The 144,179-nt window shown below is 45.9% G+C and overlaps 1 protein-coding gene across 6 annotated transcripts; it reads left to right on the top strand.

The window, feature by feature from the left end:
- The first annotated feature begins 46,926 nt into the window (after nt 1-46,926).
- On the top strand, nt 46,927-113,477 carry LOC135908197 (monocarboxylate transporter 12-like). Of its 6 annotated transcripts, none has more exons than XM_065439950.1 (6): nt 46,927-46,982; nt 57,753-58,023; nt 72,192-72,335; nt 86,992-87,334; nt 87,715-88,247; nt 112,655-113,474. In XM_065439950.1, exons 2-6 carry the CDS (start codon nt 57,852-57,854, stop codon nt 112,789-112,791), a joined length of 1,329 nt encoding a protein of 442 aa, XP_065296022.1. In that variant the 5' UTR covers nt 46,927-46,982; nt 57,753-57,851; the 3' UTR covers nt 112,792-113,474. The 6 variants fall into 6 exon arrangements, 3 of the variants coding, with proteins under 3 accessions (XP_065296022.1, XP_070389772.1, XP_070389771.1); XM_070533670.1 differs by lacking the exon at nt 46,927-46,982 and adding an exon at nt 54,589-54,689; XM_070533671.1 differs by lacking the exon at nt 86,992-87,334 and having other exon boundaries at nt 87,720-88,247; nt 112,655-113,473.
- Nucleotides 113,478-144,179: the final 30,702 nt, after the last annotated feature.

Below are 144,179 nucleotides of genomic sequence, written 5' to 3'. Positions count from 1 at the left end.
AATAAGAAAGTTTGCAAAATATAGGACGATGTTTACAAATAAACAGCTCTGCATCAAGAACAGATATTGCTTTACGTAAGCGGTATCCATTAGACCATTCAAAGGGAACAAATTTGATATATCAATTTATATGTTACGTGAACTGCTTACGTTGTGTACTAGGGTTCTGCAAAAGTTGTACTTCCATATTCCTGAATTTGTTTAGATTCATGTGTAACATATCAATTTTGTTGGCTTTAGATGTACTATTATATACAATTCAAATAATTGTGACATCATTTTTACTTTCTAAGTTAGAGAATTCTAAGTTTGATATTTTCATTTTGTGAATATTCTCAATTTTCGCCAATTTTTAATATCAAATTTACTACCTAAATGAAACATTCCAAACGAACAGTCACTATGTTTTAAGTTTTTCTTTTAAACACAACAAACCTTGTGAAATTTGGTGCCGTGGTTCCCGACAAATACGAATTCTCCTTTTACATGAATTTATATAGGAGAATCCAAACTAAAGCTTTCTCTTAACAGTCATACAATCCCAGCAGTACAGCCATCTAAAAAGGCTGAAAGAAACAACCATAAATTTTATCTCTTTACCAAGCAGTAATAGTGACGTCGTACTGATGCACCTTCGCTTTGCTTTAGTTATCTAGTAGGCCTCTATAATATCTCTTTCTCTCTCTTTTAGATGTGGGTCTCTTCGGGAACATTGCTTTCTCCAGTAGTGGCTTACACTCGCATCTTTTACATTGGTCACCCATGTGTCCACCTATATTGCTGCGCACTCTCAGATGGTGCTTGCATGCTCTATACTTGAAACATCGGCCTGTCTGCCCAATATAACAAAGGCCGCAGCTCAACATAATCTAGTAAACCACCCCACATGTGCAATCGGTGCAACGTTTCACATACATCTCAGATCAACGCGCAAGTTCTTTCTTTGGCAACATACTGCATAACCATGCCAACTTGTACTGGGCAAAAAAGAGCACGGTCCACGCAACCTTTCTGACTTGTTGGGAGATACGGTGGAGCTGCAGGATCATGTGCGTTCTGTACCGTTCCAACTGTGTGGGCGACAATTTTTTCTTTCCTTTCACGTTTTCCAGAAAGCTTTCATGAATTTTCGTGATAAAGGCCGAAGGGTAACCAGCATTATTTAGAAGCATGGTGTGGTTTCTAAAGCTAACTGTGATGATGTGAATAGTGGGATGTGGCGGTGACAAGACCACCTTGGAATGATGATTGTGTTGTGGCAACAACAAGAAGATAATGGGAGAACACCACGTGCCACCAACAAGGAAGCGGCGTGCAGAGCGTAAGAACGAGCGAAAGTCTCGAACGGCAGCTGGCAGAACGGCGGTTCAAGGCTCAAGGACCGGTGACCGGGTGTCCTGCTACCGTGCAGACCTGGTCGGAGATCCCGCTCGTGGCTGTCCTCTCATGCGTACAAGCGGCCAACTATTATAGCAGCCTGGTGCAGTGCTTCCTGCTGTGCACGGGGGTGCCTGAGCTACCTGTCGGCCAACTGTGGTTGGGCGTAGCACAGCTGTTAACTCGGCAGAATATGAGAAGGTAAAGAGGGCGCTTCTTCAGCGCTGCAGATATACCGCACAAGGCTACAAAGAAAAGTTGCGTAAAGTATGACCAGAAGATGGAGAAACAGGAAAACAGTTTGGCGCACGGATCTCAAGCTACTTTGGTAACTGTATCTTGATGGCTGACGTTCCTAAAACGTTTGAAGACCTCCGGGATCACGTTTCGCTGAGCAGTTCCTTCGTTGCTGCCACCCCAAGCTTGCCATCTTCCAAAAGGAAAGGTGGCACAAAACCCTTACGTCTCTCGCGGACACAACCGACCGTTTCCTCGAATCACAGGGCACCAATAATATTGGGAGAGTAGCAGACGACGCCAAGGCGGTCAATCAACTCAGTGTTGTACCCTAGAACAAACAGCGCAGACTTGTTTTCTTTGTAACTGCAAAGGACATACGGCACGTGATTGTGACTTCAATAGAGGCTCGATTGTGACTTCACGTGACTTCAATAGAGGCTCGAAAATGCAAGTCATGTGGGCGGATTGGGCACATAACAGTTGACTGCAAGACTATGCCGAAGGAGTAGCACGAATCTTGCGTCATTGCAGACAATGTGGGAAATCAAGATTCTGGTTCGCTTGCCGAATCCACGGAAGAAACATGCGCTACAATTCAATGAGGCAAAACAACCGAGACGGCGCCAATGTTCTTAGTAGATGCTGTGCCAGTTGTAGAAGGACGAGTACTAGGACAAGTAGCACACGTTCTGCGAGATACGGGCAGCAACGCAACCATTGTGCGGCCTGATGAGTGCCTAACTAGCAAAACCAGGAACGTTGTACTGTTGTATAGCAATGGCAAGGACTTAGCCTAAGCACACATCTGAATTCATACCCCTTACTTGATTGGGGACGTAAATGCACTATGCATGAGTAATCCTTTATATGACCTTGTGCTAAATATTCCAGGAGTTAAGGAGCCACACGAGCAGGATCCTGATTGGGAATGTTTAGACGTGCCTCCCGAAGCAAATGTTTACTGTCCACCGCCGGCATCTGCAGGAATGTCAGACATAGTTTCTGCCGGTGCATGGACGGAGAAGAAAACGGACTCTGTGATAAATGTGCCATTGCCAGATTCGTCAGAAGTTATCCGAGGAAGAGAAAAAGGACTCAAGTCTTAGGAGTAGCTTCAGTAAAACTGACCCGCGACATTGCTCCAAGAAAGACACAGAGTATTATTTTTCTGAAGATGAAGGTCTTCTTACCGTCACTGCAGTCTACCTACAGGAAGAACTTTCAAACAAGTTGTCGTCCCAACAAGGTTTCGACTCCATATTCTGAAAGTTCCTCACGAAAGCATCATGGCTGGTCACCAGGACGTTCGACGTAGTACTCACCGTATCCTTGGAGATTTCCACAGTCCTGGGATGCATGAAGACATCAAGCGTTTCGTCCGGTCTTGCGATGCGTGCCAGAGGACAAAGCCAAAAGAAAAAGTTGGTGCGCACTCTGTGGCGTCGATAAAATAACAGGTATGCGCAAAAAAACATGCGCAGAAGGATGTCGGATGTGTAAAGGAAATAGTTTATTCAGTTCCCTTGTCGTAGTTCGTCTTATGTAGGCCAAATCGGCAGATGTCTCAATGACAGATTGTATGAGCATCGATATAAGATGGAAAACCAGCTCTCCGGCCACATTAGTGCATATTCTAAGGCTCACAAGTGCATTGCAGATTTTAATAGTACCTGCGTTTTGAACAGAGCTGATGATCAACTGACAAGGGAATATTGGAAGCTCTTGAGATCAAGAAGCGTGGTGATGCTTGTGTCGGTGAACCCTCAGTTTCTCCATGGAGAAAAGAATTGGTGTATCTTGGGAACAGCACTTAGAAGCTGTTCGGTATCGTGTTTCGTTTGTGATGCAGATGACGGCACTGTTTCTCTTGTTCTTTTGAATCTCAGTAGCAGCTATTCCTGTGTCAAAAAATAAAACCCTCAATTCTTAGTGCGCCTACGTGGTGGTCCCGTGTCGCCTTCCTTCATCCGTTGTGTTATTTGGCGCCTTCGTTGTACTCACTGGGATCGATACCTAGCTCCTATTCTTTTCCAGTATCGAGAGGTGCCGCAAGCAGATTTGGGCTTTTCGCCGTTTGAATTGATCTACGGAAGGCACATGAGCAGACATTTCCGTGTTTTGAAAGACCTGTGGATAAAAGATGACATCGACTATCAGGTGCGCACAACCTACACCTATATTGTGGATCTCGGGAAACGACTCGAGGAGACATGTCACCTTGGTCACGAAGAGCTTAGTAAGGTCTATGAAAACAGCAGTTTTATTATGATCCCAAGAACAGACAAAGAAGACTACAACCCAGAGACAAGGTCCTGATCCTATTACCGACGGACTCGAACAAGCTACTCATGAAATCGAAAGGCCCATTTACGGTATCTGAAGTCAGGAATAATGTCGACTATACCATTGACATAGGTGGAAAGATAAAAGTCTTCCATGTTTACATTTTGAAGTAGTACGAGGAGCGGGAAGTACCGAACAACTAAGTGTCTACAGCCACCGTTGTCAACGACCAAAACACGAAGTCAGAAGTTACTGACGACAATGACTCGGTCGAGCACCTAAACAACCGTGTCTTACGGTGGAGCTTGTTGATGCAGGTGTATTCGCTTGTTATCGAATACATCAAAAGGTCGAATAACGCAGGTGCCGAATATTTAAGGCCACCTGAACTGCCTCACGTAGTTGGTGCAGCCCTTATTAGAACTTTAGATTGCGTTCCGAAGTCTCAACACGTTTGGTGATTAGTGCGTGCTCGTAAATTGATTCTGCGGACCACGACATTTCCTTGAACTATCTTCACGCGCCAGCACTCATGCACATCCACCTGTTATGTTATTTAGAATAGTTGCGGGCAACTATGTTAAGTGGGGGGCACTTGTGATGATGCGGATATTGACGTGTGGCGGTGACTAGACCAGCTTCCAATAATGATTGTGTTGTGGCAACAAAAAAGAAGAGCATCGGTGATGATGATTATGGAAGAAGACCACGCGTCACCAAGAAGTAAGCGGCGTGCAGTGCGCACAGAGCGTGCAGAGCGTGAGAGCGAGTGAAAGTCTCGAACGGCAGCTGGTAGAACGGTGTTTCAAGGCTCGATGACCGATGATCTGGTGTCCTGCTACCGTGCGGACCTGGTCGGAGATCGCGCTCGTGGCTGGGCTCTCCAGCGTACCAACGGCCCGCTGTTATAGCGGCCTGTTGCAGTGCTTCCTGCTGGGGAACGGGACTCCTGAGCTAGCCCGATTACTGGCGACCGGGTGTCCTATTACCGTGGGGAACTGGCCGGAGATCCTGCTCGTGGCTGAGCTCTCCTGTGCACCAGCGGCCTGCTGTTATAGTGGCCTGGTGCCGTGCTTCCTGCTGGGCACTGGGGCGCCTGAGCGACATGGCGGCCGACCGAGCCCGACGTTCTAGCGGCCTAGGCATTACAGGCCAGGCGTTGCCGGCCAGCTACAGCAGCGGCATGGTGTTCTGCCTGCCTGCAGTTCCCTTGCTTCCACGTCGCGACAAGGTACGGCTTGATGATGGCGTAAGATGTGGCCGTCGCAAGAAACTCACCAGCCGTCTTCAAGTGTTAGACGAGGCAGCGACGCACTCCGCAACGACTACCGTCGTGCTCACCGGAATGACGACTCACACTGGCGAGTCGTGATGCATGAGTGCTAGGCACATCTTTATATAGAAGGACAAACGACTTCCGAATTCTAGTCCACGTGTATACAACTCGTCTGTATCTTGTTAGCGTGTCTGTATAAAATCTATGTTGCATGTAATAAGCTCCCGTCCGCCATGTCATTATTCAAAGGATCCTGGGCCCAACGGAAACAACTTGCTGGTTTCCGTCATACTAACATTTATTTTAAGGTTACATGAATTAATGAACGCAGCCTGTAGACAGGTTGTAACCATCTCCCTTTCTTAACTAACTTAGAGTGGGCAGTGTGAAAAGGAAGAAGGCTTTTCGCTCTCGGGTTGTACATGTAACATCCATGGTGGGCCACGAAATCAAGTTGGAAGTCTAAGAAATGAATTTTTGATGTCCGTAGGTTATTGAAAGTGAACGTTAGCTACTTAGAAAAAGCAGTGAACTTGCTAATGACATCATCAATGACATCGTCTTTGTTGTCTTTGTCAGCGGAATTAAAGAACACATATCAAATCAAATCAAAAATTTTATTCAACTTCATTTGGTACATAGGTTGTCATTTCCTGTCCAACCTAAGTACAGCGTGCTTGATTGTTGTTCAGGCATCACAGTGAATCATCGAACGTGTACCACAAAACAATGAAGTAAGGCATACTAGTACATACTAACCATATTATACAAAATTATAGCGACATAATGACTACAACTCGAGCAAAATTAAAACTAAATAAATAAATAAATAAATAAAGGACATCATAATAGCTTGACAATGAGCCATAACACAACTCGCAGAATGTCTAAGGAGCAAATCCAGGAAAGCAACCTTCCACATACAAGAGGCCATCAGTGATTTATCTGCAATGATGAGCACCATTTCCTTAATAATTTAGTCATTTAGCCATCAGTCATATAGTCATTTAGTCATCTGTAAACCCAAAGTACTTAAAGGTCACTAATCTGCGCGGCTATGCGCCTGTCCAATGACGATAAAAAGATGTCACAAAGGACCAGTGCAACCGAAGACCCTATGCATATGCACGTCTTCTGTACGTTAAATTTGCCTACATAAGAAATCGCAGTAGAATTCAAATAAAAACGTAATGTCTCCTCCGTGCTTCCTTGAATGTTTCCATCCGCGCGCGCCAGAGGACTAGACACGTATTTCCTCCCTACACTTCTCGCTCTAATATTTCTATTCCCCTTTTCCTTACCGCAACGTAGCGTTACCAACCAGTCCCTTCTCTTTTGGTCAGTAAGCGTGCCCTCGCACTTTTTTCCCTCCTTTTCGTCCTTGCATGGTAAGTGTAGGCTAAAACTGTAAAAGCAAGTGCTAAAGCCGACAGCAGCCGGCAGCATAGATGCACGTTTATGCAAAGGACCCATGTACGCATTCCACCACGTACATGGGTCCGTGGTGGAATGCGTACGTACACCACGTACATGGGACGTACACCACGTACAGTTGCACGCCATTAAGGCAGCCGGGCAAATAGATCAGTCAAAGCTACACATGCCTGAGCTCTGCGTGTGAGGGGAGGTGCCGCCATAGCAGTGACCAGGGCACCTGCGCGGCAACCAACGAGTTTTTTTTTTATTTTGAGCGGCAGCTGTCTGTCACGACGATGAAACGAAAGTAAAATGAACCTCTAACTATAGCTTGAGCATTCTGGTTCAGTTAACTCAAGATCGTGGTGGAAAACAGCTTAACTCTGCCCTCACTACCTTTCACCATAGCGGAGTGGCTCGTGCTCTCGGTTTCAGTGAGTATGGCTTTCTGCTTTGTTTGAAAGGGCGTTCCGCAGACGACTCACGTGAAGTGCGCTTTCTGTGCCATTATTTTTGTACTTTCGTCAAATAGTTTGTTTACGCCTTAAAGCCTCTTAGTCTACCGCAGTAACATTATGTTGCCTTTGTGTCTAACTGCATTACGTTGCTCTTCAATAAAAAATTATTCCAAGCTTCGCGTCATCATCGCACAACCTTAATCACGTTGCCATTCAATCTTGATAATGTCACTTTTGTCATGCAGTGGCCGTCATTCCGTCATCCTCATACAGTCATCATCATGCATTCGTGGTCATAACATAATTGTGATGCCGTGTCTTGGTAGTTTCACTGCCACCATTCCACCTCTGTCCTTATTTCATCAGGCCGTCGCGGACACTCCATCGTCGTCATATGGTCATCGTTATACCGTTGTCGTCATGCTACAGGCGCCGTGCTACGGCATACTGTCGTCGTCATTTCAGAATTGTCTCACTGCAGTTGCGCAAAAATGCCATTATATAGGCATCTTAAATTATACATATTGTTACTTAGACTAGAAACCTGCCATACAGAGAAGACACCCGGAACAGAAATATGTCGAAACATCTAGAAAGGGCTTCATTCAGTCATTTCCTGGAGCACTTTATTTTTACAGCTGTTCATGTTCTCGTGGCTTACCATAATCGTTGGAGACTAGATATATGGAAGAAATGCAGCAAATTATAGACAAATAGAGTCATAGTGTCAAAGAAAGACGAGCAGGTCAAAACCTTGATGTTATTGGGACTGGTTCTGGGAAGTCTTGCTGTGCCCCTTGTGACAGCCTGCGCGCCGTTTATCTGCCGTCTTTGTACGTGGTCACCAGAGGCGTAGAAAGAGTGGGGTGGTGCGGTTATAGAGCTTCAGCCTCTCACCCCAAAATTTTTTCTAGCTGTCATTCACCGCCGGCCAAAACAACCGCGGCGCCAGAAATCATTCCGGATTTTCTCTAGAATGCCATTTTCAAGCTCGAAAAGACATTTGAGCGCGAACATTGCGAACTCGCGCTGGATTTCGTGTCAACAACAATGCAGCCCAAGCCGCATAATGCCAGGAGCCCCATCTCAGCACGAAGTTTCAAGGATGGTTTTATGGCCAGTGGGTTCAACGCAGCATCTCGCGGAGGCCGCGGAAACTATGGAACGCATGGATTTCAGTTCTGAAAATTTATCGGTATAAAATTCTCATAAAGTTTTGATGCGAAAGGAGCATTGATATTTCCAAGTTCGTGCTTTAGATCTTCAATTCTGGAGCCCTCGCTGTTAATTGTTTCTATAAAAATTGAACATCATAGGTGCATTTACTTTTCTAAAGTTGTGCAACGGGCCATACAACAAGACAAGCGAAATCAACACACTATCAGACAAGTTCACAAAGCGCTCAGTGACGTCCGGTGAGACGAAGTATTGTGGTCGTTCATTTGTGCCGTTATGTTGCAGAAAATAATATAAACAATTTTTCATCTGCCCCAAAGCATTCATGTCAAGACACTAAAGCCAGCAAAGGTAACAACGTTGTTACGTTGTTTCTTTTTGTACTTTGACTTTTATTCACGAGGACACATTGAGCCTCTTCAAGCTTTTTTTTTTGTTTTCGCTACCCGAGGGCTGCCAGAGCCAGCCAAAGCGCATACGTTTTATTTATTTTTTTCGTGTTGCCCCGATCACTGCGCGGCGCACTTTGGTGCATGTTCGTTTTTTGCTGGACGAGTGGATTTTCGCCTGGCAGAGTTTTAGACGTTTTCCGGCTCGGAGACGAGAAAGAAAACAAGGGTCGGTCGCCGCCCTGACTGTGGAGGCTCGACAGATTGAAACTCGTTCGCTTGAGCGCAACCTCTCCGGAAAGTCTTGTCTCGCCAGTGTAGGATACTGAGCACTACACTCTAAAAACAAAGGGAGTGCCGGGCACTCTCTTTGAGGGAGTAGCGGCTTGCCCCATATTTCACTCTCTTTTCGAGAGTAGATCGACCCTCTTTGAGAGAGAGTAGGTCAACTCCTGTTGACAGAGTTTTGTTACTCCACTGCCAGGGATTGCTAGTACTCTTCCGCAGAGTGATAATACTCTTCCCACAGGGAGTGCTAGTACTCTTCCGCAGAGTGCTAATACTCTCACCGCAGGGGTAATGGCACTCCACCAGACCGAGTACTTCTACTCCCCCAAACAGAGTGCTAGTACTCTTACCAATACCCTCTTAGCGAAGTCCCGGCCACGCATGCAGGCAGGAAATCAGATCAAATTAGGGTCGCTGATATACCGTTCCCTAGGCGGCTCCTCAGAGTCAGTAGCCCAATTCCAAGCGGCCTACAGAATAGGCATGAGCAAAGTTATGCAGGACTTTAAAGTCATTTTTCCTGACTATTTGCTGCCTACCATGAGGCGTGACTGCTCGGAATCGGCCTATGCGTATGCGTCGCGCATCGCCACTGCGGAGGAAAAAAAGCTAATTAACAATTAATCCGCAAATATGTCCGCACATTTCACAATTAGGAGACACATAGTCTAATTAGAACACAATAGTCGAGGGAATTGCAGTTATGGAGAACCACATTGCTCTATACATCACGTGGATTCGAACCCGCGTACACTCGCATCCATACAATTCAAAGCACACATCCTAACCATTACACCACAGAGCCACCACGCTCAGTCGTGTTGTTTTAGAGGTTATATATATAACAAATGTATTTGAGGAATCGGCTGCGGTGGGTGGAGTTTCTCAGCAGTGTGCTGTGCTGTTGTGTACTGGAATACGTTTGCGTTTGCATCATTTCCATTCCTTGCTACGACTAACGAAGGAATACAACGTAGACGACGACGTGAGAACTATTCACGGCTTGTCGTCACCTCAGGAAAATAACAAATGTGCCGTTCAGCTCACGATCGAGTGCTTTTTCAGTCCATGCATTATATGTTCTCCGAAAATACGCGGATACAAAGTATCGTGCCAACCATCCACGTATGTGAATTTAAGTCACGCGTATACTGGTGAGCATGTCTGTTTATTTTTTCCGCCAGTTCCATTCGTATGCGGTTAACTGCGACGCCAGTACCAGGCATTTCGACGTGCCTCACGCTGCCGTGTAGGCGTTCTTTTCAAGTGCATTAGTTTAAAGTTCGGTTCAGTCCGCTGTGAGCTGTTGTCCTGCATTAGCAGCCGATCGCTAGCGTTTTGAAGAGCATGCATTCCAGCATTTGGAGACTGCTTATGCCGATAGCCGCGTCACATGCATTGGCACGCATGTTTAAATGACTGATGTGTCCACTTGTTACGCGTGCACTGCTCGTATCCTGTGGCAGTGCTCGTTCTAAAAGCTTCGAAGACCATCTACATTCATACGTGTGTTCAATATATATGCACAGGATGGACTTGTCGGCTAGTTGGTTGAGCATTTTAGAAGAAACAGCACAACGCAAGGACGACGCAAGAACATGGACCACACCACGAAGCACTGGTGTGGTTGATGCTTTTTTTCGTCCTGGTGTTTGCGCTGTTCCTTCTTGCACGATACACGCACACCACAGGTAGGCAAAAGTTTAGGAGCATAGGGCGTTAACTTTGTTTTCCCCGTTTCCTCTCAGTGTCAATGGCACAATGCGTTGCCCGGAATTGCGCACGCTTACCCTCATATTCAGAAATGCATCATAACTTGAAGCCCATGCTTGACTTGATCTAAATGACGCAAGCCGTGAACGCACCAAAAGAAAGGCAGTGAGCGTCTAGGGGACGTTCGCACCAGGCGTCGTTTATATAAAGTCAAGCATGAGCTTTGTATTAAGATACATTTCTGAATATTGGGGTTAGTCATCTACTTCTCACAGAAAATGTCGAAGAAACGCCCACCAAAACCAGGCACATTCGTAAACTTAACTAGGCAATACGAAGCTCCTTAGAAAAAGAGTTGTATTAAAAGCTTTCAGTATTTTGCTTTACTCCAAAATGGTTGGGCTCTCGTGGCTTCAATGTACAGAGATAGTGCAGCGTTAGCTAAAAAGCATGAATTTCCAAACTCCACGCCAAAATAAGATTGTAAAATTATTTAGGCGCTAGAATACAGGGTGTGTAGCGATCCTTGAAAACCCTTTATTTCTAAAATGCCATTTTCAAGGCATTGAAAGCTATGGAATTTTTATAAGTACTGGAAAGTCCTTAAATTTGTACACTTGGCTAGACTTAGCAGACATTGCCAAGCGTTTTTTCCACTTCTGTGACACTCTTCGCATGTCACAGAGAATTGTCTGTGGAGGTAATAGAAAGAAAGAAACATCCTTAAAGTTGAAATTACAAAGGAGCTGCAGATACCAGTTTTAGGCACACGGAACCGGCGACAAATGTACTTGGAGGAGCAGAAGCAGGAAGCTCAACAGTTGAGGCATTCAAAGAAAAGCCGTGATGAGTAAATCGAGAGCTACAGACACAATAAAAGGAAATTACAAACGACTTGCTTATTTGGTGGTGAAAAGCTGAGGCAACAGATGACATCACATACACTCTCAAACCAGACAGTATTCAAAAACTGCAAATGTTGCAGGCCCAAGTAGTTAATTGTGCTATTGCAGAAAAACTTTGAGTGCTTTTTTGAAATGCTTCCTTGTGTGCGTTTAGTGTGAAAGGCAAATTAGCAGTCTTTCAAATGTTTGAAATCAGTGAAATGCGATTTGTTTTGTTTTCTCTTGTTTGCATTAAAGTTAACGATGTTGTTCAACAAGTTATTGCCTGTCCAAACTACTAAAAAAATCGCACGAGGTCCTTGAAGTTACTGTGTCGGGGCCTCTAAAGTTCTTGAAAACCATTGCATTTTTTTCTTCAATATTGCTACGAACCCAGTAGAACTGTCATGGAGTAAAAACCTTGGCTGAACAGGGGCTTATACGAAGAGCACAGGAAGACTAGAAATGCAGTAGTAGGCATGGAGGGCCCTGAAAAAAATGTGCCACATCTGCTCGTCTGCCTTATGTTTCTGCATTGACTGTCCCATTTTTAATAGAAGTGCACTTACTGTTCTACTCCAATAAACGCAACATTACCAACTCCAGTGTGGGGCAGTCCTTCAGCCAGTGCAGAACTCTTTCTGTACATCCCTGTCAGCTCTGTCATTTTTCCAGCCTTGTAGTACAAGATTTGTTAAACTGGTTTCGCAGAATATGAGCAGTATACTCTTAAATTAGCTATTTATTTGTATGCACAAGTCCAGGTACTCAGTTTGGTTGCATGACAAATTGCCATACCTCAATAGATACAAGAAAAAATGTTATTAGAGTTTAATAAAATCCAAACAGTAATAATCACAACAATATAATGACATACATTTCTTTTGGTACGTATACAGCCCATGTCTTGGCACTGTATAAATTCAACTATACATCGCAAGTACTGTGTCCTGACCACTGTTATTCACATGTGTAAAACCATCACAGCAATTCTTCAACAAATATCACAGTGATTTGTGACATACACTTTGTAACTGCTTTACATGAGCATAATGTATACAAATGGTCCCTGTGTACCTACACAAGACTAGTGCCACCCGAGCACTATTACTCACAGGTGTAAAACCAACAAAGCAGTTCTTTAAAAATATCACAGCGCTTAGTGACGTACATGCTGTAACTCCTTTGTAAAAGCTTAATACAAACACGTGAGCACACAGAAAGCTAGCAGTGCGCCTACATGGAAATACCACCGCCTCAATACTAATTCACAAGTGTACAACCAACCAAGCAGTTCTTTAAAGAATATCACAATGCTTAGTGACATACAATTTGTAACTAGCTTATATAATATTTATACAAACATGGGAACATACCCAAAGCTATCGGTGCACCTACATGGAAGTGCGGCCATCTGAACACTATTTATTTATTTATTTATTTATTTATTTATTTATTTCCTCAAAGGTCTCTGTTGAGACATTACAAGAGGGAGTGTGGAGTTAGTGACAAAGAGATACTACAAATAACAAAGGGATATTTCCGATGAGTCGCTTGAATGCAAGTGGGTCGATGATAGTGGCAACTTCGGCGGGCAGGCCATTCCAGTCTCGTGTTGTGCGCAGAAAAAATGATTGCTGAGAAGCAACGGTATGGGCTTGTGGGGGATATACTGTATTAGAGTGACTGGTGCGGCCAATGCGATGTGCTCTTTTTATGTACGGGTTGTCAAGAGGCAAGGAATGAAAGAATTTATGAAAAAGATTAAGACGGGCTATTCTACGGCGTGAGGCTAGAGAGGGTAGGTTTATTTGGGCTTTTAGTGCCGAGATGCTTGCATGGTATGAATAAGTTGACAGGATAAATCGTGTCGCGCGGTTCTGAACCGACTCGAGGGCATTAATAAGGTTATTGTGGTGGGGGTCAAAAATAGCTTCGAATTATTTGCAAGTGTAAGCTCAACAGAAAAGTTCGTTATAGTGACGCCCATTTTGTAACTGTCTTATACAAGCTTAGTGCAAGCACAAGAATGCGGAAAAAATAAATTAAAAACTTGCTCCATGAATACACAAACAGATCAACACAAATGGTAAGCACCGCTTTAAAGACACGTGACCATGACCGTGACAAAGCGCAGTGCTGTGCCGGTTGAAACTGCCATCCACAAAAGTATTGAGCAATGCTTAAACCACACGCAATAAAGTGCTAAAAGACTGCATCTGTAACGTACCTATTTTAATTCAAATTTCTTGAATATAGGGCTCTCTTGCAGATAAGGCATCTGATCCAACTGACCTGATTTTACACCTGCTAAATGCATACAATGCACTCAGATATAAGTGGTAATAATAATTATAAAAGGCATTTAAAAACTTGATAGTATGATGAAGACGCATGACTAGAAAAGTTCTGTCCCCCTCGTACTTGTTAAAAAGGTGTAAGTACGACACATGTTCTTTTTTTCCGCAATTTTTGCATTAATGGACACCCGGGAACCTCGAACCCCCCAAAAAAGAAGATACTGCTGTGTTAATAGTGTTGTGAATAATTTTTGTGAAAGCTTTTTACAGACAAGTTGCAGTCGCTTCTGGAGGTTGAGCTGTATCATGCAAAATAACATGGAAAGTGGTCACATGGGAGCATGACACTACGCCATAATGTTCGTTTCAGCTGACTCTCTTGCCCTACAAGTCAGTGCTCACTGTGACCAGTGATGGAACAGCAGTGTCTGTGTGATTTTCATCACACTTCTGTCCTATGCCATCTTTACCAGAGTTGGCGGCACATAGATACCCAAATTTTGATAGTGTTGCTTTCTCAGGTGGTTGTTTTTGATTTGCTCAATATCATTTGGAACTTCAGCTGCATCAAACTTCTTTTTTACCTCTTCAACAACAACATAAACAACAATCTTATGACACCTGTGTTGTCCTTCTAGTTGCCTACAAAGACCAGTTAATCTAGCAACACTGACAGTCTCTACTATCTTCTAATGGAGAAGAGGTGTGTCCCACCATGAGTTCCACGTTGTCGCTATGTGGGCTGGCTGGGGAGGCAACAACTGTAATATGTTTGCATATTAAAGTGATGCTTGTACTGTGTTATAACACCTAACATAGTCTTGCACTTGCTGCACAAGAACACTGGCTCACAGTCGTGGTGAAAAGCTTTTGTATGTTGAGCAAATGAGTTGTATGCACTACAAAAAAGTCACAGTGATAGCACACATGTTGCTCTACCAGGCCTGGTGCGGTTCCTTCTGACACACTGCTGCTTGCCTCGTACACTGTTGCAGCTGCAGTATACATGGCCGTCTCTATCTATTGCTGCCGTGCCACCTGTCATGGTAACTTCAGGTGGTATCGGGCTCACTTCTGCAACAGAGATGTCGTTTGCCCCTTGAGGGCTCTTGTCATCAGGGCCAATAATTTCGTAGGCATTGTCTCCTGCATCGAAGAACCAATAAGAACAGCCTGAATTAATAAACATAGCTCTAAAAAGTACGGACATCAAAACTTAACCACAAGCTTTGCACATCAGTGACCAGGCTTAAGGAATAATACTTGCAGGAGGAGCTACACAATTGTGTGCGTACATTACAGTTAAGCCTCATTAGAAGAGATACTCAAGAGGCACGGGAAACATGTCTCTCGAAACCAAAAATTTTAAAACACTGAGGAGCCAGACTAGATCACCTTATTATGCATCATCACTAAAGTATGTTTAGATATATCTGAAGGAATAATTGCTCAGGGTGGCTTAAAGGGCCCCTAAACCACTCCTTGACATTTTTTGAACATTTCAAGTAAACATGCGCATCAAAATCAGAATGCCGTCACAATTGACGACGCCCAACGCCACAGTGCGTAGCACTGTGGGAGCACCACAATATGACGAAAACGACCCGGTGCGCCTCTCTGGACCTATCCTGTACCCCCCAGTTTGTCCTGACATCACCAGGCTGTCTCTGATGATGTCACCAGTTTCCGGTGCTGTCGATTGGTCGAACGAAAGTGTACGACTGCCGGCAAGGCCTGCAAGCAAATACACACTGCTTCTTCCTCGTCGCGTTGCTCGCGATGCCATTGTGGGCAGCCAATGGGGGCAAAGAACAGAAACGCCAACAGAAGGGTCTCCCTATGAGGCTCTTTAACTAGAGTCACCACACAGTTCCACTGTATTGGCAAGGTCATTAGCGCCACCCCTCGCAGGATGACGGGCCTGCGCGGCAGCAACAGAGCTCGTTGGTTATGGCCTGTCCCGTAACATTTGGAGGTGTACTAGGCAAGGAAAAGACGATACTGTCCAGATGGCGTGTACCAGATGAAAGAGTAAAATGAGCGGAGACTACTTTTCGATAATCAAACACGTAGCTCCACTATTACTGCACCGTTTTGAAAATTTCTCGTGGCTACGTGTTCATTGCCTTAACATGTACAACTGCAACACCGCAACTAAATTTCCACCTCGGTGGTTTAGGGGCCCTTTAAAGAAGACATTCACAGCTTTTTAGTGACTGTAGATTGTGTTAGCTTCGTCCCTAACTTCTGGAAGTTAAACACTTCACTTTGCAAGCCTTGTTGCTCGCAGTGCCTTTGAGGTGCTCTTAGATGCTCGTCAGCTTCAGCTGTCGACACTTTCTGCCCTGCACTGTCCTCGTTGCCCTCCTTTTCTAGTTCATGCTAAAGAGACATGCGCACTTGACCTGTGTGAGGATTGCGTGATCTTTACGCCCTTCGGAGCACACAAGGTGCATAAAGTGAATGTGTCTGGGTTGTGTCCCTTCGAAGTAGTGAATACTTAAAAAGTCGTTAGTAACAAAGGTGACTCTTGTGTACAGTGTTGTTAATGTGGCAAACCAACCAAACCATTTTCAGATGTCTCTTACAACCAAGTGTATCTTGTAATGAGATTCTACTGTACTGAATATTTTTCATCTATGGATCATCTGCATGTACATATAGTCACAAAGACATGCTGTGTGGAATGGCGAATTAGGAAAAAGCTCGTACTCTTACTTTTTGTCCCTAACATAAGCAGCTGATAATAATATGATAAAAAGCAGGTAATGAGGCAAGCATGGAACATAATCCTTCAGCTCTAAACAGTTTTTTGGGCCCGCATCATTCCCTCATGACATAAGGAAACAACTTAATTGCAGTAATGGCTGCATGTGATCTGAGTTGATTGAAACAAACAATACGTAAGGTTGCCCTGTATGTAATTTTACCAGTGCTTTTTAGATCTCCTGCTGGCGATTCTGGCTGCACAATGTTTCTCATGCTTTTTGGCACGATTCCTTTATTTTCCACTCCACTCTTTCTTCTGGTTTTATCCCCTTTCCCTTCCCCCTTGCATAAAATAGCACACCTGAAGTATCAAATCTGTTGAATTATTGTGTGTATCATACCTGTTAACATGCGGGCTTCTCTGTGTTGTATTTCTGCGCTGTATAAGTCAATTCAAAATGAAAGATGGAATGTCCCTGATTTTAGTTTAATTGTATGTATGTATATATATATATATATATATATATATATATATATATATATATATATATATATATATATATATATATATATATATATATATGTCTCTCTCATGTTTTGAAATATATGTACATTCAGGAGTGCCTGCATGCTCTTCTCCCCTGCTCCAGTGACGAAAAGGAGAGCCTTTTTATGTAGCATAGTAAAACATTCACATGTTTTCGCTGTGCCCATTACATCACTTATTATATGGATCTGTCACAATACAGAGTAGCAGTGATCTATAATACTAACTCATCCCAACGAAACTATAGATTAGCACATACCGACATGCTGTGAAACAGCTGTTGCAAAGCCGCTGGTGCTGGCGATTTCCGCAGCACTGCAGTGGTACAGCCGAGTGCCACCTGTATAGTGACAAATGCATATGCATGTTAGCAACTCACTAGTTGCTTGATGGTTTCATAAGCTGTACACTACACAATAAAGTAATCTAGACAACTTTGTTGGAACAAATACACATAATTACGACAGCACTTAAAGACTAACACGATTAATTGCCCCCAATCTCTCACTCACTAAGGGATAATACTACTGAAACATCGGTGGAGAGGTCAGATTAACACAGTCCATAAAGGACAAGCTTTCTTTGAGGAAAACAGCTATAATAGCGGTTATGTTTCTTGATCATCTTATGTGCTAGCTTTGATTTAAATGTCATGCAGTACTATAAAATATGAAGTGCCGCATTTCTAGCAGCAGAAGACGTCATCAGCCTCATGGTACAACTGATTTTTGCACTGTTTGTGTCAATGAGCCAACACATACAAAGAAAACCGAATTCACACATACATATACAGTGCCAAGTGCACTTCTCCTTCTGAAAACGCAGCCGCCAGTTCCAATGCTGCTGAAAGGAAAGGTTATATAGAGTGCGAGACTGCATGGAACTACCACTTATGACTGTAAGTGTATGATCTGCTGATTGGAGAGGTAGTCACATGCTATTTCTAGTCTCTTTTAGAAGCATTACTAAGGATGAATTAAAATCTATTCATAAGTCATGAATTTCACGCATCCACGGTTTGGTTAAATAACTTGTGAGAAATAGACATGTTTACCTGGAAGAGCAATCTTTTTTCCTGCTGCAAAATTTTCCTTCGAATTAATGAAATAACTTTACAGCGTTATAATATATTGTGTTTCTCGCAACAACTTCCCAGCAGTGGTGAGTTACAGTGTTTATATCTGACTCATTGGGCGACAATACTGCCAAACACAAATGCTTCACGAACACGAGAACACGTCCCTCGCAGAGAAGAGCAACCATATATGCCTCTGTGAGACATGATCGCACCTTTGCGGTCAAAATGTACGTTAGAACGACACCACCATCTGATTTAAAAAAAAAGCCTCAGTACAAGGCAGCAGCCAGCTGCGTAATGTGAAATTGCCAGTGATGTCCACTTACTGGTGTCCTGTGTTCAAGTCACTTCTGGCAGTTGACTGGATGCTGAGAAATGCACGTCCTGGGTTGTCCCTACAAAACATACAGGGTTATGTCAAATGTTGAAAATATATATACACCGGCATTTCATAAGTTGCAAAACAAATGAGTAAACTAATAAACAACTGTAATGTAAACAGAGTACACATAAGATAGGCTGTCAACTGGTAATGCATTACGCGAAAAACCTAATGCATAGGAAAGACTATATGTATGCACACGAAGCTCACACACAATTTAATTCGCTCTAGGTTTTTCCGTGCAGTATATTGAAATTATTATGCCTTGTGGTTAGAGCAAAATTAGTGTAAATTACGCACTAAATTATGTACCCTGGAAAACTTTTCTTCAGTATGCACCTGTGCGCGCTTCGAATGAGTAGCATTGTAAAATTTACGTACATGGCATTTAACATGGTTGCTGAACACGGATTTCCTTTGCCCTGTGTCGTGTACAGTGAGCTACATATATCTGCCCCCCTCCCCTTTTTTTGTACTAGCCATACTGCGTGCCATTGCACTTATACGCACGTCGATAAACCTTACGACACAGAAATAAAAAAAGCGCCAATCACCCATGCCTGCATGTTGTAGTGGGCCTAACCTAACCAAGCATGGGCTGTTGCTTTTTATAGTAAACACAGGCACCGTGCTCATTGCAAGTATGTATCATGTCACTAAGCAAATATGCAATTTCATTGTACCACTATTTTTTTATCACAAGGATGTATCTGTTGAGAGGCAAGACAAAAAGCAGTCACTTCTCAGAACTAATCAGCTTTTTTAAAACACATTTCTAACTTTTCAATGACACTTGCTGCTATGTGTTTGTCTCCAGAGAACATACTTGATTTGACTTTCCAATCGGAGACATTACATAAATATACCATGTTAAGATGACTGCCTGGAGCACGTGAGAATTTTCATCTTGGTGTAACATACTGTATCTTGATTTTGGTTACATTTGGTCAAATGGCACACCCAATATACCCACATACTAGTTTTCTTGTCCAAATTGCATGGCAATGTATTTTGATTTTTTGGCATTGGTTCCTCTGCACTACGTGAAGTTGCGCTGCACTGGCTCTTTCACATCCTCGAGTCCTTGCAGCTGCCTTCTTGAGTTATATAAAGCAGGTGCCTGAAAAATATCATATGCAAAAGTCAACACAAGGGCATGGTGCAAAACAACATCAAGACAGTCAAGGCCATGGCAATAAAAGAAAGTCTTAGCTCTTAGTCTTTTTAGTGAAATGCATGCAAAACATCCAAATGACTGCAACAGTCAACTGCTAAATTAACTTCAATTTTAGATTTACACAAAAAAGAAATAACGGACAGTTCATCCTCGTTCGGCACGAATGTTAGAATACTCCTGCTAATGAATAGAATATTGGTCATTTTCAGACATCATAGGTCTGTCATGAGCCTGGTGTATCGCAAACACCATTTGTGACACATCCTAACCACGTGCCCAGTGTGCCCCCCGCACCATCCCTGGTTGTGCCACTGCTGAAGCCATAATTTGAGGATTATAGCTGCAAACATGATGCTCAGTAGGGATGAAGATATTGTCCTTCAGTTCAATGGATATATGGATGTGCCTATAAAAAAGGGCAACGAGGCTTGTTATGGCAAGCTTACCCACATTTCAATACTAACAAGAAAGTTCACATCGGCCTGCATCTAAGCTTACTAAAAGGCATGAACTTATTTTCATGTATGAGGTGCACAATGGAGTTCATTTTTGACAGACCCGACTACTGCTGCACTTTGAAATCTAGCATTTTAGATTCTTGAAGGCATGTAAATGTTGCAGTTAAACCGCAGTTATTGGTTTATTACACCAACCTATTGTTCTGTGTACGACAGACTGGTAACACGGAATTAAAGCAACATTTTAGTTTGATATTTTATTTCTCTACTAAAAATATTCAAGCGATAAACACATTTTGATCTGCCATGCAATAGCAAAATGCACACATTACGCTTGTAACCCCCAAAGGAAGGCTGATTTAGCTATTCATATGACATAACTCTGACACGCCAACTCATATTAGCAAATGCACAGGCATGTCCAAAACAATAAGCGTATGCAAAGAAGCGCCCTTGCAATTGTAATTCCACACAGCGGCCGGTATATTCGATGCCGATGCATAACTAGCTGCTCGACAATTCACCGAGTTCGTAGACATAAGCATCCTTTCAGTTTCGCACCATGCACGAAAACCGCAACAGGAGACAAAACCAGACCTACCTATAATCACACCATTTCAATACATGAGCAAAAACAGTTCAGTCTTAGGGATAAACACTGTGAGAGCGATTTAGTGCGCGACGGCGACGAGCGACAAAACGGGCCGTCGCTTGAACAGATGGCTCGGTTCTGGAAATCTAGAAATCATCGCTCGTCGCCCAAAAGTGCTATGAGCGACTAGCCAATAGCACGAAGCCGGAACTAGATGTACATCGCTCAAATACTACCGATTGTAGCGCGGAACGAGCAAATGATTCAATTTTTATACGTGCAAGGATAAGAACCAACGGCAAGACCTCCGGAAATACTTTATGCTACTTTTTTAGTAAAATACATCAACGTAAATTACTAAAGCACGCGTCACGCGTGATTGCAGCCCTCATGCCGGCAACACCGGGGAGGCGTCGCTCAATATCGTCGCTCGCACGGAGTACGACTTGTAGGCGACGAGCGAACGCGACAGCCATCTCCATCGCGTCGCTTGTAGCTGCCGCGCGCAAGATAGCTTATATGGGGTTCATACTCTTTTCAGCATAAAACATGGATTTCTCATGCGTTTTCAGTAAGTTCAAGATAACGCGCCCAACTGACCTCTTGCAGCATGCAGCTGAATGCCTGCGGCAAAGTTTCTAACTAGCACTGGTGCTGCACGTAACTTCAGTGGTCGCAGATTCCCCCTGCGCGAGACACCGTCAAGCGCGCGGTTTATTTATAAAAAAAGCATGCTGCCAGCAAAATGACGCCTTCTGTTATGTGATTCCTTAGTTTAACAGCGTTCCGTACACAGTAGACTGCTAAACTGAATAAATTCAAACACACAAAACGTATGCTAATCACGCTCCGCATAGGCTCGGAATCACGGGCTGGTGAACGAACCATTTTAAGCGTCCTCTCGCCTGGCGTTTTATTGAACATACCATAGTTCTGGCAGCGTTTGCGATCTTTAAAGCTCTTACGGACAACGGCAACGTGATAAAATCACATGCAGTTATCGCGACGACTGGCTTTTTCGATTGACATGGAGAGACACAGCGCGTATGCCTAGTCCTTTGTCAATCGCGTCGGCTAAGCGCAGCGACGACTTCCTGGCGATAGCATGACATATACGGAGAATGTGCACCTAAGTTAGAATTCACTTACCGTGGAGGATTTGCTGTTATATCCAAGGCATGACGAACGACTGTCGTGTTTTCGTAGCGACGCGAGATGGATGACATACGATCTCCGTTGGCTGGCCTTCGCGGCGGCGGTGCAGCTCGCTGTACGGATCACCTTTCTCCGGTGCTGTGTTGTTCCGCGATCTTGAGCGCGCGCGCGCGGTGGAGCAAATCCGAGTGAAAAAGAAGAGCGCTCGCTACGCGTTCCTTTGAACTGCGGCGGCCTGTTCTCTTAGAAGCAACAGCATGTAATAAAGCCACAATTAGCGGTACAATGACGTCATGCGACGTCATTGTACCGCTCGACGCTTCTTTCGGTAATCCGGCTTTTCAGAAGTAAACAGATACGTCGGTCCCACTTTGCTGTTGATGTCGCACGTGATGACATCGATGCTCGGCTGCTTCGGGCGCCGGCTTCTTCACTTCTTGCTTCTGGTTGCACGAAGACGTACATTCCGCTGTTGTTCTTACGGCTACTGCTATTGCGGGTTTCTCCTTTACACCATACCACCAGCAGTGTGTAATGGGCTTGTTTCTACTCAGCAGGACAGCAGCCAATGCCAATGCCCCCGAATTGTGTGTAATAGGCGGAAAACACTTCTGGTTTAAAAGTCAATATTGAGCTTCACATTATCCAATATACAGTCGGTGATCTTTGCACAACTCGTTGTGTCCTACTTTGGTCAGCTGCTATACGGTAATCACGCTGGCACTGTGTAACAATACCGGTAAATCACAAACGCGAATGAATAAAATAGTTTTATTTCATTTCATTCTTTTTATTGTACAGCAGTCCCTTGTTTCTCTTTTCACCTTTTCGCGAGAAGCTTTTGTCCTTCATGTGCATTTGCCAAAGTAACCTTTCTCACGGAAAATAGTTGACATAGTGAATGGACTCCGAGGTCAAGGAGCTAAAGAAATCTTTAACGCAGTATTTTGTGTAGCAACCGTGACTATAGTGGGATACAACTTCAGAAAAAAAAGGGGGCGTTTACGCCTCCAAGGTGGAGGCACAGAAGCACACACCAATGGGCGCGCACTCTGGACTAACGTCATCAGCCGAACGGCGGGTCAGCCCGCCGACGGAGAAGATGGCCGCCCGCGCTTCGAACTGGACGAGGTGGCGTCATCTGTGGGCTTCAGCCCCTCGTCAGAGTGAATTCTGGAACTGTTTGTGATGATATACCATGCCGGAAATATTACTACGAGCTTACGATGCAGCACCTGTGCCACGTGCGTTTATTCTGAGCCGTGATCCGGCAAAGGAACATTGCAGTGAGCATCGCTGGCGCTGCGCTGCGCTTTGCGTGAAAACAGGATCCCGCGGCGACCGCTGCGAACACACATCCTGCGTGTTTGTTCCATGTTGTTTTATTTCGCTGCCGAGTGACGTTACGACGAGAAAAGTTTTCCGAAGTCTGGTGCGTAGTGTTAGCGCCGGATGTGTTCGTCTAGTGTGTCGCTGCGTTTTTCGTCGGACGGGTGAAGTGATGGAGCAAAATGATTGTGAGGAGAAATCAGAAAAGCGTGCGCGCATGAAACAAACCTACGAGTGTCTCAACAGAAAATATTTGCAGGAGAAGCCTTTAACGCAAAGACTTGTCACCGTCAACTAAGCGTGAACGATCATTGTCAGCAGTGAGACAGCCGAGCGTCCAGCGACGGTGTTCGAGCGTTGTGTAGCACCGTTGATTGATTGCTGTCCACCAGCGCTCACTGCACACGCAAGCTGAAGAATGCGCGCTGTGAAATTTTGAAAACACAAAAACAAGACAACATAAATTTTATGCTATTTAAAACCAACAGTATTTATTTAGAACCATGAATGAAGCAATTTTGTACCTTCCTGCCTTGACCGTATTTTCGCCCCAGGTTTGTAATGGATGCGATAAATTCATTGGTTTATATAAGTACTTTTTCAATAGCAACTGATTCATTTTAAGCTTGGAAAACGAGTAGTAGGTACGCCGTGTACATGTAAACAAGCGTAAAAGCCATGCAGAGCTGCTCTTTCTACTTTTGTCGTTTGCAATGAAGCTAAAGAGCAGACGACGGGCAGCGTTGTAGAAGGCACCGGGTTATTTTTCTGTCGCTATCCGGCATGTCCTGCAGCACATGAGGGCTGCACTAAACCAGTAATAAAAATACAAAAGTCTTTATTTATACGGAGAATTACACTTTTCAGGAGCACGACTTTTCGAGCGGGACTATTTTAGTCGGCTGACGCGCTTCGGTCATCTGGGCGGGGCCTCCCCTTTTTCCTAAAGTTGTATCCGACTAAAGATGCTTTTCACTTGTGTCGAACAAGAAATCAGGGACCAGATGATGCAGTGAATCTGTTGCTGTTTTTTTTTCGCATTTATTCATTGGTCCGAGCGGCGGTAAGCATAGGTTGTCACTTGGTTCAAGGGACAATCAAGAATCGATAGACACGAGCGAAAGAAACTGCTGTAATATAATGCCACCAAATACGCATTTTCGCTTACGCATACGCTTCTTTTTCTCCTGTTACGTCCTTAATGAGGACTTTCTTCATTGCTAAAGAGTACTTCTTTATTTTAGGCTGACTACGACAGAGCGCCCTCTTTGCACAATGGCTAGTCAGAACGGTATGTTGGATGAACCAGCGCAAATACCTTTGGACGGTGCACCTGTGGGGAACTCACAAAGTACCTCTTGCTCAGTAGGTGAAGCCAGTAAGCAAACGCCATGATTGGTTTACCAAGTGTGATAAAGATTCAGCTATCTCATGCATCTAAATGCGCATCGCAAATGAGCATGCATGAAAATCTTGGCAGAAAGTTTGTGCACATGTAATTTTTAGCGCAGAATATTTGTGCGTTGGATCCCACAATGGTTTTCATGCGTTAAGTCATGCTTCCTTTTAACAGGGTGCTTTCGATAAGAAAATGCACCGCATCAGAAGTGGAGGGTACCTACTCATATGATTATTTCTACTGTAAGAATTATTCTTCCTTTCGTGCGCGAGGGTACCTGTGTGCGTGTGAATAGCGCGAGGGACAATTCCCATCTAAATACGCCTGATAGGGCGTTCGCAGCGGTCGTCCCTGCATAAGGCGTTGACAGAACGTGCAGTGGTGCTGGTCCTCTGCCTGTCTATGTTCCCACGTATTTCATAGTGAGGCGAAAGTACCTTAAAGAGTGCAAAGGAGAGGTAGATTTGCGGCCGGGAAAGCCAGGAGAGGTCGACCTAAGCTGCTGATCTTTATTCTGTTACTCGAAACAGAGTTTACTCACAAATAAGCTGACGTGAATTTACGCATATCAGCAGTCCGTATCATGACATCGCGCTTTACTCTGTCTACTTTGCTGCTAGTAGTTTACGGCCACTACAGTTAATTATTACCCTGTTCAGGCCAGGAGAAACCACCTGCACCGAAGACTGCTACTGGTGAGTGCCAGCTAGAATGGCAGCTGCCGCTTTTCTTTGCTGCTTACCTACCGCCTGGTTCTCCATTCTGACGGTGCGTTTCGCGGATAAGTTTGAAATCACCCGACAATAGGCATCTTAGCCAAGGAGCGTTGCATCCATGGCCACTCACCTGTCAGGTAAGTGAGCGGGGAAATCCCGGGCCTTGGCGCGGGTGTTCTTTTTTGCCGTTGTTGTTGCTCTTGTTGCTCCACATGAGCTGCCGTCACGGAGAGATAGCACCATATATTTATTTCTCTTTCTTTTACATCCCTCGCAAAATTGCGCGCTTTGCTTGCGGAGTAAATGTATCTGGCTACCCTTCGATGCCCGGCCACATATAATTATTTTGGCTTATTACAAGTACCTTGACGACAGCAGCCTGATGTTTTTCGGCATGGCAGTACGCTGCCTCTCTATCGCACAATGCAAGGCTTCGGTAATTTTTCGCACAATACAAGCGTCAACAGGGCCTGACGTACTTGTTTGCTATTGCATGTTATAGCTTCATCTGTGTGTGTGTCAGGGGTAGGAGGACGAGGAGGATCAATTTGGCGCCCGTTCTCTTTACGTTCTATCAAATAATATAAAGCAGACCTTTAGACAGCAAACCTGAAATCATTTCGAATGCAAGGCCGTGCATGGAGTGGCTATGGGAATCCAGCGACGGCCGTCAGCACTAAGTTGCGTAAGTCCAAAAACTGTCGCGCATGTGGCGTTTTCTAGGAGATAAATATTCAAAAGAAGATGCACCTCTCTGGAAGTTTGCCATTGGATATTGGTCAGAGATGGTAGCCATTTGAGGGTTTCTACTATGTATTCGAGCATACAGCAACTACGAGATTCTATTCTGGAATTGAAAACTGTTTTAAAGTACATTAGAAAACCAGGGTCGTCGATTAGCGAGTTAGTAATTCATGATTAAAACGACATACAGCGCCAAGGAACAGGACTGCGAGAGACGACATACACTGCACAATGTATGTCGGCTCTCGCAGTTCTTGTTCTTCGCTCTGTACGTCATTTTTACCTTAGGAAACATTTTAAGGTCAGTTCGATTGTACTTGTAATTTAAGTATTCTTTCACCGCAAATCTGGTGCCGTTTTATGACGCTTTCGAAAAGAGACATCATGGCTCTGTCACCGAGCTAAAAAAATTTGCTAAGTTACCTTGAAACTTACCGGTTGCGTTTTTCTAGACAGACTATACAATCCTGTTAGCACAAAATTCAAACACGAGAAAGCGAACGAAGTGAAAATATTCTAAATGTTCGTTTTACTATTAAAGATGATCAACGTGCTTGCAATTTTGCCAAAGTGCTCGGAACCCGTTCAAATTGTTATTATTTTTGATTTAGACCTGAACCTGACAAGCTTGAACCAATACCTGAAAGATAGTCTAGTCTAGTCTAGATAGTATAGTCAAGTCTAGCCAATACCTGAAAGATTTTGGATAAACACTCTGGAGTATACCAGACTTCCCTAGTACTCGGCTGCGATTTGGAAGTCATAAAATGTGCGGTAACGTGAACAACCAAAAAGGTATTATTTTTAAACATTTTTAATATCCACCACGCTGTTGCTGTTGCAACTAATCTCAGGTAATCAACATGAACACCATCAATTGCGCTATATCCTCTTTTCTATTTCACAAAAAGTATTTTTAAACTCAGAAACAAACCATACAAAAGTAAAAATCCAAAAGTGTTGGGAATTAGCGTTTTGACCAATCATTTCCTTTCGCCGTTCTTGCGAAAGCTCTTGTATGTGCAGGTCGCGAGGATAGTTGTTTATAAAAATTTCTATTGATATTGCTTGCTTCCTGTTTGTCTAATCTGTGCGCTCTTTACAGCGCTGGCCATGCACGTTCTTCAGCACTGGATGACAACACAGAACATCGGAATCCTTAGCACCGTGCTATCCGCGGTGTCACTCATTTCTTCGGCGTTTGCTGTAAACGTCACAAGTATGACAGTGACGCTTGGGACCTTCCTGGCTAAGTAAGCAAACCTCTCACGATGCACCATGCCTAACCTGCAAACTTTACTGAGCCACTTAAGGAATGCATCTTATTTTGGACTGGCATGACGGTGTCCGGCTACAACGGTGCTCACTATATGGCATCGACTCACATCCCTATGGAATATTACCAAAAAGGAAAAACTAAAAATAATACTGACGAAATATATTTTCGCAAATTAAGATATGTTTATTTTCTACTTTGTTATACAGCAGCTGCCTCCGTGGCGGCAGCCCCATCAGCTCTCTGGTCCTGAAATTTTGGACATTGCCCCTACGGCTAAGTGTGAAATTTTGCCGCAGCGTATCAGCGTAACTGAATGGTAAACATTTCAAAATATATTCCAGAAGCCCACCCGAATTTCAACAACCTTCAATTAGCAATGACAACAAGGAGCGCCCTTTTTTCTAACACGCATATTTTAAGACACTCAGTCAAAATGTTTGCTCCTTCATAGCAGTGTTTCCGTCAGTATTAAAACACTGGTGTAACACAGGCACCTTACGTAAAGTACTTGCCCTCTTGACCTTGCTAACGGACAAAAATATCGTACCACACAACTTCTAGCTCTGCCTAAAGAAGATGGTTCTGAAGTGCTGTTTCCCCATAGTCCTGACCTCATCGGACGAGGTAGGGCGCATGGGAGCTGCTGTAAAAAACAAGACACAGGAAAACAACTTGCTCCAAGAAGCACGCTACGCCTTTCGTCGCTTGTAGGGTAGAACTAGTCTACAAGGTTCCACTTTCATGTGGAAAAAAGATATACGTCAGTCAAACTGGCAGGTGCGTAAAAATTAGACTGAGAGCTCAGATGCAACAATGAAGTGACTGCTGGTCCAGGACATTTGGCACATAATTGCCGTAGGTGCCAGTGCCACCCCCTTTTGTATGTTACATGTGTTCTCCGGCAGTTTTTATAAGAAGTCGTTTGTTGTATGAAGATTTCTGCATAAGGGAAGAGAAAAGGGATTGTATCAGTATGCCTTCAGTTGGCATTAGCGAGAAGGAGGTGGTCTTCGTACGTGAGCCTTTCCTTTGGCATGCATCGGCAGCGGTATCGCCTTGTTTCTGAAAAGAGATATTTTTCTCCTTTTTCGTGCGTTGCTCCATTTCAAACCATAAACCAGCTTACTTCTATTGCCTTACGTCCTTCCTTAGTGTCTTCTCGCTGCAAGTTCATATAGTGCACTTAAGGCAGAACCAAATGGCCGAACTTTCAGCCCTAATATGGTAACATAATTTTGTGGAAATTGGGGCGGCTTTTTAAGAAATAATTTTTAACGATGCTGCCTAATGAGTTAGGGTGTGGCATAGCGGTGAAGTTCGACAGAGAGCCGCAGCAGCAATGTCTAACATTCCTGGGAATGCAATTCATAGAAGGTGGAAAATTATGTAACTGGCTCTCTTTTAAGTACAACGAAATTAAAAACCGCGCTAAATGGTAGCAGATTCTTATATACGTCACAAAAATCAGGCATTGGGGTGAGGAGAAGAGAGAGGTGGTCCTTATCCAAGCGATAGCAGAAGGCACGGGGTAGTAATAACTCGTCGTGCTGGGTCAACTGTATTTGTTGAGCCCCTTGTGGCTTATCTACTTTGACCGTCCAAGCTGCCGTAGTCAGCACTGCTGTAGACAGTGTTCACTCACTGTCGCCGGTATCCAGCTCTGTCTCGTCTAGCTTTGTGTCCACACGTTATTGCCTTGTTTACATTTCGGATGAGCCTTGGCCTGCGGTTCTGTACCTACTACATCTTTGTTCGGTTTGATACAGTCTATCCTCGTCCTTATTTCATAGCACAGAACCAACTTTGCAGGAGAACTTCCCTGTTTGACGAGGGCCCTGTGGTACGTACACGAGAATCTTACGGGCCGTGTCTGCAGTTTTACTTGTCCAATCTTTCTGAGCCTTCCTTTACTTTGGGAACAGCCCTTTCCGCTATCGACTGGTGATGATATGGAACCGTGGTAAAACGACGTATTTGGTTCTGATTCAAGAAGGCTCCAAATAATTTGCCGGTACACCGTTAGCTAGGTTACTATGTTTCTGGACAGACGAAACCTTGCAATGATTACTCTTAAAGTGTCCACAGAAGTTTATCAAGTGGCCAGCTTCACCATCTTCATAGGAAACACTTTTCTCCATTTTGTCGCTGCATCTTCAATGACTAGTGTCATGGGCCTCGTTCAATGGACCGGCAAAGTATAGTCGCAAGTGGTTCCGCTTTCATTGGTGACTGGCCACGGCACTTACGCAGCTATTGGAGGTATTGATGCTGTTTTCCTACAAACTTAACATGCTCTTACCATGTGTTCTATTTCTGCATCTGCATTTGGAAACCAGAAAAGCGGCCTGGCTGTATTTTATATAACAGCCATCCCCGAATGGGTTTCTTGCAATAAGATTGAGATGGGCCTGATGGCGACTGTGGGTGGCAAGATAGAATCCTCCATGAAAGCAAATCTTGAGTAAGCGCTAGTTTCATTCTGTTGAAGTAGGGCAAAATCACCCTTTATGCTGCCCTAAGACGCACAAACCTTTGAGTATGTACTGTTTGACTTGCAATAACGCTGCGCCCAATTCCATAAAATGATACAGTTCCCCTTCCGTTATCCCTTTACTTTCCAAGAAATCGGTGTACATCAGATACATATGGGTGTCTTCAAGGCACTTGGCTTATTTAATAGCTGAATCTGGTAGTAGACTCAGCACCTCAACATTTACACGAGCATTGGTGTTGCGCGTACCTTTGCCGTACTCTAAGGTAAACTGATAGCTGTCTAGCAGGAGGGCCCGCCTTTGTGTCCTGGCTACATTGGCATGATCAGGACACTGGCAGTTACTCAGCATTGCCAGAGTGGCTTCGTTCCGATTGAAGAGACCCATTAGCGGTTTACAATCAGTAACCGTGAGAAACTTGTTTCCGTACAAATATTCCTTAAACCTGGTCACCTCACAATCAAGTGCCACAACTTCCGTTTCCAAGTCGTGAGTAGCTTCTTTCCACTTGGTTTAGCGCTATGGAACGGAATCCTTTGGGGTAGTCGATTTCATCGCAGTTAGATTCTAGCGTTATGAGTGTTTCGCGTCGATGTTGGCCAGGGCCTTTGAATTCATAATTGCTTATTTTACCTGCTTGGAGGCTGTCGTTTGTTCATTCCGCCCCCGCCATATGGCTCCCTTTGTTAGAGTGTCATACATCATAGCCACGAGTGTGAACATGTTAGGCAAAAAGCCTGGCATAGTAATTAATTAGGCCTAGAAATTACATGACTTCGCTCGCCAAGGACGGAGCAGGGGCTCTTATGAGAGCTGCATTGTTGTCATCCTTGGGCTTGAGACCAGACACATTCACGCAGTGTGTCCATGAAATGCGACTTCATTTTGCCCAACTTGATATTTGCCACGGGCCATCCGAAAAGCATTATAGCTAAACGTTGGAGAAATGGTCCTAGCAGTGTAAGGTCATTTTTTTTTCTCCGCTATGATAATACAATGAAGGAAAACTTGCACACCCGGACGATCACTGAAGAGCAAGTCCGCTCGTCTTCGAAATATGGCTGGTGCTTAACTTAATCGAAAGGGAAGCCTGTTCAAGTCCCATGTGCGTGGTGAGAACTGTTATGTTAGTGGCTTTCTGATACGTAAGAGCACTGACTTGCCTTCGATGACGTCGAGCTTGAATGACGCGTACTGCCACTTCTGGGAATGCATCTGCGACTATGGCACGTTGTTTCGTTGCATCTGCTGTCTTGCGCTTCCGGGTATGTTTTGAATTGATTCTTGAAGGTCGCCCATGTGCTTTCGATGCGTCAAACACGGGTGGTTTTCCTACGCTCATTATTAAATGCGTTGTGTGGCCTGTGAGATCTTCGTCCGCGTCACCGCTGATACATGTTAATTAACCCATTGAGGGTCGATGCCGTAAATATACGGCGCCGCGAACAGGTCCGAAAATGGTCGACGCCGTATATTTACGGCACCGTCTGTACGTTTAAAACGTGTGCTAATTTCCAAACTTTTTCTTGCCTGGCATGTGCTGCCACTACGTGGGAATACATGGAATTTTTTTCTCGCGTCTGTCTCTTTCAGTTTTCGTTGTATAATTTTTTTTCTCCGGTGCGTCTAGTACCGCTCGCGCATTGGCGCGCTCGCGGGCGCGCGGCGGTGAGTTTCGGTTTTGTTCCGCACGTGGTTTCGGCTTCTTTCGCTCGCAAAACTGATGGCTACCTCGTTCTTGTCACTCAAAGGGTGACCGCCTGTTACTCGCTCGTTTGTTGCTCACAGGGGTCCGAATACGAAGGATGCCGCCGTGCATGCGTTTCCTTTTTTGGCGCTTTATGCACAACTTGCCTCCCACGGCTGCTCAGGGAAGCAGTACCCAGAGGAGGTGCTACGTCTGCGCCAACACCACTCGGCAGCAAAAATGTCGCAAGGACAATAGGTACATGTGCGCTAAGTGCAACAAACCGCTCTGCGTGGAGCCATGCTTCAAGAACTACCACACGCTGAAGAAGTATTATGCAAGAGGAACATTTGAGACTTAATTGCAAAAAAATTTTCGTGTGCGCATTCTTCTTGTGTATTTTTCTCGTGTGGACATTGTGTATAACAATGCACCAATTTTTTTAAATTCTGACAACTTTATTTGCTACTTTTTATTGTTGTTCATGAATAAACAGTCCATATATGCCAACGCCAAATATTTTTTTCTCACTGTACGGTCACCCTAGAAAAATTACAGTAAATGTTTTTGAAATAGCTCCCTCTGAAGAATTTAAATGTGCAATAAAAAAAAATCGACCCTGGGTGGTCGCATGTGGCGAAAAAAATCGACCCTCAAAGGGTTAACGCGACACAATGATGACTACGTGATCAGCATAGAAATTGAAGGTTTATTGTTCGCTTCACTTGGCTATTTATTAAACATGACGTACCTAGAGTTCTGAAAGTCCTGGAGCCACAGCTAGTTCACCAACTGAAGGCATACAAAGAACCTGTAATGCCCTCCACAGGCCTGCGCAGCCGAGGTCATGAAACGGACATATAGAACGTCTCAAACCATATTGCGAACCACTTCTTCTCAACACGCCTTAGCTTACCTGCGTGGCTTCATGTTTAAAGAAGTACGAAGCATGTAATGAAGAAGATGCTTGCTCCGACGCTGCATTCCCAATGGAACGCATGAGCCTGGCCCAGGAGACAGTTTTGGGTAAGCCTTGACTGTAGCGTCGTCCGGTTTCTGCTACATGCTCGCCTACAACGTCTTCTAGTAAGTTTCCGTATAGAGGGAATATTCTCGTCCCGCTCGAAATCTGATTACACAAGACTCAGCAGCAGCATAAAAAGATAAACGCAGTGATAACATTCGAGAAATCTCTTACACTGAAAGGCGCGTTTTGCTCTAGGCGACATCTCTTAAAGGGTTAGTGAACGACTTTTTATTAAAGTCCAGAAATGCACTTGAATTTGAAAGAGGCCAATTAGAAAATATCTTGCCCAGATATTTACTGCACTGCACTAAACAGAAGCAGACTTATTAGCAATCAAAGAGCGCCTGGGATCCCCTTTGCCGCGCTCCCGGTCCTATTTCAATGCCTTGCTCAGATCAGGTCACAGCGAAGTGAGGTGATGCCCACGACACTCCGAATTCTGAATGTCAGTCACTGTGGCAGGCAGGTCACATGTGATTTTGGATGTTCACACAGGCGACACTACTTCCGATTTGGCGCTTAGAACGTTCCAAGCTCAGAGGTTATACCCCTTAGCCTACAGTTGAGTTCACGGTGTCTCATCGCTTTGCTTTGCTACAGTGTACTACACTGCTACACACGCCTGTTCTCGCAACGAGTCACATGAATAGCGCATTTATTTTCGCACTTCTATTGTGGATAATCACGCAATTCCCGACGGTCGACGATACTTCAGCTTCATATTCGCTAGTGCGAGCACATCGGCAGCGGGCGCATCGGCTAAGCGGTGGATGTGCACTCCGGTCTCTCGTTGAAAGGATTCTAAACGCCTCGAGCTTCCAGCATGATGGTGGCACACCTCGAGGGTGTGCAACTCGCCAGATGTTGGCGCTCGGGCCTTCAGTCACGTCACCCATAGATACGAATCAGAACACGTTGTTGTGCGCTCGCTGAGGCCACGGTACTAAGCTGCGTTACAGACGCGGCAGCATGGAATTGTATTGGCTAAGCATGTGCACGACAAGGCTGAAGTGCACGCTTGCGCTCATGTGCTCCAGTCGGGCCGTCCAATTTGGTTCGGACTAGCTTTGCCCTGCACCAGCTTGACCGACGGATAGTTGCTACATCGAAATCGCGCATTTTCGTATATAGCTCAGTCTGATACGGTGCCTGCCATGTTCTTTAGCAAGGAGAGACTAGCAGTGAGAATTACGCTGCAGCTAGCGTACGTCTCGTCTGACCTTAACTTTCCCGTAGTTCACTGGGGGGGGGGGGGGGCGTGAGTGTTCAAAATTACTAAAAGTTAGCGAGACCACACGGCTACGACTCTGATTTGTATTGTGGCCAAAGTTTCATTCCTGCCCGGGCGGGCGCGGTGGAGCATTAGCAGCGATTGTCCGCGAGAGTACTATAGTCAAACGTTCGCAAGTAATTCCTATAAAATCTAAACGAAGCATCTCGCTTAATTCAGCTTGCCTAATAAACCGTGTCATTAAATAGATGCCGCAACTGTAGGAACAAGCGCCATGATCCAAACCCACTTCGTGATTGATAGCTACTTTCCAATAGCAGGCGTGCATGGTAATCTGCTATAACCTGCTATATCACAAAATATCGCAGCCAAAAAATGTGTGGAGAAAGCTTCTGCTGAGAGACTGTTTGAGAAAAAGCTGCCTTGGTGCTCCGCTTGCAATCAACACGAGTTGCACACGATTAGAAAATTTGACTGAGATGTTTACAACTTACATTTCCATGGGATTGTGTTTTTTCACCAAGCCTGGTTCAGAACCCCTTCAGCACTTAGCCGCTGAGAGACGGTCACCTAGAAAGGTAGAAGGGTACGCTTAGAATTTTGAAGTTTATTGTTCCACTCTGTAACACAAATCACACACTTTCTGATTCTACTGTACAAGTCTAGTCTTTACTAATTTCTCTGAACCCAAGTTAAATTTGTATACTTCCGTGTATTCTCTCTTTTATGAACTGTCCCATCTGTATGAACTGTAGAAAAAAAAGAAAGGCCAGTTTGTAAACGGAAAGCCTTTGTGCATGTACCCGTCCGGATAATTGTCACTAATTATAACATTCCTAAATAAATAAAATTACATTTTTGCAATCATTCTAATTATTTCAGATTTTCAAACTACACAGTATTAATGCCCATTTTTCATGAGGAGAATTTTGGTCGTGTTCTTTAGGCCAAATTTTGCCCGAGTCTCATTTTGTAACTGATGTGACAATGAAACGTGTTCATTTGAGGATGGATGCGCAGCTTGCTGATAGAAAAAGCTGCATAAGCATTTTTGATTTTCCAAGCTACTTTTCAGGCTTTTTCAGGTTGAACATTGTTTCTCTTAAAGTTATATGTGCAGCGCTCGTTGCTGGGCTTGTTGTGCTCGTCTTGTTGAAACGTGTGCACATATAATATTCATAAACATGGGCTATGCAGCTGAGGTGAACGAATCTCGCACGCAGCCTCATCTTACACCATTTAGTGGCGGCCACAGCGTTTTCAGATCACGGCAAAGCATATCCTTCCTGTGCTCTTGCAAACTGTACACAAAATATTTCGCCAGAATTTGTTTCACGGTTACTGTCGACGGTAATGCGTTTAGCATTGAATGAATTTATAGGCACTACGTATTGCCACCATGGAAACGAGTTATGTATGACGCGCGTACTGCATTAGGTTCCTCTTTCGCGCTTCCGTAAGCACATTCGGCGCCATCTAGCAGCGTCCCTACGAAGCCTACGCATGACTTAAAATATGCATGGCAAGCCGGTGCATGCGAACTCTGAGAAACGCGCCACGCAGCAGAGGGGATCTTTTCTCGCGAATCTCTCTTAACACGCTGCGCCATCTAGCGTCTCTGCTGAAAAGCTCGCAAGTGGCCTACGAGATGAGAAGCGTGGCGCACCATTGTGAAGAAATGCTAGGCATCGTTCCCTTATTTGCCGCACACGTAGTGACACATACACGGTGAACCAACTTGGTGAGAGCTTTATTGAAGAATGGCACCGGCCCTCCGCATTCATGGCGAAGCTTGGAGCTTTTCTGTAAAAGACGTTCATGGAAAGCGGCACACACCCAGTGCACTTGTGGCGCTGCCTTCTAAAGCATCGGGTTGCTGTCCATGATGAGCTCATGATACGTGGGTTTCAATCCGCGCAGCATCGGTAAACTTCAAATGATCCTTTTTTGTTATTGTGGAGCGGCACACGCCTACTCTTACTTGCACAGGGACCCAAATTTGCATCAAAGAGGTTCACTGAATACCAGCACAGACCAATGGACACATACAATATGCTGCACGTTGGCGTCGAAGTGTTTCATTGAACAGCGGTACATAACCGCTCCTAGCCTGTACAGGCACCTATGTCGGCGGTAAAAACGTTTGTTGAAGAGCGGCACATTTGTGCAATTCGTTACATGCTCAGTCAATCACGTTTGCCCAACGCTTGCTTTGGCACTTTTTTCCTTCGGTACAGCCAGCCCGATGCTCTAACCATTCGACTATGAACTACGCAGTGTTTGAGCTTCGCGGGAAAAAAGGTTACATATAAACATACCGACTTACATATATAGGTAGAGAAATGGATAGTTAGCCCCTGGAAATTCTATGAACTACCCTAAAAATGATAATGCAGTGATGCCCGCTATCCCCAGCCTTTCGGAAGAACGTTGCTGGGGCGGCGGCTGATGGCTCCTTGCTCCCGATTCAGAAGGCGTTCAATGGCAACACGCCTGTGGCAGTGCCTGGTGAGCGGTGCGCCTAAAGCTAATTGTAAAAGGTCCATAGAGTGCTCGTCTGGGCAGTGGCTGCAGCGGATGCCGGAGCACCATGCCGTAATGCTTACAGAGAATGTGCGGCGGCATGAATTCAACCGAAATGTCACCGCCTCATGCAGGTTCTGGCCACAGAATCTTCATGGCTTTGTCTCCGATATACACGCTGTTCTACTTCAGCAAATATCACGCCTTCACCACGTGCTGAAGGCGACGTATCTTCATCGCCTTCAGTACATCTGGCATGGTCAGCCCGTTTGTGTTCTCCGGGCTTGAGGATGCCTACTTCCGGGAAGGAGCCCTGCTCATTTACGGAGGAATAATGTTAAACTTGCGCGTCATCACCATGTTGGCCAAGAATCCTTCCAGATTTCTGGCTGGTGCGAACCTAAGCCTATACTATTCGGCAGAACGTGGTGCCTGGAAACAAATTCATTTTCTCAAGGCTGTCAAACCTCATAGGTACGATACACTGACTGTGTGCCCTATTCAACTCACAAGGTTAGCCATCTGGAAGTACCTATAGGGAAACACATTTTATCTCTTAGGCTTGTTTTTTCTTAACATTTCGTGATTTAGTGTCTATATGCGAATGTCACGTGCATATTACTTATAAATATTGATGTCACATGATTATTAATTTTCTATAGCATTCACATGCAGGCGCTCTCTGGCAGTTACGCCTCCATGAGAAATTTTCAGCCGAATTTAAATTCAGTTGAATTATCGTCGTATCACGAGTTTTGACTGATAACTGCTTTCTCGGAGGCCAGAGACGATAAAGAACAATAAAGAACAATAATGATCACTGCAAAGTAGCATATAAAACGCTCAGACAGTGGTAAATATGACGCAGGCATCTACGTGCTAGGAGACCTACACTTATTATGTTTTCTCTTCAGCATCCCAATTAAAGAGAACGCTTGAGCTGAGGGCTAAATCCAACTTCCCTTTGACATACATGTGCAGAAATGCTTTGTGACACAACCGCAAGACCGACCTGCATGATATTGTTTGCATTTGAGAAAGTTAAGGCCTAGTCACTCTAAGAAGCAAAATATGTTTTCCAGAACATCTTTTACAATGTTTAGTTAAAGTTGTTAAACTAAAAAATAAATCTATTAAATGTAAAAATCAGTAACCCAGAAATGAAACCAGTCTTGTAAGCTCCACGTGCCACAGCGTGGCAAGCGAAAAAATTGGATGTATGAATCTACTGCACATCTGAAATTGTTAGTGTTTACTAGGGTCTCCCAAATTTCTACTCGCAAATTAGCAGCAGATTTCAAAGTCGCATAGTCCATCAATTATTGCACTTTAGCTGTATTTTACGTACAGTTTGCAGAATTGTGATTTCACTCCTTATTGCTGAATTAGAGAGTTCTAAACTTTCTATTTGAGTTTTCTGTAATAAATATTTCTCAAGAACTTTTGTAGCAAGAGACAGCGTATGAGTGCAACTTGATTTTGTGGGCACAAGTTTGTCCAATAAAACGCTAGTTTCGCTATTCACCGTCTTGCCAAGAAGAGCATATCATCAGGTGCTGTCAGATATATATCAGGTGCTGGCATTACCAGCAGTTGGGCTGCCACTGCACTCTCATGTAATCATTTGCAACCCAAACTGTCATATGTTTTCACGGAAGTCTCCTCGCTTCAGAAGAATGTGACATCGTTCGTCGAAACGGGAGCAGCTAGAAATGTCTGACTTGGATCCTATAAGGTGTGCGTGCCATTTACATGAGCCAGTGCCTGAATTGCGTCTTGTATCCTCCAATGCCACCGAAGGCAACCAATTTGGGCAAAGGCAGTTGACGTACGAACATTAACGTACAAGCTCTGGGAATAGTACAATCGGGGGATTTTGCTGTCGCTGATATCCCCAAATGACCAGTTGTTCTTCGCTGCACCTGGCGCCAACAAGTAAGCGTCGTGCTTGATTTTTGTACCGTCAGTGATCACTCAGCTCACCGACGACTTCGGGTATTTCTCGGGTATTTATTCAAATGCAAGTGTTTTTCTACGCTCTCGGAAACGTCTATAAAAGTTCGTTAACAGCTTAGTTCCTTCTAGAATGATGAAAATAAATAAAGTGCCGACAATTACAAGACTAACGCTGCCTGTTCAGCAGTTTCTCAACCTTTATCCGGTGCATGCACTACCGCTAAGCTTTACAAGGCTGTCACATGGGGGATTCTGATAGAGAAGCATGTGAGGTCACCGCCTTGTTATGAGACCAGGTTACCCCGAAGTCTGCTTGCTTGTTCAAATCGAAAGACGCATATGTACATAGTGAACATCAATAGCCTACAAGCAACGACAGATTGCGGGGAAGAAATTGCCGAATCCAACAGTAGCATCTCTTACATCAACGCCGTATAGTGACCCTGCTCCTTTATTAGCCGCAGCGTTACGTTGTAATATTGTAATTGTACACTGTAATTTTGGTCCAGAATTTTCCTATGTTAAGATGCAATCTCTACAGGCCTTGCTGGAGTGATATCGAGGCGTGCCCCAACGTCTACCGCGTGCTGCGCCTTGATGATGCACTGGACTGCCTCAAGGGAGCTTGCTATTTTGGACGTCGGAGTTGGTGTAAGGTTATTGGCAAGTAGCCATGAACCGAAGCGACGCTGATAAAATCACATTTGTTACTCTCAACGGCCATTGCCACTTCAATGCCTTCGGTTTCACCTTTCCAACGCACAGTTACGTTTCAGCGTCTCATGGACGTGGTAATGGGACACATGGATTTATTTGTCTGGACAACGTGAGAAAGTACACCGCGACTATTGAAGAGCAGCAACAATGTCTCCAGCTGGTCTTACAGGCACTTAAAATGGCTGATGTTTGTTGAAATTGTTTTTTCAGGTTTCGACGACGGTAACAATTTGGCGAATGGGAACAATAAGTATGTTGTGAGTTGAGACTGTGACAAATTACGCGCCTTGGATCTGTACGTGCCACCATGCACGGCGGTAAAAAAAAAAATCGAGATTTACCAGATTGGCCTCTCTCTTCTGCGGTTTCATCAATGATATTGCAAACGCGTCCTGCTGGCAAAGTTACCGCAGAAACTTTTTAATGATGTTGGACAGCAGAAAATCAACATGCATGCGTGGCATCAAGGGAGCATCGTTTCAGCCATCGAGGCTACATAATTTTGATGAATCAGCTTCGTTGTATCTTCATAAAAACTTCAGTAAAATGGTTTAGGTGGGGGACGTCTTCGACAGGTTTCGTTGGGTGAGCAAAGGGTTCTCTCATAATTATGGCTCAGCGATCAGATGTGAAGCGACGTCATCATTTGTCAGAGCATGAACTGTATGACAGTGATCTGGGATGTCCAGAAGATTGTGTGTCGAAACCCATTCGCTTGCTACAACAAGTATGTCACTGCGTATGAAAGCGGTACATTAAAGAAGGCAAAGGCAAACTGTTTCTTCTCAGAGAAGGATTTCTTGGCCACCATATGGGTTCTCGCCAAGTTTCGTTCATACCTCTATGGTCGCCATGGAACATCGTGCCTTTTGCTGGCTGTCTTCGTTAAAAGATCCGTCAGGTCGCCTCGACCATTGGGCGCTTCGCTTACACGAATACGACATCAGCGTTGCCTAACGACCGGTCCGGAAATACTCTGGCACCAAAGCTGTTATCCAATCCTCCATTCCGCCCGACGTGGCTTGTCTGTCAAAGCCTGTCATGTCTATGCCACCCTTCATCACCGCCGATATGCCGATGGAGCAGAGCAAGGATCCATCACTTGAGCCATGTTAAATTTCCTTGACGACCCATCCGCCGTCAAGCCGCCCAAATCGCAGGACGCAACGACCTCCTTACCGCAGCAGTTATTTGCCCGACGGTCACAAGTGGCTACTCGTTAAGCCACACCATGTGTTTGAGACATCTGTGCCTGTTTTCACGTAGCTCCTCGAAGTGGTAATGTCGGCGTGCTGAAACCGCATACATGCCTAATGGCTCGTTCGCACTGTCGAATCCGGCGTCTACAGCGAATCGAACAATCCTGAATTATCCTACTTGTTAATACTCCACCACGCATTCCATAGGTGCATTAAGTGATTGTACACTGCGGCAATGTCTTCGGAAGTCTGAAGTATTGTAACGTGTTGTTGCTGTATTGTATACAATTGGTTTGCTCACTCAACATAGCCGCTGGAAAAGTGCACGCGAGGTACCTATTGCGTTCTGAACTTATGCCAGTCGGTTAATTTGGCCTTGCCACACTATTTGCAAGCCGCCTTCGCGAGAAGAGTGATCTAGAGACGGCAGTGATTGCTACCAATGGAGTCGCCCAGCTTCTCCTAGGCGGCATTGTTGTCTTTCATAGAGAGAGACGAGTAAGGGCACATGTCACAGGTTTACCGAATTACCCACGCGTGTGGGACATGCTGGATGCTTGAGCAGCGGATGTGGAGATTAACTCTGCCAGCTTGCGCTTTGCGCGATCATGACTTCACTAATAAAGCCATGTCTCGCAAATGTTACTTCGAATGGAGTACAACCGTCCTCAATGCATGCACCTCAGTGCAACTCGGTTCGCGACAAGTACGTCACTTAGTAAACGGACGAACCAACGCACGATGAAGTGTTATTCGTGATAAGTCATTAACATGAAAAAATTACTGAAGGCCACAGTGGTCTTATTTGAGATTGAGTCAAGCATTGTTATCGCGCTCCCGCTTCGCGCACGCATGCTAAAAACTCATTTTATTTCCTTGTGTAAGCACAGTTCCGACTCGATGATCGGCCGCGGTATTTCTGTCGGCGTTGAGACACGAGAAACATAATAGCACCAGCGCCCACCTCTGAGGCTTTGCGTGCGCTTAGATTGGCAAGCACGAACGTTGGCGGCACTGTAGCTTGTAATACACTTTCGAACCTCCAGAGCAGTGATCTCGGTCAGTCTTTGTACGTCATAGCTGATGCGCGCCGCGAATTCACGTGGTAATTAAGGGCGGCGCGGATTCTTTAGGCTGAGGGCTTGCTGGAAGCCAAGAGGTTGTCATTCGAAGGTAAACGCGTTATTTACAACCATTCGCAACAAGATCTTGCTACACACCCTTGACAAATGTTGCGCACCTAATTGTAGGGCACGCGATACATTCGCAGTCGTCAACGCACAGCGTTAACACTCCTTCAGATAGTTTTTTAAGAAATAGTTATCAAAAAATGAAGCAAAAGCCGCCGTTACCGAGTTTTCATAAGCGTCCGACTAGTAATTCTATGCTGTACACGAAGTTACGTGGAGCTGGTAAGCCAACGTGAACGCCTAAAGAGCACTGTCTTGCTATGCGTGCATTCACTCTGCGAAAGGTCGTCTGCTGCGCTCGAGCATCGTACGCGGCGCCATGGTCGAGGAGGGAGCGTGAAAGAAAGGAGAAACGAGGAGGAGTAAAGGTGGAGGAGGAGAGTGGCACTACTTTACGAAGTTTCAGGGGCTTTACACGGACCGGCTTCGCTCTCATCCATGGCCAAGTTCGCACTGACTAGGCGAGCGCGGCGAGTCACGTGGGCTGGCGGCGACCTAGCTACGGGGAGCGCATGCGCCAAATCGGCGGTGGCGACGCAGTTTGGTGCGGCGAGTCACTTGATAAGTTGCCAAGGCTAAGGCGCAGCTGCGGTAAAATGAAGCCCTCATTGCTGGTGACGGTGGAAGTCGGCTCGACGCGGTCAGTAAAGCTTTCTATTTAAAAGACACCAGCTCAAGATATTTCGCCCTGGGGATCTGCCCGAATCAAACAGAAATGACTACCACGCACCACGTATGGCACACGCAAAAACAAAATCCTGCACTGTCCTCCAATCCCGAAAACTCGCTACCAAACAAAAAAATTACAGATTTCACCTAAACACATAGAAGTATTTTAATGACTGGAAAATGTAGAGAGGTCGGCCGGATAATGGAGCATCTGGCCTGCTACTCTACGTGAGGGAAGAGGAAGAGGGGAAGAAGGGTCACAAAGGGGGGTGATAATGGGAATAACAAGGCGAAGGACACATTACACAACTGGTATCACAGGCGTGAGTCCAGGCCCATGTCACCTCGGAAACGTGAAAGAGCACGCACTGTCTCCGTCGTCTGCCAACTCTGTGGCCATGCGCCTAGCAAGAGGTGCTCTGACAGTGGTCCATTGTGTAAATGTCTCAAGGTAACTCCGTACTTCATAAATAAAATTCCCCCCGAAAGAGAAATTAGGAAAGATTGTAACGTGTGCGATGGCATCATTGACATCAGACACATGCTGGCGGGCTGTCCCGCGACTCTCGCCGACCCCGAAGAAAAAATGGCTTTACTGGCGCAAGTTGATAACAAGCTCTTCATATCAAGATCAGCTACGGGCTGTCCAGAGGGTCCACGATGACGCCATAAGGCTCGGCCTGGCGGTGCCGACGTGGACGCGGCCCGCCTCGGTCTGAAAAGACCGGGCTTCAGGACACCAATAAAGTTTTGTGAATGAATGAATGAATCTGCCACTGTCAGTCTTTCGCGCGCGTACTCTGGGCACACCACGACCACATGTTCTGTAGTCTCTACAGCGCAACACACTGAACAGTGCGGGGAGTCTGTACGTCCAATAATGTGCAAATATTTGCGCGTGAAGGCGACACCTAATCGCAGTCTGTGTATCAGGCATGGCTGAATAAACGTACACTCGTCAACTGAAAAAATTCAAAACATAGATCGACGTTTCGGCGCCCAATACGGCCGCCTTGTTCACAATGAACGAATGCATGGTGGCCGTTATTATATACGCATCGGAAGACGTAATGCACATGCGTGCAACTCAGGGAGGGGTCCCCGTGTCCGGTTTGTCGTGTTAGCAGTTCATTATATACGCGTCGGAAGACGTAATGCACTTGCGTACAACTGAGAGAGGGGTCACCATGCCCAGTTTATCGTGATAGTAGTTTACTGACACGATAAACCAGACACGGGGACCCCTCCCTGAGTTGTACGCAAGTGCAATACGTCTTCCTGGGCCCAGCTTCTACTGGGCCCAGCGTCTGGCTGGGCCCAGTATCTTCTCGACGCACTCCTCAATAATTCCGACAGGAGGCATGTGATGTCCGGTCTGGAGAATGGCACTACAGTTCGCAGGCCATTGCTGAGGGCGCGCCTTGCTGCAGCATCGGCCATCTCATTACCGTTGAGCCAACAGCATCCCGGGATCCATTGTAAAACTATGCGGTGGTGTTTTTCTTGAGCGCATGAAAGTACCTCGGTGATCTGCAGTGCCAGAACCTGATATGCGGTGCGGCGCAGGAAGCATCGCAAAATTTGCAGCGCGGGTTTTGAGTCCGTGAAAATGCACCACTCTTGAGGTTTTTCCCCCGCAGATGTGGCGAATCAATTCCCGAATAGCCACAGGCTCCGCAGTGGTTGATGTAGAATTATGGTCTAGCATGAAACCTCGAGTCATCTGTTGGGCTGGTATCACCACAGCTGCTGTTGATGCCTTTGGTAACGCGGAACCGTCTGTGTAAACATGAACATATATCTGGTATTCTGACCAGATGTACGCGAGAGCAAGTTGTTGTAGTCCACTGACGGGGACCAATGATTTCTTTAGTATGCCGGGGACATAGTATGCCGGGCCCACATAACATCAGGCTATGCCCTTCCATATCACCCCGTCAAACCACCGTGGGTGATGGTTCAACCTACCGTATGCGTAAAAACATAGGCTCGCTGCATAGAGACAGGGAAATCCCAAACGTTATCAGAATTAAGCTTGGATGTTAAGCTTAGATGTGCCCTCGGCTATTTACCCACCCGGCTATTATTGGAATGGAATAATGTCGTAGAAAATGTATCGCTCTGTTTAATTTATATTTTGGAAGGAGACTGCAAGGAACAACTTACAGTATTTACTAGTCAGGTCGACAGCATAAATTTATCTGAACCGGAAGATGGAGAGCTTGAACAATTCGCCGAAACTAAGGAGGCAAACATACTAAGATAAATACTAGCGTAAAAGTATTAGTGATGCAGATCCACCCAAGCAAACTGACGAAACCCCTACAGCACAAAGCTCCACCGATGACGCTACAAGCGAGCAACCCGAGCACTGCAGCAACGTAGTAGAAATATCACAACCTTTAAGCCCCGATGAAGTTGACCTCTTGAAACGTAGTCTCACGTTTTGTCCAGCGAACAACGCAGTAAACGAATACAAACTCAACAGAGATATAAGGCGCATGCGTATGCTTCAAGGCGCATGCGTATCAACGAGTTCCTTTTCGATAGGCCAGATGCAGGAAAAGAGGACAGAGAGTATTTTAAACCACCTAGCACGAGGAAACCGGAAGCCGAACAGTGCGCATCGCTTGATTTACAGATAAAACAAATCTCAAATGAAATTCTAGTGTCAGCGCGGCATTCTGGGGAACGCAAAAAATGTTTCCCCCGCTCAGCACCAAATATTTGAAGAACTCGGGGAAAGAAATAATAATATAATAAAACCAGCAGTATCGTAATCAGGCATATCGGAAACAGCAAGTATGAGGCGTGCATATAAATGAGCAATCATACCCACTACCGAAAACTAGACTGTAACCCAATTTCAGACGACAGCAACACTGTGCAACGCACAATAGCGGGGCTACTGTCCAGGGAATTAATCACGCAAACTGGATTTCGCTTCATGACACCGAGGAACGAAGAGGCAGGCTGCTTTTATCTTCTTCCTGAAATACACCAAGTTCCCTTAAAAAAATATTCATAGCCAAAATCCCAGGCTGGCCTATAGTGTCTGATGCCAACACACCTACCAAATCACAATCTAAATTCCTGAATCACCACCTGTCAAACTCTCCCCCTCCTATCTTTTGTTCAAGACATTCCGCCCTTTCTTCGAAATACCGACGGCATCAACGCCAACCAAGTCCTTTCCCACCGCGCTACTCTAGTCACTTTAGCTGCTTCTGCGCTTTACACTAACATACCTATGAGTGAAAGAATGGAAACCGTATCGGAATCCCATGCAGTCAATCCCCCAGCGCACGCACCTGAAGCTTACCTGTCCCTCCTTTGGTGAGTCCTCACGCTCAACTATTTCGAATTGGATTCTATACAGTACCTACAAACTTTCCGTGCTAGCATGAGAATACCATTTGCTCCCACGTATGAGAACATTTTCATGGGACACCTTCAAGCAGACCTGTTAAAATCGTACCGTTTAAAAACCCACACCTATCTTCATTTCATTCACGACGTATGCATAATATGAGAACATGGAACAAGCGCGTTAACCGGCTCAATTCACCATTTCATTCACTTTCATACGGGTAATCTGTTTATTGCTCGCCACTCCCCTTGTGGAAGCAATTTCCTCGACCTTACGGTCTACATAGGAAACGGAAGACTGAGAATGACATTTCACCGGAATCCTACGGATAGCTAGCAATATTCAGACTACAACAGTCACCACCCGCGACACTGCAAGCACGAAATTTTTGTAGGACAAGCGAAACAAATAAGTAGAATCTTGCAGCAAAGACAACGATCATATCCACCACCTAAATGCCCTTAACACAACGATTGCAGAAATAATCTATCCAAAAGATGCTCTCAACAGAGCTGATCACATCACGTCAAAATTGTAGAGGCAGTTGTAATTACTTAAGAAACAGCCGACACCAAAATCTGACAGACCACCAGCCTCTATAACAAAATATTCTAATGCCCTCTCAAAAACAAACATCCTATGAAACTGCCTCCCAATATTATCAAATATTGAGCGTCTGAGGCAAGCATTCCCGGATGTGTCAAGGGTTACCTATCGCCGTAGCAGAAGCATTAAAGACATGTTAGTGCACGCAAAATTGAGCCAACATCATTTATGCATGAGGGAAACGGGACAATCAATGAATGTTAGCTTAAACGGAAATCGCGAAGACGCAGCCAAACAGCTTTTCAAAGCCGTCACCGAGCATTTCAACCAACGATGTCATAACTTTGATGAGCTTGAGCTGTTCGTCTTACAGTCAAACTTCCGTTTTGAATTAGAAAGAAAATACTGAGAATCGTACCTTATCCTTAAGTTCAAAACACTGGAACCAATGAGCATATCTTAATTTGATGTGACGCAAGCTGAACAAGGACAACAGAACGCCACATCTGACGCGCTCAGTGCTGTGTGTGTCAGACGTGCCTTTCTGTTGTCCTTGTTCAGCTTGCGCTACAACAAAATAAGATATGCCGTACGAACAAGCCCCTATAGGTATCCTCATCGACAATGAGCATAGGCGCTTCTAAGGGAGCTTTAGGATCTATTTGCTATGCTAACGATGCTTAGTTATTTCCATTTGTTTGCTTAGTTCCTTCTTTCCCATTTTTTTTCTTTCATTTATATATTCAGTCATTTCAGTCGCCTTTTCTTTCCCGAGCACCGTTTTCTGCCGCTCCTTTGATTATCTCTTTCTGAGTGACCATAGCCCACTGACCTCCAGCGAAGCAGATAATAGATAGGTGCTCTGCACACAGCTGCTGACGCGCCAGCTAACACAAGGCCATGTCACCTGCCGCGTGTCCATAGCACAATTTTATTCTCCATTCTACCCCCTCGTCGCGAACACACCTACGGTCGTTGCCTCACCCACCCGCATTTCTGCTGTGCCCTTTGTGAGTAACCCACCTGAGTATACTGTGCCGAGGAAAGCAGGTCGCTTTCCGAAACTTTTCGGAACGTTCGCTCTCGTTTTTACCATGTTCTCATTTTGCCCATCGTCTTGAATTTCCATCTCCCGCGTTCCCTTGCTTTCCTTGGGTTTTGTAGAATTGTTTAACTCCAGGAATGAATCACACCTTGGATTACTCACATTGTGTTTCCATATTTTACCGATGCAATTATTGAGCTATGTAAGTTCCGGGGGTGCGCATTGTATGATTGCGATGGGATAAAAGTGCATATCTACATACACGTACTCCCGCGCTTACAGAAGCTCCAGTGAAGCCTGATTAGTTCGAATTTCGGACACGCCATTTCGATATCGGAAGATTTTTTTCGCAGACTTATGTCGGGCGACAGACAGGCTAAGTGGCCCCAGCAGCACGAAAAAGTTTTGACCAATCACGAATGGCTCTTGGCAGCAAACGCAAACACTATGAATGGAATAGTTTTTTTTTTTGTCGTTATGAGACGCCATTTATCGGGAATTATTGAGACGTCTGCATCGCAAGTTAGCTCCGTGAGTATCGTCTGCTAGCAGGAACTCTGACTCTAGTTCTTGATAAATGCATCTATGGCGGCAAAGTATCAACGTACAATCGGCGTCACGCTGCTTCAAATGTAAAGTTTGAATTGGCCGAATGGCGGCTGTCAGAGACACATCCTCACATCAATTTAGTTGGGGATAACTGTCTTAAAGAATTGAAGCTATCATCAAACCAGTGTTTCTAACTGTTGTGCCAAATTCTATGGCGGCGAAGCTCATGTTTCGGTGCGCCACTCGCGTTGGACTGCTGAGCGAAGTGGGCCCTCATGAATTTTTTTGAGGGTGCATCAGTTTTAAAACGGGAAGACTGGCATCATTCAACGATTATGCTTGCTTTACGCGGGTTAACGATGCACGATTTTTCACAGAACCAGTGATGTGCACGCAGAAAGAATTTCACAACTTCTGCAGTGGCCACTGAACCAATCCTTATTTGCCCGCATCTATTATACTATTTATTGCAATAATTACTCCAGGTCGCGTGTCGCACCCGCCTAACATAAGCTGGTCAGGGCTCATAGCATTAACACTTTGGATATTACCGGTAGCCGCATAGCCACCAACGGCGGCGTACTCGCGCTTCAAAGGCTCGCTAGCTTAAAGGAACACTACAAAGAGAATTTATTTCTTCTGCATCAGTAAATTACCTTTCTAGGACACCAAAAACACCACTCTTACTTCGATAAGATGCTTGGTAAGCCAGAAAAAGCGCACTAATGATACACTGGTGGCGACGCCTCTTTGAAGTTCTCGCACCTGGTTGCTGTGACGTCATGGATTCTGATGACATCTTCTACGGCCTACTAAATTATATAGCGTTGCAGGTTGACTACATTGTGTTCTGAAAGAACCAAACATTAAACATGGCAAGTTTCGGGAACCTTTACTCAGAGAACGCGGCCCAAATGCGAAAACATACTTTGGAATCCCTGACGTCACATTGGCGCACCGGCGTCGGGGTTTCGGCGCGAAATTGAAATACTGATACTTCGACCTTCATTTCCTCCTCTAATAGTCAAACTATTATTTTGAAACCACATCCTGCAGTGTGCTCAAAGAATGCTTAATTAGTCTAAACTAATTTGTTGTTTCGCTTTAGTGTCCCTTTAACTACGGTAGCTTCGTTTGCCGCAACACAAAGGCAGCTGCTTCTTAATCTGTCGCTGCTCTTCTCCTCCGCAAAGTTGTCCTTGCGCTACACCGCTGGTGACTCATAAGTGACTGCCGAGGCTGCAGCAGCACAAGCTGAATGTATCGTCCTATTTGTGTCCCACATAATTATCTACAGTAAGCGGTCATGGCGCACTGCCGGATGGAACTGTGTGTAACGCACCGTGGCACAACACTGGGGAAACTTGCATCCCAACTCAGCTGGCATTTGTAGATTGCTGGTTAGCTAAAATTCATAAATGACAGCAAACATAGCAGCAAGAGAAAGTTGAGTAGTCTTTCAGACAAGAATTTTGTGGTTAATATTACCACAATTACCGATCTCCACCGGCGTGAATATAGCATAGCAAGAAATAGCGCTTGTACCTATTGGAGAGGTTTAAAGAGTGTCTCCGCTGAAACATCACTTACCTGTGGGGGTACCGAATATTTCCTATAACCAAGTTGCTCTCAAAAGGTGCGCAATCAACTGAAATCTATACGAGGTAAACTAGTTACATTCTGGCGTTTTGAGTGCCAAAACCACGATCAATCTATGAGACGGCATTAGCAGGGCACTCCGGGTTAATTTGTATACCCCGTGTTCTACAACGCGCACAAAATGCACGGCCCACGGGTATTTTCGCACGTCACTCCATCGAAATGCTGCCACCGCAGCCGGGATTTCTACGCAGGCGGGACCTCTACGTTAGCAGGGCAATGCCGTGGCCACTTAGTCGTCGTAGTCAGTGTCTATGTCGGTGCTCCGCGTCATTGTTCATGTCATCTGTCGGAACAATATAAGAAAACTTTAAACCGCTTGAGTCGTATCTTGCCTCACAAAAATAAACGTCAGCTGTCTTGTCCGCATTTCTTTCTTTACCGCTACGAGCCCGGTACTTCCAGGTCACGAACGGCACGCGCGTTTCAGCATGACATAGCATTCCCGACAGGAAAGTAGCGGTTGCGGCATTTTCAAAAAATTTAGAAAACGCAAGCAAGGCAGGCGGTGATTATTGTTGTGTGGCAGATATACACCCCAGAGAGTGTAAACTTTTATTAGAGTGCACTCTTAGACAGAGGTATACTCTTTAGGGTGTATATATGCCACGCAACGATTATCGTCATCTGCCTTGCTTGCGTTTCCATTCTTGAAAACGCCGCGCCCGCTACTTTCCTGTCGGGAATACTATGCTATGCTAATAATGCGCGTGCCGTTTGTTACTTGGAAGTACTGGGATAGCAGCGTTAAAGAAAAGAAATGCTGAGAAGACAGCTGACGTTTATTGTTGTGTCGCAAGATACAACCCAAATGGGGCCCTATAACGTAAAACTATTCCAATGTGTTTCTATTCCAATTTCCTGACGTCAAATTTGCGTAACCACCGACGCAAGCACCGGGCGGTCACCCATAGGGTTGTCTGAACAGACCAATCAAACGCTCTCCTCGTTCATAGGAGGTCCCTTTTGTTTGCTTGAAAAACGAATAACATTGCCTACACAGAGCGGCTTGTTGTATCTAATTGGCTGACAAGAGGCGAGGAGAACGCTCAAGTGGAGAGGGATTCACTAGGGCAGAGCCAGTGCACTGAAAACCGATAACCGGATGAAGAGGGTGGTGCCGGCGTCTGCGATTGGTCGGCTTTCCCTTACTTAGCTTGCGGTGGCTGGTCGAAAATCGCGGCGGCATGCAACGGAAGCTTAAGAATGACGCTAAAATTGACCCTCAGCAAAGAAGAGTTGGCAGAATGAGGTAGTAAACGTGTCGAAAGTGCTTGAAAACGTTACACGGTCACGCAAGAAGTTTTATTATACGCTAATACACCCATGCTTTCCGGCAGGTGCGAGTAGCCAGCGTCTCAGCGATCGGCGGCAGCTATCTTTTATTCCTTTCGGAACGGGGCAGCCTGCGGCTATTCCGAAAAAAATTCAGTTTTGTTCGGCATATTAATGCATCTTTATCGCGTACACGTCACTTTGACGCGGTGAGTTCGTGCGGTTTTGTGACGTTGCGTGTCAGGCAGGTGAAGTGGGTGCAGCCCGAAAACTTTTTACCAATAGCCGAGGGCTAATCGCGAAAAGGGGTCGAATCAGAAATAACTGTTTTTCTTTTTTCTGTCAAATCATGCATAATCAGTGTGCACACATCATATCGGATGGGGAGGTATTGCGGTTTTTGTAACGTCGCGTGACAGACAGGTGAAGTGGGGGGTGGTCGAAAAAAGTTTTTGACCAATAGCGGAGGGCTGATAGCAGAATTGGAATAGAAAAGTTTGGAATAGTTTTACGTTATAGCGCCCCAAATCGTGTAATTTAGTTTTAGAGTGTGTAGCCATCCCTCGTTTATTCAGCGTGCGGTGCTCGGTGTGAAAGCAAATCACGTCGTGCGATATACTTTACTCGGCAGGCACCGGTTTCCCCTTCCTACTTTCTGTCTTCTCCGTTATCGCTCCATCTGTACGATGGATAACGCAGAATTTGGCAGCCGTTCACTCCATTTCAGTTGCTGTTGTTCACACAACAGTTTCCGTTGTGACCCTGGAAAGCAGAGATAGCGATAAACTCAATATTTGCTTCAACAGAAATGAAAAGAGGCTGTTCGAGATCTCTAGTATGTCAACTGAAATTATGAGGAGCCGCTGCGTACCCGTATATTGCTGTTTATTTTGAAATCTCTTTTGGTCAATAAAAAAAGCCAATACATTAATTAACGGTAGACAGTTACCGTACTGATAACGCACTCGGCGCTTAAAGGGGTGCAATTATGCGTCCGTTTTTGCCTGATTGCGGTCTATATGCATAAGAGGGTGCAAATGAACTTCAGTGTTGACTATTCGGCAAGCGTGGACTTTTTGTGTTGTTCAAAGACAAAATCATTTTCTTTAAATTTGCAGACAGCGACCCGACTATAAAGACTGAAACACACTCGCTTCTTTGCGATTTTGACTTCCAACTTGTAAGGGCGCTCCCTACGTTCATAAAGAAAAAATCCTACGTCACATATACTGCTCCATCAACTGCACATCTGAACATTTGTTGCCAGGTACAAGTTAACAACGGACTTCTGAGCCTCTAATACGATATATATGAAGTGAACTTGACATTTGAATTCGAGCATATGCGTTCATAGACACTTGAAATTTAAGCAAGTAGAAGTAACTGCAATTTTCTAGGCAGGCTAAATTAAGCCACCTTATTGGAGGGACATATCAGTCTTGATTATGAGTCTTTATTACCGCTCGCCACTCGTGATCGGCTGGCCCTAATAAGATAACTATAGGCGTAGTGCCACTCTCACCCCTGAGGAAACGGGAGAAGGAAATAATATAAAATTGGATTACGACATTAGCATAGTGCCTCGTTAATTTTCCATGCTGTTCATTTTTATTCATTGCCTGGTGGTCCCTGATTTGCGGCCAAGATGAGCCGCAGCCCGAAAGTAACAGACTACCGCCACAATCGGCACACCTGTCTGTAACTGAACGGCTTCGGGACACCTAGAGATGCTAAGGCTAAAGAGGACAGGCGGAATCGTCAGGTAAGCCAGGTTCATGGCATGGCGAGACGTTAAATACAGGCTCAGAAATTTGCTGCTATTTCCTTCCCAGGGAGTACTTGCATGAAAGGCTCTGCTGTTTTATAAACGGGAGCTCTAAAGTTTTAGAATTTTATCAGCTCATATTGTTTACGAATACTGGAAATGAAATATCTTCAGGCGTGGAGCTGATTTACTGCGACATCCGCAGACTGCGATAGCTATCATCGCCTTCTTCTGAAAAAGTCATTTCTGGCTATCCACACGCTATAACGTAAAATTATTCCAAACTTTTCTATTCCAATTCCGCTATCAGCCCTCCACGATTGGTCAAAAACTTTTTTCGACCACGCCCACTTCACCTGTCTGTCACGCGACGTCACGAAAACCGCCATACCTCTCCATCTGATATGATGTGTACACACTGATTATGCATTATTTGACAGAAAAAAGAAAAACAGTTATTTCTGATTCGACCCCTTTTCGCTTTAGCCCTCGGCTATTGGTAAAATCGGGCTGAACCCACTTCACCTGCCTGTCACGCGACGTCACAAAACCGCACATACTCACCGCGTCAGAGTGACGTGTACGCGATAAAGATGCATTAATATGCCGAACAAAACTGAATTTTCTTCGGAATAGCCGCAGGCTGCCCCGTTGCGAATGCAATAAAAGATGACTGCTGCCGATCGCCAAGACGCTGGCTACTCGCACCTGCCGGATAGCATGGGTGTATTTGCGTATATTAAAACTTTTTGCGTGGCCGTGTAACGTTTTCGAGCTCTTTCGGCACGTTTACCACCTCATTCTGCCAACTCTTCTTTGCTGAGGGTGAGTTTTAGCGTCATTAAGCTTCCGTTGCATGCCGCCGCGATTGTCTACGAGCCCCGCAGCAAGCTAAGTGAGGGAAAGCCGACCAATCGCAGATGCCGGCACCACCGTCTTCATCCGGTTATCGATTTTCAGTGCACTGGCTCTGCCCCACTGAATCCCTGTCCACTTGAGCGTTCTCCTCGCCTCTTGTCAGCCAATTAGATACGACAAGCCGCTCAGTGTAGGCAATGTTATTCGTATTAGGAGACCGTTTGACTGGTCTGTTCAGACAACCCTGCGGGTGACCGCCCAGTGCTTGCGTCGGTGGTTACGCAAATTAGACGTCAGGGGATTGGAATAGAAACATATTGGAATAGTTTTACGTTATAGGACCCTACGTCCCCTGATGTTCCTTGAAAAATGGACGCACCGACGTGACCACTCTCAGTGTGTGTGCCAGAGAGAGGTGGAAAACCTTTCACAGATTGCATTCACGAACGTCAAAACACGATACCGCAGTCATTTGCGTATCCCGTGCCAATGTGTAAGTTGACATATGAACTGCAGTTCAAATACTAGTGACGACGCTGGCAGCCTTCCAATGCATTTGTGCTACCGACGATTAAATTGTGTGTTTGATTCGTAGCGATACCATATCGATAGGGGCGGATTCCAAGAATGATAGTGGACTCCTTTTTAGGTTCACTTTAAAAAATCCCCAGGTGTAAAAAAAGATACTTCGGCCCAGGATAACGAAGCACTAACGCTACACCTGCCGCAATATTATACAGACGAAGAGTTGCATTATTTTGCCTCGTATCAATTAAAGTGATATTTCAAACACGTGGTGAAGCAAGCTGATTTTGAGAAGAAGGCGTTCTTCAATGTTTGCCTTAGTCGTGTTCGCCTTCCTTTGTGAAGGGGTCACTTCCCGCTAATAAACAGGCGTAGAAATGGATTCTTTTATTTTTCATCTTGCCCACATTGTTTATTTTTTACCTCAATTTGTTTATTTCAAGTTAGCTCTGCATATTACCGATAATTTGCGCAACGCGGCGTCAGCTAATCGTTGGTCTTTAGGTGGATCACGGTGTTCTTTTCCGGCATCCGTAGAAGGGTAAGCACTCCGTTAGGCGCAATAAGCCATACCAAACGTCATACGTATCGGATGGAGGAAACGTTCGTACAGGCACACGCACCCCTCTCCTGTCGAGACGTAGGAAAATTCAACGCAGAGAGGAGGTAGGGCTGCCCGGAGGCTGAAGGGAGCACATATGGCCTATTTATTTCTCCTCTTTCGTATTCTGCTTTTTCCATTCTGCCGTTGGCTCTATTTGAGTTTTTTCACCTCGGTTTCACCTGTTTTTTGTAAGTGAATAGCAGAGCATGGGTTCATACCATTCGAGCAGGTGGCAGCGCTGACGTGCTTTTGGGGTGCAGTTGTTCTCTTGTGCGGCATCAGCGGAGCGGCTTGGCTGGCGCAGCAAAACGAGGCATCGGCAACTTCCTCATTTGCCGGGCATCCACAATGTACACATTATTGCCATTCAATAGAGGCAGATTGAACGTAATGCAGGCACAGTAGACGCGGTAGAGCCTTTCCTGTCCGATTACCAGGTATGTCTACGCCACGCTATCGGCGTTTCTGCCTATATGTATTATTTCTGAAGAAGGAACTGCGGTACGATTTTGAGGGGCGCATATAATGTTCCCACGTAAATACATATGGTGGTGCACGGAGAGTTAACGGTGTGCCCTAAGCAACATTTGTATTTGAAGCCTCTCTGTTGGTACAATTTAAAACAGGCGAAATATAGAGGGTTTGTTTATTATCTGGGCGAATTCCGCGTGGTTGCCTAAGCTTACGTTGTTGGCATTTTGTAGCGATTAGAACATGGAAACAGCCGTTTTGATATCAGAGCAGTTTGGCGCGCTTTTTCAGCCAACATCAGTCATAAGAAAAGTTGTGGATTTTTGTTTGGTATGTGTGACATGACTCCTCCTCGTTGGTACTAGAATCGAAAGTAAAGAATATCTGCTATACCTCTAAGTGCCTGTTTCGCATCTCCGTAACAGTAATGCCTACGGGACGGCACACGTAAAGAGGACGCGTAAAATAACAGCATATTTGTATTTTATCCTCAAGTACGTTTCCGGTAGCCAGTCTATGTATGCACAAGTGATGTGTCACTGCTGGAAGCTGAAGACACAGTGATACAATACGTTGTTGCCACGTTTGTTTGGAGCTTCTTGCGTGAAGCAATTAGTTGAGCCAATGTGCTTCTGCAGCTATAACGGGGACGTCTAGGCCTGATCACGGTTTGCTCAGGAACCTCATCGCGCACCCCCTTTTCTTCTGTCAGGACTAACATCCGTTCGTGCATAGGATGCTGTATATATATATATATATATATATATATATATATATATATATATATATATATATATATATATATATATATATATATATATATATATATATATATATATATGTATATGTCCAATATATATATTGTACCTGGCACCAAGCGTTAAAATGGTTATCCCTAAATTGCACACAGCAAACCTTCCTGCTAACAAAAGATTGGAGGAGCGAGGTTGCATACCATGGTCAGCGAACTGCCACCTACGTTTGCGATACGGCAGTAAAAGACACTGCGTCACACACTTCACGGACCTTATTTTTCGAAGGAACCTTAAGAACAGTGTTGTTATCATATTCTGAATTTATTTTTTAGCTTTCAACAGCCACGAAGATCCCATACGATATGTTTGTAGTATTTGGTCGCCCATAGCCTATTCAAACGTAACCTGTGTTATATGCATGCAGAAGTCACGCGATCAACGAAATTATTGCTCTTTTATTTTTTCGGGAAACTACGGCATATGTTCGTAGTGCGCACACGGCTCAAGAGGCCGCCGCCTGAGTTGAACTCCTGGTCAGATGCCTTCCTTTGCCCTTGCTTAGTAATAGCTATGTGTGTACTTACAGCTTATGCAGAGCTACTCCCTCTGCAACAAATACATTGCAGCTGGTATGTAATACCTCCGACTGCAATTCAGTCAGAGCGATGCTCTAATTCATTCGGGGCACTGCCTTATTTCATTTATAAAAATTCGAAAAAGAATTTGAGATTCCTGCAACAGACACAGGCAGATAATGATACGACGAGAAAATTGAGCCCACAGCAGTAAAAAAAGGGCGAAGCAGTGGCTCCCATGGGGCAAGGTGTCTCCCACGGTCTGCTGTGCAGCATTTTGGAGCTAAACCCCACGATTTTGTTTATCGTAGTGGCGGTAGTGGGAAAAAGTTAGGCGGGCGAGGGTTTGATAGATGCAATTAACGTATTATTATGTACATTTCGTAGGTCATACCGAGCAAAACTGCACTGGTCGCGGATTACATTACGTGCATCGCAGTGAAAATTGGTGTTCACAAGGTTGAATAGGTGTTTGTGATAAACTCTTCATTGTAATTACCCTATCACAGGCATGAGGCGGAAGAAATTAGCGTACATGTCGTTCATCATGACAAGCTTCTAACGTGGTTCATACCCACAATAAGGGATGCATCGAGAATAAGGTACTGTGTGGAAAAGAACGTCTAAATCTGCACCGCTATGTCGCAACGACAATGACACGTGGTTTACACTGTAGGCCACAGTACTCACAAGCGCCAACTGCTTATATAGTAGGTAGTGCAAATGCATAGAAAAAAATGAAATGGCTCAAATCTTGTAGGTGGCACTCCGTCACTTCGCTCGTGAGATCAGTTCCACAAGTTTGATCGCGGAGTGTATTCAAAATCTCAAGGTGGAACAATTAAAACGAGTAATCCTGCCTTATAAGCGTGAAACCTTTAACAGAGCAACGGTATTCTCCCCTGCGGCCTAAATATTCACTTCCGCAAAAACAATGAATGGTATAAGAAGACTTATAATTTGAAGGTCATTTTAAGTACCACGGTGCAGTCACGCCAAAGCATGTAGGTGCTGGCAGGTTCTCCTACCCCACGACGAAAAAGAAATGTGGCTGTCATTCAAGTTGAACGAAGATTATACCAATCAATTATACTTAAATGCTGAAACTTTCAACCACCATAAAAATATTCGCATGATAAGTTGTTAAAACAATTGCAAACAAAAGTTTTTTTTCATCTATGTGTTTTAACGAGATAAATATAACCTGCTTACAGAGTGCTGAAGTCTGTCGATGTGTAGTTCCATTTTCACAACATGCACTACTATGTGGTATAGAGTGTGGGCTCCATACATCGCAAGTAAGAAAAGGTCTGAACTTATTTTCATACTACCATTTCTGGATTAAGCCAAATCATAAATACCGTTTCAAGGTAATAATAAATTTCATTCTTCGTGTTGCTTTAAATAATTATTTTCCATGCTACCCACCCTTCCCTCTTAAAAATTGCCCTAACCGCAGGGATCTCTTCCAGTTCAGCGTAGTGGGAGAACGCGATTACTTGAGAATAAGCAGAAAACCAACACCCACATAATAAGATGCTGGTTTTCACGGCAGGAAACGCTGATGTCACATTAAGTAAGGTCTGAGCCGAAAGAAACGCTAGCCTGCTGTGCTTTTTGACACTGTAGGCTGTACTAGCTTGATAAATGCCTAAATAAATATACTAGACCCTAACATAGTACAAAACATTGTTTGCAGTTACGTGATTTGCTGCTCCCGTGGAAAGTCGGGTGCGAGACGATCTACCTGCGGCAACTTCCACGACGTCGTTCAGGTCAAGCGTGTGGCACCACTGCCATGGATCGTTGCTGGACGGTGCCGGTTACAATGGCTGCATCCGCATTTCTGATTTGCATGCCCTGGACGTGGTTCGGTCTCCTCCTCGTGCTGTTCGTGGAAAAGTTCGACGTAACCAGGGAAACGGCTTCCTGGCCAAAAAGCGTCGCCATAATGCTGAGCCATCTTTCAGGTACTTATACAGCTGTGCCCAAGTTGTGGCATTCTCTTGCAGTGCGCTTGTCGCTTTGTTACACTACTTCATGACTCATTCTTACGCACTGTCAAAGAACACTGTCACTATCTGCAACATACTGTCGCGAGAGAGATAGGATACACTAATAGAATTGACAGCGTCATGTTGTCAGAATTTTCAGGCACTGAAAAAAACTGTACTTTTGGCTTCGGACTTAAGCCTGTCTGACTAACCACTAGTTATGAGACTCTATTCACTATATCGCCCTTAGGCATACCAAGAGAGGACAAACGATTAACCATTTTGACTGATAAAAATTAGAACCCACCGGACCTCAGTCGTGCTCGGACCCACAAAAACAAGACTCATGCGGGATTACTCCGACTCACGGACTGCTCACTTGGCCTCTCTTTAATGCACAGAGCTGGGCTAGTTGGCTTTAGCTTACAACACCAAAAAAAAAGAAAGCACAGATTAAATAGAAACGCAAAGCACAACTTTTTGCAGCATCTTCTATTTCCTTATTTTCTATTGTGACAAGCTCGCGGATTCGTTGGCACAAGGTCAATGAGAGTCAATAAAAGAAAGGAAAAAATTGGCATCCACTTAACGGAAACCCATACAGGCGTGGTTAAGACAAGGTCAGAATAAATTTTTCTTCAACTGCGAGGCTTCTGTTTCTGAGAAACACGTATGGGTATTCTTTCAACTTGCCGCTACAATAACTGTAATGGTAGAGCGACCGCCGCGGAAAGGAGTTGGTCCCGTGTTCAAATCCCGTAGCAGGACGAATATTTTTTTAACTGTGACCAGTGGCGTAGCCCGAAATATTGTTCGTGGGTCGGTGGGGTGGGGGTGGGGGGGGGGGGGGGCTCACTTTGCAGCTCGGCCTTCTCCTCATAACATCTCTCGAGGGAACAAATGTATGAATTATAACTGCATTGCCATTCCCAAAGGTTATGCGAATATATTTTTGAACGCTACGCACTGTCAGGTAAATTTCTATCTTTTCATAAAAAATACACTCGTATGTACCTAATGTTGTGCCCAAAATATCCGATAGCAATGCTTCCATGTTTTTGTCTATTCAATAAGTAAAGAAAATATCACACAAACTTTACAACTATATCAGTTTTAAATCAGCAGAGCAGTGCACGCCGCTAATGTGAAAAATGGAAAGGCCGTGAAATGAACAAGTTAAAGACAAATATTTTAATGAAACTGTAATTGTCATTCGAGAACCTTGATTACATTTTTGTACATATGCCACGGCCAGGAAGAAATCTCAGTGGCACTGTCCGTTGTTCCAATACATCACCGGTCGTGTATTGTAATTGCGCCGAAATTATGGTCGCAACAAAGAGCACAGACAGAAAGCACCAGTTACGCAAGATATACGAGGGCGAGTCAAATGAAAGTGAGCCGATGCGAATTGATGACAAACGGGGTACTTACTTTAAAAGTAGTCTATGACCATTTATACATTTCCCCACTGACTAATGAGTCGCTTTATTCCCGTCTCATAATGATCCTTGGGCTACTGCTTCAAAAAGTCTGTAACTGACTCTTTCACGTCATCGTCCGACACTAGTCTGGTTCCCTTGAGCTGTTTTTTCAATTGCCCCAAAATGTGGAACTCGTAAGGTGACAGGTCTGAGCTGTATGGTGAATGTGGCAGAGTCTCTCACTTGAACTTGGCCAGTTTTTTTTGTTAATTACATAAACGACGTGGGAACGGGCACTGTCGTTGAGCAAGATGATCCTATTCGTCAATTTTCCACGTCGTATGTTCTTGATTGCGATAGGCCGCCGATCCAGCGTTCCATAATACCAGAAACGATAAGTAGTCTCTAGGTTTAATAAATTCGATCAAGTAATGGCCCCTGACGGTCGAAAAAAAGAAACTCAACAAAACCTTTCCGGCGGAAAAGTCGGCCTTTGCTTTCTTTGGGGTGGTGAATTCGAATGTTTCTACTGTAAGTATTTCGACGTTTTTCAGGCTCGTAATAGAGGGCACCATAATTCGTCCGCGATGACAACTGCAGAAAAGAAGTCGTCACGCTGATTGTGATAGCGGATTAAATGAGCCAAGGCAGCGCCCAACCTCTCCGTCTCCTGGCGGTGGTTCAAAATATTCGGCATCCATTGCGCACACAAGAGCCGATAACCAATGTGTTCATGAACTGCGGTGTGCGCCGAACCGTGGCTGATGTTCATATGCTCTGCCAGTTCGTCGATGCGTATCCTCCGTTTTTGTCTAATCAATCTTTGCAATTGTGCTGGGAGTGATATCACGGTGGCTTTGGCCCGGCCATGGATCGTCTTTGCAACTTTCACGTCCTTCTGTGAACCGTTTGCTCCAACTCTTCACAGTGGCCTATGAAATGCAAAGTTCGAGGTACATGGCTGTCATACGGCGACTAATTTCTTTTTGGGAAACACCTTCAGCTCTTGAAAACCTCACGACATCACGCTGTTGAACTTTTGGTGTGTCCATTAATTCAAGCAACCATGTACATATTATGCAATGTATAAGAGCAATAAAAAAAATTATCCTCCTACCTGCATATCAATTTTTTATATGACAGATGCCTGTGTGCTACGCGCATGGCTCTCAAATAATGAACCGAATCATTATTGCGAAGGGTGGGTTGGCTCACTTTCATTTGACTCGCCCTCGTACATTAGAAATGCGAAGCTACAATGGAATGGACAAATACGAACATACGGCTTGATAAACGGCAAAAAAAATGTCACTGAGAACATTGTTCTATGTAATTATACATAAAAACCTCGCGAATGATATTTAAATATACGTCTAAATCTCCGAAAAATCTACATGTTTCAGAAAAAGCCCTTTATATAATGCGCCAAACAAGGCGAATAAACATGGTGGGCAAACACATATCACCGTATCTTAGGACCGCTCCTCCCCCCTTCCTCCCCCCCCCCGTGATGTATCGCACGTGACGGAAGGCGGCACGCTTGCTCCCCGCTTTTCTCCCTCGCTCACGCAAGACTGAGCCACCATCGTTGGCGCACCCATGCCACCTCTCCACCCTCCTAGCTTTCCCTCGCACATGCAGCATGCGTAGAGCGGTCACGATGCTAGCGTCCTCGGACTTTATGCGTCCTCGGACATGAGGCCGACGACATGGCAGAGATGCGCTTTCAGTGTTCATATACTTGCTGTCGCCATAATAAGAATATCTGGCAACTGAAGCGCCCCATGGCCCATTACTTTACGCAAAAGAAGACGAAGTAACGAAATCGAACTTTCACCATGCGACAATTCGCTGCGCAGCAACATTTTTTTCTTATTTTGTGGGGCCAGAGCACCAAAATAAAAAGAAACGCAAAGCAAAGCACGTTGGCTGCAATCGAATGTCTGCTTTGGGCACCTAATGTGGCTACCGAAGGAATATCAAAGAAAACGGGAAGCGCTTGGTGCACAGAGAAGCATGAGCATACTGCTTAGTATCGTTCACCGGCGAAACAAGGCTTTCCGAAGAGGTAGCGCTCAAGCGAACGCGTTGCAATCCGTCGAGTCCCCACAGTAATGGTGGCGAGCGACAATTGTTTCTTTTACTCGTCTGCTATCCAGAAACCTTGCAAAACTTTTCCAGCCGAAAATACACTCGGCCAGACAGAACGAACGCGCACAGACGGGCGCCGAGCGCTGGTCGGAGCAACACGAGAAAAACGCATGAGCTATGGCTGGCTCTGGCAGCCCGCGGGTATCGAGAACAAGAAAATTGAAGAGCCTCAATGCGTCCTCGCGAATTAAAGTCAAAGTTCAAAAGTAAATAACAACGTAGTTACCTTTGCTGGCTTTAGTGTATTGACATTGATGTTTTTGCCGCAGGTGAAAGATTGATACTCTTTTCTGTGACATGACGTCAGAAATGAATCACCCCTATGCTTAGTCTCATCAGACATCACTGCGTGCTTTGTCCGCCTGTCTGATAGTGTATTGATTTGACTTGCCTCATTGTATGGTCCGATGTAGGACTTTAGAAAAGTTGATGCCCCTTTGGGCGTCAATTGTTTATTACAACATTAAACCCACAAAGTTGCGGAATTGATAACCTAAAGCACGACTTTGGAAATATCAAGGCACCTTCCGCTTCAAAAGTTTATAAGAGATTGCTACCCATAATGTTTCGAGATTGAAATCCATGCGCTCCGTAGATACAGCGACGGGCCCACATGCTATCAAAACGCCCCTGAAACTTTGTGCTCGGATGGAGCTCCTTGCGTTATGTAACTCCCGGTGCATAGGCGGTGCCACGAAACCCAGCCCAAGTTTGCAATGTTCGCGCTGAAATGTCTTTTCGAGCGTGAAGAAGACATTGTAGAGAAAATCCAGAATGACTTCCGGCGCCGGGTATGTTTTGGTCGGTGGTGCATGACTCGGGGAGCGGGCTGGGGCCCCATAAGCATCTTCCCTCTTGGCTACGCCTCTGACTGTGAGGCCTTTGCCCCTGACAAACCTCTGTGGGTTTCCTCTGTAGCTTAGTGCTACAGTTCGGTTGAATGTCAATTTTTCGCTTGCGTGTACTTTCCTGCACCTTGTGGGCTTCCGCAGAACTCATTTGCCGAGGGTTAGTGCGCACAAACTAACTCCAGAAATCTGAATTGAACATGTGACTTAGCCGGGCTTACAGAATTATGGGATAAAGTTGAATCCGATTCCTACAATAGCGTACTCGCTGAAAATCTAGACCTGGGGCCTACTTCGGTCCCATTACATTTCAGTTGGGCTCGCTCCGACTAGGACTTGCAGGTGAGTCCTAGTGAAAGCGAGCCATTAAGTTAGCATAAGGAAGCCAAATCATGAGTAAGTTTGCGCACTAAGCAGGTAGGGCAAGGGCACCAAATTAAAGTAAGCAGGCTTTACTCGAACTAGTAAGTTACTTTTCTCCTGGGTGCCGATTGTACGGCCCCGACCGCGCTTGCGTGGAGCACGGGGCTGCCGAGCTACGATATGCGTTTGCGCTCCTAGCCTTTCGTCACTGGTTTGAGCCAGTTTGCTTTGGGCATCTATTGGCCAATGAGCTCGCTGGGGTTGCAGGAATTTCTCGCCATGCAATTCGCTTTCGCTAGTCCCTTGTACAGCCCATACCAGCTGATGACATGCTAGCAACAGCAGCGGCGAACAAGAACCACGTGCCTTATTAAAGCGAAACTTCCCTTGCCTACAATCATGGGATCTTGCCTATGTTGGCCGCTGAGTTTGTCGTTCACTCGTCAGCCTCTCACTAAATAAAAAAAAGCTGGGGCAGCTTAGACAGGAAAACAGCCAAGGTGGGGGCCCCACCTAGGTTATTCTTGGTTCGGCTAAGTTGATGTGCCTTTACGCTTGGAGACTCGGTCAAGTTTTCTCAGTGGTGTCGTCGTTAGTCCCCAAAGAGCAATGAACACTCGGTCAATAAAATATGCACAATGTGGTGTTTCATTTTCAGTCCCAGTCATTTCCTTCATCGTCATCGTATGATGGCACAACTACACAAGGCAAACCTTTGTCGAGCGCGTCTTCCCACTAGTAAACCTCACCACTGTTTCATGAGCGTGATATTTGGGATAGGACTGAAGTCGTCGCATCCGTTCTCGAGTAGCGGCGTGGCGGCTTTCCCGCCAGGCTTCCTCTTTCTCTCAATTGGCGCTCTTCTTCTGTCGCCCACCTCTCTTTTCATCGGAGACCCGGCTGTTCTGGTGGCACGACGGTGGAGCGGAGCTGCTTTTATACCCCCATGATTACGTCACGGCTTAGATGCGCATCTGCGCATGCGCGGCCGCCGTACGGCGCGGGGAGGCAAAGCTACGGTGAAGCGGTGCCGGCGGGCGCGATGACGTCATCGCTCGGTGAGGTTTTGTTGCGCACCTTCGCCAGCCTAACCACCAGCTTAAACAGCATCGCTGTGAAAATAAAGAAGGGCGTCGCCCAGCACAGCAACCCAGCGCTCTAAAAATAGATAATTTTTTTTCTTCCTTCGTACAAGGTATCTATAGCAGCAACTTACCAGCTAGACAACCCAAAACCCACACATACCACATTATAAAGAACACAAAAAATGCATCCGTATGAGTAATAGCCAACAAGAAATAAACGATTACTGTGGCCCCTAAATTGGAGGCAACGACGCACACCTAATTAATTGAAGTCACCAGTACGGCGGAAATTGTGTTTGGCCATATGTGTCTGCTCTACAAAATTGCCCTGAACACGAAACAACAAGGATATAATTGCAGACAATCATTGTTCGACTCATCAAACTGTGTATTCCATTATAAAAAACATGTCATATGGCGCACCATCTTTGTACGGAGCAATCAAATGCAATCAAAATATGCGGATTGAAATCAAATTTTTTTCTTCACAGTGATTCGCAGCATGCTCCAAAAAATATCGCATCTCTACACTGATAAAACAACGCTCTATTGCTTCGGTTAAATCGCTAAAACTGCAATTTACAGATGACAGAAGAGAGAGAAAAAAGAGAGACAAAATAATGTAGAGAAAGGCAGGGAGGTGAACCAGAGGTAGTTCCGGTTGGCTACCCTGCGCAGGGGGAAGGGTTAAGAGGGATAAAAAGAGAAACAGAGTAGAAGGGGGAGATAGAAAGAAAGGGAGACAAGCAAAATACCGTGATGTTGTATTCAGGATTGAACAGGTAATGCTTCGGTTTGTTTTCATATAAAAAAAGATTTTCATGCATTGGGAAAGAAGCATCTTGTACACGGTTTGAGTACGTCATGGCCCTTCTCCTCTATTAACGATCTGCATTTTCTCGTCTATCAGGTCATGAAACACTTTAGGCCACATTCGCGTGTTTACTTCCGTAGTGTGAAAGTCAACTAGCTCTTTTAGCTGATCGGGCCTTGTTGAAAGGGATTATAATTTCCATACTATAGCACATAGCACTAACGGGGAATTGGTGAAAAAGCGTGTCGCTGTGTTTGTTACGATAAGCTTAATACTGTGGTACATACCTACAATGGGGTATCAGCCAACAAGAGCGCGATACGTAAAAATTAATAATCTTAAATTAAGAATTACGAAGCAATATGAATGTTTTCATACTACGCAGCGCTGGTGCGTGAGAATACCATTCTAGCGCACCACTTCACACCAAATAAGCAGCAATGAAGTGGACTAATCTATATAGTTTCATCAACCGCTTCACGAAGGCTTAGCTTCACATTTATTCCAAGATTTGGGAGAATCTGCATAACTTTTAATTAAGAATAGCGGCTGTTTTTACTGCACCGAGCGGCAAGCTCGACGCTTTCGTTGGCCCGTGGGTAAGGCGCTGACACGACTACGACCAGTCAAGGTGACCTTCACCGGTGAAAGCACGACGATGAAATCGGGCATTGTGAATCAAAATGTCTCAATAGTGCTCCTTTTTACACTTGACTAATTATTTCCTTAATTCATACGAGACTTGGCCAAACCTCCACCCCCCCCCCCCCCCCCGTAATATGTCTGAACCACTCTAGGAGGCAAACAAACAGATGAAAACGGGAAAAATATATTTATGGGCCGTGCATGTATTAGAATTTCAAGAGCTTGAGCCTAACAGTGTGACGGTGACCGCCCCAAATAAGGTGACTTACTGTTCCAGCTAAATGAGATCTCGCGTATAGCCGAGACAATAGGCAGAGAGTTGCGAGGAACGCTGGTTCCCTCATCGTTGTTTGTCGCCGTTGTCTCAGCCATCCATGGAGAAAGTCGGCCCTTGCAATGGTCGTTCTAGCGTTAGGCGGCACCTTGCTGCACGTTCAGTCGACTCCTTACGTCAGTGGCCGTTTCCACATTGTTGCTTAACGCTACTGTCCAGATAATCTCAGGGTGTGGCCGTGAGTGAGACCAATGGCCGATGCAAGAGGATCTGGAAGCTTGTCCACCTCCAAGGAGAACCTGCGCACAAGAGAGTCTCCGAGACAACATTGCTTTACCGCAGGTGGCAGTTCTACCGAATGTGTCACACTTCATCACAGGCAAAAGTGATGACCTTTTTTTTTCTCTTAGAGAAAGGTAATTCGCTCGACAAAGGAAAGAGGGGTGGAGGCCTTACGCAGGGTTGCGACGGCGAACTCAAGGCCGGCGATACCAATGCCACGCGCCTCGAACCGTCAGCCTCCACTAGATGTTGCGGAAGCGTGCTTCACTACTGCGTTGCATTCTGTGTAGTAGTTGATTTGATTTTGATTTATTGATTTCCATTTACACACACACATGTACAGAGGAGCGGTAAATGGAGGTGGATGAGGGAAAAAAGCCGCACAGACGCGGCTTAAGGTAACCTCACCCCCTTAGGTACAATATGGCTGCATGGGGTTACACATCAAGCGCCATATAAATTACATTTATCTAGTGGCCATAAAACATTGCAGTTATGCAGTATATGAAAGAACAGTGAAATATTTCCACAATAACAATGCAAAACACACTGCGGCATTGAAATAAATAAATGATATACACTTGTTAACATAGACAAAAAAAGAGGAACATAACACACATTATTAATCATTAACGAACGTGCTCTAAAGTGAAAGCGATAGAGTTTTAAATGCTGACTGTGATAAATCCTGTAAATTGAAGCCTGCTCTGTCGTATAAATTCAGTAATCTTGGAAGGTTGTTACACAACATTTGACAACCGTAGTTAGTTCTAGAGCGCGGAACCTTCCAGACTTCAGGTGTACGAGTTGAATAACGGTATGAATTGACGGATAGATTTGCAAGTTCTACAAGTAAAGTATTGTTATGTTTGGTATTAAAGTAATACTCGCGTAATAGTCTGCAGTAATAGATGTTATGGGCTGTCGCAATGTTGTATTTCTTGAACAGGTTTTTAGTATGGGCGGCAAACGGTACATTAGCGATGACACGTATTATTTTCTTCTGCATACGAAATAATTTACTCAAGTTACATTCAGTTGTGGTGCCCCATACAAGATGCCCATAATGTATGTGAGACACGAATAAGGCATTAAAAATTAATAATTTTACAGAGACGGGTAAAGTATATCTGTAGCGATTTAAAACACCTGTTATGCGGCTACGTTTTTGGAGTACAATGCTTATATGGTCGTCCCATTGCATGGTACTCGTGAAGTGAACCCCTAACACCTTTGCAGAAAGAGTGAGTTCTATATTTGTGGATCTATACGCTAATGTTAGATCTGGAGGAAGAAGACTCATGCCTTTGGTATGAAAAATTACGGCCTTTGTTTTCGCCGTATTTACTTTTAGACAGTTCTCAGTGGACCAATAGGATAGGCTGCGCAAGAAGTCATTTGCCATACTAATTAAATTGGTACAAAAACCGGACGAGATGAAAACACTTGTGTCATCTGCGTAAATTATAAATTTCGCCTTTTCGTAGATGGAAGTAATATCGTTAGCATATAAGTTAAACAGCAACGGGCCCAAAATGCTACCCTGTGGGACGCCACAAAGTATTTCTTTGGTTACCGATGTATTGTGGCCTACAGAAACAAACTGGCGTCTGTTATTAAGATAAGATTTTAATAATTGAAGTGGAATGCCTCTAATCCCATATTTTTCTAGTTTGTAGAATAAAATGTTGTGAATAATATGATCAAAGGCCTGTGTAAAGTCGACAAATATGCCTACTGTTACTAGCTTATGTTCGAAGTTCTGCAATATAAATTCCTTTTGATCGAGAAGAGCTAATTCAGTCGACCTGTTTTTACGGAAACCGTATTGAGCATTTGAAATTATCTTGTACTTTTCACAGAACGAAGACAACTGACTTAGAATAATTTTTTCACGACCTTTTGAAAAAACAGGGAGGATCGAGATCGGGCGATAATTTTTTATATCTAATTTATTACCCTTTTTAAATAATAGTACTACCTTAACAACCTTCATATTTTCTGAAAATACGCCTGTGGAAATGCACAAATTATAAATATGTGTCAAAATAGGGGCTATATCATATATAACAAATTTTATAGGTAGAATCTGAAGACCATCGGCATCGCAGCTGCGAGATGTCTTGAGTCTTAGGTACACAGAACATACATCCGAAGGCATGAGTGGCTGAAAAAATATTGTGTTTGCGTTCGGGGTAATGTGCACATAGTGCGCCATGGGATGATTGAGGTCAACGTCTCTGGCATGGCATGGCAAGAACTTTATTTTAGTCCAGAGAAACTAGGGTCCGAGGGCACAAGCCCCCGGGCTATGTTGGTGGCTCCGCCCACGTAGGCACCGGTAGGCCAAAGGCTTTCCCGATGTCGTGAGCTCTCCGGACGGCCAGGAGTTGATCTTGGAGGACATCGCTGGATATGCGCCGACTCCAGTCCTCCTCACTGTTGAGATCCGAAGCCCTTTGGTTGGGGCACAGCCAGAACATATGATCAAATAGACACGGAGTGTGTCCACAACTTTTACATTCCGCGGGAAAGTCCCGGTCAATTTTGTTAAGCACAAAAGGTGTGGGATAAGATTTAGTTTGAATCATTCTTAATGTGACTGCCTGAGCTCGGTTGAGCTTCTGATGGGGGGGAGGAAAAAATCTTCTGCCGTCCCTATAGTGTGAGGTGATCTCGTGAAAAGTAGTAAGTGGGTCTTTGTAGGAGCCGCAGTCATCCTGGAGCAGTTCCTGATCTGATGCGCGGCATGTGAGACCTCGCACAGCAGAGTGAGCTTGCTCGTTAGGATTGCAGCCACTGGGGCTGACCGAGTGGCCCTGATGAGCCGGAAACCAGACTAGGTGTGAGCTATCCAGTTGGTCGTAATTATGAGTATTAATACTGTGTTTAAGTAGCTTGTGTGCTTCCGGTGAGATGAAGCCGGCTGAGTAATTCCTAATAGCTGTACGGGAATCGGAGAAAATTGTGGAGCCTCTCCTCATTGTAATTGCAAGTGCTATGCTTGCTTCTTCGGCGGCATGAATGGAGCTCGTTCTTAGTGACGCCGCACTTATTAATTTACCGCTCTCATCGACCACGGCAATAGCGTAGCGGTTGCCCGATCCATAACGAGTCGCATCGACAAAAAGAGCTGAGCTGTGTTGTTGGTGCAGTTTACCCAGAATGCATTTGGCCCTGGCGTCCCTTCTGCCTTTGTTGTACACAGGATGAATATTTCTAGGTATGGGGTCCACAACTAATTGTGTCTCCACCTCCTTGGGTATTTTGAGCTTAGAGACTCTGTGTACAAAATAATCATTGAAAGCGTTTGCCAAATCCTCCTTTACCAACAATCTACCGTTTAAACTAATTTGTTCAATTGGATCACTCCTCTGATTTCTGTTCATAAGAGCATTTAGTCTATTCCATAGTTTCTTTGACTCATTCATACAAGACGAAAACATCTGCAGAATATAAGCATCACGTGCTTTCCGTAGCTCTTTGCTTAATTTCTTACGAAACATTTTAAATGTTTTTAAATCCAGAGGCTCTTGGGTTTTGATGAATTTAGCATATAGTTTGTCACGCTTGTTCATTCTTTTACAACGAGCATTCGTTAACCATTGCTTCCTGAGGCATTTTTTTGTCCTGTTAACTTTGTAAACAAAATGCTTTTTATACACGGTAACAAACCTGCTAAGAAAAATATTTTACGCTGATTCAGCATCATGTTCCTGTAAAACATCATCCCAGTTAATCTGCTTCAGCTCTGTTTGAACAGATGTTAGGGTTTCCTCGGTTACTTTCTGGAAGGTTCCGCTTGTGTCTCTGTGCGAGGTGCTAGCTATTCTAGTTTTGACAAACATGCAAATAGGCATATGGTCACTTATAACACTACTCAAAACAGCACTTACGATACACTGAGGAGAGTAATTCGTTATAAACAAATCAAGCGTAGTTTCCGTATTTTCTGTTACTCTAGTGCTGGAGTGAATTGTATTTAAACAACCATTTGAAATGAATACCCTTTCAAACTCGGACCGGCGAACTGTATCCGCGCCAATGTTTACATTAAAATCTCCTCCAATAATTATGTTTAGGCGGTTTTCATTAGCAAAAAATAACAGATCATCAAAAAATTCAAGAAAATGGGCAAGAACACCATAAGGAGGGCGGTAGCATAAAGCAAAAAGGTCTTTCTCTGAATGAACACATAGCACTTCGTAATCACTGGTTGTACGCGATAAATTAGGAAGTATATCACAAGGTATAAGGTCAGACATTAATAGGCACACACCACCCCCGCGTCTTCTTATCCTAATAAGGTAAAATGTTTTCATGCGCAGAAGTTTCGCAATACCAGGTTTCGCTTATCATAACAACGTCACACAGCTTATCTATCCCCACAAAAAGGCTTTCCAGTTCTTCTATTTTGCTGGAAACGGATTGAGCGTTAATATGAACACAACTAATTCCCTTTTGTTCAGCTTCTATGTGGGCAAACCATTCTTGTTTAGAAACCGGCCTTAAGTGATTCATGGTGCTGAAAAAGAAATAAGATCAACAGCAAGGAACATTAGCAAGGAATACTAAGTAAGAGTCGAAAGCTCATCCTCGTGCTTATTGACTACAGCCTGGGCGCCATTTTCTTTGCGTACAAGCACATGCCCATTCGCGTGCCATGCATACTTATACCCGGAATGTTTTGCCCATTCCTTAGCGGCAGCCAGAAGCTTTCTAGATCGAGTTGTCATGTTCTCGGCAATAAAAACTTTCATGGAACTATCTCTAAGTGATCGTTTCTTAGCAAGCCAGGCATTTCGCAGTTCCTGACGCGCGAAGCGCACAATTATGCCATGTGTCCTGCCCGACCTAGCTGGCAGCCTGTGTATAGCCACAACGTACTGCTCAGATAGACATTCGATTTTAAGTTGTTGTGCTATTTCGTTCACCAGAGATAACAAGTTCTCACCCTCAGTCTCAGGAACTTCATGAATTTCAAGGTTCAGGCGTCTGCTGTGCCATTCAAGAGCGTCAATGCCATCCCTAAGTTTGCTGAGGTCCTCAGGGGCTAGAGCCCCTTCCATCTTTTCCACCCTACGCTTTACATTGTTGATGTCTTTTCCGTGACAGTCCAGACGTCTCTTAATTTCATCAAATTGGTCAGACAGCATTTGGATAGATTTCTCAATGCCACTTACTTTACTTGGCAAGTCCAAAAGAAAATTAAGCTTCTTATCCAATTCTACCAGCTTCACCATGAATTCCAGATCTTTTACCTGACCCTGTAGAGGCGCAACACTTTTGCTTCCTTTCCCTTGACATGTCTCACACTTCCAATTTTTCTTGAATGCTCCTCGTTTGGCCTCATTCACGGCCCAACACTGACCAATATGAAAAAGAAATCCGCAGTCAGAGCACGTCAGAACTGAGTCACGCTCACCGATAACTAAACGGCACGTGCAACATCGGGACATTGTAGGCAGCTTTTACGTACAGCCACAATCACCAGCACATGTAAGAAATGGTAGAGCTACATTGGCTAATACGCATTAAGGATTAACGCAGACAATCAGTTTGGCAGCAGACACAGACAAGCAGTTTGGCAGCGGCAGCAGCGGAGCGCAAGAATAGGAAAGTTCAAATTACAGAGATAGACCAACCTGTAAAACAGAAGACCGTTCAGGCCTTCGTGCACGATGCGCTCCACCGCTGCAGCCAACATGACACGAGACGCCCCCCGCTGTTGTACGAGACGCCCCCCGCGAGTTGTACCTAAATAACCACAAGCGGAGAAAACCTGTGCAAGAAAAAGAAAGAAGTCTCTTGGCGTCGATGCGACAATCGCTTTTGCGGAAGAACGTGGTCCGGTTAATAGATTGGAACTAAACGCGATGGAAATTAACTGGCCCTGTATGCGCAATTAGCCGTTGCCACTTAAGTATAACTACTTTGCTGGTTGTTATCATTAGTTTCGGCGGCCCGACGGCTGGGAAGTGAGGAATCATGGTGCAATCGCACGCCTTTCAATCGTAGAAAAACTTGAGTAGTTTTGGTGAAACGTGTACTTTGTCGTGTCCAAGTAAATTTCTGTCAGCCCTTCTTTTTTCCTGGTGTGTACCCTAATATAAACAACAATACCGCGACAAGCGCAGGACTCCTCAAGTGATCTTGAACACCTGAACGCATCTTTGGCAGGGCTGAGCACTTCAGCTCTCATAAGCGTGCACTTCATGTACTAATTACAAATAATGAATAAGGCCTTTCTATTCGTAGGACTGGTCGTCTATGCCCTTCAACGACGAATCAAGACCTTCTACATCGTGTTGCATAGCACGATTCTTACATCTGCGGCGTTTATCACGGCGGCTTTTGCTCCCAACATGTTCTGGATGACAATAACAGTAGGCGTTATTCACGGTAAGATCTCCCATTTCCTTCACTTTGACAATTATCCCTGTTCATACGACTCACTTCCTTTAATGAAGCTGTTTGCCTCTCGCGTCGCTCATCTACCCTGCTGAACATTAACAATAACCATTCTTATGAAGTTGACGGCGTTGGTATTGTAAGTATTTTTGCAAGGACAGCATTCACGGTAATCAAACCGAACCAAGATTTTCGTGAAAACGACGCGTCAGATATTTAACAAACTTACCGCCTATACGAGGCCGGCAAATTGTGTGCTTTGGTACGTTGACTGGCTGTATCACAGCAGTTCTTGCCATGATGAAAGCTGCACATCGCAATGGCAAATAAATTTTCGTTAGCTGCCAGAAAAATTGTGACGATATTTTGATTGCGCAAAGATCGCACAATTAAGAATTCACGACAGACCTCATCTCACCATGAATGTGCCTAATAATGCAGTTAGCATTCCGGCAATGTAGTGACACAACGTATTTCTGAAGTGACGGATATTTACCTTCTTTATCGGTCATTTTGAAACCTGTGTTGTTTCGGCTAAATATGCCATATACTGCCATATCGTCCCCCTTGGTCATGGCACTCGCTTGTCATGGTCGCTCACGAGCATGGCCGCATAACTACGACTGTATGGCACCGACGTAGTGGCGATTGTGGAATGACGACGAAAAAATAACGCAGTGGAGCGGCATTGTCGGTACGCCATCGTGGGCATGACTACAATGAGATGACAATCCTTTAATGGCAAGCCTTTATTGATGACAATAGAATAAAGAGGAGAGCGCGACTACGACATGAGGACAATGGGGTGACGAGGAGTGTATGGTAACGATACGGTGGCCAAATGGGTAGGTGTGCGGACCGCCGTAGTTCGCTGTTTCTTCCCATCATGACCGCAGAGTGGCGCCGTGGCCATAGGCCTGTAGCGAAGCACACGTCGTTTGCTAACGATTATGTCGTTACTGTGCGCCTGTAACATATTGTATACATGTGTATACAATATACGCCTGTATACATTGCTTAAAGGTTGTTGCCACAGTGCATAAACGTGTGATGTCTCTTGCTTCACTGAGTAATTTTGAAAATGCTTATTTATATCGTCTCTTAGCACGCTGATGACACAACGCGCTGCACTCGCAGCCACGGTAGTCCTGCGAGTTTCTGTAATTCACTTTGAACTTCAGGCATGGAAGCGACTACTGTGGGTGATGTTTATGAATACGGAGCTTTTCAAGCCTCGAGGGAGAGCGTAAGGGGCCAGAAGAAAACTATGTGGAGGGGCACTACTTACTTTGCATTGAATCACAACTTCGGCTTCAAATTTGCAAGCCACGCGTTCAAATATTACTGATTTGGACACCACGAGACCTAGAACTTTACGAGAAACGTGAGCTTGTACACAGCCATGCGGAAAAAGTGCTTCTACGTTAACCGTGTATGAGCGCCTCTTCGGGGAGAACTTTATTGAGCGTATTGTGCCCATTCCCAAGGTGCAACTGCGCCTAATGAGTGACACTGTCTCTTCGATTCTATCCGATGCTCCAGCTGAACAAAACTCCTGCAGAAAGAACAAGCTTGAATTCAGCTGGATGCCGGTCATTACAATAATCCTGATCTTACAGTGACCCAAGCTTGCGCACGAGCTTCAAGCAAATTGGATGCTAACAAAAATGACGCGTCTTGAACAAGCCAAGAAGGTGTATTTGTACACAAGTGAGGGAGTGAACGAGTCGAAAGAAGGTCGACAAAATGATTCTGAGTGAGAAGCTAGGACCCGTTTTGGCAAGTGCGACGACAAATACCAACAGCCGCATAGCAGAATAAAATACAGCTTCAAGTGTAGTGACCGCACTTCATAAGAAAACAACTCTTGCATGCGCTGTAGCTGTCAGATTATTCTTCCTTTTTCCAGCTCAAGCTTTCTGAACTGGTGGCTTGTGAGCTACATAAATTTAGTATCATTTCATCAAAATTGCGTTCAGTGCTCTTGATTCTTTTAAAATTATTTGCCTCTTCATGTAATAAATGATCGTTGTGAGCGAGTTTGTGATACTTGGTAGAAATTCCCGCCAAGCTGATTGCGCTAGTGTATAGGAATTTGCTACATTGTTTCTGTTCTGGTCGTCATTGCTATAATGACCAGAAAAGGAACAAGTTGGGACTCAACAAGTCTAAACAAGAGACTCGACATGGCAGTCCACATGTTCGACTCAACTGTTTGTCATCAAACGGCCTTAAAGACTTCAAGCAGCCGAAGAAAGGCTGAACATAGCCACCGTCATGAAGGAGAATGACTGTGACCATGGAACACCGTATCCCGACGTGAGAGGACATAGAGTGTCAGCAAAGCCAGTGGAATGCATGCAACGTGGGGTGGGGGTAGCTGGAAAGAGCTTCGCCTGCCTTGAAGCGGCCACAAAGGAAAAGCAGGAACGCAGGGGTCCAGGCCCCTTGTCAAGCGAATCACACCGAAAATGACGACAAAGTGAAGCAGGGAGAGGACTCGCCAATAGGCGAGAGTAAAGGGGTGATAATCATCGGCGACACAAACTTCACTAGGTATTCAGAGACCATTGCGGAGAGGGCGAAAGAATAAAAAAGAGTGACGGAAGGAACATTTCCAAGGTGGATATTGGGATTTGTCATGGAACGAGCAAAACAAAAACTAGCGGAAAACGCTCATGGACGCTACGTTATAGTAGTAGCAGATGGGCGAAATGCCGTGCTAAATGGGCAGCGCTAGCTCCGCGCGTGGCGACGGAGTTAGACGACTGGCGCGAGAGGTCCCCTCAGCTGCGGATCGTGGTGTGCCTGGTGCCGGAGTTGCCTGTACGTGCCAGTCGCGTACAAATAGCCGTTATGGCTGCTGATCAGGCTATATGCGCAATAAGCCGAGAGAACAGTTTTGAGGTTGTAGTAGCACACATGGAAGCGAGAATGTATGCGGCTTTTCAACAAGACGGGATCGACTTCAATTACAGGCTTAGACGAGAAGTGGGCTGGTATCATGCTGGTCGCGCAGTTGCTCCTGAGCACCCGATGGCCCCCTCGGGTGCTCAGGAGTCCAGGGGAGGTAATAAAGGTCCCCTAGGGGAACCTCAGAATGGCATCGCCGACAATGACAGAAGTAGGAGGAAAACAAGAAAGGCAAAAGCTCGCTGTGCAGTACGCTACATAATCATGAAGGGCGCCCGAAGGAAGGAAAAATAGGTAGAATTTGAGGATCAGTTAAAATAGAGAACAAATTGCCGTGTATGCTGTTACAGGGAGGCATCTTACAGACTCGGATGAGACATGAGTGATTCACAATTATATTTTGGAAGGGTGCAAAGGAACTAAATTGGAAAAAAAATGAGGGGGACTCGGAATGCTCATTTACCTGGGAGCCAAATGGAAGATAGTAAGTTCCAAATGTCAACAGCATCATTGGTTGTCATGCCCAATGAGTGGAAAGAAAACTTCGCAAGGCAAAACGTCTTTGTGGACCGGAAATAATTGAGCAGAGAAGAATCAAGAGTTAGTGGTATGCCAACGTTCTGATATTAAGGGTTACGGGAATGATGCCGAAATTATCCTATTAACTGACATAAATGCCCACGTAGACGACCTAGATGGCTATACTGACAAAAATGGGAAGTCAATGCCAGATCTCTGTGAGCAATATAGCTTCGTTATCGTGAATACATAGCCTACGTATGTTGGGTAGACCACATGGGGTGTGAGAAACCAGCAATCGACAATTTATTACTCTTTGAAAACAGAAGAAATTTATGATAAATTGAGAGAAATGGTCATTGACAAGGAAGAGTATAGCAGAGAGTGACAAAAAGCGCATCGTTTTGAATATGCGATATGTATTTGGGTAAGAGAGCAAGCAGCGAAGAATGGCCAACTGGAACTCTCACCAAATAACAAATGTAGTCACAAGAGCCTAGGAAGAACTTAGCAAATGGCTAAGCAAAGATTGTGAATATAGTGACCTTCTGAATGGAATTACGATAAAAATACGAAAAGAGAGGCTTCATGGTCGTTGGAAAGAAAAAAGAAGCAACCGAAAAGCTGGTGGCCAAAAAAGTGCAGTTGCCGCAGGAAGTAGCCAAAACAATGGAAAATATACCGGGAGAGAAAATCTATGGTTCATTTACCGCGGCCAGCAAAGTTAAAAAGTGAAAGTGGAAGTTGGTTGTCAGAAATACGTGAGAAAAAGGAGTCTCCAGCTGCAATATTTGGGCACCACATAAATTTACTAGGCAGGAAGCCTTCAACGATACAACATATCCTAGACAAAGATGGAAACAAACTGGAATTGGACGTGGTATACATTACACCCGAAACGTAACAGCAGAATCTTTCGAAGGAAATGACGAGGCCCTATTCGAGAAAATGAAAGAGCATGAAAGAGAACCCGATGCAAAAGGAGCTGGTTCTGACAATTCTGAGTTGGCAGAAAGCCGAAGAGAAAACTCCTTAGCGCACAGCCACAGGGTTAGATGAAGTTCTCGTTAGGCTTAATAATGATATAAGACAAAAAGTGAGCAAGCTCTGCTGAACGCAGCAGAAAAAGAACCAAAATATAGACGGACACCAGAGAGTTGGCGACAATGTAGAATGAATTTATGTTTATAAAGTTAAGGGCGGAAAGATAGAATTCGCTCATATAGACCATTGACCATTGCATCGGTAATATACAGGTTAGCAATGCGCGCGAATTGATTAAAGGTGTGCGCAGGGCCAAGAACCATGGCATATTGGAAAAACTGCAGAATGTCTTCAGAATCGGCACGTGTCTGAGCAATAACTTACTTGTCTTTACTCAGTGTATTGAAATATCTACAGTAGAGAGGTGACCGTTATAGTAGATTTTTAGAGATCCTAGAGGCGTGTAACAATGGAGACTGCAACATTTTGTGGGATGTTCTGCAAAGACTAGGCTTAGGCGACGAACGCATACACATTTTCAGAGATGATTACCGTTTGCGTTGAAAGGGAAGGAATGAAGAGAAGGCGAAAGTTGATATGAACAATGAACTCTGGCAGGGGTGTCCTGTATCCCCACTGCCCTTTATGATGTGCATGGCAAGGATGCAAAAGACCACGATATACTTAAGGTAAAATAATATAAATACCTTGGTATATGCTATATATGGAAACGCAGGAAAAAACAATAGCAGCAAAGGGCAAAAGAAATGAGCCCCAATGAAACAAAGAGCATTGTGGGTCTGCAATAAGTACGAGCTGCTCCGGGGAAAATGGAACGGTGTAATAGTTCTAGGACTTACATTTGATAATGTGGTTGTTTGCTTGAAATCAGGCGTACAATCAAGTCTCGATGGCAACCAAAGGTCAGTGGCACGACTCACATTGGACGCTCACGGGACGACTACAAATGAAGCAGCGTAGGTGATATGGGCTGGACAAGTTTTGAAGTGAAGGAAGCTCCGAGTAAAATTGATTAGGAATTACTGAGGAATACGGACGAAAGTAATTGGTCTGGGACAGTGTTCATATATTTGTACACATTTATTCACAGTGGAGGAAAATAACTAGGAAGGTTACCAGCAAGTATGCGACCGATATGGTGAGCAATATGGCAAGAAAGAACGTCACACAAAAAGTCACAGTGCCTTAAATATTCTCATGGGTAGCGGCAGTAGAAATGAAACTGCTATGGGTAATTACTTAAGAAAAAGCGAAATCGGGAAGGAAACAATCTGATAACTCAAAAGAAGCTCATTACTTTTTGAAGCGAGATCCGGAAACCTCACAGCGCGAACTTATGAAGCTAGGTACAACAAGGAAGGAGAAGCTTGTGCTTACAGCCGTAAAGCTAAGGAACTTATGTAGGATGTTTTATTGTATTGTGAAGATATCTGCCCAATGGTCGATTAGGCACCTCTAGCCTCCTTGAAGCTGTTGGGTTCAGCGAGAGCATCGGCAAAGTAAACATGTCCACAATAGGCATTAGTAAGAGGCGATTCAATAATTGGAGGAAGAAAAGTAGACAAACCACGAACGACGTAGGTGCACAAAAAGACAGTTCCGAATAGGGGTCCAGAAAGTATTGTATAAGAGCTTGGTGGTGCAACGCACCGCCCTTCTAGAAGGAGCGCTCATAGTATGGATCCATCCATCCATCCGTCCATCCGAAATGCAGTGTTTAGTGCAATATCCAATATGGTAGCGTTTTAGCGCTAACGTGCGTCGGTACGCGCCGTGCTCGCCCTGTTGGCTTTGAAGCATGCCTCAATGCCTTGGCTTTGGCGTATATGCTGCGTTCTAATTTTCAGAAGGCCAAGGAGCCTCTACTGACGACGATACAAACAAGCAATGAGTCAGTGAACAGGACGTAGGACTATCTTGGCATAATAAAAGCAGTGCACCTTCTCCTACAAGATGACAAATGAACTTTGCATGAGGAGATACGCTGAAGCCATTAAGGCAAGCTCGTAAATGCCTCACTTTCGTGGTGATGCACGGCGATATGCTAACGAGCAACAACATGCAGTGCAAGCAGATTGTACGGTGTCCCACCTGTTTGCACCGACCGTCGCCGCTGAGGATTACCAACTTGCATCGCGAAGCGATCGGGTGAGGCAAGCATCTTCTGCCGCAGCCAACACAGGAACATGGACTACCAGACATTTTAGCATTACATCCTTTTTAAATTCCACGTCTTCTTTTGTTCTTTCGGGGCCACTAATGTGTCGCAAACACTTGGTTCTCCGCTATCTACAAATGGTCGGTTCTTGGTCGGTTTATTGTCAGTTTTTTGGGAAACACCATTTTGCAGTCACTATTGCATGCCTTTCCACCCAAGTGGCTGTCAGCTTCATACACTTCGGATCATGTAAGCTTGTATGGTAGTTTCCGTTCACGCAAAACCACGGCCGAGGAAGGCCGCAACCATACTTTACTCACGCCTGCAGCAGGAAAGGATGAACAGGGAGCACGAATCATCGTGCGTGTAAACAGGGAGTCTGTGTCGATGTGCCGACTACAAGAGCGGCTGCTTACCTCGAGAGAGACTGTTACCCAACGCAACCCATCAGGCCGCCACATCCAAGAAATTTAACATGGCGACCATGACCAAGTGAGACAGCAGAGAAATAAGGCTCTGCATTCAATCAGCGCATACGGTTCAGACAATACATTATACATTGGCTATGAACCATATGACAGCATTGAGCATTCGAGTGCGCGGGTCGCTTACGGCGCATACAACCATCTGACTACAGGCATAGTGCTTCCCTTCGTCACACATAATGGTCTGATGACAAATAACAAATATCATGACGAGCTGATTGGACAGAGTGTCTTACATGTTTGCATCGGCAGTCAGCGCTGAAGGTGAGCAAGTTGCATTGCTAAGCAATCGGGTGACCCAGGCATCTGCTGCTGTAGCCGACACAGTGGCATGGCCTACCCAGCATTTTAGCCTTACCTTCATTCCCAGCGGCGTGATTGTTCTTGTGCTTTCGGGGTCACTAATCTGTCACTCACATTTGGCGCCCCGCTTCTTCTCAATATCGTTTCGTGGGCATCACCTACGGCAGCCACTTTTGCGGGCATTTACACCCAAGTCGGTATGAACTTCATACACTTCCGATCATATAAGGATGCGTGCTAATCTCATGTCACGCCAAATCACAGCCAACGAGCACGACAAGAAATTTTGCACACGGCTGCAGCAGGAAAAGACGAACGGGGAGAATCAGTCAGGGTACGTGCTAACTGGGAATATATGTCGCTGTGCGGACTGCAGTAGCAGGCGCTTACCTACAGAGACTGCTTCCCAGTGCAATTGACCATGTTGCCACATGTGAGAAACGTAACACAGCGACCACGACCAAGTGAGACAGCAGCGAAACCAGATTCTGCAATCGATCATTTCAGTGTTGCTTGCACAAAAACCCAGCCTATCGAGCAAGAAGAGCAACCATGAAAGATACTAAGAAATAAATATAAGAATGACAAAGCTTGCTTTCAAAAAAGAAGCCACCCTGCTCTGCAAGTGCTCAAGGCCAGCTGATTCCACAAACAAATGCATGAAAGATATGAAGCTATTTGAACTGATGCATTCTTTTTCTGCCCCAAGGGAATGCGCTGCTTCCCTACTGCTAAAAAAAATATGCCTGAAGGTAAACCAAACTGACCAGCGAGAACATTTGCAGCCAACAAGTACGCAATATCAGTGAATTATCATGCGTGCAATGGTTTGATACATTGAAATAAGTACTTTCGCTTCAACTTACCAAAGGTTTATTCGGTTTCTTTGGACGAAAGAAGTTACCGTCAGATTCGAAAAACGTGAATATATTGATGATGTTACTCAGTCGCCAATGGCCACGGCTGCAACGAAATGAAATATGCGACGGGCGTTCCGATATCGCTTTCTCTTTCCTGATTGCGTGTATAACGGTGGCCTCACAACTAAAGATTTATTTCGGAAACAGCTAACAATGCGAATGTTACATAAACATTCAAGCAGCGATATAAAACGACTCATAGGTACTGCAGTCCTCAGTTGCAGCAAGATCCCGCTCCCGTTTCGATGCGCACATGTTCTGTATTGTTCACGGCTGAAACCTAGCCTTCAGGCTCACATCTCCGCTCGCAAACACGTCACTTCACCCCAATTTCAATAACGAGAGATACCAAAGTGCAATAGGCTGACTTTACCAAAAAAATAAATGACCATCTTAAGTGTACGAACCAATGAATCCATGCCTTCCGTGCCCGCGCAAATACCGGTACAACTTTAAATGCAGGCCAGAGGTCACGTGGGCGGTCGGCGATGCTGAACGTTATTTTGGGTTTAAAGTGATAATAAAAAGGAAAGCAGAGTAATACTCAACAGTCATTCGTCATCACCATCAGCCTATTTTATCACCACTGGAGGACGAAGGCCTCTCCCTGAGATCTCCAATTACCCTTCTCCTGCGCCAACCAATTCCAACTAGCGCTTGCGAATTTCTTAACTTCATCACCCCACCTAGCCTTCTGCGGCACTCGACTGCGCTTCAATTCTTTCGGCACCTGGTCTGTAATTCTAATGGACAACAAGTTATCTAAACTACGCACTACATGATCTGCCCAGCTCCATTTCCTTCTCTCAATGTCATTTAGAATATCGGCTATCCCTGTTTGCTCTCTCATCCACACCGCTCTCTTCCTGTCTCTTAATGTTACGCCCAACATTATTCGTTCCATCGCTCTTTGCGAGGTTCTTAACTAGGTTTCGAGCTTCTTTGTCTATTTCCAAGTTTCCGCCCCATATGTCAGCACCGGTAGAATGCGTTGATTGTACACATTTCATTCTAATGATAATGATAAGCTTCCAGTCAGTATCTGACATGCAGATCGCTCCAACCCATTTTTATTCTTTTCTAAATCTTCGTCTCATGATCAAGATCCCCATGTAAGTAATTGACCTAGGTAAAGCTACTACTACCCAGACTCTAGAGGCTGACTGGCCACCATGTACCCATGCCCGGCTATTGATCATTATATTTGTCTTCTGCATAATATTCTTCAATTCACTCTTATACTGTCTGTTCAGGTCCTCAATCCTTTGTTGTAATTCGTTCCCAGTGTTGCTGAACAGGACTGTAATCTGCATATCTAAGGTTGCTGAGATATTCGCCGTCAATCCTTACACCTAAGCCTTATCAGTATAATAGATTGAATACCTCTTTCAAGCATGCAGTAAATAACATCAGAAATATTTTGTCTCCTTCTCTGACTGCTTACTTTATAGGTATCTTCCTACTTTTCTCGTGGAGAATTAAGGTTGCTGTGAAATCTCTACATAATTTCCAAGATACTTACCTAAGCGTCCTGTGCTCCTTGCTTACGGAATGCCTTTATGTCTGCTGGTATCTCGACTCAACCAAATGCGTTTTAGTAATTTATGAAAGTCATAGAGAGAAGCTTATTGTACTCAGCGGATTTCTGGATCACCTGATTGATGACATGGATGTGATCCATTGCAGTGTATTCCTTCCTGAAACCTGCCTGTTCACTTGGTTGACTAAAGACGAGTGTTGCTTTTATTAAATTCTGTATTATCTTGGTGAATATTTTATATAATATTGGAAGTAAGCTGATGGCCCTATAAGTTTTCAATTCTTTAATGTTTCTCTTTATGTGGATTAGTATAATTTTGGCATTCTTCCAGTTCTCTGATACCCTTGAAGTCGATAAGTAGTTCGTATAAAGGGCCGCTAGTTTTTCAAGCATTGTGTCTCCACCATCTTGTATTAAATCGACTGGTAGTCCATCCTCTCCTGTCGCTTTTCCCCGTTTGATGTCTTGCAAGGCCCTTCAAACTTCATCGCTAGTTATATAAGGAGCCTTTCTAACCTGTTCATAACTACTCTGAATTGGGGTATCGTTTCTGCTTTGGGTAGTGTACCGCTTAGTATAGAATTCTTCAGCTGCTTTTACTATATCATCGACACTGCTGATGATATTATCCTGTCTATCTTTCGGCACATTCATCTTGGTTTGTCCAAAGCCTTGTTTCCTTCAGTGTTGTTAGGCTGCGTCCATTTTTTACTGCTTCCACAGTCTTTCTCACGTAATAATTTCGAATATCCCTCATTTTCTCCGTGTTGATCACTTTTGACAGTTCCCCGAATTCTGTCTGATCTCTTGAGTTGGACACTTCCATTCTTTGTCGTTCCTTTATTAGGTCCTTGGTTACCTGGGAGATCTGCATGCCCCTATGTCATCTTCATCTTTCTGTTCTATGGCTTCAAATTTGTTTTAAAGTGCAAACTTGAATTGGTCTGCTTTTACCCTTACTGCGTGAGGGTTGGCCTGTTGCTTCTTGACCAATTTTACCACTTCTCTCTTGAAAGTGAGGTGAGTCTTAGCCCTAAATACCATGTGATCACTGCACTTTACCCTACCTAACACTTCGACAACCTGCACTATGCTGGGATCGGCAGAAAGTATGAAATCAATTTCATTTCTTCTTTCATCATTAAGGCTCTTTGCAGGTCCACATTTCTTTCAACGCTTCCTGAAGAAGATGTTCATTATTTGCAGCTTATTCCTTTCCGCGAAATCGTCCAACATCTCTCTTCGAGTGTTCCTAGAATCCACGTCGTAGTTGCCAATTGCTTGTTCACCAGCTTGCATTTTTGACACTTTTGCATTGAAGTCGCCCTTGACTACAGTATACTGAGTTTGCACTTATCGCATCGCTAATTCCTCATAATAATGAAACTGTTTATTTCTTCATCATCGTGACAGGAGGTTGGAGCTTAGGTTTGTACTACCTTTATTCTTTACCTCCTATATAGCTCTATTACGACTACTGCTACCCTCTAATTAATGCTGTAGAATTCGTCATTGCTGCCCGCTATGTCCTTATGGATGAGGGATCCTACTATGAACTGTTTCTTATCTGGTAGTCTTCTATACCAGAGGACGTGGCCATTTGTCAGCAATGTAAAAACTTTAGCAGTCCTTCTAACCTCACTAAGGCCAGTGATATCCCAAACAATGCCTGATAGTTCGTCAAAGAGTCCTGCCACGCTAGCTTTACTAGAGAGGGTTCGGGTGTTAAACGTTGCAAAGGTCAGTTTGCATTGGCGATCTGTCCGGGTACAGAAATTTTTAGCAGCTTCTGATGTGTTACATGACTGACCGCCGCCTTCGTCAGGTACTCCGCAGCTGCTGGGGACTGCGGGCCATTGTGTAATTGAGTGAAACATTTGGGAGGGAGTAGCCGGATACTCCCCCCGGGAGGCCGATTCGTGTTCTGGTGAGGGAGTGCCTTGCTGAAGCTTAGTGGGTCTTGTTCTACTTGGATTAGTATAGCCCCACTTGCTCTCGGCGTTTTTGCCAGTGCCAGGCGCCACTCCAAGCCTGGGGATATTGTGTTCAAAACGGCAAAAAAAGAAAGCAGAGTAATACTCAAAAGTGCAATGCATAGTTAGGAATAATAATTTGATGCTTTTCTTCATGTAATAAACACGCTTGAATTTGTGTGGGAAAATGTTTCGACGTTAAACTGGCCCTTACTACGGCACCCCTCAGTACAGTACGTCGAAGCCACTTCAACGAATTTTCTATTCGCCACTAGGCCTGCAGAGGAAAAAGCACTGAAGTATGCAGAGGGAAAGGCTTTGATGCGACCACACGCACACACAGGCACTGCTGGTGCCTTCCTCGCCGAGGCGGAGAAGGGGCAGATACACACATGAAGCTTAACCGTCCTGCTCGTTGAAGGAAGACAGCATTGGCGAGTCTACGTAAACATTAGGGCGCCGCGCGCGCCGTGGGTGAGGAGACGAGGATGCGCGCACAAAGGTATTTTCGCCGTTGCAGCTTCCTAGGAATTTTTTCGACAGTTTCGGGGGTGCTCGGCGTACTTGAAGCATCCGGGCTTCCGAGATGGTTTTTCCGGAGTGACACAAACTGTTCGCCGCACAGAGCGGTCGCGTAACACCACCTAGCGACTGTAACGACGCTGGCATAATGACGAGAGTCTGACAACAAACGGATGTCGAAGCTGACATGACGACGACGGAACGACCATGGTGGCCTGACGAAGAAGGTGTGACAACGGATGCCTAACAGCCAACGTCTCACAACGACGCCACGGCCACGACGTAATTACAACGAAGGCATATTCACGATTGAACGTGGATGGATTAGATGATTCAATATCGATTTACTGGCAATGCGTGACGCCATCATAACGTCGATGGTGGACGAAGGTAGTATGACGATGACGGAAAGAAAGCAGGGTGAGGACAATGAGATGGCGACGACTGTATCACAAAAATTGAATAAAGATGACTGCAGCGCGAAGCCTGCATTATATTGATAGCGTGATAATTATGGAGTGACACTGACGGCATGACGCGAGTCGCATGACGAACCTGGAGTGACATTTGCACAACCACGCTAACATGATGACAGCGTCATGACACTGGATGCATAATAGCAGCTGTCTCACGACGGAATAACTACGATGGCATAACCATGGCTGCATAATCACGACTGAAAGTGGACTACCATATTGCGACAGAATGCCCAAAAAGCATCGACGTCGATAAAAAGACGAAGGCAGCATGGCGACGGGAGTGTGACGACAATGCGAAGACGTTACTGAACTGATTATGATGGTAAAACGGCGGCATGGCGACGATGGCATCATAGTCGCGTCTAGTATGTGCGCCATTGCGCACGCAATAGACTCGCCTTTAGTGAGCCAGAACCGTGCGGCCGCCATGGCGTCGGGAAAGCGTGCTCGTCTTGCATTCCGGACGCCCAGGTTACATTCCCACCCCAACCGCAATATGCTGACTTTTCTTTTCAAAGCAATTCATTCGCATTGCCTACAGGAAGCTCAGTGACAAGTCTGACGTCTATCCGAGCATTTTTTCTTTCTTTAATTCTTTGGGCCATCGGCCATTTTTGGTGCCATCGCTCGGACACGCTGTCAACGACCACGCCGTATTTTCGCGTAGTGAGACATGTAATGCTTTCGCAATAATAACATGGCACTTTAGCAATCTAAGCTACAATTGCTTTCGGTGCGTGTGCGTTTAAATGACCCTCTTTCAGGTGAACGCTTTTGCGAGCAGTGCCATCAATGGCCTATGTATGTGCCAATCTTCAATTAACGTCTCGCCATATTGCTCCATTGTGTATGCGCCACTGGGTTTGCGGCCAGAAAGGGAACAATTCTAAGCGTTCGCACCCAGTTTCATGCCACACATCTCGTTTCGCAAGACACGCGTGGACGTCTCGGCAGGCGCCATATATGGCGCAGCTGGTACAGAATAATGCACAAGGGAGGAGGCCGACCGCCGCACGATGCGTTTCTCAGCGCATCCAGCGGCGCGCCCTGCATTTCGGAGGCCACGTGCAGGCTTCGCGGTGGTTCCGCTAGATGGCGCGCAGCCTTTGTAGCGAAACCCGAGCACGAATCTCACTGCACTGTAGGCCTCATACAAATGCATTTCGACGGCACCAGTACGTTTTGCAGCTGCATTGCTTTAATACGAAGCGCATTATTCATCGTGAGACATTGGTCGACAGTCATCATGAGATGGGTTTTGCCGTTCTTGTTCTTCGTGGAAGATGTAACTTTAAATTGAACGTTGATCCAGCTGCGTAAAATAAAGGGCAGTCATAAATTCATTGGGCATAGGTAAATGAACGACTGCACCTGCAGTGTGTTCCTTTGGCGCTGCAGCGAAAAAACGTTTCTGTCCGTTTTGCCGTGATATTTGCGTGTTATTTGATGATATGTGAAATAATAAGCCTGGAAATCTAACGCAGCTAGCATCCGCTCAGTATAGTCGAGCAATAAGAATGCACGACCTACCCCCTCGATATTGGCCTAATGAAACAGTAATTCCTTTAGAAAACATTTATCATTACCTTTGAATGTTACACTATAATAATTTTCTCACGTAAGTTAGAATACTTATTCATAAAGTTTCAAAAATCATGCTTAGCTCTAACAAAAGTGTTAGAGTATAATTTTATGTATTATTGATTCAGAGACATAGGTGCGTATCTTAAGCTTCACTAGTTAGTGCCATGAATATTGCCCTGAAATGAAAATTTCCGGCTTGAGCAAACTTAACGAGCAACGAAGAAAATGCACTGTTGTACCACGCAGGCTTGGGACATGGAATCTTCCTCACCTCTTCTACAATATACACGCTGCTACATTTTATCAAGTACCGGGCCATCGCCACATCATTCATTTTCATCGCATATGGCTTATCAGCTGTCGTCAGCCAGTTCGTACTCGCCGGGCTGATGAAATTTTGTGACCTGGAAGGAGCACTGCTGTTGTATGGTGGAATTCTCTTGAACTCGTTCGCGATTGTTATGCTGGCGGGGAACCCTTCCCCGATCAGACTTCCTTGCAAACGAAACAGCCATGGATTTCATGAAAATGCACGTCCCACGGAAAGGAATTATGGAGCAACTGGTGACGGCAACGCATCTGGGAAAAGGTAGTGCAACCGCATTTTGACAGCTTTTTACATTATGGGATATAAATGGTTGTATATCATACATCGAAAGTCATAATGTCTGCTCGGAACAACCTCAGTAGTCTGTGCCACGAAATGCTTATTGCAGTTCGCCATGGAAGAGTTAATGCAGTCGTTTTGTTTACATTAACCAGACATTCTTGCGTGCTGGTCAATCTAATAACGATGGCAAAGTGACTCGTTGAAGCAGGATTTTATCACTGCTGTGCCGTACGCATGGCAAGATATAGTGCATTACCATGAGTATCTGTTGCTTCGCAAATACCGTAGCCCTAATTTCCATCCTTCCTGCGACTTAGTCACAAATTAATTTAACCTTGGTGCTCATTGTTTTATGGAAGCTCAGAAAACCGACGGTGCGCCGACCAAACGGACAAAGCGGCCCAGCCCGAGAGCAGCCCCTTGAAGGATGTCTTGGCCCTCTTCACCACGCCTTCATTTTACGTTCTGCTTGGAGCCATCCTTGTTGGAGACTACACTGGCGTTGAGTTCCTCAGTACAATCGTGGATTACGGAGTCGACAAAGGTTTCGAGCTTGGCAGCGCCCAACATTTGGTGACATTCTCTTCAGCAGGTCAACTTGTGGGCCGTATCATAGTTCCAGTGCTAGCGGACTGTGTGCCTTCCACCCGCCGACCGCTGTACGCGTTTAGCTTTGCGGCATTTGGCGTGTGCATGATGACAATGCCACAAGTGAATCTTATCTTGCCGGCGCTAGTGTTAGCGACACTGGCGGGAGTGGTGCAGGGATACATCATGTGCATCCGGTACGTGCTTCTCGCGGAATACCTGGGAGTGGAGAGGACGGCGGCCTCCAGTGGCATCGTCGGCGTCGCCATGGTTCCTTTGTCCTTGGTCAGCCCAGTGATCATAGGTAATTGCACAACGAAATTGCTCCGTGCCTTGCTTGTGCGATTGGTTGGTTTATCCAAGCATTGTGATTAGATTGTATTTCGTCATTACAAATATGGAAGAGGATCCTAACACACTAACTGCCATGTTTACAGCAGGCACGCTTAACTCATTGTAAAGATTGTCTGCTCTGCAAGAGCCCTAGACTAAATTGAGATGTACTTGAGTGACTACATAAAATTCAATTTTCTTTAGTGTTGTACGCCGCTTTTGTTTCTTTAGGGGTGATAAATGTATAGAATGACTGAACTATCTCTTTTCCGGATGGCATAAGGATACCTTTGAGATTCATTATTGCACAAGCTAGACAAATATTTTTTTTATTACGTGAAAATTAGGAAAACGTTTAAGTGCTACACACTGACGCGAAAAATGCACTGAAACCATAGTAAACATCGGGGCAGAGCATGAGTATTGCTCTTATTGTTACCAAAGTATAACTGGTCAACGGGGTTTGTGTAATATTTTCGCATGAAGGCCAACATACAAGCTGAGTTTTTAGGCGACACAGTTCTTTTATAAAGCAAAACTATGAGATTAGTCAACGAGGATTTCTCGCGGAAGAATTCCTGTGCCAATTGGATGCAATTTTCCCCTAATATCATGTCTTACAGAAGACTCATTGCCAGCATTTTTCCGTAATCTTTTGTCACATTCTGCACTGCGGCTGACTACATGAAACTTTTGGAGGCCACCAAGTTTTGGCCCACTTCCATGTTCTAAAATTATTTAAGATCACACCACATTCACGGCACCCTATTTTCCGCACTCTATTCCTTAGACTGTACAAGTTGGAAAACCTAAATTTTGCTGCGCGCCCACTATCTACGGGTGCAGGCTACATAGGATCCTATCTGTGAAGATCGGAGGAGCGTTAGAAGATAACGAGACTGGAGTGGGCCTGCTTACGTTTTCTGTGCCAAATCACATAGCGAAAAATGCTTTGCGATGGTCGTAGCTGAGGAAGCCCAATATTTCCTGTTTTTTCTGGTAGCTTGGGATATCGCCAGGGTGTTTGAAATATGCACCGCAAATATAAAGCCCCGCGACAATATTGCCACGGGGCAGATTTGGTGAAACGCAGGTGTATTTGCAAGGATATGCAAGTTGCAGCAACACTTAATGCACAAGATGGCTGCCCCAACCAGCCGCACGCTCTTCTCGACAAATCGTCGTCTTTTTTCCCAGTCATACTATGACTATGCCCCACCGTTCCGTAACACCAGGCTCCGTTCAGAAAGCCGCCGTCTCGGCGGTAGCATTTACGGGGGCGAAGTCGTGGTGAAGTAGGCTTTCGGCCTAGAAACGTGCACGACATCAGTGGCCGAAGGGGCAGACAATGAAAGATAGGCCAGCGGGGACACTTCGTCGTTTACACCGCCGAAATGGCGCAGTATCCTATGAGGCCTTGTGTAGTGCGGGAGAAGTGTTTCGCAGAATCTGATGTGGCGGCATGGTGTCAGGGACCCAGGGGAGAAATTACCTTCCCGTTCGCGGGTGTCGTACCTCGCCTTCTGGGCAACCTGTGAAGCATTGAGTCGTGAGCGGGCAGTCTGGCGAGTTGAGTGAGCCCTGACGAAGATGTCGCGGGCATACTCCACCAAAATGCCACGGGCAGAATTAGTAAAACGTGCGTGTATTTACAAGCATATACGAGTTACAGCAACACTAAATGCACAAGATGGCTGTCGGAACCAGCCAGGCGTTCTTCTCGACAAGTAGTCGTTTTTTTCATATTAATATTATGAATATGCCCCACTGCTCCGTAACAATACGGAAGTCAATGCTGCCCTTCCACAGCATTGCTGAAGCTAAGTGTAGTCGAATATGCGCAAGAACACTAAATTCTGAAGAACAGGAACAGATCGTGGAGGCGTTCGTTGAATCCGACCGGCTTGCCAGTTTTCTGTGCCTGCGTTGCGGCAACTCCGACGAGAGTAATATTGAGTGCATTTGGTATTGACTTCTTTAGAGAGTCTAGCAAAGTACCCAAACCTTTACGCGTTGAAAAGAAACGTTTCGCTCCCCGATTAGTGCTGTCACACAAGTTAAACGCGTATTTTCTGTCGAAGTCCGTCTCTGTGTTCTATACTCCAGCACGTACGGTATTTATCATCAAATTTTAACGCTTAAATTAGGCAGTAAGGAAACAGAGCGCTCCCCGCTCCTACGTAAGATAAGAGCGCCCCATAACGAACTGTGTGACGAATATTGTTCAAAGCGCAAACAACAAACACGGCACAAAAGGAAGGCCATTCACAGGACCAGTGCTTTTGGAATTTTTGAAGTTTGAATTATCGCACGTAGTGGCTGTCAAACAGCACGTCGCGACAAAATTTTCCGCATCAGTACATGCCGAAACTGGTCAACATTACTTCTCCAGCATTCCCATGTAACTAACTGCCTCGAAAGATTTAATAATAAACTTGGCTGCTACAGCTCTTTTTCTTTACCTGCAATGTATGCGCGCCTCACCTAGCAAATGCTTCGCAAACAGGCCGCGTTCACTACGCTCGCAGCCGTTTTATGAAATCTGGAAATTTAAAAAGATATGGCAGAACCCATGTAAGGCTGTCAGCTGATGGTAGTGCGAATTGCCCTCAGCAATGTAGGGACACACCGCTTTCCTAAAGCCACATTTATTTAACACGTGTAGCAATTAGGATACTTTTGTTGCTTCGGCAATATCCCACATAGTCCGATATTGTCGCACTTAGCTGTGGCACCTCCTTGCCAAGGTTAAAACCTTGCCTGTAGGCATGATGACGGCCGTATGATGCCAACGCAGAGTCGATGAAATGATGTAGAAATAACGATAAATATAGAAGGAGAAAGGCGTATAAGGACGACGGCCGGATGACAATGACACGTCATTTCTTATGCTATGATGATGGTATAACGACGTCAACTGAACGACGCCGACAAGAGGACGAAGAGATGACGACGACTACATGACTACGATGGCGTGACGACGACGGTATCGCGACAACTAGAAGAAGAGGCGGGAATGGCGACGATGACACGGCGAATACGGCATAACGACGATGGTAGGACAGCTAATGCGCGATAGCGCCTGTGTGACGACGACGCAATGGCGACGTTTTCATAGCAACGGCGGGTAATTACGTGTAAATGACTGTATAATGACGGACAAGGAATGACGTTGATTTATTGGTGAAGGTGGTATGATGAAAATGGGAGGACGCTGCTGAAGACGATGACGATTGCGAAACAACAGCATGAAGATAACGTCATGGCGAGTTACAATGATGAGGATAGAGCAATGCCAACAGCATCCCGACGACGGTACGACAACGAATACATTGCGAGGACTGTATGATGACGATGCAATGTCGACGATGGCATTACAACAGTATGAAGACAATGAATGACGACGACTGTATGATGGCGATGGCGCAACAACGACCGTATCACGAAACCTGTACGACTAAAACTGCGGAACTACAACAGCATAACGAAAGTCGGATTCCGAAGCTGGAGTGACGAGGACGGCGCGACTACGGCATGATTACGACAACGGTCTGACAATGGATTCGTGGAAGCGAATGTGTGATAATGATAGTATGTCAAGGGCAGCATGATCACCATTAGATGACGATAGCATGATTGGAATGCAATGAGGTAGAAATATTCACTTCGATTCACTTCCATGGCAATGACGGTGTGATGACTGTGGGACGACGTTATAAAGGCGAGCACAATGACAAAACGACAGCAGGTAGACCACAACCTGACGACGGCCATGCCACGACGATGGTGTGACTACGACAGCATGACGACAGACGGATGCCGAAGCTGGAATGACGACGATGCAGAGCCCACCACTACATCAGCACCACTACGCATATTTAGTGGCCTGCCGAACGCCTCTACCGAAGCTGTCGTCATTCTACAAAAGGCCACCACTATCAAGTTAATGTGAGGAAGAAGATCGGGCATCCTGGAAAGCTCCGTTGCCATCGCGTGGCTCGTACCGAATTCGCTCTCCGGATGCGCCCTACCTGCTGGTGCTCTTTTTCGCTGCTGCTCTAAGATCCGAATAAACCACTTTTACAATTGGCGGAATTGCTGCGTACAAAAGGAAACCTGGAAATTCGCAATCGGACACTGTAGCTCTTCTTCATTATGCGGGGTGAAGGACCACCACAACCACAACCCGCTGCTCCAGTGACCGTGGTCTGCCCTGTCCCGTTGCGTCAATGCGACTGTCCCACCTTCAGTGGTACGGACGATCATGATCATGATCAAGAAGGCTGGCTGGCTGACTACGACAGGTTGAACATACACAACAACTGGGAAGGCACCAAAACACCGAATTACGTGTCCTTTTATTTGAGTGGTGTCGCCAGCGTGTGGCACGGCAACCACAAACGTGATTTCACGACGTGGACGGCCTTCAAAACAAGCGTGACGGAGGTCTTCGGGCGCCCCACCGTTCGCAAGCTTCATGCAGAGCAACGTTTGCGTGGTCGTGCGCAACAGGGCGGTGAGACATTTACCAGTTACCTAGAAGATGTTGTCGGCCTCTGCAACCAGAATGACATTTTGATAATATATGGTACGTGGAAGTGGGAAACATAAACATATGAAGGCAGTGTGCCGTGCCGTAGCGAAGAAACACCGACTCTTGGCAAATACCCGTGAGTGGGTATGTGCGAAACGGCTCTCATCATCATCATCGACACTGTTTGTGAGCATCGACAGTAGCACTTCGGAAAGCGTGGTGCGAGAGAGTATAGCCCATGGTGTGAGACGTACGCGATGTTCAGCGTTCGAAGGCAAAGAGGTTCCTCGCTGGGCGTCCGGCCGACAGGACCTATCGCCTCCCGCGTCACTATTTCTGCACCCGAATCAACGCTGACACCAGCTGAAAGGCTACCTCGCCCAGTTCATCAGCTGGGAAACTGGTCCAGGAGGGCCTGAGCCTGGCTCAACGAGCATTCGGGTGAGTGGACACACTGTTACCCCACCTGCTGTGGACGTGACCCCGTGGCTCCTGCTGTGCGCTCCCGAGCGCAAACCCCGCCAGCGGAAAACTGGGCGCGCGAAGGCTCCGGTACATCGACTGTGGCGCAGGGCCATTTGAGCTCCACGAGGTGGTCCGACCCTTTTTTTCGACCCTGCTGTTCGACCCTAATGTACGACCCTGTTGTCCGGCACTGCTGTCCGACACTGTCCGACACCGGTTCCACGACGTCTCCGACATGGCGACAGCTGCTTCCGCATGAACTGTAGGCACATTACTCAAATTCAAATGCAAATTCAAATTCAAATTCTTTATTTCTGCCTTGTACAAATACAGACAGCGGAGGCGCAGAAAAAGCTGTCAGAAACAGCTTTACAAAGCCGCAGCCCCCTTTCGCTTGGCAGTGGCTTCACAGCAAGGCTTTTAAAACAAAGGTAATTGCAGTCTAATAACACTTATACATAATGAACACATACAAAAGAAAACATAGCAAAATTATACAATATTTAGACAATATTCACCACAAACAAGAACAGAACCTACATGTTAACATACATAGCACGCAAAGCACTGTTTGACGCACTGAAAAGATCAAAATTATTATGTACATAAGCATTTAAGAGGGAAGGAAGAGTGAATTGGAGGCGTTCTCTACCGGAATTTATTCGAGGGGTTGGCACTACCCAATTTTCCGTATGTCTTGTGGTGTAGGTCGCTTCTCGGGTACGTAAATCAGCAAGGTAACGTATGTGGTTTACGTTTCTCCGTATTTCCAGTTTAAACCGAACACTTAAGCGGTATTTGTACAAGTTGTGGATCTTCAGCACACTACTTTGCAGAAAGAGATCCGCGCTCGGTGAGCCCCAGGGGACATTGTGAACATGACGAAGGAACTTCTTCTGCAAAATGTAGATGCGCTGAAGACAGCTAATTGTGGCTGTTCCCCATACTAAATGGCAGTAGTTTAAACAGGAGTAAAAAAGTGAATTGTAGAGGAGTAATTTTACTTGCCTTGGAAGAACGTATCTGAGCCGGCCTACGATCCCAGTTATTTGAGCCAGTTTTGTTGTGATATGGTCCACGTGATTTTCCCAAGACATACAGGAGGAGAAAACTACTCCGAGACATTTAAATTGCTCAACCACATCTATACGTCGTGAATTCAGCTTAATCTCGAGGGGCGAGGGAACTGGCTTATTTTTAGGGCGGAATATGACAGCTTGTGTCTTCTTTTCATTTATACGCATGCACTTGGATTCAGACCATTTTTGTAATTCTTTCATAGTGTCATTGCATTCTCGAACAAGAAGATCTAAATCATTTCCAGCAAGAAAGATGCTAGTGTCGTCAGCGTAGATGACAAATTTAGCAGTGGAGTTAATGTTAGAGATATCATTAAGGTACATATTAAATAGTAACGGTCCCAATATACTGCCCTGTGGGACGCCAGAAGTAACAGATTTTAGTTCAGATTTCATATTGTCTATGCAGACAGCCTGTTTTCTATGGGATAAATGTGATTTAAGAAGCGTTTGAGCCTGTCCCCGAAAGCCGTAACACTCTAAGTTATTTAGCAGTATGGTGCGGTTCACTAAGTCGAATGCCTTCGAGAAGTCCACGAAGACACCAATAACGAAGGCTTTCTTTTCAAACTGCGTTAGTATGTATTCCTTTTGTTCAAGTAGCGCTAATTCGGCAGATTTATTTTTACAAACCCCAAATTGATTCGGTGACAGAAGGTCATGCTTACTTATAAAATTCGACAACCTAGTATACAGAATTTTCTCAAAAGCTTTTGAGAAGATTGGGAGTATAGATACTGGTCTATAATTTCCTAAATCATTGCGGTCTCCTTTCTTATACAGAACCGTTACTTTGGCTATTTGCATTTTATCAGGAAATGTGCTGGTAGCTAAGCATAAGTTAAATATATCTGCAATAACAGGTGCAATGATTCCTACAACATGCTTCACAGGCCTTACTTGAATTCCGTCAATGTCATAGCTACGGCTGTTATTAAGGTTTTGTATTACTGATATAACTTCTTCTGTTGTAACCGGGTTCAGAAATATCGTTTCATTATTGTGAGAATTAATGTATTTATTGGAATCACGTGGCGGGTTGCTATGAGCTAGGGTTGTAAAAAAGTTGTTAAAGGCATGCGCTAGCTCTTCTCCAGATATATCTTTATTATCGAGTTTTAGCGTACTTGGGGCAGCTTGTCGTTGTTCACGTCTCAGTAGAAAATTTAATCTTGACCACAGCAAATCGTGTCGACCATTTGTAACTAAGTAATAGTAATAAGTAATTTAGCGTAGTATTCCGCGCGTGCCTGGCGTAGTTTTTTTGTTAACCTATTCCTGTATTTCTTAAACATCCGTAGGTCATCTGTTGAACGAGAACTTAAAAAGATATTGTAAAGCTTGTTTTTCATTTTAATTTCTTGGCGTAACTCAGAAGTTACCCAAGGTTTGCGAGTTTTACGTTTTGATCCATGATCTTTTAATGGGAAGCAGGAATGATAGAGCTTTTTGAATACTTCGAGAAACTCATTGTAAGCCTCGTTTGCGTCACTAGCAATGCCAATGTTATCCCAATGAACTTGTGCCAGTGAGTTGCGAAAGGAATTCAGGGCATCATTAGTTATACACTGGTACTTTGCTTTTTCCTGTCGATACTTTACCGCTACAGTCTTATTTATGCTCATGAATACTGGAAGGTGGTCGCTGATTGCGCATGATATTACGCCGGTTTCAGCTATTGCTTGGGAGGAGTTCGTAATCAGCAGATCGAGAAGAGACGCACTTTCTGGTGTGACCCTTTTTGGTACCGTAACAAGGTTAACATAACCGTTCGAAGACAAAACCGTGTTAAAGTCTCTAGTAGTAACACTATCCTTCAACAAGTCAATATTGAAATCCCCTCCAGCTATTAGTGTGTATTTGCCATCTGTTATAAATGAAAGAAAATCATCATAAAATTCCAAAAACCTAACCATATTTCCCTTGGGAGGACGATAGCAAACCGAAAAAACGAATCTGCGAGTACAGACTGATACGATTTCGAAATCATCAGTAATTAGTCAGTACGAGTCCAACTTATCGCACTCAATGCCATTAGACACCAGTAAAGCAACGCCTCCCCCGCGGTGGCTGGAGCGGTTCAAGTGATAAGCTTTATAGTTAGTCATCGTAAAAATATCTGAATCATTGGTGCTCCATGTTTCACTGAGCATTATCAAAGAAAAAGTAAATGAAAATTCGCCAAAAACTCTTCTAAGCACATTGTTTTTTTCTTTACAGAGCGTGCATTTAGGTGAATAGCTTTAAGCAATGTCGGCGCGATACATGAAGTAGTGTGGTTCAGGTCATCCGGCAGGTAATAACACATCTGCGGCATTTTGATAATTTTTTCAAGAGGAACACAAAAGACAATATCAAACAATGCTACAATCGATTCAAGTCGCTCTTTCCCTTCACATGGATGGCGCTCACACCCTCACTTTTACGAACGAAAACTTTTCCATTGACATACCAAGTAAACTTGTATCCTTTATCTTTGGCGCGTTCTTTCGTTGCCTGGAGCAATTCTCTATTGCGGCGTGTTAGGTTTTCTTGCACGAAAATGGCTGGCTCGCTTTCCTTAAGGTTCTTTCTATTCTTGATCCATTTATCTCTTATTGCTTGCTTCGTAAAACGAACAATGATGCCTGGCACCTTAACACGTTTAGCAGGAATTCGATGAACAGTTGCAATGTCTGATTCCATCAAGTGAGGCACCCGAAGTTTATCAGCCACGTTATTTAATATAACTGTAAGATCCTCGTTGGCTACTTCTTTAATCCCGTGCAGTTCCAAGTTCAGCTGCCTGCTTCTAAATTCAAGGTCATGTATTTCTTTTTCAAGCTGAGCTTGGGTGACCTGATTTAGGTCATCTTTCTTCTCAAGCTCTGATATTTTCTTTTTCATGTCCTTTATATCGGCCTCTTGATGGCAGAACTTTCGCTCAATTTGATCGAACTTCGTTGATATGAAGTTAAGAGACTCTTCCATGCTCTCAATTTTTCCTGTCAGGGCCATCAGCTGTTCTAGTTTTTGGTTAATTGAAAGGAGGGCAAGTTTAATATCTGTTTCAGAGCCATTACTGTCCTTACTGCACATGTTGCTACTTGCAGCACTTCTGCATGATGGGCATTGCCACGTTTTCTTTGCAGCCTCGTTCTTTGATTTGAAAGATTTTTCAGTTAAACCAGCACATTTTCCAAAGTGATAGGCGTGCTCGCACTTGGAACATTTGACATGTGGCTCATCATCGGGGATGAGCAGGCTACAAGTTTTACAGGAATCAGACATTGTTCCGAATGTACAAAGGTAATGGCACGATGCAGTTCAACAATACAAACGCAAAACAATGGCAAAACAAATGGCAGAACAAATGGCAGCAGCAGCAGCAGCGAAAGTACTATTAAAATAAATAGTATGGAAACACAGTGCCACTAACCTGCAAAAAGAGCAGTTTTTTAGACGTTGTTCACGGCTTGCTGCCGCTGCTGCCAAGTGACCGGCCGCTGCATGTGCTCCGCTTTTCTTTGGTCGAGCTGCCTGGTTGCGCATGTGCAGACAAGATTGGCAGGTAATCCCTCGTCGCAAGTCCAGATAAAGGTGAAATTCGTAGCCACGGGCAGGTCCTCGCAAGGGCAGATCCACGTGAAATTTCGCAGCAAGTAGTCGACGCAACACTTCCTTTGCTCCGTCGGTGGGGCCTCGAAGTGAAAGGCACTGCAAAAAGAGCAGTTTTTTAGACGTTGTTCACGGCTTGCTGCCGCATCCATATATATATAGCTGCATGTCTTCTAGAAAATATTTTGGGGAACTGCCGTGTGTGTGCCGTCTCCATGTGTTAAGTGCGTGCAACACAAGTCTGATCTGCGTTTGTTCTTCTGCGTGCTTCTTCTGTCTCTTACTGGAGATATCCTGTACCCAATGAGCTCGCAGACGTCGCAAAGGCTGATGCCGAGACGATCAGGCATATCTTAGAGGGCATTGAACACCGCGCCTCCCAGATGTTGCTGGCGAAAAATCTGGCAACAGTGTCTGAACTCGTCAGTCTCTGTCAAAGCTTCGATGAACTAGGCAAACAATGCGTAGCCACTCGACAATTTCCTCATTAGGCCACTTCAATATCGAGCTTGGTTGTTGCCCCCGATAACAATTCGCTGCGGCTACAGATCAAGGAGTTCGCCAGTGAAGATGTTGCTCGTCAGCATTCTCTGATACTGGTTACACACGGCAAGTCAAGTTCTCCATTTGGGCCCGCTCTCCACTATGTCATCAAGGAGCAGGTATCCGAGCACGTTCCGCCTTCTCGTTAGCAGGGTTCGATTGCCGCTCCCCTCCACCGAAGTCGCTACGAAGCCTGCACTGCTGACATACGGTCCTCTTTGCACGTCCTTGCGCCCGCCCGTATCCCCTCCCGCCCGGCCAGTGCTGTAGTACGCACGACCGTCAGACTATTGGCGCACAGAAGACAACCCTCCGATTTGATTTCATTGCCGCCGTGCTGGACAGTGGCACTTCACTGTCGCCTAGTTGAAACGAACGTCTGCAACAATGTGCTTCCATATGCGCCACCTTTCCAACAACCCCGCAGCTCTTCGAACAGTTTGAATCTCCTACTATCCTGGAGACCGCATTCTCCGCTCGCCGTTCACCTTTACCTCGCCGCTGCTCTTTACCACGTGCACGGTCGGCGGAGCGCTCTGCAAGAGAAAAACTAAAGATCGAAGTTGAGCAGGCGAGAAATGCGGGCTCAGAGAAATGCATAAAGACTCACGCTTCCCCGAAAAAAAAACGTTATTGAAGTTGCGATACAAGGAATATGAACGCTAGCAGCTGTCAACACCGGCGCTGCACGTTCAGCAATAGATGCCCGTATTTGCCGCAAAATAAGGAAAGTGATAAGGCCGCTTTCTGGGCTGCCCCCTCAAACTGCTAACGCGCTGTTCATGAAGACATATGGCGCCTGCACCGCTCGTGTCGTCATTAATGAGGCCCTGTATGTCATCGAATTCATCGTGTTGCCATCATGTTCTCACGTCGTCATAGTAGGTTGCGACTTTCTCCAGACATAATGCAATCATCGAGCTGTTTCCGTTTTCGACAGATATTGTCACTGACCATGAAGACCCTTGTCGCAGAATCACCATTTCAGAAGACTCGTTATACATGTCTGGTCTTCTGCTCTTGTCATATCTCTTGCGAGTCTGTAGATGACGGCGCAGTACACTTCGCTCCGTCTCAACTCTCAGTTTGCCGCAGATCACTACCACTGTCGCTCGGCGTCCTCAAGTTCAAAACTGGCGCATCTCTCATGTGCATGTCAAACCCATCGGCCGAGCCAATTTATTTACAGCGCCGTGAAAGCATTGCAAGAGCAGAGCCACTGGCCTCACCTTCAATATTTGACACGATGGAAGACTCCACTTATCTTGCCCCTTTCGAGGCATCACCTCCTCAGTCACTGCCGCGTTCTTTTATGCCTGCTATTGCCAGTGACATTACAATCAACAGCGCAGCTCATCGAACTTCTTCACTTGCTCAAAAGCTTCCTCTTCTGACTTCTGAGCAGTATCACTCGGCCGCCCTACAACTGTTCTACACACTGTCGACACTGGGAGCCGTGCACCCATTCGACAGCGTCTCTATAACGAATATTGACCACCAAAAGACGCATTATCGATGACCAGGTGAACGATAGGCTCAAATACAGTGTCATCGAGCATTCTAGTAGTCCCTCACCATCAACAGCCGTCCAAGTTAAAAAGAAGATGGCATCATACGATTTTGCGTTTATTACGGAAGGCTTAACAATATTAGCCCAAGACATGCGTTGGAACGCATCGACGTCGCACTTGGCTCTTTGCAAAGAGCGGAGTTTTTTCCTCCTTAGATCTCGGCTCTCGACAGTGCCCATGGTAAGGCTGAATGTTCCAAAACCTCGTTTTCAACACCAGACGGCTTGTATGAATTCACTCTAATGCCATTCGATCTGCGCAACGCGTCCGCCACCTTGGAAAGCATGGTGGATAGCATCCTGCATGGTGCGAAATGGTACCCTTGTCTCGGCTACCTCGGTGATGTCGTTTTTCCAGATTTTCCGACACATCTTCGCCATGAACATCAAGTTTCGACCTGTCTCCGGAATGCAGGCCTCCAGCTTATCCTTAAGCAGAACCTATTTGCAGCTCGAAAGCTGAATATAGTAGGCCACGTTGTCTCCAAACAAGACATTTTTCCTGATCCTGCTAAACATTGCGCCATGTCCGAATTGCCGAAGCCTACTAACTTGAAAACACTACGGAGCTTCATTGACCTATGCTCCCATTTTCGTCGATTCGTTAGAAATTTCACTACTGTGATCGCACCCCTAAACCAACTTCTTTAGCGCAACAATAAAGTTCATTCGGAAGCTTCGGAGGATGCGTTCACGACTCTTCGTCACCTACTACCGTGTCCACCAATCTTGCGCCATTCTGATCCAAACGCACGAACAGAATACGCAGTCGCCTATGCCAGTCATGCCCTCACAAAACCTGAGGAGAGAGAGAGAACAACTTGAGTGAAGATGCCTGCAGAGTCGGTTAGGCTCACTTCACGTGGGGAGGACAAGCTTTTACCGCGACGCGGCCACTACGTCAGTTTCGTGCATTTTGCTCCTCGAGGTCTTGGTTCCTCGCTACTTCCGCGGGTCCGAGAGGGCCACCGCACCCTTCATGGGGGTGCTGCCCCCCTTCTCCTCGGTTTCGCGCGGTCGCTGCCTCTCTAGAGCTGCCGAGACCTGCTGGACGGCCTTGAGTTGTGTCTCTTTGTCATAGCGCCTCGTTGCAGCCTCTAGCTGCGGCGGGATCGTTGTCTTCTCGCTGGCTTCTCGTGGATTTATACTGCAGTCCCAAAGGATGTGAGCCGTGGTGGCACTCTCCTTCGCGCACAGTCCACACATTTCGCTCGCGTACACGCTCGGACACACGTGCTTAGCTAGCACCGGGGTGAGCAGGGACCCCGTCTGTAATTGCCTGTATAACACTGCCTCCTTCCGGGTAACCCCCGGGTGAGGTGGCGCCATAGTATGTCAAGTCTGTACCACTTCACTATTTCATTGAAGGTGGTCATCTTGTCCTTGGCACTGCACCGCGATCAACACTCCGAGTTGGCCGTGCTTGCAGCTGCGCGGTTGGTTGGTCCTCGCGCGTCCGAGTTGGCCGTCTCGTTGTGGTTCACGCTCCCGCGTTCCGATACGTCACTGCCCATGTGGGCCGGAAACCACTTGATCACCACAGCACTTTCGCGTGCGATGTCTTCGGCCTTGCGCCGTATGAGCGGCCTCACTACATACCCTACCCTTGGCGTGGTTCTTCACTGCCGTTGTAGAGTCACACAACACTGTAGTGCATCCGGGGTCGGAGACGGCCAAGGCGACGGCCACCTCCTCCGCCCGGTGCTGCCTCTCGAGTCCGGACGCTCGCCGCGGTCTTCGTTGCACCCGTCCACGCCCCGACAGCCACCATCGCGTATGCGTCGCTGCTCCCTCGATATTCCGCCGCGTCCACGTAGACGGCGCCTTCTTCTCTGGCGTGGAGGTCTACGAGAGCCCTGGCCCTCGCCAACCTCCGCTCCTTGTTGTGCTCCGAGTTCACGTTGCTCGGGATCGGGCAGACCCTTAGCCTTCTGTTGATGCTATCCGGTGAGTGAGTGAGTGAGTGAGTGAGTGAGTGAGTGAGTGAGTGAGTGAGTGAGTGAGTGAGTGAGTGAGTGAGTGAGTGAGTGAATAAACTTTTATTTGGTCCAGCAAAGCGCGATAAAACGCGCACCTGGCTAATCCCACGACGGGACTGACAGATCTAGTCTGCCGGCCCGATCGCGGGCGCGCTGGACGGCCAGGATTTGATCCTCAAAGACGGGACTTCGCAGGAGGGCGTCCCACTCTTCCTTGGTGAACTTCGGGCCCAGCGACCCGCACTCCCAGAGCATATGAGGCAACGTAGCTACCTCACCACAGGCCACGCAAGAACAATTCGTATAAATCTCTGGATATATGCTATTAAGGGACGCCGGATTTGGGTACGAGTTCGTTTGTAGAAGTCTTAGTGTGACCGCCTGCGGCCTGCTTAACTTGGAGTGAGGCGGGGGGAAAACCCTTCTCTCTAAGTAGAAGAATTTAGTTATTTCATTGTGTGTGAGAGGAGCGTCTCGGTGTCCGGGGAGAGAGTCGCCCGACCCGAGGGCAGCGCGGTCGGTAAAGCCACGCGCAGCCTCGTGGGCAGACTCGTTGAGGTTCAGAGGAACCCCCTCAATCGCCCCGACGTGTGCAGGGAACCAAAGGATCGAGTGCATGGAGGTGTTGCCGTGTTTGGCGCCTTTCAGAATTTGAACTACCTGCCGGGCTACCCGGCCTTTCTGGAATGCCCTGATGGCGGCTTTCGAATCGCTATACACCCTGTCTCTCCAACCGTCTTGCAAGGCGAGTGCAATGGCCACTTGCTCGGCCACCTCTGGGTTCGTCGTCCGGACGGAAGCACAGTTGATAACTTTGCCCAGCGTGTCAACGACGGAAACCGCAAAAGCCTTGCCGTCTCGGTATGCAGCTGCGTCCACGAAGCTTGCTGCGATTTTGTCCCTGTTTACTTGCTTTAGCATATTCAATGCTCTTGCCTTGCGACGACCTGCGTTGTGAACGGGATGAACATTGCGGGGCAAAGGGGCGACCACCTCTGTATGCGTTCTGACGGGCAGCCCGAGGGCTCTCTTGAAGAATTTTCTAATGAGGGCATTAAGCTTTTCCCGCTCGGCTCTGAGCCAGTTGTGCATGGCCACCGTGTAAGTGAAGTGACACAGCACAAAGGCGTTGATGAGCCGAAGCAGGTTGTCCTCCTTGAGGCCACGATGTCTGTTCGTGACCCTTCGTACAAGGCGAAAAGCATTGTCGGTTTTCGCAATTATCTTGCGTAACGCAGTGCCGTTGCTGCCGCGTGATTCTATAAACATACCCAGGACTCTGATGGTGTCGACCCTGGGTATCGGGTCACCGCTCCGAGTGAATAGGTGAATGTCACTTTCCGAGACCGGTTTCCAGCCCTTGGGTCTGCGCCCTTTTTCTTTTCTATAAAGGAGAAGCTCAGATTTGGTCGGGGAGCATCTGAGTCCGGTGGGTAGCAGGTACTGCTCCGTGACGTCTACCGCCTCTTGCATGGCGCTTTCCACTTGCCCTTCGCTACCGCCGGTGCACCAGATGGTGATGTCGTCTGCGTAGATGGTGTGTTTGATACCTTCAACTTGGGCCAGATTCCTCGAGAGGCCGATCATGCAGATGTTGAAGAGTGCAGGAGAAATGACCGAGCCTTGCGGCGTTCCCCGTGGGCCCAGGAGCACCTCGTCGGAGACAAAGCCGCCGATCCGCAGCTTCGCTTTCCTCCCCGTCAGGAACGAACGGACGTAGTTATATAGTCTGGGGCCCAGCTCGAGGTCTGCCACGGAGGCCAGAATGTATTCGTGGAGAACGTTGTCAAAGGCTTTCTCGAGGTCGAGTCCGAGCAGGGCCCTGGTGTCTCTGGTACTGCCGTCGATGATTTGATGTTTGATCATCTTCATGGCGTCCTGCGACGAGAGGCCGGCACGAAAGCCAATCATGTTGTGAGTATAGATGTTGTTCTCTTCGAGATATCTGTTTAGTCTGTTGAGGACGACATGCTCCGCCACTTTCCCAACGCAGGAGGTGAGAGAGATCGGTCGGAGGTTGTCCACGTTCGGAGCCTTGCCGGGTTTGGGGATCAGGACGACGTTGGCGGTCTTCCATTGCTCTGGGACGCTGCCGTTTTTCCAGGTTTCGTTGATCTTCTCGGTGAGGTATGCGATCGAACCGTCGTCAAGGTTCCGCAGCATCTTGTTGGTGATTCTGTCGGCACCTGGCGCACACTTCCCCTTGAGCGAGAAAATGGCTTGCCTAATTTCCCCCACGGTAAAGTCTTCGTCCAATTCCGGACGGCTTGGGCCGAGGTAGTCAGGAAACCGGTCTTCCTCGTTTCCACGCTTTATGGGAAGGTATTTCTCCATGAGCTTGGCAACCAGCTCGTCCCCGGAACAGGATGTGGTAGCTTCGTGCAGGGCTCTGGCGAGCGTGTGTCTCTGACTGGATCTGGTGCTGCCCTCGTCGAGGAGATGTTTAAGCATGCCCCAGGACTTGCCGTTACGCATCTGCCCGTCTATCGAGTCACAGACCTCGTCCCATTGCTGCTTGCCGAGGGTCCGACAGTGATCTTCGATGGCCTTGTTAAGCTCGGAGATCTTTTTCCTCAATCTTCGGTTAAACCTTTGTCCCTTCCATCTTAGAAGCAGCGCCTGCTTGGCCTCGATCAGATGGGCCAGCCTACTGTCCATCTTTTCTACCTCCAGGTCGCTGACGATCTTCTTAATGGATGACTCGGCGTCACTCTTGATTCGCTCGCACCAATCTTCCAGGTCTTTGGGGACGGGTGCGCTGTCGTTGCCGCGGAGCTTGCGAAAAAGGTCCCAGTCCGTGACAGTGAATGCCCTGGATTTACTTCGGGTGACTTCGAAGCGGGTCTCGAGCACATAATGGTCGCTACCAAAATTTATTGCGGTGTTGCTCCACTCGGCTCCCTCGACGTTCTTCACGAACGCCAGGGGTGGTGTCCCGGCTCACCGAGTTGCCGATTCGGGTGGGGAACGCCTTGTCCGTGATGAGCGTGAGGTCCATTTCGTTGGCGTTCTGCCACAGACCCCGGCCCTTGCTCGTGTCGTAGACGTACCCCCACACGCCGTACGGTGCGTTGAAATCTCCGACGACGACCAAGGGATGGGTGCCGGCCAGGTCGACGGAATTCTTGAGTGTCGTTTTGAACTGCTGTTGCGAGTGCCTAGGATTGCTGTAGATGTTGAGAATAAACACGCTGTTTCTTCGCTGGTTGCGTTGCCTCGTGTTGAGCAGAACCTCCGCCATGACGTATTCGACCTTGCAACTCGCCAGCTTCAGGTCGTGAGACAAGTGTGTAAGCCTCCTGTCAATTAACGTGCACACTCCCCGACCTTCGCCCTGCACGGAGACGGCACGATAACCAGAGAGGGATGCGGCAGAGACGAGGGTTTCCTGTAATGCTGTTACTTGTGGTTTGTTAGGTAGCGATCTTAAATATTGCTGCAAAGGAGCCCTCTTATTGGAGTACCCCCTGCAGTTCCATTGCCAAATTTGGAACTCCTCTTTGGAACTATCCATGATTAGATAAAGTGTCCGGGGTACCCGCTGTAAGCACAGGTGCACGCAAGAAGTTCCCCCCACTCTGACGTGCCGATGTGCTCGTAGCCCTTATCTGAGTCCCCGACGCGTTCGGAACAACAACCTGCATCGGAGTTACGGACGTATTATTATTCGGGATCACCAGACGCTCGAGGGCGTCCATGCGATCGGCCAGCGCACCTAGGCCTCTCCGCGGGTCTCCAAGGGCGACTTGCACCTGTGCTAAGCCTTGTTGTAACTGCTGCACACTCTTAGTGACCGTAGCCAGCATGCCTTTGATCTCATAAGTTTGCGAGTCTGAATCGTCCTTACTGGAAACTGCCCTACGCTTGGCGGCGCCGGCCGAGTCGCAGACCGGAACTGGTGCTTCTGTGACGGTCGGTGCCGACGCGTTGGATGTAGCACTCTGACTGATTACCAATTTCTTAATCTCTGTCATTTCACTAGCCATCTTTCTGATCATTTCTTTTAAGTCCGCGTTTTCCTTCATAAGGCGCGCTACCTCGGCGTCCCTGGACTGCTCTGGAAGCGGGTCGCGTGGGCCCCGGTAGGATCTCGCGTGGGCGCCGCCAGCAACCATATCTGCCCACGATAGCGTCGACTTTCTCTTCCTTTGCTGGCCGGCACTGGACCCATACCGTGCCCTCGAGACAGAGCGGCTCCTGGAGCGGCTTCCGGATCTGCCCCTGGACATAGATCTGCCCCTGGACCGGGATCTTCCCCTGGACCTGGAACGGCGTCCGGAAGGTGGAGAGGGGCTCTAGAGCTCCCGCGAGCCGCGGAGCGACCGGCGGCGGCCGGGAGTTGTCGCTCGCCCATGGCGAGGGCCGGAGACTTGCTTCTATTGGCTCGGGATTGGTCCCCGCGCCTGCGTCTGACGAGGTACGGCGTCTGGTACCTCTGCTTGCATTCCTTGGCAGCGGTGACAAGTGTGCCGTACGGTGATGCTATCCGGTATAGGTATGTCTTTCTGCTGCTTGCCTTCCCTCGGCTCGAGGCCAAGGTCCCGCAGTATCTGTCTTCCAGTTCTCGTTTCAGAGAGACGCTCGAGTTGCGCCGTTCTCTGTGGTTCGGCTATTTGGTCCAGTGTGTTGTGGACTCCTAGCGCCATGAATTTTTCGGTGATCGTGCTCCCGGGGAGACCAAGTGCCGCCTTATACGCCTTGCGTATGGTGGCGTCTATCTTGTTACGTTCACTCGGCCTCCAGTTTTGGAAGGCGGCCACGTGCGTTATGTGGCTAACTGCGAAGGATTGAACGAGCCCAGTCAGGCTCTCCTCCTTCATCCCCGCTCTTCTGTTGGACACCCGCTTGATTAGTCTCATTGCCGCAGCCGCTTTGCGCGCGAGTTTGTTGACCGTTTCACTGCTGACCAGGTTTCGCTGGATCAGCAGCCGGAGAACTCGAATCTTCTCGACCTCCGGTATTACTTGCCCTCCTGCTGTCTTGACCGTGATCTTGGGACTATCGTACTTGACGTCCATATTCTTTCTTTTCCTGCCCGCTCTTGTCGGTGGAATCACCAGCAGTTCTGACTTGGCCGGAGAGCAAACGGGTCCAGACCCGCCCAGCTGTTTCTCGATGGCGTTGACCGCTTCCTCCAGCGTTGTCTCGATGTGTCCGTCGCATCCACCCGTTGCCCATAGCGTAACGTCGTCGGCGCAGATGGTGTGCCGGACTCCCACTACTCGTTCTAGCCGGTTGGCCACCCCAATCATCGCGAGGTTGAAGAGTAGTGGGGAGATCACCGAGCCCTGCGGAGTTCCGACGCTGCCCAGCTTCTTCTCTTTGAGCTGCAGGTCTCCCGCGCAGATTTCGGTGGTCCGTTCCGTCAGGAAGTCTTTGATGTACTGGTATATCCTTCTGCCCATGTTTGGCCGGGTACTTGGGCCAGGATAGCCGAGTGCCTCACTTTATCGAAGGCGCTCTGCAAGTCCAGCCCCAGTATGGCCCTGTTGTCCTTGTTGCCCGTCGTATCATCGACGATCTCGTTCTTCAGTAAGATCATGGCGTCTTGCGTCCCGACCTTCTTCCAAAACCCGATGATAGAATTTGGGTAAAGCTCCGATTCTTCCAGGTAACGCTGCCACCTGTTCATGAGAACTTGCTCATGGACCTTTCCCACGCACGAAGTGAGTGAGATCGGCCTGAGGGTCTCTATGTTGGGCGGCTTGCCAGGCTTGGGGATGAGGATCGTCTTGGCTGCTTTCCATTGCTTGGGCAGGCTTCCTTCTTGCCAGCGCTTGTTGTAGAAGTTCGTGAGCGTTTCTATGGTCGCTTCGTCTAGGTTCTTGAGCGCTCTGTTGGTCACTCGATCAGGACCTGCGGCGTACCTGCCATTGAGATCCTGCAGAGCAACTCTGACTTCACACGTCTGGATGTCTCGATTTAGCGTCTCGTTCTCCTTGCCTTGGTAATCCAGCAAAACGTAGAAACACGGGCCAAGAGCTGGGCAGCGATCACTACATCGTGCAAGTCGTCGTACCGCTCGAAGGCCAAGGCAACAGTGGCATAAGGAAGCGTCGCATTACGGACTGGGACGCCTTTCGAAAGGCGCTACCCGTGGTGCAACTCGACATTACGGACATCGAGCAATAGGCGGCCAACGTCGTTGAGACGACGGAAGGAGCCACCAAAGAGCTGTAGACGGACGAACGGATAGACAAGATGGACAGTCAGCTGGCCCACCTGATAGAGGCCAAGCAGTCCATAAAAGTGAGGTGGCAGAAGCGACGAACCAACCGAAGTCTAAGGAAGAAGATCGCCGAGCTCAACAGGCAGATCGACGTCCACTGCAGGGTGCTATGCACCCAACAGTGGAACGAGGCCTGCAACGAATCCGACGGACATATCACGCTATATCACGCTATATGCTGGTTGTCTGACCTCAGAGGTCCATCAGGCCGCCTCGTTCGATAGGCCCTCCAAATTCAGGAATATGATATCCATGTTGTCTATCGCGTTTGGACGCCAACACTATGATGCCGATGCCCCTTCTCCCTTCCCAGTTACTTCGGACGCCAGTACTTCTACCTACAGTCTCGATATGTCACCAGTTGACATTCTGGATGTGGCTTTGGAGCAACCAACGGGCACAGGGAAGTCATGATATTCGATGTTTCGTCAAATCCTACGGCAGTTTCGGCACCTCAAGTGTTGCGACGACAGGCGCAGAATTTCAACATCCGCGACGGACTTTTATACCGCCGCAACTTCGTAAAGATTGATGATTCGCTTTTCACTCTGGCCAGCAGCGTAGTCACAGCGGAGTGTCGAGGACCTACAAATGGCTTCGCCTACGATATTATTGGCGCGGGATGTGCAACTTCGTCCACAGTGTGTACGTTACTGCGTTGCCTGTTTAAAGACGCACTTGTGTCCCGCATGTATCCAATACACCTGTCCAGCCACTTCCCTGCCCAGCTCACCCATTTGACCGTGTCGGTATTAATTTACACGTGTCTCTTCAATCTGCTGGCGCTTGCTACCAATTGATTGATGCCGCCGTAGATCATGCTACACATGCTGAAACCACCACCTTGCCTGCCACACTTGCAAAAGACGTCGCCTCGTTCGTTCTAAACAACTTTGTTCTCCGCCATGGCGGACCTCGTAAACTACTGAGCTATCGGCCTCGTATATTCCTCTCGGACGTCCTCCAGGGACTCCTATCTGAATGCCAAATTATTCGCCGCACCACTACTGCTTTTCATCCACAGAGCAGTAGCTTACCACAATGATTCAGCCGAGCTCTTCCTGACATGCTATCAGTGTATCTTGCGTCTTACCACTCCAAGTAGGATCGTGTACTTCCCTTCGTCACATACTCGTATAACACTGGCTCTCAAGCCACTACCAAATTCTCACCATTCTTTCTGGTATATCGCCGCCATGCCTTCAGCAAGATTGATACGGCTCTCCCGTACTTGCCGGACTCTGCTGACTGCTCACCTGTTCTTACGGTCGCTCAGCACACGAAGAAATGCCTACGACTCGTCCTTTCTTTGACGTCTGGTCAACAGTAGGCCAAAAAAGGTCATGATAACCTAAGGCCACCTCCTCCCCCCTTCCCCGTCGACTCACTCGTGTGGCTTTGGGTCCCGCCTGTTCCTGCGTCAGGCCTTTCGTGCTAGCTAATCAAGAAGTACTACGTACCCTACTGTGTGGTTGTGCAACCATCATTTAATTACGCGGTGGAAGCCACATCGCCATGTTCCCACCTCCGTCGTCGCGGGTGAGAGATTGTGCACATTGACCGGCTCAAGCCCTATTACAATCCGCTCACCTCTCCCTAGGTCGCCAGGGTGATTGTGAGGAAGAAGATCAGCACGCTGAAAAGCCCCGTTGCCGTCGCCTGACGCTCAACCAGTTCCCTCTTTGGTACCACCCTACCTGCTGGTGCTGCGTTTGTCGCTACTGCTCTACGACCCTAATAAACCCTCTTTAAATAAAAAGGTCTCACTTTACAACGTCAACGGCAGAAAAACTCACAGCGCTTCAACTCGCACTTCACTTTATTAATGACGTACCCGCCGTGGTTCCTCAGTGGTTATGGTGTTAGGCTTCTGAGCGCGAGGTCGCGGGATCGGATCCTGGACACGGCGGTCGCATTTTGGTGGAGGCGAAATGCGAAAACAGCTGTGTACTTAGATTTAGGTGCACGTTAAAACCCCAGGTGGTCGAAATTTCCGGAGTCCCCCACTACGGCGTGCCTCATAATCAGAAAGTAGTTTTGGCGCGTGAAACCCCATAATTTATTATTTTTATACTTTAATAATGACGAAGCAAGACACAAATGGTCGCTTTTCTGCAACTCGAAGCAGGTAGTGAAGTGTTTACTGTCAGCCTTACGTGTGGTCCCCACGAAGGGTTAGTATACGAAATCACAGAGGCCATACAGCAGCTCGAATAGGAATGACATGAAATATTGTTTTTCACTGGTTACCAACTGACTGTGCTATCATCGTCGACGAACGTGGCGATCAAGCTGCTCCATCTGCTCAGAAGACAGTCGCCTATCGATACCGCTGTCTGTATAGGACAGATTCTGCAACGAGGGTCCTTCTACTTGCATTCCGAGGCACTACATAGTACATGTACACTCGCGGACAGGATATTACGGACCATGGAATCTAAGAAAAAGCTGAATATCTCCGCAACCTCACTGCGCAATCTGGTACTTGCATTTTGGACCTCGACTAGAATATGCTAACAACGTTGTCGTGGGCAGTTTTACTGGTTACTGCTACACGCTGCTCGGGAATTGAACGTTTTCGGAGATCCCGTGGTCCATTTTATTCTGTGTACATGTGTAGTAGTACATGTATCAATATATATATATATATATAATCTATATATATATATATATATATATATATATATATAGAGAGAGAGAGAGAGATATAGAAATACCGCGTAGCTTTATGATGTAGACTAAACTGCCTTACAGATGCACACGGGCACTTCTCCCCAAAGCATGGCTGGGAAAACTACCTCAAGTAATTAAGCGCATGTGGGGCGTCAATCCGTAACAGCTTTGGGATTGATCACTCTGACTCTTATGGCTACCAGCGATGTGCCATAACATGAAGAGACGCAAGACTCATTCTGCCCTAAATAGTTTACCTTTCATAACAAGCATATATGTTGTGGGGACGCCGGCCCCGTCGCCACGGGCTTTGAGGCCATGGCCCTATGCGGTGCGTTTATTAGGCACAACACATATGGCACACTGCAGTAACAAAATGTTTTAGAAGCTTGCCTTGAAAATTATAGAATGAATGAGCCATCGTTCGTAGGTCTTAGCTTATGTCCGAAGCCCGCATCATAGGAAACAGCATTGCCGACTTAAGTTATGACGAGCAAGCAGTGCACTTTAGCTAGCATCGTTTTCATCATTGTCTTACGACGCAAAATACCGCTTCGTCTTCGTTCGTCTGAGCCAAGTAAAGTCTACTGTACTTTAACGAAGTAGTAAATGATAGAAGCGACTGCTGCCTTTCGCAAGTAATATTCAAACAATGCATGTCGACATTCCGTGAGACTTCCAAATAGGGAACCACCGCATAATCCTCCCTCCAGCATCACTGTTGGGCCAACATTCCTCCTACGCACCGAATCCATACCCGCCACTTCTCATTGCCTTCTGGTTGAAGACGAGTACTTCCGAGAGAATGTAGCTGTCAAAAAATATAACACGTCTTCAAACAAACAAACTTCCCTAGGCACAACCATATGATACGTACGCTATGGTTAGCGTTTACTTTGTATGCTTCGATGTTTTCTTTAAATGCTTCTTTTCGTTGCTTGAACACTTATGCGCAGACCGTACAAAATATTTTCTTTCGGGAACCATTGGCCAAGAATGCAGTGAGCTGAAGCTGAATGGTCCTCAGTGTATGTACATGCCCGCGTGCGTTTTCTTATTTCCCTATTTCTTTATGCCAATTGCATATATCACTTAAAAAGTAATTGTTGTAGAGTAGCCCAATACTAAAGTTGCCAACATTTCTAAAATTCTCAAAAAAGCCAATCTATCAGAATCGCTCTCCGAATGATGACTACTGTCATCGCTGTTGATAGAGCTCTCAGCATCTTACATATCGCCCAACTGCACTGTTGCCTCCAACTAAACGACAAAACAAATAACTCAACGTTGAAGCGAATTACCTCCACGAAGCTAATTGGTTTGCGTGTCACGTTAAGGCTCTGTTGCAAATAAGGTCGGACATAGATGAGGGACACCATTTGCTCAATCTTCTTCAAGAATTATAGAAGTGCATGACATTAGGGCACAGCTATAGGGCACTATTCGTACACTCGGCATGATACACGCGAAATTGCAATTTGTGCACGATTGTGCCCGGAATGTGTTAATATCCTGTATTCTTTCACCATCCTCCATGCAATCCAAAACATGCCTTGCATCCGATAATTAGGCTATGCACCATACTTTACGCAGTAACCTAGTTCATGAATTCATTTATTTGTTTATTTTCTCATTGATTCATTCATTCATTCATTCATTCATTCATTCATTCATTCATTCATTCAATATTGTTTGTTCTATACATGCAGGACATTTCCGGGATGCAACCGGATCGTACGACAGCTACTACCAGATGCTGGGAATAATCAGCCTGGTCGCCGCTGTTCTCTTCGCTACGCATGATTTCTGCCACAAGAAATGTACAAGAGACGCTCAGTCTCAATGAACGTTGCTTCAGCGGTATGAGAAATTGAGCTTACTTGCGGCATACGCAGCAGGGATGCTGAATGATGGTGCCATGAAGGGACTATGGCATGGTGGGTGTCAGCGTCGGTAAAAGGCTCCCTACGTCGGGAAAAGCAAGCTTGTGTTCTTGAGTATCAGCGCATCGAACGTTACTGTTTCTGCTGCTTCCCCGGGAGTATGTTATATTACAGCGTAAGCTGTTATTGGCTCATTCCAATAACCGTTTCAGTTGGCGATGGTGTCCCCCGTAGCAGCCGCCACCGCCAGTCTGTGTAACAGACATCACCGGGAATGAGAAAAAGGGTTTCCATTTCCCACCGAGACAGAGCCCAGATCCAATGCGTGGGAGTCAGCTGCTCTGCCACCGAGCCACGAGAGCGCTTGCTAGGATGCAGCCGAAAATCGCCCAAGAGACAGGTCCTATCGCGCGAGGAAGCATGTGACATGCGCGTCGCAGAGAGTCGATACATGCACATTTTGCATCGCAGTTGCATATCACTGGACCAGACAGAACGCCATGTAGCGGTTAAAGAAGGTTTGAGGAAGAAAAACAAGTTGTCGTGCACCTGAATAAATCAAGCTGCCTACGTGACTATGTCACTACCGCGCTTTAAAGGGGGTGTCAATAAATTATCAACATCACCAGCATCATATCACGCCAATTGCCTTGAGAGGTGAGATGCGCGCCCCGTGGCGCCTATACGTGCTCCATTTGCATTGCACTTGCATATTATACTAGGTGGCACGCTATGTAGCAGTTTCATATGCAGCGGTACAAGACAGATGGAGAAATCACGAGAAAAAAAAAGATTATGGAGATTTATAAGTACATAAGTAATGAAAAACTTGTGTGGCATAACTCCTTAACTCAAGCAAGCTAGGTGATTGTCACAGTCCAGTTCCAAAGGGAATGTCATTAAAAATTTTAATCACCATCATCACTAGCATCGTATCATGCCATTTGACACGCGATGTGCATACGCGCCGTGTAGCCTCGATACGTACAAATTTTGCATTGCAGTTCCATTGTATTCCAACAGGTGTCGTAACAAGTAAAAATTGCATATAGCACTTGCATGCTACAACTGCATGGACCTGGTTAGCTCAAGCAGGCTTGGTGACTATTTGTGACCAGGCAGTTTCAAGGCGATGCCAATAAACAAACATTATTATCGTAATGAACAGAAACGTGTCATGCCGCGGATCAAGGCATGTGGCATGTGTGACACGTAGTCTGAATACCTGTGTTTGCTCTTCAGTGCATGTTATGGCACCTCCTCGCAACGTAGGTACCGCTACTGAAGAAGTGAATCGCAAAGTTATACGCGGGCAGCTGCAAGGAGGAAATATCGGTCTCAGCAGACCCTTCTGCAGAGAGCAGGACAAGCCGCAGCCCAAGCGGCAGCTCGCCGTTGACACCACGCAGACAGTTCAGATCGTTCTGGTGAAAAGTACGTGAAGAGGTTTCGACGCGAAGACCATCTAATGAGTGGTGCCGAAAATTGAGTTCCTTTGAAACCACTCCTCCAGATTACACTGTGGCTGTGCTACGTACGCCACGCAGGCCTATGACGTTTTTATTTCCTTGGCCCTTTCACAGCCAGCTGTAACCTATGAGTGTAATGGTAACAGTAATACGTATAAGTTCTGTTGGACCATAAGATTTCAGCCGCATATTTTATTTCAGATATATCAAAGGGATAAAAAAGTTTGCCTGGCGCATATTGTTGCTTTAGCGCGTACAGTGTAAGAAAATGCTAAAAACATTCATTAGAATGTCGCGGACTTTTCATAAATAATGTCCCTTCTATCAGGAGCATTCAATGCTTCTTTTTTTCTAGTCATGAAACTCTTGCGTAACGCAATGTGAGCGTTTCAGCAGTTTCATATAGCCGCCGCAGTGGACGCACCATGCCGATGGCGTAGGTACAATGATGTCGTAGCGGATGGCGGACTGACGTCCTCGGCGTTCTGTGAGTATGCCTACTGCCACGCAAGGGTGAACTGTCATTACCGGATTGTGCACATTATCAATGCAACGTGGAACTGACACTACGTTTTTGTGAGATGCTCCAAACTGAAACGCGAACAATTTATAACCGAGCCTTTGTGCGGCGACGAACTCTCAGCTTCAAGTTTGACTGGAAGCACATTGTCAAGTACGTAAAAACAAATTGATGCCACGCATATTAATTTGTGCAAACGTGCACATAGTGAACGCAAATATTGGGGTCAGCGTAACGTGACCGATGAAGCAGACGCCAGTCCGAAAGTTCTTGAAGGAATGCGGGCTTGCGCACTTGTCTAAGCCGCAAGAACAGCCTCTTACAGTGACATGGTGCGTACGGCTTTTAATGAGATTTGTTTGCAATTCACTAAAAAGAGCGAAGCCTAGTTTATGAAATGGCTTCTCTATGTTGCTTTCAAGACGATCATACATTTGAAGATGACTGGGAATAGTTAGGCAAGTATGGAAATTTAGGTAATTCCCTATTTAAAGGCCAACTGCAACAAAATTTCACTTGGTCTGAGTTGCCTATGTACGCTTAGCATAGATATGTTATCAATATATAGTTGATAATGTACATTATCATTGTAATAGGTGCCTTAGCAGACGACGCTTGCGCCTGGCTTTGAGCGGTAGTGGTGCGGATACGGGGATAGTTTCAGAAGCATACAGGACTGCTGATCTCTCCGTTGCGTATAGGCACCCAAGATCACTGAATATTTGCAAATTGATGGGTGCCTCTCTCGGCGCGCTTTCTCGTTCCGCGAGTGATTTTATCTGTCGCAATAATGCCCACGCGTTGCTTGGCCATCGGGTGCTTGAACACGTACTCGAAGGCGAGCGATGGAGGGGCAGCGCACAACACTGCGTAGAGGAAGGCCGAACACATCTTTCCTGTCCCAGCTTTCAGAGCTCAAGCTACAGGAAAGCGCAACCGGTAAGTACTATGCGGAACAGCTAACGCGCACAAAGCAACTAAGATTCTGAATGGTGTTGCAGAAGTCGTGGGGCGTGGTAGTGTTGAATTGAGCGCCACAAGTTTGTAGCATGACGTGATTATATTTCTTCAATCGTGTTTTTTAGTGGTTGTAACAACGTGTCATTATTTCGTATTATTTGCGGTGCCTCCAGGATACCAAAGCGGCAATGGACACACCACAGCTAGAACCCAGACTGGTGCATGAAGTGGGCCTAGCCGAAAGTCTTACCCACGGACTGCCCTGGTTCAGCTTTGATGCCAACGCTGCCCCTTGTGTGTCCTGAAGTTCCTGTGCTGCCTGTTTTAACCTAATATGAGGTGCTGCCTAAAGCCTCGTTTGCGGGTTACATGTGCCCTCCTTGAGCAGTACTCGTAAAAAATCCAGTCTGTCGTAACTACTAAAAAAGCAACCAGCAACGAAAAAGTGCCCGTGACTTCTGCAACACCACTCAGAATTTTGCCTAGAAAGCTTGCAGGCTGCACTCAACAGAAAAAAAGAATAATGTGTGCCGACCCTGTCGATAGTGCAAAAAGAGTCCAAGCTCAATGGCACACACCCCGGTGGGCTCGAGAGAGAGAGAGAGACCGAGTAAACTTTATTAAGAGCAAGCAGTTTAGCCGTCTGGGCCTAGGCCTCCCTCGATGTGATGTCGAGGTCTTGCCGCTTCGTAGACCTGCATGGTAGTCTAGAGTTGGTCGTCGAGATGGGAGCTGTGCAGGGCGGCGTGCCATCTCGACGAAAGGGTCGCGGAATTATTGTCTTCGTATTGATGTTTTGACTCCCATACCATGTGGGGAGTTTTGCTGATTGAGTTTTACAGATCTTGCACGTGTGGCTTGGGTAAATGTCGTGATACATAATGTGACAGCGTGTGAGGGAGGGGTATGTATTGGTCTGTAACAGGCGAGGGATGGTCGCCGGTGCTCTCTTTAACTTCCGGTGCGAGGTGGGGAAGGTTCTTTCTTTGTAAAATGACTTCACAAGGTCGTTGTATCTTATAAGGCGGTTGTGTCCTTCGGGTGCACCTGCACAGTATCCGGCACGGTTGACTATTTCTCGGGCTACAGAGTGTGTAACCTCGTTGAGACTGAAGTGCGGGCGGATATCGCCGGCGTGTGCTGAGATCCTGACGAGGGTGATTTGATTTTCAAACGAATGCGGGGCTTGTAAGATATGGAGTGATTCTTGAGAAATACAACCCTTGATGTAGTTGTTGATTGCTGTGTGAGAATTGCTCAGTTTGGTGTGACAAGCAGGGACAAGTGTGACCAGGGCGATGGCCACTTCCTTGGCCATCTCGGCATATTAGGTAACGATGCTGGAAACGTGTTGAAGCAAGCCGCCTGCTGTGGTAACCGCCGCAAAGCGACGTCCATCGTGGTATTCAGCTGCGTCGACGAAGGTGACGCCCGCGTTGTTGGCGTAAGCTTTGATCAGGGAAATAGCTCATGTCTTCCTGCGTTCTTTGTTGTGGTCTGGGTGCATGTTTTTGGGAATAGGGTCGCCGTGTATCCATTGCTGAATGTCGCGTGGTATTGGGTGTTTGTCTCCATGTTGGCGGTGGTAGGTGATATAGAACTACATTTTTAAAATACTCTTTCTAAATAATCTGAGTATCTCCGAGCGACGGCAAACAACATTACTTGGTTCTATGTGGCTACGTGGCATTTGCATATTTCTGATGTTTGACATAAGAGACAGGGAACGCCCAATATAGGCACGCATAATGTACCGTAGTCAATGTATCATTAGGTCTGACACTTTCAAACGGCAAGCAATGTTGTAATTTCAATGGACGGCGTCAAACATCGAAACTATTTACCAATGAAAGGCTGTAGTGTTCAGTCTTGAAGCTAAACATTTCGACAGAATTGCCTGTCTGGTTGAGAAATTGATTAGAACTTGAGACTGACTCCAACCAAATAACTGAATTTTATTAGCCCGACGTTTCGGAGCCCATTCGGCTCCTTCTTCAGTGGGTTGTTCTATGAGCGCGAACAGAACGGATCACTCCCATTCTTAGATGTACAAGTTACACAAAAAGACGGCATTTTAAAATTTTCAGTCTACCGAAAACCAACCCACACAGGCCGCTATCTTCATTTCCAATCCGACCATCCGGCAAACCACAAGGCATCTGTTGTAAATTCTTTATTCAAACGAGCCGAAACTCATTCCTCATCGGAATCGGATCTAAAGAAAGAAAAGAGAACGGTTCTCAACGAACTTAAGAGGAACGGCTACACAGATGACTTCATTCGAAAAACAACCAGACAACAAAAAAAGAAGAAGCAAAATGCGGGACCTTCAGCCGTCGACTTCTCCCCAACTCCAGAAGCGAGTGTCCATCCCGTACATCAGAGGTACCAGCGAAGCGCTCAGCCGAATATTAAAAAAAGAAGGCCTCAAAGTGGCGCACAAACCAATAAACACTTTCAATATCCTCCTCCCTAAACCAAAAGATCGTCCACCTAAAGAAAAAGCTCAAGGCGTCGTCTACAAAATCAGTTGTGCCGACTGTCCGGCGTCGTACATCGGGAAACCAAAAATCTAAAAGAAAGGATTTGACAGCACGAGAACGACGTCAGGACATTCAACCGTATTCGCAGCGTTGTCGCTGAACACTCTGAAGACGCCGACCACAAAATTGCTTTCAAGGAAACTGAAATCCTTCAAACAGAAACGAACTGGCGAAAGAGACTACTACTGGAGTCATGGCACATTCAGAATACGGGGAATAACATAAACCGCGTGAAGGGCAACCTACCCTCGGTGTATGTCCATGGCCTTGGCGACCTGACAAAAAGAAGAAAAGGACGCACAGCCAGATAGACTCCCGCTTGTTTCACCAACACAGAACGTCGGCGCGACCCTGTAACCTCCCCCCCCCGCCCCCCATCAAGGGCACCCTCGCGAGCACTCCCCCCAGCACCAGTCATCCCAGCACCATGGAAGCGCTCAACAGCACACCCCCCTTTCCTTTTGTTCCCCCCCACCTTTCCGTCTGTGAAGTGTCTCCCCACCTCCCGTTCCCCCCCCCCCCTCCTTTCTTCAAAAAAGATGCTTTAAAAGCGGCACACCGCCACCCCCCGAAGAACAAACCCCTGAAGAAGGAGCCGAATGGGCTCCGAAACGTCGGGCTAATAAAATTCAGTTATTTGGTTGGAGTCAGTCTCAAGTTCTAATTGTAGTGTTCAGTTTATGTGATCAGGAGCTATGGTGTCCCGTTTCCACTTGCAATCGAAATGCAGGAAGTCGCATACCCTAGGCATAACAGTGCACAATAAATAAATCAGTTGATGCAGCCTGATGTCCTGAAGTTTTATTTGGATTCCATGAAAAATTTTCGAATAAGGACGCCCGCAGATCAAAAACATGCGCAATGGAAAATTCCTCCAGAACCCAGGCTCATGATGACTGTCGACGATAAGGCGATCAGAATTTAAGAGCAAAGTAACGACGCAAGTATTCTTCATGACACGTATATTTAGAACCTATTGTGGTTCAGAGCCTTGCCTTGTTTCTTCTATATTTATTTATTTATTTAAAATACCTTACAGGCCCCATGGGGGCATTGTGTAAGGGGGGTTTACAGAGTAAGCATCCTTCTAACGTGGTACACAAAATATACACCTCAATACAGGCCTCATCAACAATACTACCAAGATTAAAACATGAAACAGGAACAACTGAAGTAATGAAAGGCCGCAAAGGTACACTTAAGGAAACAACATGAGTAAAACGTAACGTAAGGCATTAATACTAGAAAGTAAAATACACAAAAGATGAACATATCAGGGAGTACAATTCTTGAAGTTATAATCAGGGAAAAAGACGCAAAAAAGCAATAATATATACAAGGCAATACAAGTGAACACACGACGCAGCATAAAATAGCAATTCACAGGAGCGAGATAGCAATGCATCAAAAAAAAATATCACAGGAAGTTCGAAGCAGATTGCAAAGTGTACGAAAAAAGATAAAGTGATTTATAAGTGCTATTTTGAAAAGTGCTCGTGTAGGAGATGACGAAATTTTTCTTGATCGGACTCGGAAGCAATGTGCTCAGGTAGATTGTTCCACAAGCGAATGGCCGTAGGGAGTGCGGAAAAGTTAAAAGCATGTGTCGTACCGTACATGCGCGCAAAGCTTAAGTGGTTATTTAATCGACGAGACGTGTTCGAGGCGGTCTGGATATGTAGTGTGGATTGTGTGGCATTATAAACATATTTGTGAAACAAGGATAACAGAGCGATATTAGGGCGAAAAACTAAAGGCTGTGTGGAATGATCAAGTTTCATTTGCGTTACGCTGGAGTGATGGCTATAATTACGTGAAATGAAACGGGCAGCTCGGTTCTGGACTGATTCAAGCATGTCGATTAAGTATGTAGGATGTGGGGACCAAATGGAGGATGCATACTCGAGCTGTGGACGAACAAATGTCTGATAGGCCAATTTGCGGATGTTAGAAGGTGAATTACGCAGATTACGACGTAGGTAACCTAGTGTCCTTGAAGCTTTTGCGCAAACGGTTGTAATATGGTCTGCCCAGGAGAGGTTTTCGGTTAGGTGAACACCCAAATACTTATACGATACTGTATGTAACAATTCTTTATTATTGACGTTGTATAAGAAATGTGAGTTGTCACGCTTACGACTAAAAGAAATAACCTGACATTTTGATACATTTAAAGCCATTAACCAGGTGTTACACCAATTATGAATTAGGCTAAGGTCATTTTGAAGGGCTAGGTGGTCGTCAGTACTGTTAATTGATCTGTAAATAATGCAGTCGTCAGCGAAAATACGTAAGCGAGAAGAAACATTAAGTGGCAAATCATTAATGTAAATTAGAAAGAGTAAAGGGCCCAAAACGCTGCCCTGAGGCACACCAGAAGTAACGTAAGTAGGAGACGAAGCAATATTATTAACAACCGTGAACTGTTGACGATTCGAAAGAAAATTACGAAGCCATGTTAGAGTGAAGGAGTCGATTCGAAGTGCAGTTAATTTAGCAATAAGACGACAATGAGCTACACGATCAAATGCTTTAGAAAAGTCAAGGAAAATGCAATCGGTCTGCTGGTTATTGTTCATGTTAAGATGCAGGTCAGTCGTGAATTCGAGTAACTGTGTCTCACATGATAATCCTTTCCTGAAACCATGTTGATGGAGAAAAAAGAAATTATTGGACTCTAGGTGATTGTAAATATGAGAAGCAATTATATGTTCGAGCATCTTGCAGCAAATGCAGGTCAATGAAATTGGACGGTAATTTTCCGGAGAGTGTTTATTCCCAGTTTTAAATATGGGTATGATTTTGGCCATTTTCAAGTCATTGGGCAGTTGTCCCGATGACAGAGACTGCTTGAATATATGGTACAGAATGTTACTGGATATAGAAATGGTATTTTTTAATATCTTTGAACTAATATTGTCAATACCAGATGAAGTAGAGAACTTCAAATTATTAATAAGAAGTGCAATTCCCTCCACCGAGATTTCAATACTTTCCATGAATTGCCAGTCATAATCAGCAACATCAGGTACATTGGTATGATCCTCGCGGCTGAAAATCGATGAAAAAAACGTATTAAACGCAGAGGGGCACTCACTGTCAGGGAGGGGAGTATTTGTATCGCTGTGCAAGGCTATCCGGTTAGAGTCACGGTCAGGTGATATAACTCGCCAAAACTTTTTCGGATTCGAATTTAAGAGAGAAGGTAAATCTGTGGCGAAATATTTATTTTTAGCTGCAGCTAAGGCAGAACAGTACGTTTTTAAGCAAAGGTTGTACCTTTCCCACGAAGGAGCATTATTGACGCGTTTAGCGGTATTGTACAGACGTTTCTTTTTATTCCTGAGCTTACGTAGGGCATTAGTAAAGCAAGGATTTGTTTTGTCATTTGTTATCGAGATCAATGGGATATGTTTGTTAATTAGAGCAGACATTTTATTCTTGAAACATACCCAGTTATCTTCCACCGAGCGATTATAAAAGGAAGGAAGTAGCGTGCGGTTGAAAAATACTTCAAGTTCATCGTTTATTTTAGAGTAGTTTGCCTTGTTATAATCACGTATTATTTTCTTTGAGATCCCTGAAAAGGGTAGTGGAACACTGATTGTTACCTGAAGTAGATCGTGATCGCTAAAGCCGTTTAGATGAACTACGGATTCAGTCGTTTCGGGAGTGTTGGTGAGTATAAGGTCTAGAATGTTAGTAACACGGGTTGGTTTGTTAACGACCTGGAACAAGTTAAGATCTAAAGTTAAGTTAAGAAAATCCACAGATGTTCGACAAGATGATGATAGACTACACCAATTTATGAGCGGAAAGGTAAAATCACCGAATAAGTAAACAGAATGCGCAGGACAGAGCTGGAGGAGCGTGGTTATGCTATTGCGTAGTTCTGTAACGAAAGAAGTGCTGTAGTCAGGTGGACGGTAACAGGCACCTACCAGTAGTTTGGTCGTATTTATTATTACTTCAACCCACACAATCTCAAGAGGTGAGTTCGAGTCGATAATAAGTGAAGATAATGACTTTTTAACACCAAGAAGAACGCCCCCGCCTCTCTTGCTAGTTCGATCTTTGCGATAAATATTATAAGAATGGTTATCAGGAAGAATTTCGTCGTCTGTAATGTCAGGATTTAGCCATGTTTCGGTAATGTCAGGATTTAGCCATGTATGGCACATACAATGTTCTCAGCAATGTTCTCAACCCCCGCAGTGTAACGCATTCGCTTGCCAATTTACGCCATGGCATCGCAGCATTAGGACAACGACGCAGTGGCAACGATAGCATGTCAAAGAAGGACTAACGTCGGATGAATGACGAAGGCGCTATGACGACGACTGCATTACCTCAACGGTATGAGGACGACTGTGTGATAACGATGGTGGTACCATGACGTGTTGATAATGGCGGATGACGCAATTATGACAAGGACGAAGGAACAACCACGATGGCATCAGGACGACAGTATGACGATCAAATTACGACAATAACTTGTCAAGGGCATCAGGAGATTGCAATGGTGACGGGTGTACAAAAAATGATTGCGTGGTAAAGACTATGGGAGAAGAATCCGATGACAAAATTTGAGCGACGGCGATGTAATCGTATCCGGCCACGGCGGCCGCATTTCGATGGGGGCGAAATGCGAAAACACCCGTGTACTTAGAATTAGGAGCACGTTAAAGAACCCCAGGTGGTCGAAATTTTCGGAGTCCTCCACTACGGCGTGCCTCATAGTAAGAAAGTGGTTTTGTCACGTAAAACCCCATAATTTAATTTTAAATTTAACTCCTGCGCGGACGTTAGAGTATCCGTCTCCCGTGCAAGAGCGCCGTGATTCAAATCCAGGTGCCGCGCAATTCTCCACCGGAAACTACAAAAAAGAACCGTGTGTTGAGAAAATTGCACAAACAGGCCTGGAGTGCGGCCTGATCCCGGTGACCAGAACCGGTAACGCACTCTCTCAACAGAGCAGGATTGGCCACCCTGGTGCAGTACTTGGCCACAACCTCCTATATGAATACAACAATCAAACCCCGGCCCTCAGTCCTCAGCAGCCGCGAAGCAACTGTCCACGGCCGCGGTCAGATCTGTGACGCTGCAGAGGGTACTAAGAATACCTGGCTCAGGACAGGCCGCCATTGGAATCTGAACCTGGCAACGTTTAACGTTAGAACGCTATCTAGGGAGGCGAGTCTAGCAGTGTTATTCGAGGAATTAGAGGGTAGTAAATGGGATATAATAGGGCTCAGTGAAGTTAGGAGGACGAAAGAAGCATATACAGTGCTAAAAAGCGGGCATGTACTGTGTTACCGGGGCTTAGCGGAGAGACGAGAACTAGGAGTCGGATTCCTGATTAATAAGGAAATAGCTGCTAACATACAGGAATTCTATGGCATTAACGAGAGGGTGGCAGGTCTGGTTGTGAAACTTAATAAGAGGTATAAATTGAAGGTGGTACAAGTCTATGCCCCTACATGCAGTCATGATGACCAGGAAGTCGAAAGCTTTTATGAAGACGTGCAATCGGCGATGGGTAAAGTCAAAACAAAATACACTATACTGATGGGCGACTTCAATGCCAGGGTAGGCAAGAAGCAGGCTGGAGACAAGTCAGTGGGGAAATATGGCATAGGCTCTAGGAATAGCAGAGGAGAGTTATTAGTAGAGTTTGTAGAAATGAATAATATGCAGATAATGAATACCTTTTTCCGCAAGTGGGTTAGACGAACGTGGACGTGGAGGAGCCCGAATGGTGAGACTAGAAATGAAATTGACTTCATACACTGCGCGAACCCTAGCATCATACAAGATGTAGACGTGCTCGGCAAGGTACGCTGCAGTGACCATAGGATGGTAAGAACTAGAATTAGCCTAGACTTGAGGAGGGAACGGAAGAAACTGGTACACAAGAAGCCCATCAATGAGTTAGCGGTAAGAGGGAAACTAGAGGAATTCCGGATCAAGCTACAGAACAGGTATTCGGCTTTAACTCAGGAAGAAGACCTTAGTGTTGAAGCAATGAACGACAATCTCATGGGCATCATTAAGGAGTGGGCAAAAGAAGTCGGTGGTAACGCCGTTAGACAGGAAACCAGTAAGTTATGGCAGGAGACGAAAGATCTGATCAAGAAACGCCAATGTATGAAAGCATCTAACCCTACAGCTAGAATAGAACTGGCGGAACTTTCTAAGTTAATCAACAAACGTAAGACAGAGGACATCAGGAACTATAATATGGATAGAATTGAACAGGCTCTCAGGAATGGAGGAAGCCTAAAAACACTGAGGAAGAAACTAGGAATAGGCAAGAATCAGATGTGTGCGTTAAGAGACAAAGCCGGCAATATCGTTACTAATATGGATGAGATAGTTCCAGTGGCTGAGGAGTTCTATAGAGATTGATACAGTACCAGTGGCACCCACGACGATAGTGGAAGAGAGAATAGCCTAGAGGAATTCGAAATCCCACAGGTAACCCCAGAAGAAGTAAAGAAAGCCTTAGGAGCTATGCAAAGGGGGAAGGCAGCTGGGGAGGATCAGGTAACAGCAGATTTTTTGGAGGATGGTGGCCATATTGTTCTAGAGAAACTGGGCACCCTGTATACGCAATGCCTCATAACCTCGAGTGTACCGGAATCTTGGAAGAACGCTAACATAATCCTAATCCATAAGAAAGGGGACGCCAAAGACTTGAAAAATTATAGACCGATCAGCTTACTGTCCGTTGCCTACAAAGTATTTACTAAGGTCATCGCAAATAGAATCAGGAACACGTTAGACTTCTGTCAACCAAAAGGCCAGGCAGGATTCCGTAAAGGCTACTCAACAAAAGACCATATTCACACTATACATCAAGCGATAGAGAAATGTGCAGAATATAACCAACTCTTATATATAGCTTTCATTGATTACGAAAAAGCGTTTGATTCAGTCGAAACCTCAGCAGTCATGGAGGCATTACTGAATCAGGGTGTAGACGAGCCATATGTAAAAATACTGGAATATATTTATAGCGGCTCCACAGCCACCGTAGTCCTCCACAAAGAAAGCAACAAAATTCCTATAAAGAAAGGTGTCAGACAGAGAGATACGATCTCTCCAATGCTATTCACAGCATGTTTACAGGAGGTATTCAGAGGCCTGGAGTGGGAAGAATTGGGGATAAAAGTTGATCGAGAATACCTTAGCAACTTGCGATTCGCTGATAATATTGGCTTGCTTAGTAACTCAGGAGACCAATTGCAATGCATGCTCACTGACCTGGAGAGGCAAAGCAGAAGGGTGGGTCTGAAAATTAATTTGCAGAAAACTAAAGTAATGTTTAACAGTCTCGGAAGAGAACAGCAGTTTGCGATAGGTAGCGGAGCACTGCAAGTGGTAAGGGAATACATCTACTTAGGGCAGGTAGTGACTATGGATCCGGATCATGAGACTGAAATAACCAGAAGAATAAGAATCGGCTGGGGTGCGTTTGGCAGGCATTCTCAAATCATGAACAGCAGGTTGCCACTATCCCTCAAAAGGAACGTGTATAACAGCTGTGTGTTACCAGTACTCACATATGGGGCAGAAACCTGGAGGCTTACGAAAAGGGTTCTGCTGAAATTGAGGACGACGCAACGAGCTATGGAAAGAAGAATGATGGGTGTAACGTTAAGGGATAAGAAAAGAGCAGATTGGGTGAGGCAACAAACGCGGGTAAACGACATCTGAGTTGAAATCAAGGAAAAGAAATGGGCATGGGCCGGACATGTAATGAGGAGGGAAGATAACCGATGGTCACTAAGGGTTACGGACTGGATTCCAAGGGAAGGGAAGCGTAGCAGGGGGCGGCAGAATGTTAGGTGGGCGGATGACATTAAGATGTTTGCAGGGACAACATGCCCGCAATTAGTACATGACCGGGGTAGTTGGAGAAGTATGGGAGAGGCCTTTTCCCTGCAGTGGGCGTAACCAGGCTGATGATGATGATGTAACGAACACGACGGCATCACGACGACGGTATCACATACGCATGGTATTCATACGCATGTCGACTGTATGACGAAGGCGTCACGACCACGACATACCGAGAATCGCATGACGAAGCTGTATTGACGAGGTTGGAAGAACCACGATGGCATCACGATGACGATATGGAAACCAATGCAACACAAGAATCGAGCGACCATGTTGTGGTCACGACGGCATGACGAGAGTCTGATGACGAAGCTGTAGTGACTACAATGGAACGACCACGACGACATCACGATGATGCTATCGAGACGAATGGGTGAGAACTGTACGACGACAATGGTATGGTAACGACGGCATGACGAGAGTGGGATGAAGAGAAGGTGGAATGACGAAAATGGGGCCGCCACGATGTCATCCTGACGACCATATTACAATGAAGGGATGACGATCATTTGATGATGAGGGGTGACGATGACAGTATGACGAGAAGAGAATAACAAAGCGAGAATGACGACGATGCAGCGACCACGATGGCATCAAAAACCCTACCATATAGCTAGTGACCCACGCTATTGGAAATCTTGGTCCGCTGCATCGACATGAAAGGCGTCATGACGACGGTATGAAAAAATTGAAATGACAAAGCCGGAATGCCGACAATATGTGCACGACGGCATCACGACAATAGTATGACAACGAAGAAATGCATGACGACTATATGACGAAGATGGCGTCAGAACGACGGCAGTACGAGATTCAGATTACGAGGCTGGAATTCAGTTATGGTGCTTTACGTGCCAAAACCACTTCCTGAATATGAGGCACGCCGTAGTGGTGGACTCCGGAAATTCCGACCATGTAGGGTTTTTTACTGTGCACCTAAATCTAAGTTTGCATTGTTTTTGCATTTCGCCTCCATCTAAATACGGCCGCAGTGACTGAGATTCGATCCCGCGACCTCGTGTTCTGCAGCCCAAGACCATAGCCACTGAGCAACCCCGGCGGGTACGAGGCTGGGATCACGACGATGCAATGACCACGATTTCTTCAGAACCAGGAGCACATACAAAGAGGCCCAATCTATTAGAAACTTGAGCCAATCGGTCGGTATTATAGATAGATAGATAGATAGATAGATAGATAGATAGATAGATAGATAGATAGATAGATAGATAGACAGACAGACAGACAGACAGACAGACAGACAGACAGACAGACAGACAGACAGACAGACAGACAGACAGACAGACAGACAGACAGATAGATAGATAGATAGATAGATAGATAGATAGATAGATAGATAGATAGATAGATAGATAGATAGATAGATAGATAGATAGATAGATAGATAGATAGATAGATAGATAGATAGATAGATAGATAGATAGATAGATAGATAGGCAGGCTCAATATGCGTGGCGTATGGAAATAATTAATTGCACTTCAACGAGTAGCGTTTTTCTATGACCGTGCCATGTCCCGAGGATTACTGCTCCGCATGATATAGAGAGTAAGGTGCTACGAGGCAGCAAAAGGCTCTAGTCTTTTACAGAGGTGGCCGCAACACCATTAATACGCCAGGTTGAGGTTCATTAAGAATGGGTGCCGGGGGCCACCAGGTAATGACACTGAACTTCGTCCTTGTTTCAGTTCGCCAGTGGTCTGCTTCACCGCGACACTACAGTGGGGTACTCAAGGCGGGTACGTTGGGCTTCAAACCAGCAGAAGCTTGATGTGGGCGAGTTGGTTTTGCATACATGAAGAAAAGAGCTCTATCAAGATACGGACTAAAAGAGTGACATGTACGACAGACAAGGCGCTACTTCCAACAAAATGGGGTTTATGAACAAACAGGATTTTAAATAGATACAATCTAGAATAGCCCATCGTGACATCACGACCTCCCTGTCTCATTAGAAAAGCTATGGGTTTTTTGGCAAGCGTCGCTGAAGGGCAGTTAATGCACGTGCCCTCGACTTTTGCAATGTAGAACGTTTCTAATATCTCCCGTTCTAGTCTATCTCTAGACCGTGCCAGAAACCTGGCGTCACGAAGATACGGACGGCAATTTTGACGTTTAGTGTTCTCCCAGATTCCCCCCCCCCCCCCATCCCGCATTGCTATTTAGGGCCCAACTGTGCTGACGCACCGTTTGATTAAAACACTGTCCGGTTTGACCGATATAAAGCTGTGGCAACTTAGGGGTATCTCATATTACACATTACTTTTGCAAGCCGTGTGCTGCGCTTAGAGCATAGTTCTTAGAGCATGGTTCGGGTTTTGCCTTCGTCAGCATAGGACATATATTGGCCAACTTACACGGTGCACTGCCGAGAAGATTAACACTGTGCCTTTGCGCCACCTTCTTGAGGTTGTAGTTCACGCTGTGCCAATAAGGAATCACATGTAATCTCTTCCTATCAACTGGCTTTTTTGTGTTCATGCTCTCTCTTGCCTCTTTTATCTTCTGAAGAAGCTTATCGCAGACGCCGTACCAAGTAGGCTTCAAACCAACAACGTGAAAAACTTTCGTTTTTGGTAGGACCGATGATGCACCCGGAGCGGCAGCGGCAATTTCATTCGTGATAACGTGGCAACAGTTTTGTGTTTTTCGAACAGGACGTGACGCAGGCCGCTGGAGCAGACGGGAACCAGGTATTAAGTGGATATTCCAACGTTGCTTGCCGTAGCAGGTCTTAAGCGATCCTGTAACGCCATGAGACGCATGTGCGTAATCTGACGAGCTAGGGTACCCAGGCAAGTTGCATCGCGAGCATAAGTACTCGATGCGACAGTCAAAACAGGGTCACAGTCAAACAGTAAAAAAAATTGCGAGTAACAAATGGTTAAATTAAATATTACGAGAATTTACCTACCAAAACCAGGATCCGATTATGAGGCCCTCGCCATATTTGGGGCTCTGGAATGATATCGAACAAGTGGGCTTCTTAACTCCCACTAAATCTAAGTACACCGGTGTTTTCGCAATTCGCGCCCATCAAAATGCGGTCGCCGTGGCCGGGATTTAATCTTGTGACGTCGTGCTTAGCAGCCCAGTACCATACCCACAACCATACGCTATACTTCTGGTAACGAAGGTTTGCATGAGTCTGAGGAGGCTGTTTCTTTGAGGCCCCTGCATTTGAGTGAAATTCTCTTAAAGATCTCTGTATATTGTGTTTAAACGAGAAGAAAAGGAGAAAATAGATGCGATCATTAGGAAAGGCGTTAAGAGAGCCCTAGGGCTCCCAGACTCGACCTCGACAAACCTCCTCCTCAAAATTGGGGTTCACAGCATGCTAGTTGAGCTCATTGAGGCAGTACGAGTGTCTCAGTTGGAAAGATTAGGCCAGTCTAAAACACGGAGAAAAATCATGGAATGGGTAGAAATCCAATGCAACAGTGGTGCCCCGACAGACTAGAACGACATTCCGTTGGACGTGCCTAAACGCTACCGAATCGCCCCCCTACCTATATGTATGCATCCTGTCTACAACAAAGAGAGGAGAGCTCACAGGGCTAAGACTCTAGTAAATAAACTTTAAAAAAAACACCGGTGAATTATTTAGCGTACTTGGACGCCGCGCCCCGCAGGGCCGTCTGCGTCAGCAGGCGTTTGGTGTGTTGCGACACCACGTGCCCGAGCACATGAGGGTTGGACCCTCCCGCGTGTAGCCGTGCGCGGCTTAGCCATGTCTGGGGAAAAGGAAATCCTGGCGGTTGAGCCGATGCTGGGTGTTTGGACCTTTAAGGCGCCGCGGCGGAGGCAACACACCTCTTCGGCCTCGGCTTCACATAGACGGCACCTCCAGGCTGACCCACCTGGAGGAAATCGGCAGTCGCCTTTTCCTGTCCTCCTCTCCAATCTTCGTCTTTCTCTCCTACTTTTGCATCTTTCCTGTCTTCTCTTCACTTCTTTTACTTCCGTAGTTTCTGGCGGCAAGGGTTAACCCTGTGTGGCTATCCAACCTTGGGTACACCATATTCGGTTATAGTGGCGGCGTACGACTGGCGTCGTGCAGACTTGTATGCAAGCTCTGCCGCGTCCCCTCGTTGGGCTCCGTGGTGGGCGGCCGGCGCTGTTGCCGAATTTTTATATATTCTCATGGAAACTTCTTTCCCTAAACTTCCTGATCACCCTCAGAAACGAGGGCGCACCGAAGATATCTTCAAGTTTTTTAGGAACAGATTACAAAGCTTTCCCCGATTCCACGTCATCCATTCTGACAAACCTGAAAAAGACGATGAGAATGATTTCACCTTACCTAGTGACAAAATATCTTACGGAAGCACTTGGCGCAGGTTACAAGGCATCAAAGATGGCTAGTGGAGATCTCCTTCTGGAACTCCGCGATGCGAAACAACATGAAAGCCTTCCTAACCTAGTTAAATTTGGAGAAATTACAGTCAACATATCACCGCACCGAACTATGAACACCAACCGTGGTGTTGTCTCTGATGATGATCTAATGGAGCTGAGAGAAGCCGAACTGATGGAAGACTGGACCGAACAGAATGTTATCAATGTCAAGTGAATTATGCTAAGGCGTGACGGTAAGGAAATCAAGACAAAGCATCTTATACTCACTTTTGGCTCAAGCATCCTGCCTGAGACAATCGAGGCAGGCTATGTAAAGCTACATGTCAGACCTTATGTCCCAAATCCTCTTCGACGCTTTAAATGCCAGCGTTTCGGACACAGTTCCGCATCTTGGCGCCCTCAAAGCGCTCCGTGAGGTATCTCGTCTTTCTTACACACAAAGCACATAAACCACATTCAACATGGATACGCAGATAATGCACTGGAATGTCAGAGGTCTTGATGATATCAAAGAACCCCTATACAGGTATACTCCAAAAGGGCTGTGTGTTCAGGAAACACACCTCAAACATACACAAACAAATTTCCTTCGACAATATGCTATATTTCGTAAAGACCGCGATGACACTCCAGTCTCATCCGGTGGTGTTGCAATCATTGTAGACAGAGGTGTTGCTTGCCGGGAAGTAGAACTTCGTACGCCGCTAGAGGCAGTTGCTATCCGAGGGGTGTTGTTTGATAAGCTGGTCACTATCAGCTCTGTATACATCCTTCCAAATTATCAACTTAAAAAAGCGAATTTCAAGACTACATAGATGAACTTCCCGCGCCGTACATATTTGTCGGAGATTTAAACGCACACAACAGTTTGTGGGGAGACTCTCGTTGCGATGCGAGAGGTCGTCTAATTGAAAACTTTGTTTTTTTCCTCGGGAGCATGTGTACTTAATAAAAAGGAGCCGACGTACCACAGTGTGGCACATAATACATACTCCTTGATAGATTTAAGCATAGTGTCGAGTACACTAATGCGGTACCTTGAGTGGTCTGTTTTGAAGAACCCCTTTGGAGTCGACCACTTCCCAGTTATATTAAACTTGACCAAACAAGATGAATCCTTGCCACATGCTCCCCGGTGGAAGATCGAGTCGGCTAACTGTGAACTTTTCCGAGAACTAACATATACAATCCGGGATGAAATCGATTCTTCAAATATAGGCGATGCTGTGGCGTATATTACGTGCCTTATAACTGAGGCTGTGAGAAAATGCATTCGTCAAAGTAACGAAATGTCGAATAAGCGTCGTATCCCATGGTGGAACGAAGAATGTAAAAAAGTACTAAGAAACCAAAACAAAGCTTGGGGATGATTTCGCCTCTTTCCAACCGCCGAAAACGTGATTAATTTTAAACAAATAAAGGCTCAGGGTAGAAGAACACGTCGACGTGCTAAATGGGAGAGCCAGGAGAAATACATCTATGACATAAATTCCTACACGGACCAGACGAAAGTCTGGACAAGAGTGAATAAATTAATAGGCCGGCAGACGCATCCTCTGCCCTCGGTAAGCACCCGCGGAGATAGCCTGGAGGCTCAGGCGGATTGTCTAGGTGAACACTTTGAATATCTTTCAAGTGCATCGCACTATACAGAATCTTTCCTGAAGTTAAGAGAACGTGAAGAGAGACAGCGTCTTAATCACAAAGACTCCTCGAATGAAGCTTACAATCGTCCATTTAACTTAGCTGAACTAAAGGCGTCTCTCGCTTGTTGCGAAACTCGGTGCCAGGCGGCGACCGCATTATGTATGAAATGATTAGATACCTTCACCCTGAAGCACTGAAAACGCTCCTATCTCTTTTCAACGCCATGTGGGCGGCTGGGTATATTCCGTCCTCGTGAAAAGAAGCCAAAGTCACCCCGATACTTAAACAAGGCAAAGACATGTCCTTAGCCAGCAGCTACAGGCCAATAGCCCTAACAAGCTGTCTGTGCAAGCTGTATGAAAAAATGATTAACTGGCGGTTAATCTCTTTCCTAAAATATAGCAAAACACTAGACCCCTTCCAGTGTGGGTCCCGAGAAGGTAGATCGACAATAGGCCACCTCGTCCGCATCGAGGCGAACATCAGAGATGCGTTGATACATAAGCTGTTCTTACTCTCAGTATTCTTAGATTTAGAAAAAGCATACGATACGACATGGCGCTCCGGGATTTTGCGAGTTCTTTCCGAGATGGGGGTCCGAGGAAATATGTTAAACACAATCAAAAGCTACTTATCTAATCGCACGTTTCGTGTGAGAGTGCGCAATGCTTTATCTAGAACATTCACTCAGGAGACTGGGGTGCCGCAAGGGGGTGTGCTTAGTTGCACACTGTTTATTGTAAAGATGAACTCCCTGTATACAGTCATACCACGCGCAATGTTTTATTCTGTGTATGTCGATGACATACAGATAGGTTTTAAATCATGTAACACTGCGATCTGCGAGCGACGGATACAGCTCACATTAAAAAAATTATCTAAATGGGCGGATCGAAATGGCTTTAAACTAAGCTGCCGCAAAAGTACGTGTAAACTGTTCTCAAGCAGAAGAGGCATAACATAAGTACCGAAACTCACCATCAGTCGAGAGCAACTATCTGTGAGCAGTGAACACAAATTCCTGGGAATAATTCTAGATTCCAAGCTTACTTTCATCCGCCATCTCAAATATTTGAAGGCAAAATGTTTGAAAACGATGAATATTTTAAAAATTCTGTCTCGCACAACATGGGGAAGTGGTCCAAAATGTCTCCTGAACTTGTACAGGAGCCTTGTCCGTTCTCGTCTCGACTATGGCGCTATAATCTACCATTCTGCAACACCGAGCGCGGTAAAAATCCTAGACCCTGTGCACCACCTAGGTATCCGCCTAGCGACCGGTGCTTTCAGGACAAGCCCTGTAGAAAGTCTCTATGTACAATCAAACAAGTGGTCACTCCGTCTACAGAGGTCATATTCCAGCTTTATATATTATCTCAAAGTAAACTCGAATCCTGAACACCCTTGTTACACAATTGTAAATGATGTTTACTGTGCCACACTTTTTAATAATCGGCCTACAGTCAGGCAGCCCTTCTCGCTCTGTATAAGGAATCTTAGTGAAGAAATATCTGTGCCACTTGTAGAACACCATCTAATGCTTCCAGCGAAGCTGTCACCGCCGTGGCAGTGGCAGCTCCTGGAATGTGACATGTCGTTTATTGAAGTAAATAAGCATTATTCTGAGATGCACATTCGAATGCACTTCCTTGAACTTCGGTCGAAGTATTGCTGCCTGGAGTATTACAGCGATGCATCTAAGTCACAAGCCGGCGTCTCTTATGCAGCAGTTGGTCCGTCCTTCTCCGACTCTGGCATCTTGCATGCGCAAACAAGTATCTTTACGGCTGAGGCCTATGCATGATGATCAGCTGTTAAACACATAAAACAATTAAAACTAGGAAAGTCAATTATATATACAGACTCTCTGAGCATTGGTAAGGCGTTAGTAACGCTTAAAAAGCACAAAAACCCGGTAATTAATGCCCTCTATACGTTCTTGTGCGCTGTCTATGGATGTAATCAACGTGTCTTTATATGCTGGGTGCCAGGGCACAGAGGCATTGAGGGTAATGTGCTCGCTGATGAAATCGGCACATCTGCAGCAAGAAAAGGTTTGAACTGTTCCATAGGTATCCCCGCCGTATATTTAAGACCTTTTATTCGCAAAAAAATAAGAGATTATTGACAACACTTGTGGGACTCGCAAACCTCGAATAAACTTCACTTAATCAGGCCACATTTAGGCACCTCCCCATCTATAGCAAAATTACGAGACTGATGTCGCGTTCTGTCGACTAAGAATAGGGCACACATACAGTACTCACAATTTGTTGCTGACGGGTGAGGAACCTCCTACATGTGGTAGATGTGGTAAAAGACTGACGGTCATCCACGTCCTCGTGGAATGTAGGAAAACAGAATGCGAGAAAAAAAACACTTTCCCTTGGCGTGTCAACACCATATCCCATTACATCCAGCACAATTTCTCGGCTCGAACCTGTTATTCAACGCCACATCAGTTTTAAAGTATTTAAATGACATTCAAACATTGCACATTATCCGACCAAGTGTTACGTAGTACGGCTTCTTAGCAGAGGCTGCTGCTGCATTTCTTGCATTAGCATAGCACGTGTCTCTAGGCCCTTGCATTCAAGGGCCCTGGTGAGACATCAGTGCTGCGTTCACTACATGTTTTGTTTCATCATCCGCGTGTAACATGACAGTTCCATAGTTCACATCTCTGGTCATCGTCATTGTTTTAATACTTATTTATTTTACGCAATCCAGAGCGACTGATTTTAGGCCTATTTACAGCCATGCCACATCCACCATTCGAAGTACATTTCTTCACTTCATGAACAATTCATTGAAAACCGATCAGCATGTGTATGGCGCTCTTTCGTCATGTCTGGCCCTTGCGCCATAAAACCCCATACATCATCGTGGTCACCACTTGCGGCAGAGACGGGGCTGCGGTATCGACGGTGGTTGATGGTGACAGGTGTGTTAAGATAGCGTGCTCCACGTGCACGAGGGACACCTGTACAGCCGAGGAGGTTGCAGTAGCGCTCGCTTGTGCGGGTACAAAAGCAGGAGTAATATTATGCGATAACAAATTAGCTGTCCGAAATTTTAAGAAAGGGAGAATCTCGGAAGAAGCCCTCCACATTCTACTCAAAAACCCTCCCAGCAAGGACATAACTTTTATTTCAGTACCAGCCCATGAAGAAGTCCCAGGCGACGAAGCCGCTCACGAGTTCGCCCGAGCACTCTACCACCGGGCAATTTGAGCAGCCAGTGCCAGGGATAAAAGATAGCATCATCACGTACAGGGAAGTTGTCGATCATTACAAAGCCGAAAGAAGAATCTTTCCGCCTCCGCATCGGTCTCTCTCTCTGGAGGACGCTCGCTTTTGGCGACGCCTCCAGGGAAAGAATTATACATCACCACATTGGATCTACTAAACACAGATGAGGGACAATAACAACACCCTCTGCAAAATTTGTAAGCAAAAAGGTACGCTAGACCATATAATATGGGATTGTGCTGGCTCTCCAGGGGCCCAGGAAAACATTGACAGTAGAGAAGCCTGGGAGGCCTTGCTCCAGAGCGAGGCTGAAGACGACCAGCGTCGAGCAATCCACCTGGCCGTTGAAGCCGTGAAGACTCAGCGTCCTCAACGCACGGGGACTGCTTCGTCCAACACACCCCACCCCCACCCCCCCTCTACCTTCGTGTAGGTTAAGAGGCTGGCACCCCAGCTCGGTGGAATAACAAAGTTTTCAATCAATCAATCACTGAATCATAGCCACAAGCAACCACTACGCCTAATAACCTCTTAACGGTTCGTTGTAAGATTAGTAACAGTGCAGAAAAACACACGGGCAAAACGAAGGTAAAAAACAAAAACGAAGCACTGACTGGCAATTGACATTTTTTTAAAAGGAACGTCTAAGACATATGTAAGTGGCAGTTGAAAAACCATGGCATACGCGAGGCACAGAGATACATTAAGGAAGCTTTGACGAAGTTAAGCATAGTCACATGTGACAAAAGTAACAAAATTACTCGTCAGGAACAGCAATCGACGGTTTGCTGATAGACACCATGTCCCTAATCTTAATACTGTAATCCTCAGCGATTTCTGTTGTCAATTGCCTCGCGTGTTTACAGATGTCAGCAGTGCTTTTGTAGATAAGGCCGGTAACGGGACGACTTGCAATGCTCCAGGAGATAAAGTGGCGCAATCCCTTGTATAGATAAATCATGCTCCCTAAGTCCAACATTCCCACAACGCTTCCTTTGTCCCATGTACTCTCTACCACAAGATAATGGAATGGCATTCACAACCTGCTTAGCACAATTGATGTACGTGCTTGTTCACATGTATGACAGTGCACCTTCCCTTTACTTGCTTTTCTTGAGCATATCGTCGAATTATCGGCATATGCGCCCAAACTTATTTATCTTTCTCAGAAAAACGAACAGCGGTTCCCTGAAGTCCCTGAACATCAAGTGCAGTTTCTAGACCTGAGATTACCCTTTGGTAAAAGTCATGTGTGCTGAAAACATGATTCCAGGTCTGTTAAGCCCATTTCGAACTATAAATCCAGTCATATAAGGTAGTAAAGCGGGTGAAAACAAAGACTATCCTATATGCTGCAGTAAAGAAGTCGTGTCTTCCTATGTCCAAGGCTGCTTTTTCTGACGAGGATTACTACATGTTGGTTACCCTGAAGCGATTATTTCATCTGTTTGTTATAGGTTGGTGCCAGGCGCAAAGAGTATATATCACTAATGTGGTAAATAATTAGAGTATAAAATAAAGAAAGAATGTAGCACCGTATGTACAAAACTTGGCGCATGGGCTTAAGAACGTCGGTTGAAGGTATGGCATCGATGTTTCTTTTTCTGTGGAACATGAGACACGTCGCACACTCCCAATATCTGCCAATATGCTCAAGGATAAGCAAGTCAAGGGAAAGTTCGCTGTCAATCTCGTGAACGGGCACATCACTTGTGCTAAACAGGTTGTGTATGCCATTGAATTATCTTGTGGTAGGGAGTACGCGGACAGACGAAGAGCTGCGTGAATGTTCGACTTACTGAGCGATAGCTATCTCTTCAAGGGTTAGCGCCACTTGGTCTGCCGGAACATTGGAACTCATGCTGTTGCCACTGCTATTTAAAAAAATTATTTATAAACACGTGAGCCAATTGGCGAGAAAATCCCTGAGGCCTATATTAGGATTAGCGACAAGGCGTGTATCAGAGAACTGTGTATCGCTTTCATGAAAAGGAATTTCGTTACTTTCGTCACTCTTGATCATACGTAAGTTCGTCACAGCTTCGTTAATGTATCTCTGTGTCTCATGCATGCCGGGGTTTTTTAACTGGCACCTACATATGTGTTAGACGAAAGGTCAGTTGAGACTCAGCACGGCGTTTCCACTTTTTACCTTCCTTTTGTTCATGTCTTGTGTTACGCAGTTGCGAACCTTAGGATGAATTCTAAGCAACTGGCCCAACTTACTCTCTTGATTCAATTAACGGTGTCTCGCGAGACAAGGTATAAGAAAAAGGATTATATGGCAAAACAACGTCATCGTTAGGTTCAGGTGGAATTAAGGTGAAGAGAACAGAAATAGCGACTTGAGGCGACAACGGGACAAAGAGAAGAAAGAGAATCAGAGTAAGGTTCAGAAGGTTGGTACAACTGAAAAGGCCTGTAGAGCCCTCGATCGAGGAATAGTGGGTAGAGGAATGGCGAGACACAGAAGCACGTCGTGAGGAGAGCACTCCGGGCTTATAAACGAAGTCGTAGTTAGGTGGCCGGCAATAATCACTTGCGCTGAACACATGTGGATGACAGGGGGCGTACTACCCTAGAAACGCGTACGGTGGAAGGAAAGGTAGGCATGAGGATCTTTCTTAATCTTCGAGGAAGGGCAGAACTCATCACATATATGTCGACTTCGGTGTCAACGAACTCAACCATCCGCCTCAATATATAGTAAGCTTCCATGGGTAGGCAGAGTTAACAGAGAATTGTCAGACCTGGTCGCTCACGCAGCGTCACCTTCCGGAGCTGCAGCGGCTTGTTTTCCGGAGGAATAAAACACTGGCGCCAATGGAGAGGAGTCTGTGGCAAACCAGGCCTACGGCGTAGGGGCGATGTTAGTCCTAAACGTCTAGTTCCGCCATCTTTCTTCGAAGTCTGGGTGTGGGCAAGAAAATTGCGTGGGTTTAGCTCCGGGGGGTTGTTCGGAAATCTCCACTGGGATAACGATGCGCAATGATTGCGGAGGTGTCGTGTGGTATCTCAAACGCGCGAGCAGTTCAAACAAACTGTCCTGTCAGCCGATGCTCTCCAGTCGGCCGTTTGAGAAGAGTAGGAAATGTAGGACGCTAGTAGATAACAATCGGAGAGTCCGAAACAGCGCTAGTATCATGAACGGGATAAAGGGGAGCAAACCCAATGTTGGCGATCGGTTGTCGAACAATGGCTTGTATCTGAGGTGTGGAGGACGCATTATTTTGGCCCCCTAGGTGAACACCAGCGGAATGTATAGGTTCGAGCTCACGGCGAATAATCCGTGTCAAAGATTCCTGGCATTATTTAGAGGTGGTGGGTTATCACACAAATATGTCGCAGCCGTATTCTGAGCAATGTCTGTATCTGCCGAGTCACAGTGCTTACGTATAAGAAGGCTGAAGATGTTAACTAAGCCCTTCAGTATGTAGCAGAACTTGTCCGACTACGTCATGTTTGTATGGAGCTTACGACTGAAAGGGAGAATATCCTGAATTTACGAAGTGTTAGAATCGGTTGACGTCAGTAAGTGGCACGCAAACTCCTTCTTAGCTGTGAGCTGGTGACTAAACGGCTTTCCAAAAAGGTATCGTAGCTTTCTATTACAGACGTACAAGGTCGTCATGTCGGCTTAGTGCACCTCTAACTAAACTCGCCCTCTGTCCCGGAGATAAAATATAGGGCTTACCAACACTAGCGTTGCGTCCCACCGGTATTGATCGCTTATGCGCTCGTAATTAAATCGCGGACTACGAGCAAAACTAACGTCAGTAAACAAGGAAGCAGGGTGGTATTCCAGACAGCTGGCCCTGCAACACTGCGACGAGACGCGCAATGCAACGGGTGGTCGCATGAGAATAGGTAATAAGTGGAATCTGCTGAAAAGCCGGGTCAACGATAAGCATTCCAGGAGTGCGTTAAATCACGTCGTCGATAGTCTTATAGATAAGCAGGTCACGTGGGGCCTCACAAACGAAGCAAATGTCAACGACCCGTCAAGATAGCAGATTTCAAAGGCAGAAACAAGAGAGCGGCCATACACAGAGCTAGACTGTCCAGAATTTGACAAATCATTCATAATTTCGGAAATCAGATACAATCTTCAACTTAAATGGAAGATTGGCCCCGGGGTTGACGGGGTCACTTACAAGCTTCTCCGGGATCTGGAAGACATGGCCATCGAAATCCTAACGGCAGAAGCAAACGAGGTGTGGAGCTCGAGGCAGGTGCCGTCGGAATGGCGTACCACCAACGTGGCACTCACCCCCAAACCGGGGAAACCTCCGCACATAGATAACCTGGCCCCACCTGTCGAATATCGGGCATGAGCAAAGTGGCGGAACAGGCAGTACACACTCGAACCGTCGAACACGTACAAAACGACGAACTATTTAGGCATAATGTAATAGAATTTAGAAAGGGACTCTCCACGCAGGACGCGATGCTCCTCCTGAAAAGATCAATATTCGAGAACGACACTCGGGACAACCCGCCGTGGTTGCTTAGTGGCTATGGTGTCGGGCTGCTAAGCACGAGGTCGCGGGATCAAATCCTGGCCACGGCGACCGCATTTCGATGCAGGCAAAATGCGAAAACACCCCTGTTCTTAGATTTAGGTAAACATTAAAGAACCCCAGGTAGTCCAAATTTCCGGAGTCCCCCACTACGGTTTGCCTCATAATCAGAAAATGGTTTTTGGCACGTAAAACCCCATAATTAAGAGGATCAGGACGTCCAAGAAATCGTTGTACTCTACCTCGCTAAGACATTTGATAAGGTGGCTCACGAACTCATCTTGAATGTAATTGGCTCTCTCAACCTAGCGAGGAAATTCTTTAATTCTACTCTCTCGTTCCTATGGGAAAGGAAAGCGTTCCTTCGACTGGGCCCGTTCTCAGGCGGTGCTTAGCAACTGAACAACCCTGGAACCCTTCAGCGCTCGTTCCTATCCCTGCTACTATTCAATATCGCTTTGCATAATCTCTCAGAAATGCTGGCCGGACTCCCAAAAATAGGCCACGCAATTTGTGGAGACGACATCACAATCTAGTTTCGGGGGGATCTCTGGCCGATCTAGAGCAATCTCTCCAGGCGGCCATAGATGTAACAGGACAATTTATTACATGTACGGGAGGCCTCAAGCTTTCACCGACCAAATCCGAACTCCTCTATTGACGGTCCAGGCAGGGCGTTAGGAACCTCTAGTATCAGGAAATGCTGCCATTCGAAATTACGACAGGAAAGAACACCCCATTCTAAGGGTGAACTCTATCAAAATTTTTGGGCTTTTAATAACTGCTAAAGGCTCTAATGCACAAGCACAAAACAGGCTATGCACGCAGCCGAGCAATATACTAGGACTCATCACTAGAATCACAAGCAAAAGGGGAGGACTCAAGGAGGACAACCTGTTCAGGGTCCTCCAAGCTTACTTTATCATTCCTATTACTTACACAGAACTGTTCCTCCAATGGAGAAAAATCGAAATGAACAAACTCGACCTGCTCAACAGGTCCATTGTCAAAGAATACTCGGTATTACACTGTTCGCTAACACGGTAAAACTACTCGAGCTCGAAATTCCCAACACTACAGAGGAATTAACCGAAGCACAGTTTATTGCACAGATCTCCAGGATTTCATCAACTAAGCCGGTAATTTAGATTTTTGATGAAGATGGTATATTCCCTATACAGGCACAGCTCGACAGATACTCCTTGTCTAAATTAGCCCAGGACGGTATAAAGGATGTGCCCGTACCGAAGCACATCCACCCGATATATAACGAAGGATCCAGACGAGCATGGGCTAGAATCAACCTTCAACGAATCGATTCATACGGGCAGATACATTCTTCGTGGACGCCGCCAAATACGGCGGCCAAGATATGTTTGTAATCTCGGTCGTTGACGCACGCGGAGAGCTTATCAGTGCCGCGTCAAGCACGTGAACGAGGCGGAGGAAACCGCGATGGCCTTGGCTCTTCAAGCCGCTAAAGGCCCGACGAGGCTCTTCCGCTCTAGCTTCTGAAGACGCTGCCGGCTTCATCAACAGATCATTTCGTAGTACTACGGGTGAACAAATTGGAAGTCATAGCATAGCGTGGCTCCCTGCGCACGTGAACGATACAACTAACCAAGTGGGTTGCAAGCCTAACGAACGGGCCAACTCTCCGGAGCGTGAATTCTCGACCCGCGCCCGAGCTAACGGTCCGACTGTCCCACAGGATTGCCCCTTTATAGGTCTTCTTACCTCACGAAATTACGTCGCACAACAGAAGAAGCAGGAGGAAATTCCCTCCCCTCAGCCCGAAACTGAACAGGACTCAGGCAGTTACTTTCAGGCTCTTACAGACGAGATCCTACTTTACCTCCAGAGCGCTTACTTGGTTAACATTAACTTTCCGCAATCGTGCTCCAAATGCGGTCACGCATGCTGCTCCTTGGACCACATGCTCTGGCTGTGCCCGTAAAACGCAGGCTCTGAACTTCACTACAAGTCAAAGAGGGAAGCCTTGCTGAATAGCTCGGAATTCACGCTCTAACTACAGGCCGTCCAGAGGATCCGCGACGTAGCAGAGAGGCCCCACCTCCCGCTCCCATTGTGGGCTGAGCAACCAACTTGATTGGGGAGCCTTCGGCTCACATCAATCACATTTACCAGGACACTTCAAGGAAGTTCTTGTCATGTGATCCTTAGAGAAAAAAAGTGTGGATCTGGGATTCTTACAGAAAAACGCAACTGAATGGTAGCTTTTTTCTCTGACATCTCGGTTTAACTTTAATCCAGCTGTTGACCAGATGGAGGCAAGTTATGAGTAAGCTCTGATGCAAAATGATGAGTAAAAGCACTTCTATTCATCATTTTTCAGAGCGCACCCCTTAGGCGCCCCTTCCTGCGGCGAGCGTCGTAGTACCTGGGCGTCGTAGCACAGCGTAAAAAGGCGAAAGAGCACAGCGAAAGAGGAAAGCTAACGAGGAGCGAAGCGGGGGAGGAAAGATGCGCGGAGGTAAGGGGACAGAATGATGCAGCGGAGCCATGTAGCGGAAACCGGAGAAGGCTATGGGGAAAGTGTGTAAAGGAAAACGAAGTCGGGACAATGACTACGAGACAGCGCGAGCCGTGCCGGGCGTCGTCTGAGGTCGGTCGGCGCCGGCTGCGGTGAATCGTGCATCCGTGTCACCCACGCGCTGCCTCTCGCGGTCTCCAGATCAGAGAGGCAGTCGCGCCGCATCACGCTCCATTTGCGACGACCCAATCGAGACAGATTGTCCGCGCCACCCAGTATAGCGCGAAATGAAAACACGTATAGAGCTGCGCTCAAATTGTGCATAGGGAGTAGCATAAATGCCGCGGAATTTTTATGTTTTTATTCCCACCAAAATGAATGAATGAACTAACGAACGAACAAAAGTCTGTTGAATTCTAACCCGAATAACATATAGTTTACTCATGCAAATATTTACGCATTGTAAAAAATAGTCTTCGCATGTGCAAATTATTTATTATTCCTACCAGAATAGGATACTATTGACGCATGCGAAGACGCTTTTTACGGCAAATACTTTCATCTTGTGGCGTCTGTTGAACTACACTGTGTTTCCAGAAACTCCTAATTTCGAGGGAGGATAAAAAAGGCTCGCGAATGGGAGTGTTAAAAGTGAATGCATATTCCTCGCTGTTTTTTCATTAATCAAGATAGCTTTTATTAAGACAAAGCTGGTTATGTTGCCTAAGTACTCAGAATGTGTGTAGAGGAACAATGAGAAAGGAGGGAGACTGCGGCAGTCCACGGATGCTCCCGAGGCTGTTGATGAATCAGCACAATGCGTTGGCGGGCTAGTTGGTGCGAATCCATGAATACTTTGTTTAGCGCAAAACAACAGACACAAGAAAGACGACAGGAAGATGCGAGAGTAACGATAAGACAGAGAACATGAAAGTAACCGTCCTCGACCCGTATTCACATAAATATATTGTGTTAAATTGCTCATAAGGGCAAATTCCATTCAATCTTGATGTTCACTATATGTACAATAGCCATGTGCAAAGAGCACTTAGTAAATAAAACTGTGACTTCGACCACTAGACTACAAGGAAGCGACGCGAAGCAGGGGTACTTCTCGGGACTTGCCAGTAGACTCAGCAGAAGCAACCTTAAAGAAAAAAAGAAGACATAGGTCAAACTTCACACGAACTTGGCAAGATAAGGCTCCGATAAAGAGATGGAACACAAGGCAATCCCCTTCATGAAATCGGTGATGACATGGCCGCGCCAAGGAACGTTATTTTATTTAAACGAGCGTTATTGATCCTTTCAGATAAATCAGTTGAAAAGGCTTATAATGGAGCTGTGGGAACTCACAAGAAAAAAAATAAACCAGGTTGATGCTCAAAAAAACACAAATGGTGTTTCTGTCACCAGCGCTCACTAATTTTCCACTCACTAAGTCCACTCAGCCTAGTTTTCAGCAAGCAGCGACGCTCTCCTCATTGTTCGTAGATTGCTGAGGACATGGAAATGTCATAACACGCAAAGTTTTAGCGCATACATACTTATCGCTCAGTTGCGATAACCTCGACAGGGCGCGTTCATTTGTGTAGGCGATTTTCATTCCCGACGATGCGAGTGATCAAACAGCCTCTAAATAGTTTTTAAATTGACTAAAGGAC

The sequence above is a fragment of the Dermacentor albipictus genome, chromosome 2 (genome assembly GCF_038994185.2).
Source record: "Dermacentor albipictus isolate Rhodes 1998 colony chromosome 2, USDA_Dalb.pri_finalv2, whole genome shotgun sequence".
Lineage (NCBI taxonomy): Eukaryota > Metazoa > Arthropoda > Arachnida > Ixodida > Ixodidae > Dermacentor > Dermacentor albipictus.
Note: the sequence above shows the minus strand (reverse complement) of the source record. Positions and strands in the feature narration are given on the sequence as shown.

What these genes read in the sequence shown, in the direction of transcription:
- LOC135908197 (XM_065439950.1), top strand. Translation starts at nt 57,852, where the DNA reads ATGGATCGTTGCTGGACGGTGCCGGTTACAATGGCTGCATCCGCATTT. An exon ending in AACAGTAGGCGTTATTCACG is followed by an intron (nt 72,336 to 86,991) that starts GTAAGATCTCCC and finishes TGTACCACGCAG; the next exon opens with GCTTGGGACATGGAATCTTC. An exon ending in GGCAACGCATCTGGGAAAAG is followed by an intron (nt 87,335 to 87,714) that starts GTAGTGCAACCG and finishes GTTTTATGGAAG; the next exon opens with CTCAGAAAACCGACGGTGCG.